Genomic DNA, 115,745 nt, shown 5'->3' with positions numbered 1-115,745 from the left:
TGTTGAGTAATGTGGTGTAGGTCTTATTTATTTTAAGAGCATATTGAAGTTAGAAGCAATAGCCTACCCGCTGTGGTCAACTATTTTAGCACTGTTTCGCGCTGCTCTGAGACAAGCATGGGGACTGGTCTTGATAAATCAATTTTATTTTTTATTTTCACTGAATCTCCATTTGGGTATTGGTTAGACTACAATTATACAATTAGGGTGTGGAAATGTTATGCTCTTAGTGTTATGCTCCTACTCCCGACCGACATTGTACAGCGCCATATTTTCCATTCCATCCTAACGTAAACCTTGAGTGTTTTTTCATTTTCTTGGAATAGAAACACCATAATATTAATCAAATAAATTAAGCAACATTTCTTAAAATCAGTCCCATATACTATGCTCTTACAAAAAAAGGTTTTAAATTCTCTAGTGCAGCCACTATTGAAGGCTATCAAATGCTTCTCAAAGATGCCCTCTAGTGGTCAAACTAGCACTAACTAGCTTTAATGGTTACAATGGCTGACACTTAAATAACGTTTCATTGAATTCTGCGGCACCATGCAAGCTATGCTGCAGTATGCTGCAACTTTTAAAGGACGAACCACTGTAGCTTGTCTGGTAGGCTCGCGTCACTGGGCAGCTCGCGTCTGGGTTTCCCTTTGTAGTCCGTAATAGTTTTCAAGCCCTGCCACATCCAACGAGCGTCAGAGCCGGTGTAGTAGCATCCAATCTTAATCCTGTATTAACGCTTTGCTTGTTTGATGGTTCGTCTGAGGGCATAGAGGGATTTCTTATAAGCATCCGGATTAGTGTCCTGCTCCTCGAAAGCAGCAGCTCTAACCTTTAGCTCGATGTGGTTGTTGCCTGTAATTCATGGCTTATGTTTGGGATATGTACATACAGTCACTGTGGGGACGACGTCGTCGATGCACTTATTGATGAAGCCGATGACTGAGAAGTATACTCCTCAATGCCATTGGATGAATCCCGGAACATATTCCAGTCTGTGCTAGCAAAACAGTTATGTAGCGTAGCATCCTTGTCATCTGACCACTTCCGTATTGAGCGAGTCACTGTTATTGACAAATAGACACACACCCCCACCCCTCGTCTTACCAGACATAGCTTCTCTGTTTTGCCGGTGCATGGGACATCCTGCCAGCTCTAAATCATCCGTGTCGTCGTTCAGCCACGACTCAGTGTAACATAAGATATTATAGTTTTTAATGTCCCGTTGGTAGGATAATCTTGATCATATGTCATCGATTTTATTTTCCAATGATTGCATTTTGGCCATTAGAACGGAAGGCAGTGGGGGTTTACTCGCTCGTCTACAAATTCTCAGAAGGCAGCCTGACCTCCGCCCCCTTTTTCTCCGTCTTTTCTTCATGCAAATTGTGGGGATTTGGGCCTGTTCCCGAGAAAGCAGTATATCATTTGCGTCAAACTTGTTAAAGGAAAAAGCTTCTTCCAGTTCGAGGTGAGTAATCGCTGTTCTGATGTCCAGAAGTTATTTTCGGTCATAAGAGACGGTAGCAGCAACATTATGTACAAAATAAGTAAAAAAATATCATAGTTGGTTAGGAGCACGTAAAAAGTCAGCCATCCTCTCCGGCGCCATTCTCTGATACACAATGAGTAACGATAACTTGGCTATATGCACGGGGTACTAGTACAAAGTTGATGTGCAGGGGTACGAGGTAATTGAGGTAGATATGTACATATACTGTAGGTCGGGATAAAGTGACTAGGCAACGGGATAGATAATAAACAATAACATTAGCGTATGTGATGAGTCAAGAGTTAGTGCAAAAAGGGTCAATGCCAATATTCCGGGTAGCTATTGGTTAACTATTTAACTAACTATTTAGCAGCCTTATTGCTTGGGGGGTAGAAGCTGTTTCTGGGTCCTGTTGGTTCCAGACATGGTGCATCGCAGTGATGTAAAGTCCTGAAGTAAAAATACTTCAAAGTACTACTTAAGTATTTTTGGGCGGTATCGGTACTTTACGATTTATATTTTTGACAACTTTTACTTCACTTCAGTACATTCCTAAAAAAAATTATGTACTTTTTACTCCATACATTTTCCCTGACACCCAAAAGTACTCATTACATTTACATTTACATTTAAGTCATTTAGCAGACGCTCTTATCCAGAGCGACTTACAAATTGGATTTTACATTACATTTTGAATGTTTAGCAGGACAGGAAAATTGTCACTTTTACCTTAGAAAATGACTCAAGTATCTTTACTTTTACTCAAGTATGACAATTGGGTGCTTTTTCCACCACTGGTGTATCGGTACTGCTTGCCGTGCGGTAGCAGAGAGAACAGTCAATGACTTGGGTGGCTGGAGTCTGACAATTTTTAGGGTCTTCCTCTGACACCGCCTGGAATAGAGATCCTGCATGGCAGGCAGCTCGGCTCCAGTGATTTACTGGGCCAGGGTTCCTGTCGAGAAGCACAGTTTCTACTGCTCCTACAGTTTTGATTCGGTACTGTAGTTTAACTGACACACGGCCCACAAAGTCAATTACTATCGACGGCCACATAGAGCAGTCAAATTTGAAAATTCCTAATAAGACACTTTAATCATCACCTTTGTGCGCAAATCATCCATTTAATTATTCTAATAATTGTCGCTGAGGCCATTTTTTCTCCCATCATTAACATTTTATATTCATCCAATGTCTGTCATGTTTTTGGATGAAGTGAGGACGTCGCCGCTCCCTGTGCACAATGAGTGTTAGTGCGCATGTCATGCAACTCGGATATAGATGGTCCATGAATCGGCGAATGCGAACGTAAGTAGATAATCTTGAAAACAACGATCGGACATCTTGGACGCAGTCTCCAGTTCTTATTATACCTCAGTGGTTGAAGCGAGAGGTTAAACTTCTCTGGTGTTTTGGTCCAGTACCTAATACGCTCTAACAGCGTGAAGCAAACCTATGCACATGTGCATATACTCTGTGACTGTGTGAGAGTGAAGTCATCTCGCTCGGAAGGTCACACACAAAGATGGAGTTGATGATGGCAAAGACCTATGCACTTTCAACTCATTCCAGTACTGGAGGAGGGACCTACGTCAGGTCCCTTTGTCAGAGCTGGACCTTTTACTTCTGCAGAGTGGGAACCTCTCTGGACCAAATGGAGAACCGACCCCCTGCCAAAGACTTCTCCTCTGATGCCATGGAGTATCTACCCACCATGGAACTCTTACACAAGAGGTGGCCACAGACACTGTCCATCAGAGCAATCGATATAATTCTATACAAAGTAGACATATGGGTGGTTCTGCTCCCCACCAATGCACACGTAAGCCATGGTGACACACTATAAAACAGCTAGCCCTGCTAAACTCAAACGTTCACAATGCCCACCATACACTGGGACTTCCGAGTGGCGCAAAGGTCTAAGGCACTGCAACTCAGTGCTAGAGGTGTCACTACAGACCCTGGTTCGATTCCAGGCTGTATCACAACTGTCCGTGATTGGGAGTCCCATAGGGCGGCACACAATTGGCCCAGCATCGTCCGGGTTAGGGTTTGACCGGAGTAGGGCGTCATTGTAAACAAAAATGTGTTCTTATTTGTCTTGCCTGGTTAAATAAAATAAAATCGCTTCAGCTTATTTATTTATAGCCACTATGCTGCATCAGTTAAAGTATTTTAATATGAGGCACTAAACCCTCTCACAGGGCTGGTTAACTCTTGAGGTCCCTTGTATCTCTACCAACCTTGGTAAATGAGCCTTCAGTTTTAACTCCCCCCCCCTCCACACACACACAGGTGAATGCTAATAGCATACCTGACAATATGAACCATGCATAGGTTATGCATGGTCCAATATTAAAAAGAATTTTAACAAATAATTTTACCAATATGTTATTGGGCTCATTTCTGGAGGTGGAAATTATATCTTAGATGGTGTCAGGATCATTTTATTTTCATTCATTTTGGAGTAGAATGTTCTTTTAAAAAGTCACTCCGCTACCTTTCCCCCCACTGCTACAAAACTTTCCAGAGGGAACACTGACTTTTGCTCATTCCTGTCATGGGCCATAGACCGGTGCCCCGCGGCAAATTATAATCAAATCCGCCCACTTTGTAGGTTACTTATGTCAGGTAAAGGTGTGGACCTACGTCAGGTCCATTTGTGTGCCAATATGAATGCAGCTCCTACAATGGTAAGTTAAAAAATACGTTGTATTTTTATCTTCCCACAAGCAAGGCAGTTCATTAGCAAGTTTCTATGATAGCCCAGTTGTCAAATTATGGAGGCTACAATGCGAAGAGATAATTGGAAAAAAGGTGATGATAGCCAGAAATGTTGAATTAGTATCTAATTAGAGTATCAGTGGTATGAAATGGCAAAATTGTAGCCTAACTGAAATTAGCACTATTTTCCTTTTGAAATTAATTTGGATAAAGTTATGAGTCCTCAAATGATTCTGAATTAGTCTTTACTATCAGATAATAATACAAGTGCTTATTATATAAGTGCACGGAAGTCAAAAAGGTGTGAAAAGTATAATTGTTAAGTAACTCTAAACCTGAAGTCAAAGTTTATATATGCGATTTAAAAGAAAAATAATTGTAACCCAAACGTGGGGTGTGCAAAACAAAAGCTTGAAGTTTGTGTGCTGCATAAATGATGAGCGAAATCGGAGTTGTTGAGATGTCCATAATGAAGGTAAATCTCTTTGGCTGTGTCCGAATGCCCATAATACGTCCTAAATAGTAGCCTGTTTGAGTTTGCGATAAAATTAAGTTTTATAATATGTGAATTTTCCAATATCGAATATGTTTTAAATGCCAGGCTTTTCATTTAGTAGGATTCGCTGCATACTTTTAGGGAATTTCACAGCCACAATGCATTGGAAGAATGGGGCTGCAAGTTTTAATAGCTAGATCTCTTCAAGTAAACAACAAAACAGCTTGGAAGATTGTGAATACCGAAGCTTCTGCGGTGGTGCTCAAATGTAAGTAGTTTTTGTTATTAAAAATGATCATGACTATTTCATTGTAGCTACATCTTTGAAAGCAAATTTGCAGCCTGCCGTGCCTTTCGCTTGTAGGATTAGAAGTTAGCTTTAGAACAGTAATGTTAGCTACAGGTTTACTTGCTGTTGAGCAACAACTTCATATTTAACATTAGTCTAGCTAGCTAGTTTCATTGCACATAACCTGTTATGGTGAAAGTAATGGTAAGCTGCTCTTGTGGCACTCTTAGAAGAAAAAAAGAGTTCCAAAACGGTTTTTCGGCTGTCCCCATAGGAAAGCCCTTTTTAGTTCCAGGTAGAACCATTTTTTGTTCCAGGTATATAGATTCCAAAAAGGTTCTACCTGGAACCACAGCCTGGTCTCATAGTAAATGTAAATCCGGGATCAAATTAATAAGATAAATTACGTACCATATGGTTACATAAGACAGATGGTTACTTAAGGAAAAATGTCTAGCAACCCAAAGGTTTGCGAGTTCGAATACCATCATGGAGAACTTTAGCATTTTAGCTAATTAGCAACTTTTCAACTACCTATTCGGATTTACGTACAGAATAATGGAAAATACTCTGAGACCAGGTTGGGAACCAAAAGGGTTCTACCTGGAGCCAAAAAGGGTTATTCAAAGGTTACTCCTATGGGGACAGCCGAATAACCTTTTCATGTTCTAGATGGCACCTTTTTCCCTAAGAGTGTACTGTTTCACCTTGGCACTGCAATTTGATAAAGTATGTGGCAGCCTAGCTACAGAAAGTTCACACAACTCTACTTTGCTCATGTTTTGGTTAATGTTGTACTTGATCTTATGTCTTTTCACGATCTATGTGAAGGAGGTGGAGGGGCAGCTATCACCTGCATGGGTGGAAAAGAAGTGGGAGGACCTTAAGCAAAATACTTACACTTATTGCTGTGCTTGGCTAATAAAGTTCCCCTTTTCTCTGAAGCAACAACACTTTCCCATCTATTTCCTATGCTTCACTGGCACATTCATGTAAGTGTGAAGATATGCATGCTAGAAATGTGCAAGTATTCCAGAGAAATGTACTGCATTCGGCATAATACCTTTTACAGGGATTTACATGTAGTATGTTTGATGCTGAAAGTTATCCTTACCATATTTTTCAGGTGTTGAAAGCTCCCCCCACCGGAGTCAGCACGGAGGGAGGGGAGGCCACAGCCACATCCTGGAAGTGGTATGCGGGGATGGGTGAGGCGCTGCAGGGGCTGCCACTCTATCACCCCACCGGTCATCATATTCCCAAGGTGTAATTTATAAATGTTTTTGGTGAAGTTTTTGGTGAAGTCCTTTAAACTCAAAGTGGATTTCTGTTTTCTCATTGAAAGGTGTTTGTTTGTAATTTAAAAAAAATTGATAACAGTACATCTACTGTTGGTGTGTTTTACTTCCAACATTAAAAAAATGCACTCGCAAATCAGAGCTATCTTGTGTAAGGTGCATGGTAACAATTAAGTTGAAAGAAAAAAGTAACCCGCACACTGCTCTTGCATGTATCACATTTTTTTTATGAAGATTTCGCTCTACTAAACAAAATAAACCAATAATAATAACAAGATTACATTTCTGTAGTGCTTTTCATAACTATCTCAAAGCACAAAACGAACTAGTAATGCATCATCATGAGTAGCCTAGCTATAGTTGGCTAGGTCAACCAATACATGCCAAGTCTGAGTGCATGCTGCATCCTCCAAAGATGGAGAGGGGCAGTTGATCATGGCTTGATCAGAGGAAGGTGGTCAGGGCGATGGTTGATGAAGATGGAGTCTGGTGACGATCTTGTGGAGACCCATTTGGCACAGACGTCTATTCCATCTTGGTTCAATGTAAATTCATTGAAATTATGTGGAAACAATGTTGATTCAACCAGTGTGTGCCCAGTGGGGGGCTAGCTACCCTGGGAATCAGCCTGAGTCGTGTAGCCACTGGACATCTCCATCACAATGTATGACACCCACGGGTGATGCCTCAGCAGCTCTGGGCGCCAGGAAGCTTACCACACACACAGTTCAGTTCAGTCGTTACCAGTCGTCCTCATTACGAGCCCTCTGCCTCAGCACTGCATTTCTCTATTGCATTTCCCATTCCTCTCAAGCTTCAGGTGACTTTTCAACATGCATAGGCCTACGGCACACTCAAGTTTACTCCAAATACGTTGTTCCAAATGCTAGCTACATAGCTAACATTTGCACAAAATAACGAAAGGTCAATGGGTGGTATACAGACAATACTTTCGGGTTCATATCTAAAGTTGAATGTGATTGTGCATTTACGACGACAGGGAACTCAGAAAAAACTTTCTCAGACTGAAATTTCCAGGTGACTACCTCATGAAGCTGGTTGAGAGAATGCCAAGAGTGTGCAAAGCTGTCATCAAGGCAATACTTTGAAGAATCTCAAATATAAGATATATTTTGATTTGTTTAACACTTTTTTAGTTATTACATGATTCCATATGTGTTTTTTCATAGTTGTGATGTCTTCACTATTATTCTACAATGTAGAAAATGGTCAAATAAAGAAAAACCCTTGAATGAGTAGGTGTGTCCAAACGTGTGACTGGTACTGTACATTCCACTTGAATGGCAAAAGACAGAGAAATAAACAAAGATGAGAAAGAGAGCTGTTCATTAAGACCCTTTGGCTTGATGCAATCTAAGCAGTTGAACTAAAGTGCCTCTCTGTAACAATTTCCTCACAATATTGGGTAACACTTTATTTTAAGGGGTCCTTATTACAGTGTAATTGCACATGTAATTACACTAACAAGTATTGTCATTAATTGTAATAATTCGTAGCTACTCTATTAACAACATGTAACAGGTGGTAATTGCAGTCTGTAATTACAGAGGTTTAACATTGAATGCTTGTTATCATGCTTATTACAAATGTTCAAGTTTCTGATAGCATCCGGACTCAACATTCTTCAGTACAAACCATGTTATAAGTGTTAGCCAATTGAAAACCAACCACCTCTGACACAACTGCTATAAAGGACTCTGGAGTCTGATGCCCAGGCCCAGGTCCAGCTTTTGTTTTAAATGAATGCATGGAAGCGTATAGGGCAAAAATGGGGGGTTTATATCATTTGTGTGTGTTTTAATTGTTTAATTATTTAACGGTGCATTTGACCTGAAAGGCAATAGTAGCTAAGGAGGTCAGGGCTTGAAAATGGGTGATTTATTTTTTATTTTTAACCCCTCCACCACCACCCCTCTTCGGAGGACAAAGCTTTTCTGCTACATATATATACATTTTACATAGACATTTTGCATACACATTTGACATACATGGTACTTTTATATAAAGCAGTCACATAACAATAATACATTACCAAACATAAGCTCTGCAATGCCAACCCTTAGCCACTTTCAGCCCATCCCACCTATCACCATAGACCACCCTCGTTTGGTTTCCATGTGCCATATATTTTTCAATTGTGCTGTGATGTTTTACATAATTTTTTAACTTTTCTAATCATATAGTATCCACAGATTGTGAGCTAAAGATGAATTGTGAGCTAAAGATGAAAACCTTTATTGACTGACTATGGCTTTCCAAATCTCCCAACACTGCTATTTGTAAGGTTAATTTTAAGTGAATGTTGTGATTTTTTAACCATTCCTGAACCTGTGACCAGAAACAAGCTACATAGGGGCAATACCAGAATAAATTATATATTGATTCTGTCTCTTCGCAGGAAAATCTATAGAGCTGAGATTGTTGTATGCCCCATATATATAGCATTCTGTTGGTGGCAAGAATTTTATATAATCATTTAAATTGAAAAACTCATTGTTGAATCAAGTGTAGTTTTATGCACCAGTTCATAAACCACATGCCATGGAATTGTTACATCGAAAATCTCTTCCTATTTATTTTGCAACCTGTATGGCACAGCTGTCAACATTTTTGTCCTCAAATGAAACTGGTATATTTTTCTATTTATGCCAGTTCCTTTCAGACAATTTGTATCTTTAACACATGGCAGGCAAACAAGTTCCCTACCTTCTCCCTTTTCCATGTCTCCTCCATTTTTGTGGTAATGCTTTTGGTTGTAAATTTGGATTGAGCAGATATTCCCGTATAGTTTTGATAGCTGCATATGTGACGTCACTCTTCCGTTTCTATTCATAATATCATTCATAAATATAATACAATTTATTTTTTAAATCCATAAAGAATGTTATTTTATTAATCAGTATATTTGAGTTCAATCATAACATTTGTTGTAATATTTGTTATATCTTCTCTTGAGGATAAAACGGAAATTGTAACCAGCTTTGTATTGCTTGTTTAAGAAAGGGCGATACTTTAAACAAAATGTCATTTTCAATTAGTCGGAAATGAGAAGTTGTAACCTGTATAAAGGCAAAAAGGCCATTTTTGAACAAAGGATGAGCCTTTCTGAATAATCTACTGGAGAACCATTTTGGGTTTAAGTATAACTTATGTATGAGTGAAGCTTTAGTGAGAGGTTTAAAGCTTTAACATTTAATAATTTTAGCCCCCCAAACTCATATTCATTATATAAATAGGCATGTTTAATTTTGTCTGGCTTAAAATTCCAAATAAAATGAAATATTCTTTGCTCATACGATTTTAAAAACGGGTCGTCGGAAGTAGGCAGTGCCATTAGTAAGTAAGTAAGATAGGACCAAAGAGTTAATCAATGTGATTTTTCCATAAATAGACAAGTATTTACCTCTCCATGGTGGCAGAATCTTATCTATTTTTGCTAACTTTCTATTGAAATTGATTGTTCATTCATATTTTTTGAGATGTGAGTACCAAGTATGTCTAATTCACCATCCACCCATTTTATTGGTAAACTACAAGGTAGTGTAAACACAATTTAACAATCCAATACGTAATATGGTACACTTGTCATAATTAGGTTTTAATCCCGAGAGGCTAGAAAAGTGATCAAGATCTTCAATGAGACTGTACAGGGATCCAGATTGCGGACTTAAGAAAAAACTGGAGTCATCGGCATACATTGACACTTTTGTTTTCATCCCCTGGATTTCTAACCCCTTGATGTTCTTGTTGGATCTAATTGTAATAGCTAGCATTTCAATGGCCATAATAAATAGATATGGAGACAAAGGACAGCCTTGTTTTACTCCTCTTAAAAGCTCAATACTTTTTGGGAAGTAACCATTATTTACTGTTTTACATTTGGGGTTGCTGTACATAACTTTAACCAATTGTGTAAGAGATTCAACAAAATTAAAGTAATCCAGGCATTTATATATAAATTCTAGTCGTACTTTATCAAACGCCTTTTCAAAATCTGCTATGAAGACCAGGCCTGGTATCTTCAATGTTTCATAATGTTCAATTGTTTCAAGTAATTGTCTTATATTATCTCCAATTTTTTGTCCATGTAAAAAACCTGTCTGATCAGGATGGACAATATCTGGTAAAACCTTTTTTATTCTATGTGCTATGCATTTCGCCAGGATTTTCGCATCACCACATTGAAGTGTTAGAGGCCTCCAGTTTTTTTAAATGGACTGGATCTTTATACTTACCACCTGGGTCCTGTTTTAGTAGTAATGAAATCAGACCTACTTGTTGAGTACCTGAAAGTCTACCATTTGTATAGGAGAAATTAAAACATGCTAATAATGGATAACATAACACAGTTATTTCTGTAAATTTTTTCATTTTACATTATTATTATTATTAGGAAAGAATTCCTTACAGTTAACATCATTCAGTGTAAATGGAGGAGACTGAAAAGAAAACATATGCTTAAAATATTTAGCTTCCTCTTTCAAAATATAAAATGGTGAATCGTTGCTTTGAAAGGCCATGACCAGCCTTTCAAACCAGCCAGCTCTATATTATCCATGTCGTCGTTCAGCCACGACTCAGTGAAACATAAGATATTACAGTTTTTAATGTCCCGCTGGTAGGATAGTCTCGACCGTAGATCCTCGAGATTGTATTCAAGTGATTGCAAGCTGGCCAACAGAACCGATGGTTATGGCGATTTACTCACTCGCCTACGAATCCTAACAAAGCATCCCAACCTTCTCCCTCGGTTTCTCCGCCTTTTTTTCACACAAATGACGGGGATCTGGACCTGTTCTCCCCGGAAAGCAGTATATCCTTCGCGTCGGACTAATTAAAGAAAAAAATGTGTCCAGTTCGAAGTGAGTAATCGCTGTTCTGATGTCTATAAGAGACAGTAGCAGCAACTTTATGTACATAATAAGTTACAAACAATGCGAAAAAAACTAACAAAATAGTGCTTTGAAAGGCTGGTCATGGCTGACATCAACACCATAATCCAGGAAACACTAGGCCCACTCCAATTCGCATACGCCCCAACAGATCCTCAGATGGCACAATCTCAATCGCACTCCACACTGCCATTTCCCACCTGGACAAAAGGAACACCTATGTGAGAATGCTGTTCATTGACTACAGCTCAGCGTTCAATACCATAGTGCCCACAAAGCTCATCACTAAGCTAAGGGCCCTGGGACTAAACACCTCCCTCTGCAACTGGATCCTGGACTTCCTGACACATCTGCCACGCTGATCCTCAACACCGGTTCCCCTCAGGGGTACGTGCTTAGTCCCCTCCTGTACTCCCTGTTCACCCACGACTGCATGGCCAAACACGACTCCAACAACATCATTAAGTTTGTTGATGACACAACAGTGGTAGGCGAGGAGATCAAAGGCCTGTCAGTGTGGTGCCAGGCCAACAAACTCTCCCTCATTGTGAGCAAGACAAAGGAGATGATCGTGGACTATAGGAAAAGGAGGGCCTGAACAGGCCCCTATTTACATCGACAGGGCTGGAGCGGGTCGAGAGTATAAAGTTCCTTGGTGTCCACATCACCAACAAACTATCATGGTCCAAAAACACCAAGACAGTCGTGGAGAGGGCACGACAACACCTTTTCCCCCTCAGGAGACTTAATCAATTTGGCATGGGTCCTCAGAGCCTCAAAACGTTCTACAGCTGCACCCTCGAGAGCATCCTGACCGGTTGCATCACTGCCTGGTATGGCAACTGCTCGGTATCTGACCGTAAGGCGCTACAGAGGGTAGTGCGTACGGCCCAATACATCACTGGGGCCAAGTTTCCTGCCGTCCAGGACCTATATTTCCCTGGCGATGTCAGAGGAAGGCCCAAAAAATTGTCAAAGACTCCAGACATAGACTGCTCTCACTGCTACCGCACGACAGCTTCTACCCCCAAGCTATATATTCATAGTCACTTTACCCCTACCTACATGTACAAATTACCTCGACTAACCTGTACCTCCGCACATTTACTCGATACCGGTGACCCCTATATATAGCCTCGTTATTGTTATGTAATTCCACTGTGTTACTTTTTATATTATTTTTACTTTATTTTATTTAGTAAATATTTTCCTAACTCTATTTCTTGAACTGCACTGTTGGTTAAGGGCTTGTAAGTAAGCATTTCACGGTAAGGTGAAATGCTTTGTATTTGGCGCATGTAACAAATAACATTTGATTTGATTTGAAATGGTTAGCTAACTGATATATCCAGTGGCGACCCGTCATTCAGGGCAGGTGGATGCCTGTTTTGCATGTTATTTTGGCATTAATACATGTCACATATCAGTTTGCAAACAATGTAATACAAATATTATTTAAAAAAGAGTTAATAAAGCTGCATATAAACATGGTCTCCTTTTTGTTTTGTTGAGTAAGGCAGCTCCAAAATGCAGGTGTTTCAGCCTAGCTCAGTGCTTTCTGTGGTGGTGGGGCAGCCAGAGGAAAATACGGAGCGTAGGGGTTGGTAATGTTCTCTAGTCGCGCCGTGATTGTCTCATTGTTCTGTCACTCATGGGGACACTACGTCACCTCCAAATCTAAGGGTAGAGCTCGAAAATTCAAGCCCCTTGGGTGCTGCCATAGTTACATTAGAAGTGCCCATCCAAGAAGGCTCAAGGTCATTGTCCACAAATAAAATGATGTAAAATCACATTATATCTACAGCAGCTTTGATTGGACTGTCAACATCATACAACAAGTTGGAAATTGCAAATTCAAAAATGAGTGGTTTGGAAGGAATCAGTAGCTAACTGCAAGCATTGCAAAGCAATCACTAGCCTGCTATTCAGTGGAGTGGGTGTGTGGTCCGCAGCCTGGATTTAAGGGACTCTTTTCAAAGCTTAAAAGGATAAATATTCAACATTGGCCATGGTGTCAATCCAGCATGACTTCTGCCGAGCTCAAAACAACTGGAAACTCAGAACTGGGAAATCTGATTTCAGTGAGTTGAAGACAACTGGGAACTCTGAAAAAAACAAGCTCTGACTGGGAAAATACTTTGAATTTTTTTTTTTTTAATTAATTATTATTAACAACAAATCACTACAAAAAGTACATGGGGGAGCACAAGTACACTACCGGTCAAAAGTTTTAGAACACCTACTCATTCAAGGGTTTTTCTTTATTTTTACTATTTTCTACATTGTTGAATAATAGTGAAGACATCAACACTATGAAATAACACATATGGAATCATGTAGTAACCAAAAAAGTGTTAAACAAATCTAAATATATTTTATATTTCAGATTCTTCAAATAGCCAGCCTTTGCCTTGATGACAGCTTTTCACACACTTGGCATTCTCTCAACCAGCTTCACCTGGAATGCTTTTCCAACAGTCTTGAAGGAGTTCCCAGATATGCTGAGCACTTGTTGGCTGCTTTTGCTTCACTCACTTTTTTTTTGCCCCACTAAGATGTACATGCTAAAATCGCCACTGGATATATACTAGCTACCTAGTTAACCATTGGTAATCTTATAGACTAGAGATATGCCCCTAGCTATAGTTAGTCAATGGTTGCACATCTAACTAGCTGGAACGAAGCAAATGTGTGAATAGTAGACATGTAAATATCCTTTCACTGTTTATAGCCTGTCTCCAACTATTCACCACCATACTCTGAGGAAGAACCAGAACTGCCTGGCTAGGGTGATCAGCCTGATAGGGTGCCGTGGGTGTGTCCAGCAATGGAATGAAACATCCAACCATTGCCTCAACTGACATGCTGAAGGTCCACCACAAACCCACAGGGTTGTGGGGTCCTGTCCAGAAACAACCCTTAGCACATACAACCTAGGCACTTGTAAAGATCTAAGAGGATTGGACAGGTGTAAGCCCAACGGGAGGAACCTCCAATCCTCTCCCCCAATGTGGTTTCAGAGGAGTTGAGTAATGATAAAAACAACGACAGAAGAAGCAAGGATTTGACAGCCAGTAACATTTTTAGACAGTGCCCGAGTGAGACATTTACATGTCTTACTTCGTTCCAGCTAGTTAGATGTGCAACCACTGACTAATCTATAGCTAGGGGCATATCTTTAGTCTAGCAATAGATACGGTTGTTTTGGCTGTATGCCAATCATTGAAAAAGATGATCAATGGTTAACCAGTTAGCTGGGATATATCAGTTAGCTAACCACGTACAGTAGAAGCAGTTCATCAGTAAGTCAATTAACACTTATTTTTGTGGCTAGCTTATAATCTTGAATCTAAAGAAGAAACTGAGAAATGTCACCTTATCTTAACATTAATATAATATAATGGAGTTAGAAGGGTGAACCTCTATTTTGAAGGGACAGGAAGTGTTGGTTGTGCATTTGGCCAATGACATGCATTCCACATTTAACCCCAAGCACATGTGAAAATCGAAATATCAAGTTGTTTTTTGGTTTATTTGCAAAAACGAGATTCTCGTTCGCGATGGCTCTGTTTTAACGCAGAAACTTATTTATCCACACGGACCCATCCTAGAGCTCTGACTTCTCCGATCTTAAATTCATCAACATCACGATTTTTCAAACTTGGTGCAAAACCACGCCCATAAGTAACCTAGCAACATTCAAAGCTGCGCTGATTGGTCAGAGTTTGGACATTCCCTGTGACGAAATGAGACAGAATGAACGATGAACGCTAGAGGGGAATCACAGCGAACAGGGAGTTTGGAGTTTGCTCGTGCCTGCCATGCCACTAACCGTGGGAGATGTGCAGTTTCGCGGCCTCGTTTGAAACTCGCTAAACGAAAGGCAAGCAACAAGTGACTCTATAGATAGTTAACATTACATGATTGTCAGCCACAGTAAATCAATGGAGCTAGCTTTACCAATTCAGCTAGAGCTAGCTATGCAGCATATCTTTTGCCAACTAGCACAAATGTCATGTAGCAAAGTATCTCAATATTCATTTCGTAAACACTTACATAACCACACTAAGCGAATGCTAGAAGACGCACACTACAAGACAGCTTTAGCCCAATCGGCATTGTAACATAGCGATAACAGTTGTTATAATTCACAGTTTACAAAACGACTCGTCTGGTGCTGGTTTTCTTTCCGAATTCCCAGTTGTCTTGAACGCACCAAAAGTAATACGTTTCGGCATACTTTTTACTTAACAGTACGTGCTAAATCGTTTTGTTGATTTCTGGTAGCCTATATCATCAAAATAAGAGCCCCACCTGTTTTGAGCCCCACATTTTTAGCAAAAAATGTAAAGAAAGATATATCATTGTGTCACGCCCTGACCATAGAGAGCTGTTTATTCTCTATGTTGGTTGGGGCTTGACAGTGACTAGGGTGGGTTATCTAGGTGATTAATGATCTATGTTGGCCTGGTATGGTTCCCAATCAGAGGCTGCTGTTTATCGTTGTCTCTGATTGGGGGATCATATTTAGGCAGCCATTTCCCCATTGTGCTTTGTGGGATCTTGTCTATGTTTAGTTGCCTGTCAGCACTATAGCAGCTTCACGTTTCGTTTTGCATTTATTGTTTTCTTTGAGTTTCACTTCATAATAAGGAGGATGGAACCATACCACGCTGCATCTTGGTCCACTCATTATAACGATCATGACACATTGAGTTATTAAAGCTGCATACAAACGTGGTCTCTTTTTTGTTTTCTTGAGTAAGGCAGCTCCAACATGCAGGTGTTTCAGCCTAGCTCAGTGCTTTCTGTGGTGGTGAGGCAAGCAAGCAGAAAATAGGAGCGTTGCGCTGTGATTGGCTCAGTGTTCTGTCACTCATGGGGACACTAGTCACCGCCAAGTTTAAGTCCTTAGTAAGGGTAGACATCGAAAATTCAAGCCCTTTGGGTCCTGCCTTAGAGTTACATTAGTAGTGCCCTTCCAAGAAGGCTCAAGGTCATTGGCCACAGATAAAATGACATAAAATACTGATCACGTCAACATCTTATTTTCAAAATCTTAGATAGCAGTCATCATCATGAATCAAGTCAGCAATCTACTGGCAAATCCTTTTTAGTCCTTGTCATATGAATAGAAATAATGAAGAGAAATTATAGATAAAACGTATTGGTGCTCATCGACCATTGGACAGAAACATTACACAACAAGTTGGAAATCGCAAATTCAACAATGAGTGGTTTGGAAGGAATCGTGACAGTGGCTAACTGCAAGCATTGCCGTTATAGCCCCTTATAAACTGCACAGGGGGAGAAGACAGCTAGCTACGTTTTGAAGTATTGCATTTGGATTCAAGTGGGTCGCCAACACCATATGTGTAATGCTAAATGTTTTGGTTAAGGGACAGGGACAGGGTCGGTCAAAATGTATGCATTTGTTACCGAGAGGAAAATGGGGAAAGGTCATGCTTTTTCAATTTCAGTCGGGGAGGGTTTAGTATATTTTTCTTTAATCCAGGGGACGGTCATGTCATTTGTAATCGGTTAAATGTCAGCATTTTAGCATTTACGTATTGGATTCTACTATGTGTAACTTTTGTGTACAACCCTGCTCACTCTCTCTCTCTCTCTCTCTCTCTCTGAGGCTGTCTGGGTGGGCATTTCGCTTTTGGCTTTCCGTTGGCTGTTCGATCAGTCCCTCTTTGTGCTTGGCATATCCAGAAAGTGGGCGTGTAGAGTATCTGGCTAATTAAATAGCGCTTGTAGTGATGATGTAGGGAGCTAGTGCGCAACAGAAATGCTGCATTCAAAACAACTGGGAACTCTGAAATCTCCAACTTCAGTGCATTCAAGACAACTAAGAACTCGGGAAACAAACGAACTCCGACTGGGAAAATAGTTCTGAATGGTAATCCAACTCTGTATTTAAAGTCAGAAACTTGGGCATATTTCTAAAGCTCAGACTTTCCGTCATTATTTGAGCTAGGTTTTTTTCTCTCGAGTTCCCAGTTGTCTTGAAAGCACCAAAAAACTCTTGCGCAATTATGCGAGACCACAGCTTGTGAAATCTAATTTAAGGGTTTCTTGCAGTCTTTGTCCGTTGAGGATAAGTACAATGGAAGTCAAAAGAAGATGGTTCCTCAATGAGGAAAAAAGTGATTGGATTAAATCAGGTGTTTGAGGAGTTGTTACCAAATGGGGAGGACAACAGTACACGTGGAAGGCAGGACCATCTGTATGCCTATGAGTTGTTCTCCTCCTTTTTCGAGCAATACGTTTATCCTAGTCTGCCTGTCATTTCATATAAATCTAATTTGTAATTTTTGTTGTTGCTGAAATTGACTGTAAATTCATTGGGTAGGCCTATAGGATAAAACAGTAGTTCCCTACCTTTTTCGGTTACTGTACCACCAACAGAATTTGGCTCTGCCCGGTGTACCTCTGAAGTACCCCCCCATGTGCATTTTACTAGTAGACCTATGGTCTCATGAGTCTTCTCAAGTACCACTAGTGGATAGGCTAAGTAACCGGAGGGGTCCTAGTACCCCTGGTTGGGAACCATTGTGGCAAAAGGTAGACTTGGCCTATAATAGCTTGTTGTACACTTATTTTGAAAAATGTATTTACTACTACAGCTTGCTCTTGCTTGCTGATTTATAAATGAAGAAACCAAAAGAACTGGGGGCGTATTCATTACGCCGATTCTGTTGCAAAATGTTTCGCAAACGGACCGAAAATTGGAGGGACCTACCTGAATACAGTAGCAGGCAATGTGTGGTGTTCAATGTAGGCCTACATTCAATGAAACCTTTGAAAAAAACATGTAGGGATTGACATGAACCTGTTTATCCACTTGTCCTTCAGAAAAGGAGGTGACTGAAAATGTGTTGTTTGATGCAAGAAACCACTTTACAAAATAAAATGCATTATTATTCCCATACCATTATAACAGAGAATCAGACAAATTATGCTACCCTCTGCCTATTGGCCACTTAGCTTATTCAAGCCTGTCTCAAAATACAACACTGCCCCTTTAAGACAGAAAAAAAGCTCTTTACTTGACTTGCTTTTCAAAGATGGCTAGAAATGCACACGTTTTGTGCTCTTGTAGGAAGCATCCACTTCCATTGCTGAAGTTAGCTATAACTGGGCTACTAACTGACTTACTAGCAAAGAATATGAACAAATGTGATCTCAAAACAAGCGCATCTACTCGCAACCACTCATGCTGTAAACAAAGTCCAGTTCAAAATGAATGGCACAGATCCATATATGGCAATGGTCTATTTGCATACACTGTAGGGATACTGCAGCTCTGATTGGATACGGTGCACCGGTCTGTGTAGGGTATGGGCCTGAGTTGTTTCTGTCAATGCAAGAGAATCCTACTCCAATGCACTCTGCATTCAAGAAAATATCTGTCATAGTTTGTTTTGTTTCGTTATGTTGCATTGAAAGTGACTAATATTGTGTTGATTCAATCACAATTCCCACAGTAAAGGTTAACGTTGATAGTGTTAACTAAAGGGGATAACTAGAACGTTGAGTAAAGTTCAATCTCGTTGCTTCTCTGCTTGGGCTGATATTTCTTCTGCGAGGCAGTCCTGGGAGAGCTGTGCACCTGTTCGCAGCTTAGAGGGAACATTGCTCATAAGCAAGCATGTCACGGTAAAGTCTACAAAAGTTGTATTCGGCACATGTGGCAAATAAAATTTGATTTGATTTTATGCAGTTATTTTGGTATGAAGCATTCAAAAAAGGACGTTTGAGTGGTTATTGTCTTGCTCTTCACTGTAATCAGAGGGCTAATATCAATACTATGCATGCCACTCTCTCTTGGCTAAAAGTAAAGGAGAGACTGACTGCAAATCTGCAGATTTGTGTTTTATAACATTACGAGCGCATAGGCCTACAGTCGGGAATCCCGCTAAACGGAAAAACTGGAAAAAACTGTTTGGATAAGTGGAAAGTTGGTGGACTATAATTTCCTCCTCATATTGTAGACCTAAGATCTGTGCATCCACTCTTCATTGGCCATTGGTTGCATTTAAGACTTGGGTCATTTGTTTAATGATCTCAGTATGCCAATGTCAGAGGAGCTTGTCATTTTGTGTGGTATACTTTTTTAAATATTGTAATGTTTCCAGTCCTTCCTAGAATTGTAGGAAATCATTTTTTTCTCTGACCCGCAACCCCCTCAGCCTCTGTTCTACAGGACTGAGCCCCGAATGTTATGAAAATCTGGTATGTGGCCATCGACTTTTATAGAGAGAACACCCTGAGTATTCTGTGCCATTTCATTTACTCCGCGTCCCAAGTCCTGCGCGCCCCAGCGCTAGAGGTAGTATTCAGCATTGAGTTACATGGTTACATGCACACTGTGATTATTGTGGATAGTCAGATGAATACAATAGTTTGATTAAAACATTTACATGCTATGCAAGAAAATTACCCTTTTATATTTCGAGAGTTCTTCCTAGAACCCTCTATGCACGGGTAGAACCCACTGTAGTATTATTGGTGACCAATAGCTGTCTAATATGAGTTACTATGCTGTTACTAATCATTCATATATTAAGGCAGTGTTATGTTATGACATCTGCTAACCATGTGTATGTGACCGATAACATTTGATTTGGATTTGACATGCACACTATTGGCCCGGCACAAGATGTTCTTACTAAACAACACTAAACTGTACTCCCGTCTCGTGCCTGTTAATTTTCTCCTCAACACAAATATTACACCCACCAGCCTTATTAGCCTTTTAAATTGAATTATTAATGACATTACATATGTCATAAGGCCTTTCTTTGAGGCCCTAGTTATACCCTAATATAGTAGTGTTAGGAATCTTCTGGTTTACAGGTCGCATCAGGCCTGCAAGTCACACTATGCTTGCTTGCAAAGTGATGTGAAGTTCCTATTGGAATCCAGCCAGTTAGGATATCCAACACGTGGAATTGTCAAATCACCCGCAACCTGCATTCAGAATGAGTGCCAGGGTAGGGAAGATTGAACACTGAGACTATCTCAATCATCTGAACTGTAACAACCATCTCAGTAACATTTGCAATAAATCCAATTACAAACAGATTGGATTAGTTTAGAAAACTGTATGTTCTTTATCAGTGTGTAGCATAAAATTAATCAACCATTCAATGTACATGTACATGCAAAAACACAGATATTACAGTAAAACAAATCAAATCAAATGTTTTTATTAAGTTATTTTCATATCCTCAGATGTCATAAAGTGCTTATACAGAAACCCAGCTTAAAACCACAAACAGCAAGCAATGCAGATGTAGAAGCACGATGGTTAGGAAAAACTCCCTAGAAAGGCAGGAACCTAGGAATAAACCTAGAGAGGACCCAGGCTCTGAGGGGTGGCCAGTCCTCTTCTGGCTTTGCCAGGTGGAGATTATAAGAGTACATGGCCATTAAGGCCAGAACGTTCATAGACGACCAGCAATGTCAAATAATAATCACAGTGGTTGTAGAAGGTGCATCAGTTCAGCACCTCAGGAGTAAATGTCAGTTGGCTTTTCATAGCCGAGCATTCAGAGGTCGAGACAGCAGGTGCGGGAGAGAGAGAGCGGGTCGAAAACAGCAGGTCCGGGACAAGGTAGCACCTCTGGTGAACGGGTCATGGTTACATAGCTGCAGGCAGAACAGTTGAAACTGGAGCAGCAGCACGTCTGGTGAACAGGTCAGGGTTCCAGAGCCTCAGGCAAAACTGCCAGGAGTCATCAGGCCAGGTAGTCCTGAGGCATAGTCTGAGAGAGAGAGAGAGAGAGAGAGAGAGAGAGAGAGAGAGAGAGAGAGAGAGAGAGAGAGAGAGAGAGAGAGAGAGAGAGAGAGAGAGAGAGAGAGAGAGAGAGAGAGAGAGAGAGAGAGAGAGAGAGAGAGAGAGAGAGAGAGAGAGAGAGAGAGAGAGAGAGAGAGAGAGAGAGAGAGAGAGAGAGAGAGAGAGAGAGAGAGAGAGAGAGAGAGAGAGAGAGAGAGAGAGAGAGAGAGAGAGAGAGAGAGAGAGAGAGAGAGAGAGAGAGAGAGAGAGAGAGAGAGAGAGAGAGAGAGAGAGAGAGAGAGAGAGAGAGAGAGAGAGAGAGAGAGATTAATTAGAGGGAGCATACTTAAATTTAGACTGACCCTATCCCCCGGCACATAGACTATTGTAGCATAGACAATGGAAGCTGAGACAGGGGGAGACACTGTGACCCTGTCCGACGATAGCCAACCAGACAGGATATAACCCAACCCACTTTGCCAAAGCACAGTATAATGAAAAAAGGCTGCCACGATGTGACACACCCCTTCTAGGTATGGCATGAAAAAGCACTAGTAAACCAGTAACTCAGCCCCCGTAATAGGGTCAGGGACAGAGAATCCTAGTGGAGAGAGGGGAGCCGTCCAGGCAGAGACAGCATGGACAGTTCGTCACTCCAGTGCCTTGCAGTTCACATTCGTACCTCTGGGCCAGGCTACACTCAATCATAGGACCTACTGAAGAGACAAGTCTTCAGTAAAGACTTAAAAGGTCGAGACTGAGTCTGCGTCTTTCACGTGGATAGGCAGATCATTCCATAAAAATGGAGCGCTATAGGAGAAAGCCCTGCCTCCAGCTGTTTTCTTAGAAATTCTAGGGACAATAAGGAGGCCTGCGTCTTGTGACCGTAGCGTACGTGTAGGTATGTACAGCAGGACCAAATCGTAGTCCATGTAATGCTTTGTAGGTTAGCAGTAAAGCCTTGAAATCAGCCCTAGCCTTAACAGGAAGCCAGTGTCGAGCGGCTAGCACTGGAGTAATATATAAAAAAAATTGGGTTCTAGTCAAGATTCTAGCAGACATATTTAGCACGAACTGAAGTTTATTTCGTGCTTTATCCGGGTAGCCGGAGAGTAGAGCATTGCAATAGTCTAATCCAGTAGGGTATAGTACTTAAGTAAAAATACTTGAAAGTACTACTTAAGTAGTTTTTTGGGGTATCTGTACTTTACTATTTATATTTTTGACTACTTTTACTTCACTAGATTCCTAAAGAAAAGCGTACTTACTGACCACAACCACAGAACACAACTACAGGCCACAACCACACAACAACTGACCACAACCACATAACTACTGACCACACAACTACTGGCCACAACTACTGACCACACCAACACAACTACAGACCATAACTACTTACCTCAACTCCTGTCCACAACTACTGACCACAACCACACAAATACTGACCATAACTACTGACCAAAAATATGTGAGCAGCATTAAGTGAAGATGGATGAGAAATACTCCTACAAGACAGATGGAAATATATACTTTCTGGAAAATGTACCTGTTAGTGTATCAATAGCAACAGTCTGGCCATTCTCTCATCAACCCGAGAGACGTTTCAAAAGAAACGTTCCGGAATTTCTGTTTCTTATGATGTGAAAAAATCAAGAGCAGCGGTGTAGTAGATGGTAAATGCAAATACAGTTTACCCACCTTTTGCAGAAAAATTCATTAAAACTATATGTGTATGTACTGTAGACAAACAGTGGTTATGTGTAGGATGATCCGGCAGAATCAATTCTTCCTTAGCAGTTGACTGTACAGTATGTCATTATTCTACACAAGATTAAAACAATCATGAATGAGCATCATTATGTTAATATGAACGAGAAAACATATTGAAAAAATGCAAGATGTTTTCAGGGAAAGTTGATTTTTCAGAACAAGTCAAACGGTGTAACAAGATAGGCAGTTTTCATGTTTTTCTCGTGTATCACTTTAATCAGAGTATAGACAAAATGTTGGTCTTTCTCATTTTCTTCCACTACCACAAAAATAAGTTTTAAAGAGCTTTAGCAAGCCTCACAATTTTACTTGTAAAGTTACAATCTAGTTATACCTCATTGTTTGAATCACAGCCCTGCCAGACTGATATCCGTGCAGCGTTTAATGTAAGCTTGCGGGATCAGGCGGCTTTGTGAGGCTACAGGGGTCCTGAAATTCAAAATCAAATATCTAAATGGTCCTTGGTACCATCTTAAAACAATTCCATATGTTAGCTAAGTAGAAAGTCAGCCCCAGGCCCTTGGACCTTAATGTTATGTGTTGTGTTCCAGTCACAGAGGTCTTGGATTGACGACACCTTCTGCAAGAGAGAGTGTATTAAATTCATCCCAGCATGTCGAGACATACACAGGTGAGCTGGATTTGGTATTTGCTGAAAAATTTCAATATGTCATATGATAGAAGTGCTGGAATAATAATTGTAATAACTTTTACCATGTCTGGTTTTTGAAAAAGCTAACTTTTGGTAACCATACTAGCGGTTCCAGGGAAACTCTAGCTATGTGGTTATGTTGCTCATGTATCATTTCCTGTTTATTGCAGATGTTCAGTCCCTCCAGGATTCCTCGATTCTGTGATAGCAGAATTTTTTGCAAAATCAACAATTCGCATGTTATGCGAGGACTTGCATATTTGACCGCATAAAACAGTCAAATCATTCCAATATTATTGCATAAAATGGACCCATTGCCGCAGTACAAGAAGAGGGCTTGTAATTTCAACCAATCACCTCACATTTACAGCGTAATATGGTTCAATCAAGCCACATGCCAACAAATGTTTTCCCTCCTCTGCATTTTTTAAAACAAATTTGACAAAATCTTCACATATTGCCATGTAAAATGTCATAATTGCAGCAGCAGAATTTTAGCCCAGAGATATCATAAAAAATCTCTGCGGAATCCTGAAGGGACTGTGTGTCAAGTATGCCAAAACCTAATAAGGTATGACTTTACTGTGCTTGTGTGTGAGTGTGTGCGTGTGTGTATATTTTGAGAGTGAGATTTCCCATTTTAGTGTAAAGGTAAACTAACACAGTAATTCCATTTATACTATCATGACATTTATACGGACAGCAATGCATTTTTGTGCCAATGTTTAACAACTAGAAAGGTTTGAGTTTTTCCTCTCTCCCCCCAGATGCTGCTGCGGACGTCTGGTAGGGGAGCACACCTGGCTGGAGACTGGCCCCTTCATGTCCCGCTGGCCTGGGCCGCAGGCAGTGCAAGAAGAGAGGTGGTCAGTGGAGTGTCACACACAAGCCAGTGCCACCGATGCCTATGGAACCATTGACTTCCAGGACAGCGCTGAACGTAACTGCCATGCCAAGGTCTGTAGCTATTGCTGCATTCATGTGCTAGTCGAAACTAGGAAACTCCGAAATATCCAACTGGGCGTGTAACAATGCTACCCGAGTTTCCCACTTGTATTTCCCACTTGGAAGCTTGTTAGGAACTGTTATCTCATATTCATGTGCTTGACCATGCTTTATGTGATGACTGTGCAGTACGTTCGTGTTGCGGTCGACGCAAAGGCTGAGGCTCTGCTGCAGCTGATGCTGAGGGAGTGGCAGATGGAACGGCCTAAACTACTGCTGACGGTCCACGGGGGGGCAGAGAACTTCCCTCTCCCCCTCAAGGTTAGACAGGCCTTCAGCAAAGGCCTGATCACCGCAGCTCAGAGCACTGGAGCCTGGATAATCACAGACGGCATCAACACAGGTGTGTGAAATAATGCAGATTCATTTTGCACTGGGGCTTCATGGGTGAATGTGAGCATCTGTGTGTGTGATTTTGGCTGACTACATGTATTGTACTGTGTGTGTGGGATTACGTTTATATGTGTGTAAGCGGACTGAGTATCCGACCCTTCCTAGGTGTGTCCCTGTATGTAGGGGAGGCTGTGAAAGCACACGGCACCAATGGCCACCGGAAGAGGAACGCTGTAGGGGTCACGCCCTGGGGCGTAATTGACAACCACGGTGACCTTATAGGGAGAGATGTGAGTGTCGTTCTCTGTAAAGATATCAGTGCTTTTAAGGAACGTTTCAAATGAACCTTTTACTGCAGCAGGCTAAATCAGGGTCACACAGAATGTTTCTTGGTAGTCTTAAACAAATTTACGTTGAAACAAAAGCATACACCTCACACACATGGTTATGGGCTTAAAAAAAGAAGACGCAACGACCATGTCAGATATAGAGTTGAAATGTATTCCATTTTGAGTGCATCCCAATATTACACTTTTATACATCACAGAAGACTGAAATATAATAAAACCATTTGACCATTTGACATGACTGGATTTTAAGTGGCTTTTTTGAAATGATCTTTGTTTCTTTATGAAATTATGAAAAATATGAATAACACTCCACCCATGAGGCCACTAGGTCATTTGACTGCAGGAAAGAGCTACACCATTCAGCCACCTTGTAAGAAGGTTTGCTGTATTTTTTGCACAGATCTGTACTAATTTTAGCCACAGAAATGTCACCTTTTATCTCCTTTGAGCTGCCATGTGCTCTCACTTTTCTGTTTGGACTATCCCAAATCCTCCTCTAATTTCTCTCAACCTGCTCTCTGACCTGTTGTTCTGACCTGTTTTCTGATACCTAACCCAGGTGCTCAGGCCTTACCAGCCCCTGAGAAGCCCCTTGAGCAAAACGGTGTGTTTGAACAGCCTGCACTCCCACTTCCTGTTAGTGGACGATGGAACTCTGGGAAAACATGGCTGCCAGCTGGGACTCAGGAGGAAGCTGGAGAGACACATTCAACTGCAGAAGATCCATCCTAGTGAGTATGTGTGTGGCTTTGTGCATGTGTTTGTCTGTGTGTGTGAATGAGAGTGTGTATGTGAATGTGTTGATGTGTGTGCGTGTGTGTGCGTGTGTGTGTGTGTGTGTGTGTGTGTGTGTGTGTGTGTGTGTGTGTGTGTGTGTGTGTGTGTGTGTGTGTGTGTGTGTATGTGTGTGTGTGTGTGTGTGTAAGAAAAAGAGAGATTGCAATGTGTGTGTGTGTGTGTGAGTATTGTAATACACATGTGTTTAACAGTCTATGTGTGCGTGTGTGTGTGTGTATCTCTCTCTGGCAGGGGTTAACCAGGGTGTGCCAGTGGTGTGTGTGGTGGTGGAGGGTGGCCCTGACATTTTGTCCATGGTGCTGGACTATGTGAGCAGTGTGCCCCCCGTGCCTGTGTTCGTCTTCGAGGGATCAGGCCGGGCGGCTGACTTGCTGGCATTCTTACACAAACAGACCGCTATGGATAGGTGTGCGGTGCCACTGTAGTCATCTATATGTTTTTTCAGGTTTTCGCTCTCAAAAATCACACTTAAAAAAAATTGAAAAACAACATAATTGATTGTTCTAAGTACACAACAATGATAAAACCAAAAGTAAAAAAAGAAAAGTTACCCGTTACTTCAAGTGTGAATGCATCTAGCACTGTTGTTTGATTAGCAGCGTTTCTGTGGGGCACACGTGATGGAGTTTGCAAAACAAATTCCCACTGGATTGATGCAAATAATCATGATATCATTCTGCCAGGTAGGCATAGGTTTCATTCCATAGTTCACATTTACTTGGGAAGTTTTTTGGAACTCCTTTCCGTCTACCAGAAGGCTTTCATTAACATCGCAATTTTTTTTACGGTTCAATATTTTTTGGGGGTGGCGGCAACAATTTAGCAGCGGCGGTACGTCACTGCTAAATTAATACAGGGGAAACACTGCTTACATGTTGAAGACTTTGGTGCTTGTCCATGTAGAGGAACTACAGAGCTACAGAGACACATGACTGAATAGAGTCCTGAGGTTTCCCTGACTATCGCGTGACCTGTCCAAGGAAAATGCTGAGCCCTAAAGGACAGATTGAAATTTACTAGGGGGGAGGGGCTGGTCCAACTTAAGGTGTAATAAAAAAAGGCACACACCCCTCCCAAAAGTAAAACATAATTTGACATGACCCTCCCCTTATACTGTAAAATAAATTGAACACCCTCCCCCCTCATAGAATTAACTCCAAATAATGTTTACGACCACAAATAACTGTAGCAACCCTGTGTTAATAAACGGGGATATTGACTTTGCCACTTTTGTGGCACTGTCGATGCCCCACATGGCTACGGGCCAGAAGGTTGAGAGTTAACCGACCACCACAGACGAGCTCACTCTCCCTGCCTGTTTCATTTACACTATGATCAGAGCTGGCTGCAGACAATGATCAGCTAGGGGGAAATCTGATTTTCAACATTTTGATGCAGTATTTATAATTATGTAAAATATATGCAACTCATTTTCCACCAACAGATTTCTGTGTCAATGCACCACACAGCCAATAAACAAAGCATGCCGAATTCGTGCACTTTCAATATCATGGTTTGCGTTTTCAACACTGCAATAGATAGGCTTTGTCAATCCTGACAAACAGAAAATACATCCCTCCCTACCTTGTAGGCTTACCCAGTATCGAAGGCTTGGCTTGACAATGTCTGAATGTCATTAAACTGCTTGGTGTTTCGTAACAGATGTCTCTTTCTTTTCATCAATTGGCCGCTGCACAGTTTGGATGAATTGATTGATTTTAATTGTCGGTTAAAAAAATACACACTTTTTTTCACATTTTGTTACTTTACAGCATTATTCTACAATTGATTAAATATTTTTTTTACTCATCAATCTACACACAATATCCCATATTGACTAAGCGAAAATAGTTTGCACATTTATTAAAAATAAAAACAGAAATACTTTATTTACAGACCCTTTGCCATGAGTCTCGAAATTGAGCTCAGATGCATCCTGTTTCCATTGATCATCCTTGAGATGTTTCTACAACTTGATTGGAGTCCACCTGTGGTAAATACAATTGATTGGACATGATTTGGAAAGGCACACACCTGTCTATATAAGGTTCCACAGTTGACAGCACATGTCAGAGAAAAAACCAAGCCATGAGGTTGAATGAATCAGGCCTTTATGGAAGAGTGGCCAGACGGAAGCCACTCCTCAGTTAATGGCACATGACAGCCCGCTTGGAGTTTGCCAAAAGGCATCTAAAGGACTCTCAGACCATGAGAAACAAGATGCTCTGGTCTGACGAAACCATGATTGAACTCTTTGGCAAGCGTCACGTCTGGAGGAAGCCAGGCACCGCTCATCACCTGGCCATATCATCCCTACGGTGAAGCATGGTGGTGGCAGCATCATGCTGTGAGGATGTTTTTCAGCGGCAGGGACTGGGAGACTAGTCAGGATCGAGGGAAAGATGAACGGAGCAAAGTACAGACAGATCCTTGATGAAAACCTGCTTCAGGGCGCTCAGGACCTCAGACTGAGGCAAAGGTTCACCTTCCAAAAGGACAATGACCCTAAGCACACAGCCAAGACAACGCAGGAGTGGCTTTGCGACAAGTCTCTGAATGTCCTTGAGTGGCCCAGCCAGAACCCGGACTTGAACATCTCTGGAGAGACCTGAAAATATCTGTGCAGCAACGCTTCCCATCCAACCTGACAGAGTTTGAGAGGATCTGCAGACAAGAATGGGAGAAACTCCCCAAATACAGGTGTGCCAAGCTTGTAGCGTCATACCCAGGAAGGCTGTAATCGCTGCCAAAGGTGCTTCAACAAAGTACTGAGTAAAGGGTATGAATACTTATGTAAATTTGATATTGATTTTTATTTTTTTTTGCTTTGTCATTATGGGGTATTGGTTGTAGATTGATGAGGGGGGAAAAAACTATTTAATCAATTTTAGAATAAGGCTGTAACTTAATAACAAAATGTGGAAAACGTGAAGGGGTCTGAATACTTTCCGAATGTATACACAAATATTTTAAGTGCCCGAGATTGCACAATGAAGTCGGGAACTTATTTCCATTGTGGTCCTTATTTCTTTTACATAAATACATATACAATTACACAGATACAGACACATTACAGAGATACATTACACAAATACATATACAATTACACAGATACAGACACATTACAGAGATAGAGACAACAAATGCTCAACCTCAAGATGAGTATGGGGGGGGGGGGGGTAAATACAATTCTTACAAGCTTGTTTGGCTGGTAGCTTATTCATTAGATGTTTGGGGCTGCTGGTGAACCATGATGTGCAGGTATAATCACAGTGACACTGGACTAACGCACTTGCCAGAGTCTTTAGGGTGTCTATAGCTAGGTTTCCCTCCCATTGGCTACAGATTTTCATGTGAATATTCTCAAATCTGCATTAAAAACAATATGCCATTTCAGAGTTTCCTTTAGGAAAATTTTATTTTACCGGATATTCTATACATTTTACGGACATCCATATACATTCAGATATTGTTGGATTATAGGAGTAAATCTGATTGGCCGTTTTTTGGGCCAAAACATGACAAATTTGAACTGAGCGGAAGAGGAAGCTAGCCAACCGAGACCTCATATCTCAGCATATGGTCATGCCAAATGGACCCATGTTGTTAGCCTGTGTCTTACTGTACCTCACTGGTGTATCAGTCTATACTTACTGTGTTGGTACTGTGTACAGGCAGCTGGACACAGACATCAAGGAGGACTTCCTTCTGAGGATAGGGGGCATGTTTGGTCTGGAGAGAGCAGACGTCAACCAGCTCTACAACCTTCTGATGGAGTGTATGGACTACAAACAGTCTGTGAGTAATGTGACTGTGGGCTGGTTGCCTACTCATGGACTGAAATGCACTTTCAATTGAGATACTCCTTAAAAAAATGATTTAGGCTGAACCTGGGTCTAGGAAACCATCCCATCCATGTTCAGTTCATGATTATTTTCTACCTTTCAACAGGCTCCCAGGCTTAGTATAATGTTCACATAAAGGGTGGAAATACAATGACTGTCGTTCACTGCATAGAACTATTTCTATATTTATAAAACACAGATCACAATCTTCGACTCGGAATCCGAAGATCAACAGGAGGCAGACTGCGCCATTTTGATGGCCACTCTGAAAGGTACCCCTCCTCCTGCCCTTTATGCTTGTGTCTTTCACTGGAATGTGTGATGTCATTCAGTAGATACTCAGATGAGACTTGACCTAGTCATGTCGTGCCTACGTCTGTGGTGGTCATGACATTTTGTCAGCTGGTGATTGTCAAGCAAATAACTGCCGGTTCGCTAATTGACCGTTAATTAACATAAACACATTTAGCATCTCCTGGCTTCCATGCTTAGCCTACAAGCCACCGATGCAAACCTTCGGAACATCTACATCTACACTTTCTCATCAGGACATCCTCTTGGAGAAAATAGACATGGGCAACATCTCCCAACTGTTCCACAGGCACAATTTGGTCACGCAACTCTTCTAATGTGGGGTCAGCCCGTTGCTCCTTGATTAGATCGGAGCGGGATACAGATAACGGGATAACAGGGAAAGTAGTGACATACTTCTTTGTGGTATTCTCGTTAGCCGGCGCAGTGACCAGGTCGCCAGGGCTCATAGAACGTGTCACTGCACACACAGAGAACACCTCTGTGAAACTCTTCGCACTCTCATCAGGAATCCCTACAAATGACGGCTTAGTGGAAACCACTAGAGATAAAAACACGACAGGCCATACCCTCAATAGGCAACGAAGGACGCACCCCCACAACAACCTCACCTTTCACCATTCCACAACATCAGTTTATGCAATGGAACTGACAGTGTTCAAACCTATTCCCCTAATTAGAACACTACTTCCTGAATCAGTCTCAGCAGAGAAGGGTAACACAGACTCCAACACAAACGACTCAGAGGCACCTGTGTCTCTCAGGATCTTCACTGGCACAAGGTCGTTACTTTCTAACGTAGACACAAAACCCTCTGTAATGAAAGGTAAATAATCTGGGTCAATATGGACTTTCACATGCCCCTGAGCATGAGACAGTGTGTCAGAAGTGAACTGATGTGAGACGGGCGCTGCTAACGACGTAGGCTTAGATTTAACGTAAGCGCAAATATTGAATTTACCCTTAGCCCTGAGAACCGGACATTCGTTTTTCCAATGACCTGAACCTTGACAGTAGTGACACTCTTGACCAAAGTCAGCTTTACCACGGGAGTCAGGCTCAATCCTAGTTGAATGAAACTCTGCCTGTGAACCAGAGTATCTCCGTGAGCGAGGCCCAAATCTCTCTGAAAGCCCCCACTCACTCCGAATACGGGGCTCTGCAAAGACACTTTTGTGAGTCAAAACATACTCGTCCGCCAAAACCGCAGCCTCAGCGACAGTCTTTACTTTTCGTTCGTTGATGTACGCGGCTATACGATCAGGGATTGTGTCCTTAAATTGCTCTAGCATAATCAGATCACACAGCCAATGGAAAGTCATAACTGCCGAGGCGGAACACCATCGATTAAACTGTGAAGATAACTCTCGCGCAAACTCAACATGAGTCTGTTTATCATCCCTTTTTAAAGTTCTAAATCGTTGGCGGTAAGCCTCAGGAACCAATTCGTAAATCTGTAACACAGCCATTTTAACCTTATCCTAACTGACACTGTCGGCTACACTAAGAGCTGAATATGCTTCCTGCGCTTTACCAGTCAACACACACTGCAACATTAAAGTGCGGTCAGAATTAGGCCAACTCCTAGCGTCAGCAAAACACTCAAACAACAAAAAGAATGTCTCAGGGTCCTTCTCATTAAATTTTGGCAACAACCGTAAGTTCCCAACAATATCAAATGTGTCCGGGGCACGACCAAAAGTGGAACGACCCCTAGGTAAATCTGGGTCACCTTCCCAGAACAAACTCTCCCCTGAGATCTTTCCTTCCCTAACCAACTCTAGCCGCTCTTGTTGCAGCTTGATTTTAGCACGCTCCAAATCCTGTTTAAATTCCAATTCCTTTTCATACTTTACCCGATCATCAAGCTCCAAATCTTGTTTAAATGCCAATTATTTTTCATACTTCACACGATCATGCTCTAGCTTCTCACGATCATGCTCTAGCTTCTCACGATCATGCTCTAGCTTCTCACGATCATGCTCTAGCTGTAACAGAAGCAGTTCTTTCTGCTGTTCAAAAAGAAGACTACTAGGACTAACCGATGGAGCGGCCATTGTAATGTTACGGGGAGACGGTGAGTCTTCAGCAGAGGCTGCCCCAGTGGTAGCTTCAAGAATACCTCTCTCCATCAGATTGGCCTTCAATATTAACCTAATAGAATTTTTTTGATGTTTATCACTAATTTCAACCTTGTAGTGTTCAGCGATCTTCAACAGCTGTTCTTTAGTACATAATTCAACAGTTCCTCTGATGGAAAGTGAATTTGTAAGTCGCTCTGGATAAGAGCGTCTGCTAAATGACTTAAATGTTAAATGTAAACTCGTCTACGTAAGACGCTATAGTCACAAGTAAATACAAAAAAAATAAATCTTGCTCTTCCCCTCTGCTGAGCACACCAGACCGGACCACAAGAGAAATGACAATCACACTGGGCACCACAGAAGAGAGATGAGACATATATGGAGCTTCCCCAAAGCCTACAACAACTCAACCCTAGTCTTCGTGCAGATTTTCGGTGGGTAATTACACAATGTAGCTGCTGGCAAGGGAAGAACAAAAAAAACACCCAGCAAGTGCTGGCAGATTCCCCCAAGCCACGGATGTGCCCCCGAGACAACTGCTCAGTCCACAGACACCACACAAAAATAACAAACAAAATAACCATGCCCAACGTATTCCAAAGTGAGATACGTCACTAAGCCTAACAGGGGAAGAAGAAAGGCTATAGCTCCGGGTAGTAAGTGTCACTTCCCTACCCAAATCTCCCACTGAGGAACACAGCCGATTGTACTCACCTCCTCAAACCGATGTCCCAACAGCAAGTAGAGCAAGAGTTTCCAGCCTGGGCAGGGGCCTGGAAACTGACCAGTGTACTCTCTCCAACGCAGCACACAACCAACTATCCACTGCAGTGGCAAGTTTACCAAACAAACAAAGGCAACCAGTACTGGTCCTACCAAACATTACAACTCAAACAAGCTGTAACAAAAGATGCAAACAAAGCACCTACAGAGTTTAACATTAACTCCACATTTTCTCCCAAACACAACACGCATACTAGTAAGCCCAACGACACTAGTATTAGTCATTCATAATGCAACAAAGTGCTATACGCCAAAATGTCTAGGAACCAACCTTATGATCCCGGATGAGCCCCCACTTGTCACGAACCGGCTCGAAGTTCGTAACAAAAAGGGAGACAAAGTGGAGATAAGGAATAACAAAATATATTTATTAACGGAAGTAAACTAAATACAATTAACAATGATGTGTGTAGTCAGTAATCAGTAGTGTGAGTGAGTGTTTGCACACCCGGGCCCAGGTGTGTCCCATGTTGCTGACGACTCTCCCAGCTCCGCCCGCCGACATCCTAATAAGGAAAACGAGCAGAGAAAGAATACGGCAGACAGAGTGGGAGGGTCGTCACACCAGGCGTGATGGTCGGATTTGCGCTTATTGTCGAAGGAATGAGCGTTACACCGAGGCCTGTACTCTGGAGCGGGATCGATTTGGAGGTGGAGGGTCCGTCATGGTCTGGGGCGATGTGTCACAGCATCATCGGACTGAGCTTGTTGTCATTGTAGGCAATCTCAACGCTGTGTGTTACAGGGAAGACATCCCTCATGTGGTACCCTTCCTGCAGGCTCATCCTGACATGACCCTGCAGCATGACAATGCCACCAGCCATACTTCTCGTTCTGTGCGTGATTTCCTGCAAGACAGGAATGTCAGTGTTCTGCCATGGCCAGCGAAGAGCCGGGATCTCAATCCCATTGAGCACGTCTGGGACCTGTTGGATCGGAGGGTGAGGGCTAGGGCCATTCCCCCCAGAAACTTGCAGGTGCCTTGGTGGAAGAGTGGGGTAACATCTCACAGCAAAAACTGGCAAATCTAGTGCAGTCCATGAGGAGGAGATTCACTGCAGTACTTATTGCAGCTGGTGGCCACACCAGATACTGACTGTTACTTTTGATTTTAACCCCCACTTTGTTCAGGGAAACATTATTCCATTTCTGTTAGTCACATGTCTGTGGAACTTGTTCAGTTTATGTCTCAGTTGTTGAATCTTGTTCTGTTCATACAAATATTTACACATGTTAAGTTTGCTGAAAATAAATGCAGTTGAAAGTGAGAGGACGTTTCTTTTTTTGCTTTTTTTGAGTTTATAAATAATATATCTGTGAAATTTGTTTTGATTTCGAATTGACCATTATCATGCATCTGTTTCGAAACGGGCAGGGGAAAAAATACATATAATTTATGCTCTTAAATAGGGAATGGAGGACACATTTCCCGTGGTTCGTTTTCATGCCAGCCAGGTAGGCTGTAAACCTGTTGTAAAGAGAAACAAAGTGCTTAATATTAGGGAAGTTGAGAAATAAATATAGTTGACCTAGCCTATAGAAAGCTGAGGGGATCCTCATTTTAATAGAGGCCATCAAAACTTTGTTTTCTCATGGAATTGCATTAACTACTGGAAAGGTCGGAGTGATTAGAGGGACAATAGAGTGCTGAGTACCAGGCAGTTAGCAAGTTTGGTAGGCTACTAATGACCATCAGCAGCATCAGACCAGGGAGGAGACTGTGACTTAACAGTCACATGGAATTTGACCGCGGTCATGTCTCGGTCACCATAACAGCCCTAGTCGTGCCTGTTCTATGTGTTCTCAGGGCTGAATCCTAACTTGAAATATGAGTTCACTCAAATGTCCAATAAATCTATACATGATCTTTAAAATTGTGAGTTAGGCAGGGCAGATGTTGCGTTAGGATCGGCCCACAGTCGTTAACAGATTTTGTGACAATTGACAGGTACCAAGTCATCTCCAGCGGAGCAGCTCAGTACGGCTCTGGCTTGGGACAGAGCAGACGTGGCTAACAAACACATCCAAGTGTACGGCCAGTACTGGCAGGTAACACAGACAAGGAGGCAGCCAGGGCAAGGCTGCCCAGTGTCATTGATTTTATGTTGATTTTTTGTTGTTGTTGTTGTATTCAGGAAGTTAAATGGAACTGCTGTGTTTGATGGTATGACAGTCATGCTTGATGGTGGTGGTTGTTGTCTGTCAGGTTGGCTCGTTGGAGCAGGCCATGCTGGATGCTCTCATCATGGACCGGGTTGGCTTTGTCAAACTGTTGATCGACAACGGTATGACCATGAACCACTTCCTGACCGTTTCACGTCTGGAAGAGCTCTATAACACGGTAATGACCTAATCACCTTCTCTCTTATCACCTTTTCAGCTCTGTATTTATGAGTTACAATATATTGTATGCTGTACATAAAGAAGCAATTCTGTGTTTTCATATTGACAGTACTATTAGCTTACTCATATACCATAATTGCCATAGCAGTGGTTTTATTTGCAATCACAATAATACAGTGGGGCTGGCAGCGTAGCCTAGTGGTTAGAGCATTGGACTAGTATCCGAAAGGTTGCAAGATCAAATCCCCGAGCTGACAAGGTACAAATCTGTCGTTCTGCCCCTGAACAACTGTTCCTAGGCCGTCATTGAAAATAAGAATTTGTTCTTAATTAACTGACTTGCCTAGTTAAATAAAGGTAAAAAAATACAGTGTAAGTATCTCTTTGGTTGTTTGGTTTCCCCACTGTTTGAAGATGTTTTGTAGATCACATAGCTCTTTGTCATGAGTCCAGCTGTGTATGATCTTTCCAGTTCTAAACAATATTCAATAATTCATCACTTTTTAAATGATGTAGCTCCATAAGGAGACAAGTAACAACATATGTGATCATATAGAATTGTGGAAGTTTGTTTTCTGAAAGTTAAAATTATGGTCATTTTTTATCTGGTCTACCACTTCATTCCGTAGGAACAAATGTATTATAATCCAGATAACTAGCCATTTATGTATTATTCTGGTTGGCATTTGGTTGTTTCTGAGTTGTTTGTGGATAATGAAGACATGACATGTCATCACTTTTTATAGCAACAGGGACCAACAGACAATTTCCTCCATCACCTTGTGGAAGATGTGAAACAGGTGAATACTGTTGAACATGCAACATTGGGGAAAATGTAAGGTTTTCCTATGTGTGTTTCTATAGTATTTGTGTGTGGAAATATTTATGTGTGTGTGTGCGTGTGTTTTTGTGCGTGTGTGTGCATTTGTGTGTAGAACCATATACCCAAAGGATACAGAGTCTCCCTCATAGACGTGGGGCAGGTGATTGAGTATCTGATAGGAGGAGCCTATCGGAGCACATACACACGGAAACACTTCCGGGCCTACTATAACCGCTTACATGCCCACTGCATGGTAAGTGACCGTGGTCGCGTTTCAGGCCGACTATTTTGCAGTTGCCTGCCAGATGTCACAGCGTCTGGATAGGTGTTTAATCTAGTCCTATCCACTGACCGCATCATACGATATAGGTTGTGTTCCTCTGCTCAGACGTTGCATGCATCAACCAATGTTTGCGTGTCAAGTCATCGACTGTGCCGTCGGGCACCATATTGCTATAACGTACACTGAGTATTCAAAACATTAGGAACCTTCTTAATAATGAGTTGCACCCCTCCCTTTTTCCCGCTGAACAGCCTCAATTCGTCTGGGCATATCGAAAGTGTTCCCTAGGGATTCTGGCCCATGTTGACTCTAATGCTTCCCACAGTTGTGTGAAGTTGCATGGATGTTTTTTGGGTGGTGGACCATTCTTGATATACACAGGAAACTGTTGAGTGTGACAAACCCAGCAGCGTTGCAGTTCATGACACAAACCGGTGTACCTGGGCCTGGCACCTATTACCATAACCCGTTCAAAGGCACTTTTGTCTTGCCCATTCACCCTCTGAATGGCACAGATACAAAATCCATTTCTCAATTGTCTCAAGGCTTAAAAATCCTTCTTTATCCTGTCTCCTCCCCTTCATCTACACTGATTGATGTGGAGTTAATAAGTGACATCAATAAGGAATCATAGCTTTCACCTGGTCAGTCTATGTCATGGAAAGAACAGGTGTTCTAAATGTTTTGTATACTCAGTGTGTGATGTGGTTAGCTGATTGGCCTTGTTAGGTTCTAAATGAAATGAGTAAAAACTCACGGACGATTGTTAAAGCTCAAACCAAGTTTATTCCCCCAAAGGGTCAGACTGCTGAACAGACCAAGACATATTCACACAAGCCCTGGTATTTAACCATTCCTCCCATGTTGAGTCTCCTCCTTACATCTCTGAACAGCCAATACACCTCTGTGCTAGACAGAACTTTAGTGATATCTGTTCTTCCTCACTTCATCTGACTTATGTCCAAATTCCTCACTTCTCCCCAACTCACGGCTGTCATGACTTGTACCAGACTGTCGCCATTCTCCTTCCACAGGATCCCTGATGTCTAGCACTAGAATATTCTGACAGAATGTAAACGTTCTACATTCCCCTGTCTCCCTCAGTGACATGAATAAGGATATTTCATCAGCCTACATATAATACCTATCCAGGTGTGGTAAGATCTGGCATGCGTCAGCAACGTCTTGGCAGAGGAACACAACCATAGTAATGTGGAGCCCCACTACTTAGTCGATAGCATGACACACAGCCATTGGATGTTGCATGCAGTGTGACTACAATGTAGTTGGTCTATAACATGTTAAATGTCTGTATACAGTACACGCAGGGCAAGATATCACCCTTGGCCGTCAAGCAGTTGTAAAAATGGACACCAATAATATAGCAGTATTCTTTTTTGTTTGTTATGTTTTTATTTTGAAATGTAACCTGGTGTACATTTCACTTTGCACTGATTTGAGTGGCCATCATTTCCAGGACACTGGACTGGACAGGATAGTTCAGGACCCCGGACCAAACAGGGAAGCCTGCACCCTTCACCCACCCCAAAGCCCTAACAACAGTCCGTCATGCCCACCTGTCTTCCACACTGCTCAGCCCTACAAACGCAAGGTCTGTGAGAGATCTGGGACAAGCACAAACCGATCTGGGACTACGCTAACTTTTCACCTACAAATGCAGTCTTTTAAAGACACTTGTCTCCACTCACACACTGAAACACACACACACACACACACACACACACACACACACACACACACACACACACACACACACACACACACACACACACACACACACACACACAGCCTATTGATTGCTAGTATATTCTGTGGCTACAAATACCCCATGTGCATTAGTGTTCTCATTGGCTGGCCGCCTCTCCCATCCCTCCTTTCTCTCCAGGAGAGATCCATGGTCCCCAGGGACCCGAAGGAAGCCCAGCAGCAGAGCTCCAAGCTAGGCGACTCTTCTCTGGTTGTGTTCAACTTCAACGACCTGTTTGTGTGGGCCGTGCTGCAGAGGCGCCAGCAGATGGCGCTGTTCCTGTGGCAGCACGGGGAGGAGGCCATGGTCCGGGCTACGGTGGCTTGTAAGCTGTACCGCGCCATGGCCCACGAGGCTCAGCAAAGCAACATGGATGACACCACAGCGGAGCAACTCAAAACCTACTCGCTGTCAGTCTTTCCTTGTACACATCTTGAATGTGTACAAGGAAAGACTTGTACACATTCGTTTAGTTTAGTAGTAGTGTGTTTAGTAGTAGTGTGTCTCTGGAGTTTTGTGTATGTTGTTTCAGCAGAGTGGACTTTTGTGGTTGTGTGTGTATATTACTCTGTTTATGAGTGTGTGTTTTCCGGTCTGTGTTTATCAATGTTCGTGTGTTGTGGCATGGATGGCCGCAGGGACTTTGGTCAACTGGCTGTAGACGTGCTGGACAATGCCTTCAGGCAGAACGAGCGCATGGCCATGAAGTTGCTGACCTCGGAGATGGAGGCCTGGAGCCACTTCACCTGCCTGCAGATGGCCGTGTCCTCCCGGCTCCGCCCCTTCGTCTCCCACTCCTGCACCCAGATGCTGCTCACCGACCTGTGGACCGGCCGCCTCAACATGAGGAAGAACTCCTGGTTCAAAGTGAGGGTCTCAAACTCATTTTGTCTTCAACAAGGTCTGGAGGGCCACCCTGTATTGCCTTGCCCTCAAAAGCCACTGGCCGTACTTACTAAGACAACCGCAGATCGCATTAAATCAGTTCATGGGCTGTATCTAGCCCAAGGGCCAACAGTTTGAGTGTTCTAGGCACCTTGTCTCCTTTTAAGATTCTGGAAAGTAATGTAAAACCAGTGCACCTCAATGTTCTTTCCATGATAAGATTGAATGACAGCATAAATAAGCATTAGTTCAAGTGTATTCTTATGTCAATTAGTATATTCATATGATTGGTATATTAATAGTCTATTAGTCTATTAATATTATTAGTGTAGTAATATCAGTCGATGTTGTACTGTTCTAACAGTCACCCCTCAGATTAGATTTTTGTTTATGTGTCTCAATCTTGTGTGTGTCAGATCATCCTGAGCATCCTCATGCCCCCTGCCATCCTGCTACTAGACTTTAAGAGCCAGGCGGATATGTCCCATGTGCCCCAGTCCCAGGAGGCTTTGCAGTTTATTTGGGACACGGGGAGACCAGAGGCAGCCCAGGAGGAGGGGCATACAGTAACTGAGGTGCCAAAATGTACACCGTACACCAGTCTCTCTGAATTTCAGTCCTTCAAATTCCTGTCATCTAGGTTTGTATTCTAATGTGAGATTGATGCTAATGTTGATACCAGGGTCTTTTTTATTAGACATCAAATGGTAGGAAATGGACTGAAACAGGGAGGGACTTTTCTCATTATTGATTTCTGTTGCAAAACGTTTTCTGATGTGTGCCCTAATGAACGTGGCCATGATCTCGTGGTGCTCTGAAGGAGGGCCAGGATGTGGAGAAGGGGTCAGCATGCTGGGAGAGGATCTCAGACCCCGAAGCTGACACAGTCATACCCGTTACCACGCCGTGTCTCTTCTGGACCAGGAGGCTGTACGAGTTCTACAATGCTCCTGTCGTCAAGTTCATGTTCCACACGGTGAGCTAGCAGCATGCACCCACCCCACTTCTGTTAATCACTGTCATTTCTCCCATACAGTTTGCAATATGTCGAGGGGGAAAAAAAGGAATCATACTCGTCTACGCCTCAGGACATGCGTATTATACAAAGACCTTTTGTTGAAAATATTCCTCAGTCTGATACGAATGACAGTGATTCGATTCACTAGATCCCTGTGTCTTGGTGATGTTCTCACTCTGGTCCATGAGCTGATGCTTTTTCACTGTGTGGTTTAGATGTCCTACCTGGCCTTTCTCATGCTGTTTTCCTACACTGTTCTGGTGAAGATGGAGGACCGGCCCAGCACTCAGGAGTGGCTGGTCATTGCCTATATTGTATCTACCGCGGTGGAGAAAATAAGAGAGGTGAGTGTGTAATAAATTGAAGACTAAACCTGCTCTGAGAACAGCCGTCTTATCTCTGGCATGTTAGACTCAAAAGGTCTGACACAGTTTATCTGTTATACCTGATAGGGAATTTCACATCTCTATCCTTTTCCTCTCTATTTCTCTTGCTCTCACTCTTGTCTCGTTCTCTTTTCACATGTTCTCCCCCTCTTTTATCACTGTTCAACCTCATACCCAGTAGGAATACAACTTCACACATTTCCTTTATTTTGCATGCAGTCTCATCTTTAACTTAGCAGGACATTGTAATTGCTAACCTTAAACATGCACTTGTTTGTAATTCAAACTTGATGATTGAAGAGTACCAGCAGCGTATATGATGATTGTATGTGAGTGGATGTGTGTAGAGTCAGTATAAATGTGTGCGTGTGAGCAAATGATAGAGTGAGTGTTTGTATGTGTGTTGGAGTGTCAGTGTGAGTAAGTGTGTAGGGCGCTGTGAGTGTGCATAGAGACAGTGCATATTTTTAGCTATTAAGCAGTCATTTTGGCATGGGGATAGAAGCTGTTTAGGAGCCTATTGGTGTCAGACAATGCACTGGTAACGCTTGCCATGTGGAAGCAGAGAGAACAGTCTATGGCTTGGGTGGTTGGAGTCTTTAATGATTTAATGATGAAGTACAGGAGGGGACAAAGCACACACCCCTGTGGGGCCCCCGTGTTGAGGGTCAGCGTGGCGGATGTGATGTTGCCTACCCTCACTACCTGGGGTCGGCCCGTCAGGATGTCCAGGATCCAGTTGCAGAGGGAGGAGTTCAGTCCCAGAGTCCTAAGCTTGGAGTGGACCATAGTGTGTGGACAAACGCTGAACTGTAGTCAATGAACAGCATTCTCACATAGGTATTCTTCTTATCTAGGTGGGTGAGGGCAGTGTGGAGTGCAATTGAGATTGCATCGTCTATGGATCTGTTGGAGCGGTATGCAAATTGGAGTGGGTCTAGGGTGTCTGGGATGATGGAGTTGCTGTGTGCCATAACCAGCCTCTCAAAGCACTTCATGATTACAGATGTGAGTGTTACAGGGCGGTAGTCATTGTGGCATGAAGCCTTAGAGTTCTTGGGAACAGGAATGATGGTGGTCTTCTTAAAACATGTGGGGATTACAGACTGGGACAAGGAGAGGTTGAAAATGACTGTTAATATCCCTTTCTGTACATGCTCTGAGAACACGCCCTGGTAGCTGCTGTGTAGCCTAACCTATTATGTTTATGTTATTTATTTTCTGAACCACTCCAAAAAGAAGTTCCCTTGCGGGGAAAATAAAGTTCTTCTTCTTCTTTTTAATTCAACTGACCATCAATCATATGAGAATCACAATGATAACCAATCACACTGCCTGTCATTAGTTATACAGTATGTTTTATGACGTCACCATTGTGAATCAAAAGGTTGCCACGGGAGCCAACAAATCACTAGCCACATTATGCTTCTCAAATCACATCCTAGATAGAGTAGGCAATCTCTGGAATAGGCTACTACTTTTGAGGAGAGTGTAGTGCATAACTGAACTAAGGGAAATAGAGATTAGCCTAGAGGATACCTACTAATGGGGAGAGGAGCATTGCTAAATGGACCTTGTGTCAGGGGCATTAAGTGCCACCAGTTTTTTTCAATCTATATTTAGCTATATTTCAGTTATCATTCATTTCATCAAGACCAATACATCTATTGACATCATGTTTGTATGACTTAAAGACATGCGCCGGAACTTTGGTGACTAACACGTATTTTATAAACCTCCTGCTTTGGGCTGGATATGTTAATGTGTAGTTCATACATGCATAATCTATGAGCGGAATTAGTCTTACCTCAATTAGCCACAAAATCCCTAGTTTGAAAGTGACGGTTTACTGGTAGCTGTGCAGTGCCATTATCCCTACATTTTCCCCACACGTGTGTAAGCCCCCTAGCAATTAGAGTTCTACCTAATGAGCTTCAGCCCCTTGCCATTTGAGTGAGCTAGCAAGTGGCGAGAGAGAGAGAGCAATGACGTTGTGTACATATGTGATGTAGTATGCAATTTTCTGGGACCACTTTTGGCTCGAGCACTACTATCAGAACTGCTGGCTAAAAAGTATACAAAACTACCGGAGAATCTCTTTAAACCCCACAATAATAGACTGTTCCTACTCCGCATGAGACTTTACATAGTGATTCTTCCTACCAGCTCTCACAGTTTCACATCAGAATTAGACGTTCATCCATGTTTCTGAAATGCCACATTTGAAGTTGTTCCAAACATCACATTTCAAAGTGTTTAACCTTTCAGACAATTTAAAAAAAGGTGTTGCATCAGAAGAGTCTGTACCTTTTCAGAAAGTAGAGTACTCTGGCATTGAATGTTCAGTATTGTTTCCCTGACAACAACAAACGTTGCTGATTGATGTGCTGTTGGGTTGTTTTTCAGCAGTTTTTTTTATGGTAGCTCGATGTGTTTTCTTTCTACTAACTGTATTGGTAAGTCATTGTATTTAACAAACTTCAAAGTACATTCAAAAAAATGAGGGGTTCAACAACGGTTCCTCTAAGATCCCCAAAGTTCGTCGAAGAACCTTAGGGTTCTTGGCACTGAAAATTGCCCCCAAAAGGTTCTTCCAAGAACCCCATAGGCGGTGGGGTTTATCAAGGAACCTCCTTAGTTGGTGGGGGTTCTTGCAGGAACCTAACTGCCCAACTGAAACATTTGGATTTGAATTTTAAAAGGACAGCAGGTGCAGGTATTAACTGAAAAATGTAAAGATTGCTTCAATTTAAGGTTTGTCCCTTATATGATTTAAATTGATATTGTTTTATGACAATACCATCTATCTTTTCATATTTGTGCAAATCTTTCTAAAACAGAAAATGGACACAATTCAATGGATATCAATAAACAAAGAGGTAAGAATATGTAGGCTATAAGAATATGTTGAAGGCTAGCTGTATTGGGTGCAGATGACTGAACTGCTCACTTTTGTGTCTGTAGGTATACAGACAAGGAGGCAAACAAAGGTATGTCAATTGGTATTGGTTTGTTATTATGCAGATTACATTTACCATTTTCTTTATAGGGACAAACCTTAACTGAAATGTAACAACCTCTTCAATTTAGGGTAAGTGCCTAGACCTGCTGTTCTTTTAAATCCAAATGTTTCAGTTGGGCAGTTAGGTTCCTGCAAGATCCCCCACCAACTAAGGAGCCTTCTCGATGAACCCTACCTCCAATGGGGTTCTTGGAAGAACATTTTGGGGCCATGTTCCAAATGTTCTCCAAATAACTTTGGGGATCTTAGAAGAACCCTTGTTGAACCCCTAATTTTTTGAGTGTACTTATACAAATTTGTAGCAGACAGATGGAAGTTGTTCCTATCACATTTTGAATGTAGTAACAATCTCTGAGAAATTGACAAACAATTTGTATTTAACTAGGCAAGTCAGTTAAGAACAAATTCTTTCTTTACAATGACAGCCTAGGGTTAACTGGGGGATAACTGCCTTGTTCAGGGGCAGAACAACAGATTTGTACCTTGTCAGCTCGGAGATTCGATCTAGCAACCTTTCGATTAGTGGCCCAACGCTCTAACCACTAGGCTACCTGCCGCCTCACAATTCAACAATCAGTGGTGTAAAGCACTTAAGTAAAAATACTTTAAAGTACTACTTACTGTAAGTAGTTTTCTGGGGTATTTTTTTTACATTTACTTCACTACATTCCTAAAGAAAAGGATGTACTTTTTACTCCATATATTTTCCCCAACTCCCAAAAGTACACATTACATGTTGAATGCTTAGCAGGACAGGGAAATGGTCCAATTCACACACTTATGAAGAGAACACGTGGTCATCCCTACTACCATCTGGCAGACTCACTAAACGCAAATACATTGCTTGTAAATGATGTGTTGGAGTGTACCCCTGGCTAGCTGTAAAAAATGTAATCAAGAAAATGGTGCCGTCTGCTTTGCTTAATATAAGGAATTTGAAATTATTTATACTTTTACTTTTGATACTTACGTTTATTTACAATTGCACTTTAACTTCGTAGTCATTGTTTGATTTCAAATCCAAACTTTGAGCATTGAGCCAAAAGAAGAATTACAGAGGGCACTGTAAATCATATCGTAGGCCTAATAGTACTGTAGAGCTCTTTATACTTGCACACAATATAGCTGGGTCGCCTCGTCCTGCCCCTAGGGGTTCACCGCCCTACATCGCCACAACCCACCCCACTCAGCTTTCGGATCTTAGTGAAACATTCATTATTGGTTTCAGGTGTGTTAAGCCAAGGTCAGAGAGACAACAGTACAGCAGACCCCCAGTACCAGGACTGAGCAGCCCAGCAGCTAGGGATTGCCTAAATAGGTATCTCCCTTAACGTGGGCCTGTTTTCAGTACAGACTCCTTTGTCGTACAGTATTCCATATAAGGCATCCAGACCTTATGAAAGTTGCACAATATACCCTTAATCTGGTAATAAATCAAATCTAGTGATAACTTGACATTTCTGCCATTGTGACATTGTGGGAGGATAACCAACCTTCAAATTAATAGCAATGCATTTCTTAGCCGCTATAAATGCTACAGTTTCTTCTGATAACAGTCTCCATGACTGGGCATTCTAACATATCTGTATCCATTCATTATCATCAATAGCGTCTCGAAGGTCTTTCTCACATTTTTGTTCTACATGTTTTGTGCCATCGGGAAAAGCCTATCAACCTTTGATACAGTTTGGAAATCAACTTGAGGTTTGTCAGACTCTTAAAATAGCATGAAGCTTCTTGCTTGTCCAGGGTTTTCTGCACAGAGATAATAAAGTATTGCATCTACAAAAGTTCACCTCAGCTCCATCACAGACTGGTCTTCTCTGGTTGCCTGACCCTGCGGAGACCCCTGTCACCATCTGATCCTGCTCAGATGGGGCATAACAAAGAATGACCTTGGTGTATATTTATACATTATATTATCCAAGAACAGAATCAATGGTTCAATCATTGAAATGACCATCATTCCCAGATCCCAGACTGTAGTCTACCCATCAACTCAAGATGGAACTTTGTATCCATTCACTGATTGTCACAATATACTGCAAAATTCAGACTGGTCTTCCCTGGCTGTTGAAACGGGACAAAACATTTCCACACACACAACTACCTGACAGATAGCCAGTTCAGCTCTAGCCTCTAGCAGCTACTAGCTAGCTAGCTCATTCACTTCAGACTGAACTTCAGTCGAGAGGGGATGAAACATTAGCGAACATTACATGTCAGTTACACTACTAGCTCAGCTCTGGGAACATGTTTCTTCTTCTTCTGTTAAGTCAAACAGTAGTTACCTTGCCAGCTACATCAGTTAAATAAAGAGTACCTCTGCACGCTTTGTGGTGTCCGGCGCAGTCCTAAATCCATCTGGCTGAAACCACCAAACAGCCTACCCGACCGCTCCGAGGTGTCCACATGGTCCTAAAGCAATCCGATGCCTCTGTTTGTATCACAATAGAATGATAAAACTGGGGGGGGGGGAAATGCAATTTAAAATGTGTGTGTGGGGGGGGTCATGTCCTCGCTGTCACCAGTGAAAGTTGTGCCCCTGTGTCTGAAAAGGGTATAAAATTATATTTTTTATGGATTTCAACTTTGTTGTATTATCATTTAACCCCTGGTATAAAATCACCACAACTACACTATTTCAGAATCAGTAGCCTACAACTAGTAAAACATAAATTAATAACATTTTCTGACTACATATTTAGGCTACTTACCTCCATGTAGTCTACTTGAGGAACACTATCTGACAACAAATTAAGCTGTATTATCATGTTACTGCAAATCATAGGCTATGGTTCAACAACAGTGGCAAACACTGATTGAATTATTCTGTTCACCATTATTACATAAAAAACATACTCTGTGACATCATTGTGATGCAGACAGTTTCCATAGGCAACAATACATCAGACACCAAACCACCTAAACCTACTTCAGTTTCCCTCTGTAATTGACTAATTTCTGTAATTCAGTGCTCATCTGTAAAAGAGACCTTGGTCTCAGTATGACTCCCTGATAAAATAAAGGTTTAAAAAAAGTAGCAGACCGCTGTAGTCTACTCATACAACCTCCACCGCTACAGTATTGCAGTAAAGAAAGTGTTAAACTCCCTCTGCACTAGAGGGCTATGGGACTGGGGCGCAAATATTTGTTTACAGTGTCCGTAAACAAATATTTATAATGGAAAGAAGGAGGGCAAGTGAGTCGATGTGTAATCCAAAAATGTGATCATCATTGAAAGGGAAAAGGCGCAACACGCACACAGTCTACCATGGTGAGCGAGCATTGCTCGTTTTCATTTTCAATTAACATTGAATCCCCAGTTATTTGTCTCTGCCTGCAAATCATCCTCCTAAAAGTTAGGCTTTTAGGCTACAAAACCTAGCTCGAGAAAAAGTGCAAGTGTCCTCTGTTATTGCTGCTGATTCAAGTTCAGGAGCCATACGTGAGAGATCAGGGGCGCTGTAATTAAGTAGATAATGTAGGCTACAGCTGAGGAAAACATGCCAAACTAGTAAAAAAAAAAATATATATTACAACATACATATACACATACATATGTTTTTTGCTCTATTACCCATTCCTTAACAATATGCCACCTTGATATACGTCTACAATAAGACCTTGACAACAAAAAGAAAACAGTCAGTGGCAGAATAAATTCAACTACACATACATTTGTTTAATGCCAAAACCAGAGACCAACATCTGTTTCATGAAGTCCACAAAGCAACTATTACATGTAACAAACAGTAATATGACCTGCAGCATGGTCAAGCAAGTTAATGTTTTCTAGAGTTTACTTAACAACTGGCTACTGATTTAGAACCAGGAGCACTGCCTCTGTTATTCCAGCAGCATTTCAACGTAAACATTTAAACATCAAATCAACAGGGCTATACAGCTATACATGTTCAGTTTAATATACTGAAAACAAACTTAAAGATACCAAAAAACGATTTAGTCAAGTCAATGTTGCTAAATATAATGTGGCTGTCCATGGTGCAGGTTTCTGTGTGTGTGTGAGTGAGAGTGTGTGTGTACAATAAAAAAGGTTTCTCTTACCCTACTTGTACTAGTTGAATGTCAATGCCATCCTCCTCTCTTTCATGTTGGCAAAACCTATATGGCTCTGTCATACACTACACTTTTTGTTGTCATAGGCTACCTAGCTAAAATGCTTGCTAGCCTAACTTCCTCGCATGTGCAACAATGAACCAGCTAGGTTAGCTAGCTAGTTAACATCTAGGCCACATATTGAACTTCAAGCCTCTCAGGCCAGTGGCATAATATGTTAATTTATGGTTAGATCAGAATCGCCATCATAATAATTGGCCCGTACAGAGAATTAAGTCAAAACCACAAGTCTAAATCCCCATCCATGTCTTAGGAAAGGGTTGATTTAGCAAGCTAGCTACTGCAGGACATCAACACAAGCAGACCAGAAACAGACATGTTTTTCTGACAACGTTTTGCTTAGGATGTGATTTGATTGGTGTGAAGCCAAATCCAAACTGGTCTGCCTACCTTGGTGGGAGTTTTGCTGCGCCAGGACAACCCACAGTTGAGCTCAGCTCAATGCTGATTGGCTGTCCTTTATTTTTTTTAAATGATCAAGGTAGGCCAAATGCTTGCTGGCATCAATCAATCAAATGCTACCAGCTATACTATTTTGTTCCAGACAGCATCGTGGCTACACATACTGAGAAAGGGGCTCTGCATTTCTCGCTCAGATGATTTCTCCAGTGAGATTCAGCCACTTCCGAATTGATGGGAAATTGTGAAAACAGAGATGAAAGAAATGTTGTAATTTTTATTGGTCAAATATTTTGGGAAGCATGGCATAGGATCTCACACAAGTGTGTTAAAATCAATTTAATCAGTTTTATTTTGAAATTCTTTAGTAAGTAATACTAATTATTTAAATAAAATATGGGGGGGGGGGGGGGTGTTGCGCATGTCACCATTAATATCCCCTCTATGAGGAGATTTGATGTAAAGTCCCTCTTTTTAACTCACCTGCACATTAATTTTCTTTGTTGTTCCTTTTCAAAACAATACATTATGTACAATTACACTAAGTAGTATTTGAATAATGAAATATTTTAAATCCCTGTAGTCTTTAAAATGATATTCAGGAGCAAAAGGTTTTCAATAGTTTTTAATTCATGAAAAAAAGGGGCCAGTTACCTCATAGTAGAGGGGGGGCGGTTGACCCCAACACACTCATCCAACATATTACTACTTTACTCAAATTATCTACATTTACCTTAAGGCTTTTCTACTTGTATATTTTAAAAAACAAATTATAGATCTAACGTCATTGGAATATATCTACAACTTTTTCAAAATGTCCAAAAATGAGATCAATTTACCACAACATCGTTTTGTTGAAATATCCCTAAAAGTTGTGATGAAACAGAGGGAATTTTTTGTTGAGCAAGAGCAGTGGCAGCCAGTGAAAGTGTTTGGAAAATAATTGGGTGACATCTTGTGGCCTTTATGTCAGTTACACTCATATTTGTCTCCGTTAAAAATCATCGCACTCCTAAAAGGTAGGCTATAAAACGTAGCTCAAGAGAAATGGAAAGTCTCTCCAACCTGGCTCTTTTCAAACTACGACTGTAATACCGCCTAGTATAGCCAAAGAAATCAGTAAATGTGACAAATGTGTGGTTTGTGTCTACCTGTTAGGTGTTCATGTCGGAGCCGAGGAAGCCCAGTCAGAAGCTGAAGGTGTGGTTCGGAGAGTACTGGAACGTGTCTGACTTCCTGGCCATCCTCCTCTTCCTGGTGGGGCTGGCACTGCGCTGGCACAGCGGGTCCTACCGGACAGCAGGGCGGATCACCTACTGCCTGGACATCATCTTCTGGTATGTCCGGATGCTGGACCTGCTAGCGGTCAACCAGCACGCTGGACACTACCTCACCATGATCACCAAGATGGTGAGTACAGCGTTTCCTTCCTTGGGCTAACATCTAGGGTACGTACAAAACTATATTCCCTATATAGTGCACTACTTTTGTTATCCATTTCAGGCACACCCTACTGGGTTAGTGTAATAGAGATCCTGAGTGACGCAGTGGTTTAAGGCACTGTAAATAAGAATTTGTTCTTAACTGACTTGCCTAGTTAAATAAAATACATAGCTCCACCTAATCACAGCCCAGTGTTTTTAAAATCTTGGTCTATAGCCCTCAAACACAACTCTGGAACTCAAAGCCAGTTCCACTGCATTTTTCCATTGTTCCCCTTTAATCAGGGACTGATTTAGACCTGGGATACCAGGTGTGTGCAATTAATTATCAGGTAGAACAGAAAACCAGCAGGCTCCGGACCTCGTAGGGTAAGAGTTGAATACCCCTGGTCTATAGGGACCCAAAGGGGATGAACATTTTAGTTCTAGTTTAGCAATAAAATACCTGATAATGCGAATCAAGGGCTTGTTGATGAGAATCAGGGATTTTATTTTGTTGCTTGTACAACTAAAATGTGCACCCTTGTGTGCCCCCCTAACACCAGAATGAAAAACACTGACTTATGCCACATAGGGATGTGACGGTCATGGAATTTTGGATAACATTTATTGGTCAGCCAAATGACCGTGGTCACCATTATAGAATTAGTAGAACCGGCGTCCCCATTCAAATAAATTATGGCATAATGGGTGTACTGGTGGCCATTGCGAGTGTACCCATAGGATCAAAGCAGGAAATAAAAGCAGGAAGTGTACCCATCAATATGTCCTATGATTTGCGATTTGTGATGTGATTACCATGGAAATTACCAGCCAGCCATTGCGAGGGTATCCATGAGTTTACTAGCCAAATTTCCAGGCTTAGATGTTCCAAGCCCGTTCTATTCATTATATTTCTAGGTGTGCTGCTGCTGCAGGGAGCGCGGCGTTGCCTAGGCACCCGAAGGCTTGTTTCAGCAAGGAGCAACAAAGTTTCATTATGTTGTAAAGAGTCCATGTTACCGCAGAAAAGGGCTCAACCACACAAATGCCTGGCCATCTCTTCTTCAGTCAGCTGTTCGTTACACAAAAAAGAAAACAGTTATGCCGGTTATTTTATTTTCATGGTGGTCTTCATTCATAACCGTTGGTTACACAGTTATACGGTAATTGTGCCAGCCCTAATGCCACAGCATAGGGAAGTATTCAGACCACTTTACTTGATGGAGGCCCCTGTGTTCTTGGGGACCTTCAACGCTGCAGACATTTTTTGGTAACCTTTCCCAAATCTGTGCCTCGACACAATCTGTCTCGGAACTGTACGGACAATTCTTCGACCTCATGGCTTGGTTTTTGCTCTGACATGCGCTGTCAACTGTGGGACCTTATATAGACAGGTGTGGGCATTTCCAAATCATGTCCAATCAATTGAATTTATCACAGGTGTAAAAACAAGGATGATCAATGGAAACCGGATGCACCTCAAGTTCCAGTCTCATAGCGAAGGTCTGAATACTTATGTAAATAAGGTATTTCAGTTTTACTTTTTTAATAAATTTGTAAACATTTGTAAAAACCTGTTTTCACTTTGTCATTTTGGGGTATTGTGTGTAGATTGATGAGGATTTATTTTTATTTTGTCAATTTTAGAATAATTCTGTAACGGAACAAAATGTGGAAAAAAGTCAAGGGGTCTGAATACTTCCCGAATGCACTGTAGTTCTAAAAAGGGCTTAAAATGGAACATTTTATCACGGTAAAAAAACTAAGAACAATGTTTGATACAAATGTAAAAAGTATGTCAAACATCCTTCCTCTCAATGAAGTTTCCATGTGAGAATTGCCAGAACACTCTGAGATACCAAAAATATTTACCACTCCCGCTTGCGTGGAATCGCCCATTAAAAAAAATAAATCCTCTATGTTCTCGACCCATTTGCTCAGACCAGTAACATGTTTTACATTGTGGTCATGATGGCCATCGTGCTGCTGAGTTTCGGGGTGTCCAGGAAGGCCATCTTGTCTCCAGACGAAGCTCCTTCATGGACCCTGCTCAGAGATGTGGTCAACCAGCCGTACTGGATGATGTTTGGAGAAGGGTACCCCGATGAAATAGACGGTGAGTAACTACTAACCAGTGACCAGTTACAGTAGTGGTTCCGTTTGGTTGGAGTTGCTTGCAACACCAGAGTTGTGGGGGTGACTCCTGTATGGGCCACAGTCAATGGGAATATGATGCCATTTGAGACCCCGGTCCCTTTTGTGTTTATGGCAGCCTGTGCAGAAGGCAAGCCGTGTGCCCCCGGGGCTTTCCTCCACCCTTTCCTCCAGGCCGTCTACCTCTTCTTCCAGTACCTCATCATGGTCAACGTCCTCCTTGCCCTTCTCAAGTAGGGACTCTAAACCCTCCATCAAAAATATAAATTGTCTTTTGAATCTGTCTTTTTCTGCCTGATGTTTATGCTTTATGTACAAATTGGGTTTTGCAGCATCTCTCAGTGCTTTACGGTTTGTTATGGATCTTTTTTTGACAGCAATGTCTACTTTAAAATGAAGTCCACGTCCAAAAAGCTGTGGATGTACAACCGTTACCGTTACATCATGACCTATCAGGAGAAGCCGTGGCTGCCCCCGCCCCTCATCAGCCTGAGTCACATGACCCTGTGTGTGACCGCCATTTACCGGAAACACAGGGGCTTGTCTGAGAAGGAGAGGGACTCCTGTCAGCTTAGTGAGTGTGTGTGTGTGTGTGTGTGTGTGTGTGTGTGTGTGTGTGTGTGTGTGTGTGTGTGTGTGTGTGTGTGTGTGTGTGTGTGTGTGTGTGTGTGTGTGTGTGTGTGTGTGTGTGTGTGTGTGTGTGTGTGTGTGCGTGTGTGCGTGTGTGCGTGTGTGTGTGTGTGTGTGCGTGTGTGTGTGTATGTTTTTGGATGAGTACAACTGATTTAGCCTTAGTCTACTACGCTGTTGTTCTATGACAGTATTAATTCAAAGCATTTTCACGTGGTAGGAAAATGCTACAGTACTACTAAGTGAGTTTGTTTGAAATATGGACTTGTTTGTAATTTTCTCTCCCTCTGTCAGAGCTTTACCTGGGCCGAGAGGAGCTGAAGAGGCTTCATGAGTTTGAGGATAGGTGTGTGATAGCGTATTTCCACAAGAAAAAACAAGATGTTCTCTGCAGCCAGATCCACAGGATCCGAGCCACTGCAGAAAGGTGAGTCTGAGATTTCGAAAGAGTCCAACTACCTCTCAATAGCCATAGAGATACCCTTTTTGTGACTCCCCTGAATGTCTCTGTGTCCTTGACCTGACAGGGCTGAGGAGATGGGTGTAGTTATTGGTGAGGTGTCTGAAAGGGTCCATTTCATCCAGGACAGCCTGCAGGTGCTGGACAGCCAGCTGGGCCAGCTGCAGGTCCTGTCCGCCCTGGCCGTGGACACCCTCACCCTACTGTCAGCCTCTGACAGCCTGCAGCAGAAGGAAGCCCACCTGGGACACTGCCGGCCAATTGCCCACTCCCATCACCACTCACCCAACAGCTGTACCCTCCCCCACATTGACATCACGCCCTGCCACACACCCAAGGCCTACCGCAGCACCCCACCCTCCCTGCTGTGGGAACACACCTCCCGCAGCCACCGTCCGCCACTGGAGTGGCACCCGGGAACATGGGGGGACGGTGGCTGTGAGGGGTGGGGGGCTGGCGAGACGAAAGAGGAAGAGGAGGTACAGAGTATCATAGTGCATCACAGTGGCGAGGTATGGCCGCTTGGTTATGGCTTTGCCCCCCATGACTCTCTCCCTCAACTGGGCGGTGCAGGGCTCAGGGACAGGACCCCCTGTGAGTCGTGCGGGCCATCCCACTGTGGCTCTCCTCTGCACCCCTGGACCTGGGCTGTAGAGGGTTCTCTGGAACCCCCCCACTGCAAACCCTGGGCCTACTGCGACCCTGAGATGTCCATGGAGGAGGACGAAGAGGGGGAGGTTGGGCAGCCCTTTGATGTGGATGTGTCGAGGGCCTCTAGCCATGACTTTCTGTTGTTGGACCCCCAGTTCGAGAGAGGCTGTGGGGCCATGGGTTTGGTGAACCCTTCCTTCTGTAAGGATGACGACCCTGGGGCAGCTAGCTCCAGACTGGGCCAGTGGGGCAGGAAGTGTCCTCGTCGGTGGACATGTCTGTCCAGGGACCAGCCGCACAGACACAGCCGCTCTCCTTCCTCTAGCATGGAGAACATGGCTCTATCTAATCCCTCCCTGAGGCCACTACAAGCCTCTTTCCCTGCCCTCGACTGCCTATCAGGGGAGCGGAGCTTCACAGCTGACATACCCCTTGGCTGCAGTAAAAGCAGAGGTACTGTATCACCCTCTTATGCTTGGTGAGCATTAGCAACAACATGCAAAGAAGGCTCAGTTACCCAATATTTTATTTTGTAATCACATTTGTATTATGTACCACATTTCAAATCAAATAAAATGTTATTTGTCTCATGCTTCGTAAACAACAGGTGTAGACTAACAATGAAATGTGGGCCCTTCCCAAAAATGCAGAAAGAAAAAAATGAGAAATAGTAGAAGAATTATAACACAAGGAATAAATACATAATGAGTAACGATAACTTGGCTGTATACACGGGGTACCAGTACTGAGTCGATGTGCAGGGGTTACGAGGTAATTGAGGTAGATATGTACATATACAGTGGGGCAAAAAAGTATTTAGTCAGCCACCAATTGTGCAAGTTCTCCCACTTAAAAAGGTGAGAGAGGCCTGTAATTTTCATCATAGGTACACTTCAACTATGACAGACAAAATGAGAAAAGAAAATCCAGAAAATCACATTGTAGGATTTTTAATTTATTTATTTGCAAATTATGGTGGAAAATAAGTATTTGGTCACCTACAAAGATTTCTGGCTCTCACAGACCTGTAACTTCTTCTTTAAGAGGCTCCTCTGTCCTCCACTCGTTACCTGTATTAATGGCACCTGTTTGAACTTGTTATCAGTATAAAAGACACCTGTCCACAACCTCAAACAGTCACACTCCAAACTCCACTATGGCCAAGACCAAAGAGCTGTCAAAGGACACCAGAAACAAAATTGTAGACCTGTACCAGGCTGGGAAGACTGAATCTGCAATAGGTAAGCAGCTTGGTTTGAAGAAATCAACTGTGCGAGCAATTATTAGGAAATGGAAGACATACAAGACCACTGATAATCTCCCTCGATCTGGGGCTCCACGCAAGATCTCACCCCGTGGGGTCAAAATGATCACAAGAACGGTGAGCAAAAATCCCAGAACCACACGGGGGGACCTAGTGAATGACCTGCAGAGAGCTGGGACCAAAGTAAAAAAGCCTACCATCAGTAACACACTACGCCGCCAGGGACTCAAATCCTGCAGTGCCAGACGTGTCCCCCTGCTTAAGCCAGTACATGTCCAGGCCCATCTGAAGTTTGCTAGAGAGCATTTGGATGATCCAGAAGAAGATTGGGAGAATGTCATATGGTCAGATGAAACCAAAATATAACTTTTTGGTAAAAACTGAACTCGTCGTGTTTGGAGGACAAAGAATGCTGAGTTGCATCCAAAGAACACCATACCTACTGTGAAGCATGGGGGTGGAAACATCATGCTTTGGGGCTGTTTTTCTGCAAAGGGACCAGGACGACTGATCCTTGTAAAGGAAAGAATGAATGGGGCCAGGTATCGTGAGATTTTGAGTGAAAACCTCCTTCCATCAGCAAGGGCATTGAAGATGAAACGTGGCTGGGTCTTTCAGCATGACAATGATCCCAAACACACCGCCCGGGCAACGAAGGAGTGGCTTCGTAAGAAGCATTTCAAGGTCCTGGAGTGGCCTAGCCAGTCTCCAGATCTCAACCCCATAGAAAATCTTTGGAGGGAGTTGGAAGTCCGTGTTGCCCAGCAACAGCCCCAAAACATCACTGTACTAGAGGAGATCTGCATGGAGGAATGGGCCAAAATACCAGCAACAGTGTGTGAAAACCTTGTGAAGACTTACAGAAAACGTTTGACCTCTGTCATTGCCAACAAAGGGTATATAACAAAGTATTGAGAAACTTTTGTTATTGACCAAATACTTATTTTCCACCATTATTTGCAAATAAATTCATTAAAAATCCTACAATGTGATTTTCTGGATTTTTTCCCTCATTTTGTCTGTCATAGTTAAAGTGTACCTATGATGAAAATTACAGGCCTCTCTCATCTTTTTAAGTGGGAGAACTTGCACAATTGGTGGCTGACTAAATACTTTTTTGCCCCAATGTAGGTAGGGATAAAGTGACTAGGCAATGGGATAGATAATAAACAGTAACAGCAGTGTGCAGTATTTGATGAGGCAAAGTAGTTTGTGCAAAAAGGGTCAATGTAGCTATTAGTTAACTATTTAACTAACTATTTAGCTGTAGGCCGTCATTATAAATAAGAATGTGTTATTAACTGGCTTGCCTATTTAAATAAAGGTTAAATAAAACAATTCTAAAATTAAAAGCAGTTTTATAGCTTAGGTATAGGAGCTGTTCAGTGGTACCGCTTACCGTGTGGTAGCAGAGAGAAAAGTCTATGACTTGGGTGGCTGGAGTCTTTGACAATTTTTAGGGCCCTAGGTCCTTCCTCTGACACCGCCTGTTATAGAGGTCCTGGATGGCAGGGAGCTCGGCCCCAGTGATGTCCTGGGCCGTCCGCACTACCCTCTGTAGCGCCTTGCGGTCGGATGCCAAGCAGTTGCCATACGAAGCGGTGATATAGCCAGTCAAGATGTTCTCAACGGTGCAGATGTGAATGCTATGGGACGATAGTTATTTAGACAGGTTACCTTGACGTTACCTTGGCCACATACCCATGTACGAGTGCAATACCCATAAGGTAAAGATTCCATGACACTAATCCATTTCTCAATGTATCTCTAGTGATTCTACCTGTCCTGGTTGTGTTATGCAGAGTGGTCCAAGTCGTCTGACCTGGCAATGACCTCAGGGAGCAGAGAGAGGTGTCAGGCCAGGAAGACAGTCAAGATTTTGGAGGGGAGTTCTTCAGATGCTGTAAGACAGACAGACAGACGTCTGAACACTGAATCTGTTCAATCATATATCCAAACTGCATCAGCCATTTACTACTAGGTCCTGCACAGTGCCAGTCTAACGGATCCATAGCTATTTATATCAGTACATGTAAAGCTGTGTATAGGCCATGTATATCGATTGATTTGAGATGACCCTTCATTGACCTCTTTTCTCTCAGGTGAAACAGGTGGACTCTTACCTCTCTGACGTGTGCAGGAAGAGGAGGCGCAGGGGAGGAGAGCCTGTATGCTGGTCTGCATCTGCTAGCCTCAACAAGTTCAGTATGTGTCAATGTGCAGTTCCCATAGAGACAGAAACAGGGCACACCTCCTTTCTTTGCCATAGATCATTTCTGTGACAGCATGCTAAAGCTGCTCTCCATCTCTATGACAGTGCTCTACCCAAAATGTCTGAATGTACCCTAACCTAAAGCTATGGATATATCCTACACTCTTATAAAAAAGGGTTACAAAAGGATTCTTCGGCTGTCCCCATAGGAGAACCCTTTCTGGTTGCAGGTAGAAGGCTTTTCTGTTTCCATGTCGAACCCTCTGTGTAAAGAACCCTTTTAGGTTCTAGATAGCACCTTTTTTCTGATAGTGTTGATGAACTGCACCTAATTGACTTCATATCAGCTTTTGACGAATCACCATTATCGTTTCACCAAACACCCTCTCATGTCAATATTGTTACAGATTTTGAACCCCTGGATTCTTTGCAGAAAGAACATTTTTCACATCAGGTAAGATTTTATGTTGTGTATAAGCAGATATATTTCCTGTATTATAAACATGTTAAAGGTCCAATGCAGTCGTTTTTATCTCAATATCAATTAATTTCTGGGTAACAATGAAGTACCTTAACTGTGATTGTTTTCAGTTAAAATGGTAAAAAAAAAAGCTTCTTAGCAATAGGCAATTTCTCAAGCAAGAATTTTTCTACGACAGAAAATGTGCTGTTATTGGCAGAGCAGTTTGGAATTCTTTCGTATTTGTCTATTAACTAATTTACTGTGTAGTGATGTCATCTTGGAAGGCCAAAACTCCATCCCACCTAAACAGGCTGAAATGTCAGTCTTTTCAAACAGCTCTTACACTAAAAGGTCATTATCATAATTTTCACAATTTCATAGTATTATTCCAACCTCGTAGTGTGAAAATATATACAAAAAACAGGGGAATCACGTTTTTGACTGCACTGGGCCCTTAAGTAATAAAAACGTGGAGATGTATACTGTATAGCGATATCTCTATATAGGTTGAAGACTGTTTAAAAATGTTCAGCTAAGATTATGACTGCGTTCCAAGCTGACTACATTGCAGTTGCCTGCCAGATCTCACAGCATCTGGATAGTTGTTTAATTATCAGCTAACCATATCATATTTTTTTGCCTTAAATTTCTATTTTCTAAATTTCTATTTTCCCCACCACTGATCTACAGTTTACTCCACAAAATGATGTCATCAGAAATGAATGCAACATTTTTAACCAAGACTTCTTGATTGCAAAGGTATTCACACCCCTTGCTGTGACACATCTAAATACATTCAGGAGCAAATATTTTCATAAAGAATCACAATTTCTTGATTGGGGTCCATCTGTTTGCAAAAGTAGTGGCTCTCTTAATTTGAGAGCAACTTCCTCTGCCTATCAAGTGCAGACGGTGTGAAGTAACAATGTTTATTGTAACAACAAGGCAAACAACAGGTCATGGCAGGTAAGAGTCGATAATCCAGAGTAGGAGCAAAGGTGCAGGACGGAAGGCAGGCTCAGGGAGAGGGAGAGGCAGAGTTCAGTAAGTCAGGCGGGCGGGTACAGGGTCAGGGCAGGCAAGGGTCAAAAACCAGGAGGACGAGAAAAAGAGAGGCTGGGAAAAGACAGGAGCTGACAGGACAAACGCTGGTAAGCTTGACAAAAAAAGACGAACTGGCCCAGACTGACAGAAAACACAGGTATAAATACCCAGGGGATAAGTGGGGAAGATGGGTGACACCTGGAGGGGGGTGGAGACAAGCACAAGGACAGGTGAAACAGATCAGGGCGTGACACTGCCTCTATAACGTCAGAGGATAGTGTATAGAGAATATTGCTATACATCAATCATTTCCAACCAAACTGACTGAGCTTGAGCAATTTTGACAAGAACAACAGATATTATTTTGGCCTAAAAGTTGTACAAAATTGGTGGAATATTATTCAAAATGATTCACAGCTGTCACGCCCTGACCATAGTTTGCTTTGTATGTTTATATGTTTTGTTTGGTCAGGGTGTGATCTGAGTGGGCATTCTATGTTGTATGTCTAGTTTGTCTGTTTCTGTGTTTGGCCTGATATGGTTCTCAATCAGAGGCAGGTGTTAGTCGTTGTCTCTGATTGGGAACCATATTTAGGTAGCCTGTTTTGTCATTGTGGGTTGTGGGTTGTGGGTGATTGTCTATGTTTTGTGTTCAGCACTATTTTCTATATAGTGTCACGTTCGTTTTGTTGTTTTTGTAAAGTTTGGTTAAGTGTTCTTCGTTATAATAAATAGAAGATGTATTCATATCACGCTGCGCCTTGGTCCTCCTCTCTTCCACATTACGACGAACGTGACAACAGCTGCAATTGCTGCCAACGATTCTTCCAGCAAGTATTAACTCTGGGGTGTGAAGACCTTTGCAATCAAGATATCAGTTAGTTATTATTGTTAGTCATTTTTGAAATGTTTTATACATTTTCTTTCACTTTGAAAATGTAGAGTAAGTTGTGTTGATCGGAAGGAAAAAAAATCTAATTTAATAGTTTAAAATAAATATTTAAGGCAGCAGTATGTGCACACTGTGCAAGAGGTGTGTAGACTTTCACTAGGCACTGTAGCAATCTGATGCCCGACTGTGCAGTCGATGACATAGCAATCAACTATTGGTTGATGCAATGCAACAACTGTTATGCATGCTCTGCTCTTGTCCTGTAGGACTCCAGTCAGTCCGTGTGGACCAGCTGGGCCTGCTCTGTCAGCCGCAGGTCCTCGTAAGTCTGCATGGGGCGGAACGAGCTTATGAGATCACATGTACTGTACATGTACCCTTTTTACACTATCTCTGTTCGGCTTAGTAGTGTAAAAAGCCCAAATGGAGTCCAACCTGGGTTCAAAAATGTTATTGAACTTTCAAATACTTTCAGTGTTTGATTGAGCCTACCTGGAGTGACAGATGGGCGGGGTTTACTGTGTTTGTACTATCCCATTGGTTCCATTGCGCCAGGCAAGATCAATCAACCACAGCTAGTGATTGGCTAGCAGTTAGCGAGCAGCTAGTATTTGAAAGAAAACACATTTGATCTCAGGTCTGCATGGAGTAGTGGTGGAATTGTGGAGAAAGTAGTCATTGTGGAAGTACTGAAGTTGTGTATAGTAGGATAGTTTTATCAGTTCTGTATGTTCTTCTGTTTTAGAGTGCAGGGTGGGATCGCACCTGAAGGTAGGTAACCTGACTCAAGTCTAGATAAATAGCTTGTATGTAAAAAAATTATATATTAGTTTTCCCTCTCATTCTTTTTCTCATCTTTCCCCTCTGCTAGAATATTCACCTTCCAAATCAAAGTCGTAATTGTTAACTGTAATTTTTCATTTTGTTCTGTTCTTTGTTACCTCTGTGTTTGTCTGTTACATTTCAATCGATGGAAGACCTGGACCCACACTACTCAGGTACTCCCCAACAATCACATAAATCATATTTAAAAATATAGCTGCAAGCAGCAATGAATGGTGTTCACAGGTTGACAGATAGGACACAAGATCAGTTGGATAACAAAGTAAGCACTTTATCATGTATGAACTATCTTCCTTTATGTGCAAACAGTGAAAGCATTACCATGTTTATCTCTCAATACCACAAGGATGACACTAGCAGGACCAGATTACAGAACGGGCACAAAGGGCACGTGCCCTGTGGTCCCCGACCTCCGGGGGCCCCCAACCAAATGTATTTATTCATTTTTTGGGTTGTGGGCCCCCTGGAGGTCGGGGCCCCCCCAGATAGCATATGATAGCAAAATGTGTTGAATTGCAGGAAATTAGCTTTAAAAATGTTAAAAATATTCCACTATATATGTCCATTAATATGTTATTAACATATCATGTGTCATAAAAATAGATAATTTCTTCACTACACGCAAATACCAGCGTTACTGCATCTCATTTCCTTGTTGTAAGCAAAACACAATATCTAGAATTCATAGCGATTTCAGGACATTGTACCGCCCCGTTGAAGGTGGATCCAGTTGATGTTGAGAAATAGCAAAATGTCTGTGTTTGTAACCAGCACTTTCGGCCAGATGGGGTTGCCAGGTCGTCAAGTGTTGAAAAGTGAAGCTATTCCATCGATTTTTCCCATCAAAAAAAGAAGGCATCCGATCAGCCAGCATCAGCGCAGCAGAAAAGAAGTCAAGCTGAGGTAACGTAGCTAACATTACCTAGCTAATTAGCTAGCGAACTACATTTGTTTATCTAAACCAACATCTAGCTAGCTAGCTAGATTTAATAATATGCTTGCTAGACATTCCAAAGCAAATCAATATAATTAGCCAGCTGCTATCTGGCGACGTGATTTGTATCTTTGCAAGCTAACGTTAGCTTCGTTAGGTTACGTCAGTTACAGCCTACCGCACCGTATCTAACCGTTAGCTAGCTAGCTAACTACCGGAGAGGCTGACCACGTTTTTTTTAATGAGCTAACATGACCAAGTATTTAGAGTCCGATCCCATCAACATCAAGCTCAGCACTATGGCTCCATGATGAGCAGATACAGTGCATTCAGAAAGTAGTCAGACCCCTTGACTTTTCTCATATTTTGTTACAGTATAGCCTTATTCTAAAATGCATTAAATTAATTGTTTTCCTAATCAATCTACACACAATACCCCATAATGACAAAGCAAAACCATTTTTTTTTTAAACGTTGCAAATGTATTAAAACAAAAAAACAGAAATACCTTATTTACATAAGTATTCAGACCCTTTGTTATGAGACTTGAAATTGAGCTCAGGTGCATCCTGTTTCCATTGATCATCCTTGAGATGTTTCTACAACTTGATTGCAGTCCACCTGTGGTAAATGCAGGGTTGGTCCAACAAAGCCAGAACCCCCTGATGGGAGAGCATAATATACAAAGAAAATCTCAAAGCTGCTAATGAGAACCTTGACGACCTTGTACCTAGCCGGTGTGGATTCTGGTGGGGTACCCCCACCCAGGTAGTGGTAGCGCTGACAACACTGGCTGCAGTAACCTATGGGGAGGGGGTCACACTTGGACAATCAGAGAGAGGTTAAATTATTGTGACCCTGGTGGCACAAAATAATCAAAGGTCTGACTGCACAGAGGTGCTTGGGAAAATGGTCACAACGGGGGACCAATGTGTGTGTTTCAGGGGAAGGGGGTGTATCTGATCTCCATCACCTAGGACTTGACATTGGTTAATCAAATCTCCCCATTTTTGCAAATGTTCTCAATCTTGCATGCTTTCTCAAACAGCTGTAACTGTATATGCATTCGTAAATCAAGTCCTTTCTTGAGTTGAGCTCTGGGATGTAACAACTGTTAAGCATATGCACTTATGGTTGATTGTGGGGGAAAGGGGTTGAGTATGTAAGTGTGTGTGTGTGTATCCCTCTGTTGCTAGGGGGTAAGAATGTTAGGGACAATATCTGGCCAAAATCTAAACTGCACCTGGCCTTTGTCTTGCATTTCAAAGATGATGGTACAAAAAAAATATTATTATATATTTTTTTGTATTATCTTTTACCAGATCTAATGTGTTATATTCTCCTACAATCCTTTAACGTTTCCACAAACTTCAAAGTGTTTCCTTCCAAATGGTACCAAGAATATGCATATCCTTGCTTCAGGACCTGAGCTAAAGGCAGTTAGATTTGGGTATGTCATTTTAGGCGAAAATTGGAAAAGAAAGGGGCCAATCCTTAAGAGGTTTTAAGTCTGGGAAAACTCCAGGGCTGGATGGCATACCAGTTGAGGTATACCAAACTTTTTTTGATATACTCAGATGACTGTTATTAGCATGTTTTAACCACTCTTATGTAAATGGTGGATTATCGGACACTCAACAAGAAGGTCTGAATTCATTATTACTGAAACAGGATACAAGTGGTACATATATTTAGATCCAGTACATTTAAAAAAATTGGAGGCCCCTTACAATGTTGTGATGCAAAAATTCTAGCAAAATATATAGTACATAACATCTGGTGCCGACAGAGATGGCCGCCTCGCTTCGCGTTCTCAGGAAACTATGCAATATTTAGTTTTTTTATGTATTATTTCTTACATTGTTACCCCAGGAAATCTTAAGTTTTATTACATACAGCCGGGAGGAACTATTGGATATAAGAGCAACGTCAACTTACCAACATTACGACCAGGAATACGACTTTCCCGAAGAGGATCCTCTGTTTGGTCCACCACCCAGGACAATGGATCGGATCCCAGCCGGCGACCCAAAACAACGGCGCCGTAGGAGGAGCAGAAGAAGCGGTTTTCTGGTCAGGCTCCGTAGACGGGCACATCGCGCACCGCTCCCAAGTTTACTACTCGCCAACGTCCAGTTTCTTGACAACAAGGTAGACGAAATCCGAGCAAGGGTTGCCTTCCAGAGAGACGTTAGAGATTGTAACGTTCTTTGTTTCACGGAAACGTGGCTCACTTGAGACACGCTATCGGAGTCGGTACAGCCACCTGGTTTCTTCACGCATCGCGCCGACAGAAACAAACATCTCTCTGGTAAGAAGAAGGGCGGGGGGGTATGCCTTATGATTAACGAGACGTGGTGTGGTCATAACAACATACAGGAACTCAAGTCCTTTTGCTCACCTGACCTAGAATTCCTTACAATCAAATGTCGACCGCATTATCTACCAAGAGAATTCTCTTCGATTATAATCACAGCCGTATATATCCGCCCCAAGCAGACACATCGATGGCCCTGAATGAACTTCATTGTACTCTATGTAAACTGGAAATCACATATCCTGAGGCTGCATTCATTGTAGCTGGGGATTTTAACAAGGCTAATCTGAAAACAAGACTCCCCAAAAAATTTCAGCATATCGGATGCACTACCCGGGCGGGGAAAATCCTGGACCATTGTTACTCTAACTTCCGCGACGCATACAAATCCCTGCCCGCCCTCCTTTCGGAAAATCTGACCGCGGCTCTATTTTGTTGCTCCCAGCCTATAGACAGAAACTAAAACAGGAAACGCCCGTGCTCAGGTCTGTTCAACGCTGGTCTGACCAATCTGATTCCACGCTTCAAGATTGCTTCGTTCACGTGGACTGGGATATGTTCCGCATAGCGTCGGACAATAACATTGATGAATACGCTGATTCGGTGAGCGAGTTTATTAGCAAGGTCATCGGTGATGTTGTACCCACAGCAACTATTAAAACCTTCCCCAACCAGAAACCGTGGATTGATGGCAGCATTCGTGCAAAACTGAAAGCGCGAACCACTGCTTTTAATCATGGCAAGGCAACCGGAAACATGACCGAATACAAACAGTGTAGCTATTCCCTCCGCAAGGCAATCAAACAAGCTAAGCGTCAGTATAGAGACAAAGTAGAGTCGCAATTCAACGGCTCAGACACGAGAGGTATGTGGCAGGGTCTACAGTCAATCACGGACTACAAAAAGAAAACCAGCCCCGTCGCGGACCATGATGTCCTGGTCCCAGACAAACTAAACAACTTCTTTGCTCGCTTTGAGGACAATACAGTGCCAACGACACGGCCCGCTACCAAAACCTGCGGGCTCTCCTTCACCGCAGCCAATGTGAGTAAAGCATTTAAACGTGTCAACCCTTGCAAGGCTGCCGGCCCAGACGGCATCCCTAGCCGCATCCTCAGAGCAAGCGCAGACCAGCTGGCTGGTGTGTTTACGGACATATTCAATCAATCCTTATCCCAGTCTGCTGTTCCCCCATGCTTCAAGAGGGCCACCATTGTTCCAGTTCCTAAGAAAGCTAAGGTAACTGAGCTAAATGACTACCACCCGTAGCACTCACCTCCGTCATCATGAAGTGCTTTGAGAGACTAGTCAATGATCATATCACCTCCACCCTACCTGACACCCTAGACCAACTCCAATTTGCTTACCGCCCCAATAGGTCCACAGACGACGCAATCGCAATCACACTGCACACTGTCCTAACCCATCTGGACAAGAGGAATACCTATGTAAGAATGCTGTTCATCAACTACAGCTCAGCATTTAACACCATAGTACCCTCCAAACTAGTCATTAAGCTCGAGACCCTGGGTCTCGACCCCGCCCTGTGCAACTGGGTCCTGGACTTCCTGACCAGGCCCCCAGGTGGTGAGGGTAGGAAACAACATCTCCACCCCGCTGATCCTCAACACTGGGGCCCCACAAGGGTGCATTCTCAGCCCTCTCCTGTACTCCCTGTTCACCCATGACTGCGTGGCCATGCACGCCTCCAACTCAATCATCAAGTTTGCAGACGACACTACAGTGGTAGGCTTGATTACAAACAACGACGAGACGACCTACAGGGAGGAGGGGAGGGCCCTCTGAGTGTGGTGTCAGGAAAATAACCTCTCACTCAACGTCAACAAAACAAAGGAGATGATCGTGGACTTCAGGAAACAGTAGAGGGAGCACCCCGCTATCCACATCGACTGGACAGTAGTGGAGAAGGTGGAACGTTTTAAGTTCCTCGGCGTACACAACACGGACAAACTGAAATGGTCCACCCACACAGACAGTGTGGTGAAGAAGGCGCAACAGCTCAATAATCTGAGTACAGCGTTCAGCCACCAAAGCAAGCCATACAGTTACCCGCCAATTTGTGGAGTCAACAAAAGTCAGAAATAGCATTATAAATCTTCACTTACCTTTGCTGATCTTCGTCGGAATGCTCTCCCACGAACAAAACGGAGGTAATGGAACTCTTTTGACTGGGAGCACTTCCACAAGGAATGTTTGTTTTGTTCGATTATGTCCAAATACCTCCGTTTTGTTCGCACGTTTAGTTCACTATTACAAAGGCACAATGCGCGAGCGCAAAATCCAGACGAAAAGTCAAAATAGTTCCATTACAGTTTGTAGAAACATGTCAAACGATGTTTACAATCAATCCTTAGGGTCTTTTTATAATAAATCTTCAATAATATTCCAACCGGACAATAGCGTATTCATTACAGAGGAAAAAGAAGGAACGGCGCGCCCGCGTGACCGCGCATTAAACAACTCATTGGCCTCAGCCTAGTCCACTTGTTGAAACAGCTCTTATTCGACCCCCTTCCTCAATAGAAGCCTCAAACAACTTTCTAAAGACTGTTGACATCTGCTGGAAGCCTTGGGAAGTGTAATCTGGCCCCATACACACAGCATATTTGATAGGCAATCACTTAAATGAAACTACAAACCTCAGATTTCCCACTTCCTGGTTGGATTTGTCCTCACAGAGATTACTCACAGAGATTATTTTAACAGTTTTGGAAACTTTAGAGTGTTTTCTATCCAACTCTACTACCTATATGCATATCATAGCTTCTGGGCCTGGGTAACAAGCAGTTTACTCTGGGCACCTTATTCATTCAAGCTACTCAATACTGCCCCCCTTTCCCAAAGAAGTTAACGAGAGAATCACTGACATGATGTCAGCTGGTCCTTTTGTGGCAGGGCTGAAATGCAGTGGAAATGTTTTTGGGGGATTTAGTTCATTTGCATGGCAAAGAGGGACTTTGCATTTAATTGCAAGTCATCTGCTCATTCTTCATAACATTCTGGAGTATATGCAAATTGCCATCATACAAACTGAGGCAGCAGACTTTGAAGATTAATATTTGTGTCATTCTCAAAACATTTGGCCACGACTGTACACTACCATTCAAAAGTGTGGGATCACTTAGAAATGTCCTTGTTTTTGAAAGAAAAGCAATTTTTTTTGTCCATTAAAATAACATCAAATTGATCAGAAATACAGTGTAGACATTGTTAATGTTGTAAATGACAATTGTAGTTGGAAATGGCAGATTTTTTATGGAATATCTACATAGAGGCCCATTATCAGCAACCATCACTCCTGTGTTCCAATGGCATGTTGTGTTAGCTAATCCAAGTTTATCATTTTAAAAGGCTAATTGATCATTAGAAAACCCTTTTGCAATTTTGTTAGCACAACTGAAAACTGTTGTTCTGATTAAAGAAGCAATAAAACTGGCCTTCTTTGGACTAGTTGAGAATCTGGAGCATCAGCATTTGTGGGTTTGATAACAGGCTCAAAATGGCCAGAAACAAAGTACTTTCTTCTGAAACTTGTCAGTCTATTCTTGTTCTGAGAAATTAATACTATACCATGCGAGAAATTGCCAAGAGACTGAAGATCTCGTACAACGCTGTGTACTACTCCCTTCACAGAACAGCGCAAACTGGCTCTAACCAGAATAGAAAGAGGAGTGGGAGACCCCGGTGCACAACTGAGCAAGAGGACAAGTACATTAGTGTTAGTTTGAGAAACAGACTCCTCACAGTCCTCAACTGGCAGCTTCATTAAATAGTACCCGCAAAACACCAGTCTCAACGTCAACAGTGAAGAGGCGACTCCGGGAGGCTGGCCTTCTAGGCAGAGTTCCTCTGTTCAGTATCTGTGTTTTTTTGCCCATCTTAATATTTTCTTTTTATTGACCAGTCGGAGATATGGCTTTTTCTTTGCGACAAAATATTAAAGAAAAAATTGAAGAGTGGGAGAAACTCCCCAGATACAGGTGTGCCAAACTTGTAGCGCTATACCGAAGAAGACTCAAGGCTGTAATCGCTACCAAAGATGCTTCAACAAAGTACTGAGTAAAGGGTCTGAATACTTATGTAAATGTTATATTTAATTTTTTCCCCAAACAATTAAAAAAACCTGTTTTTGGTTTCTCATTATGGGGTATTGTGTGTGGATTGATGAGGGGAAAAAACTATTTAATTAATTTAGAATAAGGCTGTAACGTAACAAAATGTGAAAAAAGTCAATGGGTCTGAATACTTCCCGAACGCACTATAAATATACTGAGGCATGAACATGGTCCATGTTTTGTTGTCATAGTTGGTGTATTTACAAGTAAGCTACAACTTCTACTGTAGTTTTATCTGTATTATGGAGACTAAGTTGATTGTTCATGCAAGACTTGAAGTCTAATTTGCAGAAAATAAGGTCTCGGTGACTGACTGGTTTCTGTTGGAGGTGGGTATTGTGTGGAGGGGATGGTGTGTGGTGACTGACTGGTTTCTGTTGGGGGTGGTATTGTGTGGAGGGGATGGTGTGTGGTGACTGACTGGTTTCTGTTGGAGGTGGGTATTGTGTGGAGGGGATGGTGTGGGGAGACTGACTGGTGTCTGTTGGGGGTGGGTGTTGTGTGGAGGGGATGGTGTGGGGAGACTGACTGGTTTCTGTTGGAGGTGGGTATTGTGTGGAGGGGATGGTGTGGGGTGACTGACTGGTTTCTGTTGGAGGTGGGTATTGTGTGGGGAGACTGACTGGTGTCTGTTGGAGGTGGGTATTGTGTGGAGGGGATGGTGTGGGGTGACTGACTGGTTTCTGTTGGGGGTGGGTATTGTGTGGAGGGGATGGTGTGGGGTGACTGACTGGTTTCTGTTGGGGGTGGGTATTGTGTGGAGGGGATGGTGTGGGGCAGCTGACTGGTGTCTGTTGGGGGTGGGTATTGTGTGGAGTGGATGGTGTGGGGCAGCTGACTGGTGTCTGTTGGGGGTGGTATTGTGTGTAAAGGCTAGCATGCATGACCTATTGACACGAAGGGGGTGGGTGGATATAGTACCTTGTTTGAGTGTGTATTGATGGGGACAAAGTAGTAACATGTCGGCTAATCATTGACTACTGTGTGTCCTACAGACTAACCCTGCTACTGATGACTATGACCTTGACACCAGCTTTAGTAGAACACAGCCTGTAGACCCATTGGACAAAGATTTCAGCCCGGAACAAGCGCGAGCTCCACGTCATCTGATTCTGAAAGCACAATACCCTCTTGAGAAAACAAAACTTTTCCACACCATTGCAGTCAGTTCTTTGGCATGGGGAGAGGGTCTGTTAGTATATTCTTCTAGCCTATTCACGCTAGGTGTAGATGCTGTAGGTGCTTATACACAAAAATACATGACTAGACTCTACAAGTCAAGCCCCCCTAAAACTTTTCACATCTTTGTTAACAGCCCATCTCACTGCCCCGTTATTGACACATACCAGTCTGCTGTACCTTTTTTAAATTTACAGATTAACATGGTTTCTTGTATAGTTACACATCCTCATGATCAGTCTTCATGTCTTTCCAGGACACTTGCAGTACAAACAAATCTTCTGCGAGTGGTAGAAGCAGTGGGGGCTGAACAAAGTGTACAAGCCCAGAACCCACCACTTCAGGGAGAGGCTTTTCCACCTTGTTGTGGAGTGCAGAAAGGACCAGATAGATGTCTACAAGGAGCCAGAGTCACAGCTCCCCAAAGCCAACATCCCTGCCAACATCGCCACAGCGCCAAAACCTGCTAAACCATTACCCAACACAAGAGTCACACCAGTTGAAGAACATTCTGGAACCTGCTGCAATATTCAACCAACACAACATCCATATTCAGTTAGACTGATGTTGTAGTATAATATAGAATGCCTAGTATGCTCCCAACTGCATTGTGGTATAGATATTGCTAGCTGCACATATGTATATCATTGTGTTTTATATAAGTACTGTCAACTGACTAAATGATTCCAGCTGCATCAGAAACCAATAAAGTGTTGACTTCAACTTCTGGATCGGTTCATTGTGATATCCATGAAATGTATTTGGATAAACTAGCTCCAATCTCCCTGCTAAAACAAATGATGCAGGAAGTTGGAGTATCATTTAAACTTTCATTTGTTCGCAAGTAAAGTTTCAATAAAACAGTACATTAGTCTGTCAATATAGCAAATAAGTAGACATGGCTTATTTGCTCTAGAGACTGAAGTGAGTTTACAAAGCAGTATGCAGGAACAGTTATGGCAATGTATGACATATACATACCGTAAAATTTAAATGTACTACTAACGCCTTTAATAAGTATTACAGTTCTACAAAGGGAATACTTGCATACGGTGTGTTTGGGTGGTGCATTAGGTGTTCGCAGTCACTTTGCTACAAGGGGAGATTGTTGTTATGTGACCTTTCACATCTCTTGAGAGTCATCAACTTCTTTGTATCCAAGTGGTATTGTCTGTGCCCATTAGACATTCATGGGCAATTGTGTACTGTCTGTATTTCTACTGTAGCAGCATGATGTATAACATGAGACATCTCACAGACAGTGCCTCTTTGCTTGACATCAATGGAAAATCAAAATAAATCAGCCAAGGCCTCAGAAAAAAAATTGTAGACCTCCACAAGTCTGGTTCATCCTTGGGAGCAATTTCCAAACGCCCGAAGGTACCACGTTCATCTGTACAAATAATAGTACGCAAGTATAAACACCATGTGTCACGTTCCTGACCTATTTCTGTTAGTTTGTTGTATGTGTTAGTTGGTCAGGACGTGAGTTTGGGTGGGCATTCTATGTTGTCTGTTTCTATGTTGGTTTAAGGGTTGCCTGGTATGGCTCTCAATTAGAGGCAGGTGTTTGGCGTTCCTCTAATTGAGAGTCATATTTAGGTAGGTTGTTTCACAGTGTTCGTTGTGGGTGGTTGTCTCCTGTGTCTGTGTCGATGTTACACCATACGGGAATGTTTCGGTTTGTTCGTGCGTTTATGTAGTCTGTTCCTGTGTCAGCGTGCTTCGTGTATTTGTAAGTTCGTTTGTTCAGGTCTGTCTACATCGTTTTGTTATTTTGTTAGTTATATCAAGTATAGTTCGTTTTCGTCTTTGTCTGTTTTGTTTATTTAATAAATCAATATGTCATCACAACCCGCTGCATTTTGGTTCAATCCCTGCTCCTCCTCTTCGGAGGAAAACCGTTACACCATGGGACGACGCAGACGTCATACCGCTCAGGAAGGAGACGCGTTCTGTCTCCTAGAGATGAACGTACTTGGTGCTTAAGGTGCAAATTAATCCCAGAACAACAGCAAAGGACCTTGTGAAGATGCTGAAGGAAACAGGTACAAAAGTATCTATATCCACAGTAAAACGAGTCCTATATCGACATAACCTGAAAGGCCGCTCAGCAAGGAAGAAGCCACTGCTCAAAAACCGCCATAAAAAAGCCAGACTACAGTTTGCAACTGCACATGGGGACAAAGATCGTATTCTTTGGTCTGATGAAACAAAAATATAACTGTTTGGCCATAATGACCATCGTTATGTTTGGAGGAAAAAGGGGGACGCTTGCAAGCCGAAGAACACCATCCCAACCGTGAAGTACGGGGGTGGCAGCATCATGTTGTGGGGGTGCTTTGCTGCAGGAGGGTCTGGTGCACTTCACAAAATAGATGACATCATGAGGCAGGACAATGATGTGGATATATTGAAGCAACATCTCAAGACATCAGTCAGGAAGTTAAAGCTTGGTCGCAAATGGGTCTTCCAAATGGACAATGACCCAAGCATACTTCCAAAGTTGTGTCAAAATGCCTTAAGGACAACAAAGTCAAGGTATTGGAGTGGCCATCACAAAGCCCTGACCTTAATCCTATAGAAAATGTGTGGGCAGAACTGAAAAAGCGTGTGCGAGCAAAGAGGCCTTACAAACCTGACTCAGTTACACAAGCTCTGTCAGGAGGAATGAGCCAAAATTCACCCAACTTATTGTGGGAAGCTTGTGGAAGGCTACCCGAAAGTTTGACCCAAGTTAAACAATTTAAAGGCAATGCTACCAAATACTAATTGAGTGTATGTAAACTTCTGACCCACTGGGAATTTAATGAAAGAAATAAAAGCTGAAATAAATCATTCTCTCTACTATTATTCTGACATTTCACATTCTTAAAATAAAGTGGGGATCCTAACTGACCTAAGACAGGACATTTTTACTAGAATTAAATGTCAGGAATTGTGAAAAACTGAGTTTAAATGTATTTGGCTAAGGTGTATGCAAACTTCCGACTTTGACTGTACATACGTTTCCAGCTGCAGACTGATAACGCGACGTCTAGGATTTGCTTCTTCTGTAGTGATCAATAGTTTCAGAGTTTATAACCGTTTTACAACATTTGGCTCGTGCCTCAGTCTGCTTGGTCTATAGAGCGGTAGATTTCTGAACCATTTCTAACGTATTCAGCCGGCGCTGCACGTAACTGGTCTCATATGTTAATTATTCAGTGCGTCCTTTTAAACACTTGGGGAAAACGGTGTTCCATTACGTTTTGCATAATCTCTGTGCTCACGTGGGCGTAGTTACTGACTTGGTAAACTTTACATAAAAAACTTTTTCTCATTTAGAAGACTAAAATAACATTTCTATCTTTTTAAAAGTATTCTGATACTTAATCATTCATTTTATACAACATTCAGATGCAAACCTCATAATTGAGAAGTGTATACAATCAGAGGTACAGTTATGTGGTTCTACCGTCTTTCATGATGTCACAACAAGGGTTCTTTCAGTCTCCACTGAACATTTACACATTCTCAAAAATATAAATATTGTTTAATTCTCAAATTTTGGGGCGGTAGGAGTTTTGGCGGGAGAAGGTCCTTTGTTCTGCTAAGGTCTCTCCTTCCATACTGCTTGACAAGGGAAGATATTTACGACCATCATAAAACTGGCCAGCACCCCCTATCTCCATCTCAGGACTGGCAAGTCATAACACTAGATATTGACATTGTCCTGGCAGACAGGAACATCGTTGAGACAAGTCCAATGGCTCTATTGAACAAGGACAACCATATCTACTCACTGCTAGCGTGATCATGCAATCGGTGAAACACAAAGGCCACAATAATTGCTACAAAACATGGCTCAATCAAACAATGACGTCATTGGTTGAACTCTCCCGACGCAAAAATTCTAAAACACTGCCATAGTGCATAATTATGTCTGAAACACCTCTCATCACAATTATGTAAGGAGACTGGAAAAACACCCCAAATAGACTAGTCCGGCCCTTGACGCAAGTTAAGTTTAATCTGGTGCTGTAGGTTGATTATCTTTGAATGCAGCACAGAATTATTCTTAAAGTCATTACTTAATGTATTGAGTTTATATACCAATTCTGGGGTTAATTCGACTAATGGTTTATGTTAGTGTTGTTTTCACAATATTTCACGTTGTTTGTCTGCATAATTTAAATCTAACAATAATTTGCACAAGACAAAGTCCACTTGATCAATAGTTATTGCTCTTGTATGCTATAGTGTCACTGGTGCCAATGACATCCAGAGTGCCACCAACGGGTCTGGTGCAGACATCTAAGGTTGCAGTGACTTTATATTCACACAGCTTCTAAGGACAAATACATAAAGTTTATATATCAAATTTACATACCAAATTTCATGCCCCAATGTCCATCGGCTCAGTGGTGTAGCGTGTCTGACTTTGAATATAGCAGCGAATCATTCTCAAATTCATTAGAGGCTAATTCATTGAGTCTACAGTATATACCAAATCTGGAGTCAATTTGACTTTATGGTTCATGAGAAGTTTTTTAGCATTAGCATATGTACTAACGTGCATCTATAGGTACAGTGCCGCCATATTTGAATGCAGCAATGAATCATTCTCCAAACCATTAAAAACTGATGTAGTAAGTCTAAATCCAACATCTGGAGTGAATCTGATATATGGTTCATGAGGAGAAGATGATTGCAGATGGTTATTGTCAATAACTCAGCCATCTTTTGACAAATCTCTTAGATTTTCTCGACTAAGTTAAGACATGTACCATGGGCCTGCATTCCTATGGTTCATGAGAAGATTTTTAAATATTTTTTTGCATATTTTAGCATATTAGCGAATGTGCTAATGCATCTACTGGTATAATGTGGCCATATTTTAATGCATTTACGTTATTTTTTCAAACTCTTTAGGGACTTGTGATGAGTCTAAAGAACACATTTGTAGTGAATCTGACTTTTAGTTCATGACAGGTAGATTTTGTATGATAATTTTAAGCATTAGCGTTACATTGTAAAAAAAGTGAATTCTTAATAGTTTTGTTATTTTTTAAGATATCAATGCCAAACGGAATATGGTTCATCATGGTAATGGCTTTAATGAACCTAAAATGTTTCAAGTAGATAGGCCATTGTGGAGTCGATTTATGAAGGATTTAAATAGACACATAAAATCTGATTTGCTGATTTTATCTATAATTCAGCCATCTCTTAACCAACCCCTTAGCTTTTCTCAAACTAAGTTAAGAGATGGACCATGGGCTTACCTACTACATTTGGTGTTATTTAGAAAATAATTGTAAAAAGTTACCAATCTGTGAATCTGTGCTGGAGTTATTTGACCATGTCAAGAAAATACAAAAATTACACACAGAAACAATAGGTTTCACAGCTTTTTTGTGAACCCCAAAAATATATCTAATACTATATTACCTCATTCCATGTGTGTTTTTATCTGGTTATGTTGTGTTATATTGTGTTCCATTGTGTTGTGTTATGATGTGTTATATTGTGTTGCGTTGTAAATGTGTTGTGTTGTTGCCATGTTAGCCATGGAAAAGAACAACCTGATGAGGCTTGCTCACACCATACCCTTCACACCTGTCTCCATAATGGGTAAGTCATCAGTCAGTTACGTTAAAGGAATAGTTCACTGTTTTTGAATTTTAGATGATTTTTTGCTCCTAGGGTGTGGTTGTTTCCTCTAAAATGTTCAAAAATTTGTTAGCTGGTTATGTAGCAATTTCTAGAATAATCTGGCTAGCTTTTTATAAGAATATAGCAATGCTACTGGAATTGTCTGTCTCTGTTAGGGATTGATTCAGAAGCATGCCATTGCCTCCCTAATACCCATCTTCCCCGTGGTTGCATGGTCCCTGGCAGCAGGAGAGGAGGTGAGTGTCTACTCCCTGGAGGAGGTGGAAGCTGCAGGTGCGGAGTCCTCCGTAATCTCCTGGTCGCCCCGGGGGTTGTCTGCAGTGCTGCAGCCGCTGTCCAGCGAGGGCTGTCTAGATGGGGCGCTGCGCAGGGCCATGCGCGTGTTGTGTACCTGGGCCGAGGGGGACGTCCTGAGTGTGGGCTGTGTGTACGTGGTCAAAGCCTTCCAGCCCAAGGTGATCCGCACCTGGCAGAGGGTCTTCCACAGCGACACCCCCCTCCAACTCTGTCTGCGGGTATACAATTAATATATAACTTCATCATATACATTGTATACTGTAACATCATATATTGTTGTTTGGGCCAGGAGTGTTTTCTGACTATGAGACCTGTTAAACTCTGGGCCCTGGTTATTGTTAGCCTATAGTATCCTATAGTTATAGGCTATAACTGGCGCTCAGAGTCTTTACTTGTTCAGGCCACATAGTCAGGGAAAACTCCTGGTGTAGCCCCTACTTATGTATATCCACTTTCCACAGACAGCTGTTCACATCACCTTATTTTTGTTGTGTCTATTCGTTGTCTTCTTATTTTTACCCTAATGTTTTACTTGGCATGTATTACATCCACTAATAGCATCATTCTGGCCATATCATGTTCTTACAGGAGATACAGCAACAGCGAGCTGCTCAGAAACTCATGCATGTGTTCAACCAAGTCAAACCAGAAAACGTGCCCCTTTCTCCCAGGTTTGTACTCAACATCTAGGACTTGTCTACATTACACGTGTGTGTGTGTGCTTGTGTGAGCTGATTGAATCTGTCTGTGTAATGTTGAGTAAGGATGGGAGACAGGCGCAGGAATACGTAATAGTTTAAAAAAATTATCGACCCAAAACAAAAGAGCGAGGTGTAAACCTCAAAAATAATTCATGGGACGAGACCCGTAATAACAAAAATACATGTAGCACCAAAAACCAAATGAAACAGAGCACAGGTACTCAGAAGACCAACGGACATAGGACAATGATCGACAAGGACAATGGGGACCAGAGGGCACATATATACACATACTAATCAGGGGTAATGGGAACCAGGTGTGCATAATGAGAAAAGACAGTCCGCGGTTGGTGGTGATGATCCAGTTCAGTGACAGCTAGAAGGCTGGTGAACGGAATGAGCAGCAGTACCAGGGGAATCCATGACAGTTTGAATGTGTGCACACGTGTGTACGTGTGTTCATATGTGCATCAACTAATGTGTGTGTGAGATATATGTGTTACATATTTGAATGTGTTTCTCCCTCCTAGGTTCCTGGATGTGTCTCTTCTTCACTGTCACTCAGACGGACAGTGGTTGACCATAGAGAGGAACATGTTGGGTGACTTCAGGAAGTACAACAATAACAGCGGAGAGGAGATCGCCCCCTGCTGTGGAATGGAGGAAACGCTCCTGGCCTTCTCCCACTGGACCTACCAATACTCCTGTAGAGAACTACTGGTGCTGGACATACAGGGTCTGTCTCTCTGTCCTGTTCTGTCTGTCTGTCCCTCCGGCACATTCTGTTGCGCTGTCTGTATGTCTGACTATGAATAGATCAGAATTTTGTTAACATCATGCTTTGCTCTTTATTATTTATACTGTTTTGCACCCACGTCACCTAACAGGGTTGTCCTATAAACTACTACATTGAATTGAAGTCTCTTCTGTCTTTCCTTAATCTTTCACAGGAGTGGGGTCGGAGCTTACAGACCCATCAGTCATCCGAGCGGACGACAAAAGGTATTCGCCTCACACGGTGGAGGTTCAGTGTGTGACACGACACTTATCATCTTCTTGACATTCTTTTGAGGTTTAAAGGTATATCTGACAAACATAGATTTTTGAGGTACCCTCTTCTGCCCCTGGTCTACCTGTAGCTTGACTGGTGACATGGTGTTTGGTCCTGCTAACCTGGGAGACACTGCCATCCAGAGCTTTGTCCTCAAACACACCTGCAACTCCTGCTGCAAGAACCTCGGACTCTCAGGTAAGAGAAAGGAACTATTCAGACCACCACTGTCATAAGGGGGTTATGGAGGAGATGGATTGTGTGTGTGTGTGTGTGTGTGTGTGTGTGTGTGTGTGTGTGTGTGTGTGTGTGTGTGTGTGTGTGTGTGTGTGTGTGTGTGTGTGTGTGTGTGTGTGTGTGTGTGTGTGTGTGTGTGTCACATTCATGTCTTCACCCGGGAGTCTCGTTGGCTTGGAGATGAATGCCTGAACTTCAAATGAAGATAGAACCAGCTAATTAAGCCAAGGGAAGAATTTATTTTGATGACAACAAAGCATTGGAGGCAGGGGGAGGGACTTGCTTTGTGTGGTGTGCTGGGCTCTCTTTGATTACATATTAAACAGGGCTTTGTGCTGGCAGAGTGCTGTGGAGACATTAGCTTTGATTAGATATTAATTGCAGTCTCTGGGTAGACCCGAGATGCACGATACTAGCATCTAGAGGGAGCCTCGCCTCGGAAATTCACTCCAAAACAAACAAGTGAGCAAACACACACGCAAACATTCAGCCATACTGGTTTTGATATTTTCAAAGGTGCTTTTTTTTCTTTTCTTCTTGTGTCCTCTCCAAGATTCCCATAAAGTCAAAACATATTATTAATGAAAAATCCATGGACTTCCTCTCCGGTCTGATCCAATTATCTTTTAAGTGGCAATGACTACGTCGACTGCCATGTAGCTGATTGATGTTTGTGTTGTCAGATTTGAAGAGGAGCACAGACAGCTGCGGGGAAACAGAACACAGATCTTCTGAAGAGGAAAGTGGAGTGATCGTGACCAGAGTGTAACCTCTGACTTGAAAGCAGAAGTACGCCATCCTAACCTCTGGTTCAGGTGGGATGAAGTTGCCATTAAAGCATAAAGACACTGATCAGTTTAGTTTTTATCTCCCTAAATGGTTATGGATAGGATTTGGGAAGGCTTACTTGATCCAGAGGTGTGCTTAAGGGAAACTTCTACCACGAATAAAAGCACTCACTTGTGGCTTTGAATGGATAGTGTACAACTTCATATGGACTACCTTTTGTGTTAGATGGCTGGTAGGGCTTTGGTTTTAAAAATGGTTAACATTGCACTAGTCTCAACAGCAAGCCAGATGCCGTAGTCTTGCATTCGTTCCACCTATGGAGTGTATAGTGGAGGGAGGCCAAGGCGAATACATTTTATGTACATACACTCCCCTCCGTATTTATTTGGACAGTGAAGTGAAATTTGGCCCTATACTCCAACATTTTGGATTTGAGATCAAATGTTTCATACGAGGCGACAGTGCAGAATGTCACCTTTTATTTGAGGGTATTTTCATACCGTTTAGAAATGTTTTACCGTTTAGAAATGAAAGCACTTTATGTATCTAGTCCCCCATTTGAAGTTGTCATAAGTATTTGGACAAATACACTTAGTGTATTAATGTAGTCAAAAGTTAGTATTTGGTCCCATAATCCTAGCACGCAACGACTATCAAGCTTGTGACTCAACAGGAAACCGTCTTTAGAGACACTGACCAAATCACTCTGGCTGGACTCAAGGATGTTATTCTTTATGAAATTATAACAAAACTTGACCTAAAAAAATACTATTTGTTTATCAGACATTGCACATTAAAGCTTCAATATGGGATTTGTTTTTCAGCAAAACAGTCCCTCTCAAATGTTTTTTTTCTGTTTTCAAACACTCATATTTTCATTTTTTTAGCAATGCTGAATGTTAAAATGTGTTCTTATGCTGCTTATGTTCAAACTGGTTACATGAAAAAAACGATTATTCTCATCGAGCATTGACATAACTGGGCTGACGCATGGCTTATGGCTTACATTCAGAATTAAAATACAAGAATAACTCAATCTGATCTCTTGGTGGTTGGAATTTGCACGGCTCAGACTCAAACTATTACAATTATTATAATGGATAGCACAGGTTTTTAGATACTGCTATTAGTCCCTTCACAGTTCCCATTGAAGATGTCAGCATTGTTACCCTCAAAATGCTAGTTTGTGTGTGTGTGTGTGTGTGTGTGTGTGAATAGAAAAAGAACAAGACAGAAATGCATCCATAACATTTCTTTTATTTTTCTTCCCACAAAGAAATGTCTACAAAAGCGATAAAATATAGAATTTAACAAAAATCACTTCAGACCTTGACTTCATTATTTACATCTTGAAGGAGGAGACACTGAGATGGCTCAGGAAAACTCAGAACTTCAACACAACTGGATCACCAAAGCTCTTCATTTATGTCACTAGCTCTCTCTCTCTCACACACACACACACACACAGCTGGGTCAAAGCTGGGTCAAAGTTCTAAGGTCTGAGCTGACTCAACAAGTGAAAAAAGCAAACATATAAACAAACAATTCAATGTAATGAAATACACACTTGCCTCAAAATCCCCCTTTTTGATTGGTTCTCAAGTAAACTCACACAGTAAAGCAACTATTTCCCATTTCGCCAATCGAGCTTGTCCTCTCTAACTATGGCACTTGAAAAAACATGTTCCTTTTTTTTTTAGTTTCTGTACCCCATACCTTTAAGGGTTTTGGTCACAGATGCTACATTTACTTTACTTTCTCACCCTGGGAAGCAAAGACATTCTAATCAATAAATTAACAATTTCAACACTACTCCAATAGCACACACGTTTAATGCATTAAGAAAGTATACAACGCATCAATAAAACAAAGAACCTCAATTTCTCCCTCTCTCTCGTTCATTCACTCTTTCAGCCTCTTACACAAGCCCGCACGCATACAAACACACACATACACAGGTTCTCTAAGGAGGCAGAAGTTGGGGGTGTAGTGTATTTGACTAAGCATGTGAAATGTTTTTTGATTAAGTATATAAAATGGCGGCGCACGTTGTCCAGTGGTCTCGTTGGGATAACAACCACATTTTGTCTGCGCTCCATGGTGTCTGTTGATGGAGTAAAAGGCGCATAATGCGTTCAGTCCCTCACACTGAAAACGCTACTCCATAACATTCAGAATAAAATAATCCCACCCCTGCCAAACCCACCCATCACTCCCACCCCTGACCCACAGCATCGCTTGAGAAAACACAAAAGCCCCAATGTTTCATTGCCATGAAACGGCATGCAAAGATAACAGAACGACAATAGGCTAATAGTAATATAAGAGTAATAGTAATAATAATAACAATAATAATAATAATAGTAATAGTAATAAAATTCAAATAATCTTACAATACAGTAGTAAATGCTTTCCAGATATTATTGCTACAGTACCTTACAGTGTTGATTTGTCACTCAGATGACCAACCCCGTCCCCCAAACCCAACCCCCCGATTCACAGTCTAGAAATGGAAAATAAAAACAAAGTGGGTTTGAATTCACTGTCCTATAGGCGTGGAATGGTTGGGCGCCAGCTTAGTTATGGTCTTCCTTCATTGTAACATAAGCAGCATATCTAGAACAGGGGTGGTTTTATGAATGCACCTGAAACTGTTATTTTCAGGACATTATTAAAGGAATTTCTGGGACTATTGTAGATAATGGCTCTCCCCATTATATGGACCCGGACAGTGAATCTTTCCCACACACACACACACACACCTTGTCTGGGTAGGTTCCTTCGCTGGGAGCCACCAGCATATTTATCTCTCCCAAAAACGCTTACATTTTTCAAAAATGTAAAAATGTTCTTTTCATGCAAAGACAGAAAAATTGTTGCTCCCTGAGAGAGATGCTGTGTCGTGCATCGAAATGCAAGTGATTGTCTTTAACGAGCAACTGACCTCTGACCTATGAGGGGAGAGGGATGGGAACTACTTTTGGGCCGGGGGGGTGTATGGAATGGGGGGTTGGGAGCTATGACTAGAAGCTCATCCTTTGTATACAGAGGATGACAGGACAACATAGTGTTCACTGCATATGGGAAAGGGTGGGGGGTAATGCATATGGGAAGTGGAGGAAAATGTCTCAGGTCATACTGTTCTGTACACTGGCACTGGCTAGCATCTATTCTCCACTAAAAGCTCAGAGGGATTTGGCAACTGTGCGAAACACGTAAACGTGTCTATTATAACATCGAAGGAAATCCTCGAAGATCTTCAGCATTAACATTTAAAAAGCATTTGAAAAACATTCTAAACTGTTCATAAATTAAACAAAACAGGAAGTGATTGTCTATCATAGCTTACTATAAAGATTATACAATGTATTGCAACTTTAAGTGGCAAACGTTTCAGTGAAGAATATCCATTACCCCTAGAATAAGCAGTGCAAGATCTACAGTCCCAGAGAGCACTCTCTGTAATGTGGAATGTGTTTCAAGTTTCCATTTTAATCTGAAAGATTGAACGTCCGATTGTCAGTCAAATTGAAAGAAATGATCAGTGGACATCCTGGTGTATCCACTCTAGCTAATCATGACTACCCTGTGATTGACTGTTCTAGAAGGATGAGGCTGAACAGAGAAATGCAAGGATAAGGATAAAGCAGTTTGAAAATCTCCTCAGAGAGAAAGAAAGTATTCTTCATTTAAGATGCCCAGTGATTAGCATGGGCGTAGATTGTGCAAAATGAGGGGGATGTAGAGAGGAAGAGGTTTATGCAGTGACTGGGGTTCTTATATTCACTGACTAAGTAAGCCATCATGAAAAGACACCAAGATCAACACAGTCGTTTTGGCTAGGTGGGGTGGAGAGAGGTGGTGGTAGGTTTAGGGGGGCTGGCAGGATGGCAATCTGCCAGAAACTTTTTTTCACACAAAATATAATATTTATGTACATATCTTCACCTTGAAGAGTAGCCATAATTGTTTTACTCCTTCTTTTACAGTTTAATAGTTCTCAACTGAAAGATGCACTACCCTCTTCACATATCAACAGAGCCCAGACAAGATTTCTCGACGTACCGAAAGCACCCCCCAGGTTTAACCCAATATTCTTTAACAAGTCTCATTTAAACTTGACAAATTCTGTACACATGAATCTATCAAATAAAAAAAACACATAGACAAGGTATCAGCCACATAGGGCAGCTGTAGTTTTAAATTAGGACTAAAATATGAACAGAACAATAAGTAATACTGGAATCCGCTCTGTACTAAAGAATACCTACAATAGTTTTTCTGAATCCACACGAATCCCTCCCCCACCTTCAATATCACAATATCATGTAAAAAAAAAAAAAGAAAATGTATCAAAGATAAACAAATTGACTTACCCAGTTAAAAGACAGCTTAAATGTGCTAGTTAAAGTCTGTACATTTCTGATCAGTTCTGAAGAGCCCCTTGGTCACGGGTGCATTATATACATTCTTTAGACTGTATCGGTGTATAGGGTTGGATAAGTGCTGGACATTCCTAGTGTTTGCGGCTGTAAGTGTCTGGAGGGTCCGGGCCTGGGGTCCGGGCTTTGCGGTTGCGGTAATGATGCGTCCACGTTCACGTTGTGGTCCACTCTCTGAGATTGGACCGTAGGCAGTCACTTGGGTATGGTGATGGCTGCATTGGGGTCGGGATTGAAGAGCTCCTTGTAGAGTGGGGGGAAGAGCACATTGACCGTCTCGGGATGAAGCTGCTGGAAGGCCTGTAGCTCCTCGGTGTGGAGAGTACACAGGGCCGACAGCGTGGGGATCCGACCAATCAGCTACAGAGGACAGAGAGGAGTCAGCGGTCAGGGGTGATGGGTCAAGAAGTCTCAGGCTGTACAAACCGCAGCTAAAGCAAAAAAGGCTGTCTAAAATACACTGCCATCCAGGGGTGCAACTTTCACTGGGGAAGGGGGAAATGCATTTTTGTCCCCCCCAGTTTTATCATTGGAATGTGATACAAAACGAGGCAACGGTGTGCTTTAGGACCACGCGGACGCCTCCGAGCGGTCAGGTAAGCTGTTTGGAGTGTTTATCCGATTGGATAAAAAAATATATATATAATTGTCCCCCCCACTTTTAAAACCAAAGTTGCACCGCTGCTGCCATCTAACAGTGCCTAGGTGTGACGCTCTTCGATGTTAAGCCTCACAACAGATGTACTGTATGAGGCTCAGTGATCTGAGTGGTGATGCGCCCTACCTTAGCCAGCGTGTCCTCATCCATGTGGTTCTTCTGCATGATGTGCTGCAGCGCAAAGTAGATCTTCTCCTGGAGCTTCTGCACCTTCCTGGGCTCCATCAGCCATGGCCGGTCTGACAAAGGAACACGCAACCACATCACGTCAATCAATCAAATGTATTTATAAAGCCGTTTTTACATCAGCAGATGGCACAAAGTGCTTATACAGAAACCCAGGCTAAAACCCCAAAGAGCAAGCTATGCAGATGTAGAAGCACGGTGGCTACGTAAAACTCCCTGTAAAGGCAGGAATCTAGGAATACATTGTGTCTGTCTTACTACTAATAAAGACAGCTTCAGTAATGTCAGTCACTGTGACCGCAGCATTCTCCAGCCAGGCACTGCCTCAGTAAGGTGTGCCTGTAGGTGGCGGCAGAAGGCTAGATGTGGCTGTGTGTAGTCAGTACTGACCTGTGGAGATGAGCACTGCTGCGGAGAACAGAGCGATCTCCTCCTCAGTGAGCTGCAGAGAGCACAGACTCTTGGCAAAGTCGAACACCGCGCTGACCAGGTCGTCACAGCCTGAGAGAGACAATAGAGAGGTGGTCAATTCATTGTCATAGTTATATCTTGTCCAGGGCATTATGGGTACTGTAGTACATCATGCTACTTAGATGACAGTCGATGAGGTGGTACAGTAGCGCTAGCAGCAGTGCCTTACCTAGTGCTTTGAACATCTGCATGCCGCCGTACTTCCCCTCAAACAGCACTGTGTTGTTGAGCGGGTTAAACGCCCGACACATTCTAACCAGGACCACCTCCAGACAACCTAGATAGAGAGAGAGAGAGATGTTGATGACTTTTTGCTAATCCAATATGTTTTTCATGTTGGTGCTACATCATTGATACATTTCTTTATTTTTTTTTAAAGGACGTGGAAACGTGGTTGTTTCAAGCAGCTTGTTTCCAGTGGGTCAGCAGTGCCAGCTCACCTGACTTGAGCAGAAGGATCTGGTCATTCTGGCACAGCTCCATGAAGCCTGAGATGCGCTTGGCAAACTCCACCACATACTGGATGGCATGGGTGATCTGGATGGCACACTGCTGCCACAGCATGTCTCGCGTCTGCAGAAAAATACACACGTTGGCAAGTTCGGGACTTCTGTGCAGACCTATCGACGCGTGTAATGACAGCTCGTATACACACTTTTCAAACACTGCTATAGCACTTCCGCAAGTGCAAACAAACACAAACCGTATTTTACACACATGTTTATGCCACAGGACTATGCACACAAGACACGCAGAATTGTATTTGGGTAAGTCCTCCCTTTTTAACAGTTCAATGAAGTACAATACAGGAATTGGGAAAATGCATACTTAGAAAATAGTCAGCTCCCTCGCTACTCAGAATATCCAAAGTACAATATCAGCAAATTGCTTTTGTGTGTTCTATAGTGTCTGTCTGTAAGATGAATCTCTATGGAGAATATTTCAAAGGGTTCTTCTGTAATGACCCATAATCCATTAGACATAGAGGAATGAGAGAAGTCACGGTGATATAAAGGAACTAGTGCTGTTTCACACACACACACACACACACACACAGGCGGAGAAAAGGAGCGAGAGAGCGATAGAAACAGAAGAAGGAGAAACGAGCAGAGAAAGAGAGAACTTGAGGGGGAAAAAAGAGACAGAAAGAGAGGGGGGGTGAGATTCTATAGACAACCAGAGTTTGGGAGAGAATGAGGGCAGTTGGTATAGGGAACAAAAGAGACATTGGATGACAATAGAGTTGGGAGGTGCTCAGAGGTTGTACTGTAGGTTAGTGAGCAGTGTAAACTCGGCTGGTCACAAGGAACACACACACACCACAGGAGGCTGCTGATGGGAGGACGGCTCATAATAATGGCCGGAAACGGTGCAAATGGAATGGCATCAAACACCTGGAAACCATGGAAACCATTCTCCTGATTCTGATCCAGTCATTTCCACGAGCCCATCCTCCTCAATTAAGGTGCCACCAACCTCCTGTGAGGTACACACACTAGTCACACTCACTTTGCTCTGGTACATCTTGATGTCATCGTAGGAGTGTGTCTGCCAGGCCAGCTGCTGGAGCTCATCTGCTGTGTACTGACAGGTCTCCAGGTGAGACTTTATAATGTTCTGGGCGATACGATCTATGGAGGGAGAGGGGGTGAAGATACAGAGTCAGACACACTTTGATCGCAATTCGAGCAAAACGGTAGTTTACCATTCATTGTCTATGGAGCATGAAACCGATGAACCGTACACACGCTTAATGAAAACTAACTTTATTCAACTTCCGAAGGCTTCAGTCCTCATGCAACTTTCTATGTAGTCTCGTCCACCAGCCTGGGGACAAAGTTTATTTTTATGTATCTGAATCTGAATTGTAGAAAATAATTGTTGGGGCTAATTGAAACGGGGTGGAGAAAACAGCAGAACGGATCTTTAAAAGAATCAGCTAATGTATTGTGTACCCCCATCCAAGTATGTGACAACTCCAATAGAGAGTGCACTTGTAAAACTGTGTTCAGCTGAGTTGGCATTGCAACCTTAGTAAGGCAGGCAACACTCAAGCTTCACTCTGCAATTTGACAGGGTGTTTCTTGCATTGATGGGCTGAGCTTCAATATGATGCAGGGTCAGCTCACTCACTCGCACCAACCCCCCCCCCCTAAGAAAGTCTGATCTCAGGTCCCTCACACTGCTTATCACACTGACAGCTTATCACACTTAGCCTCGCCATGACACCTTCCTGTTCAAATCCTCAACTAAGGCCTGGTGTCTTCCTGCCCCGTACAACACTCGGGCCTCATTATGTCATGCACCTAATGTTTTTGAAGGCGGCACTGATGGTCCAATTTAACACCTGTGAATAAACTTAACCCTAACCCTTAGTTACCTAGCTCTCCCATGCTGACATTGCTTGGCGCCAGCTGACTGTCCTGGTAGGAGCTGTAGTTGAACAGGTTGGTCACAGGGGTCAGGTCGTACACAGGCTCCTGTTTTATGTGCTTCATGCCCGCCATGTCCAGGCCTGACTGATCCGGGGAGGGCTGGGTGGAGTCCATACTGTGGTAGTAGCCGCCGGGGGCACCACCGTTCACCTGGCCCTTGGGAAGCTCGATGACGTGGCCGTTGGCGTAGGTGCCTCCGATCTCGTGGTTGAGGGTGTTGAGGCCGTTGGTCAGGCTGGAGGAGTAGACGCGCGCCAGGGCCTCGGCCTCACCAGTCTGCTGCTGCCGCTCATTCAGGATCCGCTGCTGGTGCTTCTGCACCTCAGCGTACAGGCTGTCTCGCTGCTTCTTTGACATGCGGCCAAACTTCACCGCTACGCACAGAGGGAGGGATCTTTATTAGTCACATTGTGTTTGGTTTCTCTCTCAGCTTCACCTGTGATTTTACATTCCAGAGATTACAATAGTATTTGACAATCTTAAAGGGATAGTTCGGGATTTTGTCAATGACGACCTTTTATCTACTTCCATAGAGTCAGAAACTTGTGGATACCATTTCTGTTTCTGCGCGAAGGAAGTTTGAGGTAGTTTCGCAAGCCAATGCGTTAGCGCTATCTTAGTGCAAAGACCGGAAGTCCAGATACAGCTAGCATGCTAGCTGTAACCAAAGACTTTCAGTTTTTGCGCTAAGCTAGTTAGCATTGGCTCGCGAAACTACCTCTAACTTCCTTCATATTGGACGCAGAGACAAATTATATCCATGAGTTCAGCTGACTCTAGGGAAATAGATGAAGGGCTTCATTGTCAAAATCACAAACTATCCCTTTAAGTAAGCAAGTGTCTACACTTGTGTTTGTGTATGTATTTGTGTGTACGTTCGTGTGTGTGTGTCGAAGCGGTCTCACCATCTCTGGACATTCCGAGTGCGAGACACTTCTGTAAGCGGCAGTGTTGGCAGCGGTTTCGGTTGGTCCTGTCGATCAGACAGTTCCTCTGGCGAGGGCAGGAGTATGCAGCGTTGTTCTGCTGACTACGTCTGAAGAACCCCTACAGGACAATCACAAACACGAGCGGTCAGTCAATGTTTTGGAAATAAAGGAAAAGACGTGAAAAGAATACAAAATAATAGAATAGAAGAGATCTCACGGAGAGTAGGAAGGAGACAGCGGAATAGGAAAGAAGATTTAAAACAAAATGACAGAGGAGAAGGATGGACAGAGGGAACCACAGAGCTGTGTTGACAACTCACTTTGCAGCCCTCACACGTGATGACTCCATAGTGGATTCCTGATGACTTGTCTCCGCAAATTTTGCATGGTATAACTTCGATTTGGGCTATGGACAGAGAGAGGGGGAGGGGAAAACACACATACCTGAGTTACATAACCGTTTTATTGTATCACACACACTTGCCTGTACTGTACAAGTGTTAATGGCCGCTCAACTTTGCCCCCCACTGTCGGGGGGCTCATTAGTGTGTGTGTGTGTGTGTGTGTGTGTGTGTGTGTGTGTGTGTGTGTTTCTGTCACATATGACCCAATGAGGGGGCACAGCACTCCCAATCAGAAGGAACCTCTCCAGTCAGCAGGTCACTGTGACATTGGGACATCCTGTTGATTTTAGCAGTGGTTTTTTGTAGTGGTAATGACAGGAACACTAGTGACAGACTTTGTCATGAGGACGAACAGGGGTCCTTAGATGTGCTCCCAGGGTTGTAGTGGGGTTACATCACCAAAGTATCTTCCTTTATTCACTCACTCGCATTGTAAACGTAGTGTACTGTAGGACTGGACTGTGTACTGTAGGTCTGAAATCGCCACACACAGAAACCATTAGGAGTGTCCAGTGACCACAGTAACCAGTGTAGCCACGTAGTTCAAGACGGAGAAGGAGAGTGACAGATAGATCAAGCGATAGGTGGCACATATCTGCTGAGACTGCACACTCACTATAAAGAGATTAGACACTCAATCTAATCCTAAATTACTTCCTTCCTCCCAGTCTGTTTCCTTGCGATGCACACTGGCTTATCCAAAGCACCAATTCCCTAATATTCTTTCTGTACCTGAACCTGGTAGACTCAGGTAAGATGGTTATTAAAAGACTAAACAGACATTTCAGGTGATAATAAAACATGTTTTGTTTAGTTACTTTTTTCTTGAAATGTTTCTCTAACTTTACTGCAAGTCAAGCTAGCTTGCACTGCAGAGCAGCAAACGTTAGCTAGTTAAAAGATAGGTTGAATATAAAATAGTGGCTAGCAACCTCAACCTAACAATTACCATCACAATACACTTAAATGGGAGGCAACAGATTATATATATATATATATTACACACACACGACCATTCAAAAGTTAGGGGGTCACTTAGAAATGTCCTTGTTTTTGAAAGAAAAGCATTTTTTTTTTGTCTATTGAAATAACATCAAATTGATCAGACATTGTGTAGACATTGTTAATGTTGTAAATGACTATTGTAGCTGGAAATGGCAGATTTTTTTATGGAATATCTACATAGGCGTACAGAGACCCATTATCAGCAACCATCACTCCTGTGTTCCAATGGCATTTTGTGTTAGCTAATCCAAGTTTATCATTTTAAAAGGCTAATTGATCATTAGAAAATCCTTAGCAATTTTGTTAGCACAGCTGAAAACTGTTGTCTTGATTAAAGAAGCAATAAAACTGGACTTATTTAGACTAGTTGAGTATCTGGAGCATCAGCATTTGTGGGTTCGATTACAGGCTCAAAATGGCCAGAAACAAAGAACTTTCTTCTGAAACTCGTCAGTCTATCCTTCTGAGAAATGAAGTCTATTTCATTCGAGAAATTGCCAAGAAACTGAAGATCTTGTACAACGCTGTGTTCTACTCCCTTCACAGAACAGCACAAACTGGCTCTAGCCAGAATAGAAAGAGGAGTGGGAGGCCCCGGTGCACAACTGATCAAGAGGACAAGTACATTAGAGTGTCTAGTTTGAGAAACAGACTCCTCAAGTCCTCAACTGGCAGCTTCATTAAATAGTAAACACAAAACACCAGTCTCAACGTCAACAGTGAAGAGGCGACTCCGGGATGCTGGCCTTCTAGGCAGTTGACAGTGCATGCCATAGCAAACACCAAGCCATGAGATCGAAGCTCCGAGACAGGATTGTGTTGAGGCACAGATCTAGGGAAGGGTACCAAAATATTTCTGCAGCATTGAAGGTCCCCAAGACAGAGCTCCAAAGTTCCTCTGTGGAGATGGGAGAACCTATCAGAAGGACAACCATCTCTGCAGCACTTATGGTAGAGTGGCCAGACGGAAGCCACTCCGGCGGTAAAAGGCACATTACAGCCCGCTTGGAGTTTACCAAAAGGCACCTAAAGGACTCTCAGACCATGAGAAAAAAGATTCTCTGGTCTGATGACACCAATATTGATATTTTTGGCCTGAATGTCAAGCGCCACATCTGGAGGAAACCTGGCACCATCCCTGTGGTGAAGCATGGTGGTGGCAGCATCATGCTGTGGGGATGTTTTTCAGCGGCAGGGACTGGGAGACTAGTCAGGATCGCGGGAAAGATGAAAGGAGCAAAGTACAGCGAGATCCTTGATGAAAACCTGCTCCAGAGTGATCAGGACCTCAGACTGGGGCGAAGGTTCACCTTCCAACAGGACAACGACCCTTAGCACACTGCCAAGACAACGCAGGAGTAGCTTCGGGACAAGTCTCTGAATGTCCTTGAGTGGCCCAGCCAGAGCCTGGACTTGAACCCGATCGAACATCAATGCAGAGACCTTAAAATAGCAGTGCAGTAACGCTCCCCCATCCAACCTGACACGAGATTGAGAGGATCTGCAGAGAAGAATGGGAGAAACTCCCCAAATACAGGTGTGCCAAGCTTGTAGTGCCATTCCCAAGAAGACTCGAGGCTGTAATCACTGCCAAAGGTTCTTCAACAAAGTACTGAGTAAAGTGTCTGAATACTTATGTAAATGTGATATTTCTGTTTTTTTTTCAAACCTGTTTTTGCTTTGTCATTATGGCTTATTGTGTGTATATTTTTTTATTTCATCCATTTTAGAATAAGGCTGTAACGTAACAAAATGTGGAAAAAGTCTAGGTGTCTGAATACTTTCCGAATGCACTGTATATATACAGTACCAGTCAAAAGCTTGGACACACCTACTCATTCCAGGGTTTTTCTTAATTTTTACTATTTTCTACATTGTAGAATAATAGTGAAGACATTAAAACTTTGAAATAACACATATGGAATCATGTAGTAACCAAAAAAGTGTTAAACAAATCAAAATATATTTTATATTTCAGATTCTTCAAAGTAGCCACCCTTTGCCTTGATGATAGCTTTGCACACTCTTGGCATTCTCTCAACTAGTTTCATGAGGTAATCACCTGGAATGCATTTCAATTAACAGGTGTGCCTTGTTAAAAGTTAACTGGTGGAATTTCTTTCCTTTTTAATGTGTTTGAGCCAATCAGTTGTGTTGTGAAAAGGTAGGGGTGGTATACAGAAGATAGCCCTATTTGGTAAAATACCAAGTCCATATTATGGCAAGAACAGCTCAAATAAGCAAACAGAAACGACAGTCCATCATTACTTTTAGACATGAAGGTCAGTCAATAAGGAAAATTTCAAGAACTTTTCAAGAGTCTCTTATAAAATGGGTTAAAGTCATGTATAGTATCCCTAGTTGTAAAGTAGTAAATAACTTATCAGAAAGTTTTAAACTCTCAAGAGGAGTTAAACAAGGTTGCTCACTATTGGCATATCTATGCTGGTTGAGAGAATGCCAAGAGTGTGCAAAGCTGTCAAGGCAAAGGGTGGCTATTTGAAGAATCTCAAATATAAAATATATTTTGATTTGTTTAACACTTTTTTGGTTACTATATGATTCCAAATGTGTTATTTCATAGTCTTGATATCTTCACTATTCTTCGACAATATATTAATTAGTCAAATAAAGAAAAACCCTTGAATGAGTAGGTGTTTCCCAACTTTTGACTGGTACTGTACCCATATATATATATATTTGTTAAATTATTATTTGTATTAATATTTTCCCCTAACCCTACTACCCCTCCCCTAATTGGAGTAAACTAATGGACAACAACACCTAGGCTTCTACTTCCAGCTTATATATACATTTTATGGACACAATGCATTTTACAGTAGTTATCTTTTGTTTTTAATCCAATCCTTGAGCTTCCCTCAACCCCTCCCATCTATCTCTCAAGACCATCCAGTTTTTCTATTTGCCATATATTTTTCAACTGTGCTGTGATGTTTCACAAAAGTTCTGAACCTTTCTATTCTCATCGATTTTACAGATTGTAAATGAAATATTTTTTTTTTGCCAAAAGTATTATTCAATTATTGATCGATTGTTCCAGTCCTTCAGTCATTCCTGAACCTGCGACCAAAAACAAGCTACAAATGGACAGTACCAAAACAAATTATCTAATGATTGTTTCTTCACAGCAAATGTTGCAGAGCTGGGATGGTTGTATTCCCCATATATATAAAATTATATTGGTTGCAAGAATTTTGTATGATCATTTAAATAGAAAAATATATGTTTTGAACCGGGTGTCGTTTTATGTATCAGTTCATAAAGCATGTGCCACGGAATCGGTACATCGAAAATCTCTTCCCAACTGTTTTGCAATCTATATGGCACAGCTGTCATTTTTTTGGTCCTTAAATGAAACTGGTATATTTTTTATTTATCACAATTTTCTTTAACAAATGTTGGTCTATAATGCAGAGCCTAAAGACAAGTTCCTTACTTTTTTTTAATACTTTTTAAAAACTTTACTTCCACTTGCCTCTTCCATTTTTACGGTAATGCCGTAAAAATGTATTGTAAATCTGTGTGACATAAATAGGACTGGTGGAGTTATGATATAATTTACAAAGATTATACTTTTTTAAACATGTTAAATACTTTTTTAAACATGTTTATTATTTAACATCACTACTCACTTATAGTAATGGTTAATTGTTTACAAGTTGCTAGCTATACCATAAAGCCATCACCAAAAACGACATATTTTCATCTTCCCTGTTTTGGTAACTTCCTGTTCTTCTACGGACTCTGGCTGGACTAAAGACGACGCAAAGATTGAACATTTTCAAAGTATGCGGTGTCCGTCTTCCATTGACATCCGGCACAACGTAATGGAGTGTTTATGGGAATTATGAACAAGGATTTAGGACTCTATTCAATCTGTATCGCTGAAGCGTTACAGATTGCATGTTAGAAATTTAGCGGTCATTTCCAATTGAGGCGACATATGCAGCATTTACCATGAACGCAGTCTCTGTTAACACGGGAACATTGCCTTTAAATTTCAATTACGCTGTAACGCAGAACGTCTGTGAGACGGATTGAATATAGCCCTATTTTCAGTTTCTTAAACAGTAATATTCCACAAATCTACGAGAATGAATAGCCTTCAGATTTAGTCTGAAACAGATAAAAACACATAGCACTTTGATGACCCTGAGAATAGCACAAAACTACTAAAAACAAGGGACCCCAACTGGGTTGTGTTCATTTGGAACCAAACAGAAGAAAAATTGACAGAAACAGGAAGGGACTACCTGGATTTGTCCAATAAGAAATACAAGTTTTCATTTTACGTTGCAAACATTATTTTTACGTGTGCCCTAATGAACACAACCAATTATTCATTACGATCTGTGGTAGAGCAATAGCATAAAAACTGTACACTGTACAAAGTACACAGAGAAATGACATCTAACGTTTTAGCCTATGAATGTAGTAATTTGTGGTCAAAGGCAAAGTCCAAAAGTATGTCTTACCTATGGCATCCGTTTTCATTTTCCACGGAGACACATGCATAAACACATGTAGCCTACACACACCGATCTGTGTTGCAGCTACAACAGGATAACAGGTGTTTTAATGTGCGTGTGGTAATGATTGTGTGCATATTCGTGTTGTGTGGGTGTCTGATTGGTTTACGTCACTGCATTAGCAGTGTTTATGGAGTGTGTGTATGTGGTTTGTATGTCATCTGTGTGTGTATAGTGTCATAATGGGATTAGCTCAGGGAGATAATGACTACTCAAGAGTTGTCTGCTGCCTAAGCTGGAGCTGTCTTGTACCTCTTTACCCAGGGAGGGATGTCCCACTCCCCCCACAAAGCCTGAGTAAGAGAGGCTCCGACTGCGGGTTTAATGACCCTGACCCCTGTAACCACGGAGTCTAAGACCATGTGGTGACACAAGGTTAGTTAGACCCTGACCCCTGTGACCCCGGAGTCTAAGACCATGTGGTGACACAAGATCCTGACCCCACACGACCCAGGACACTATTATGTTCCAGACAGAATCAGCAAGATAGACAGAAACTGAAAGATTGAAGATAACAATGTCCGAATTCATGTATGGGTTATGGAGACTCCATATACTGTAACAGTCTTTGTAACATTCTTTCTGGTGTGGTCAGCCACAGAGGAGGTAGAGTAGGGGTTAAAACTGATGAGGGGTAAGACAAGGCCCTCTGGTGTGGTCAGCCACAGAGGAGGTACAGTAGTGGTTAAAACTGATGAGGGGTAAGACAAGGCCCTCTGGTGTGGTCAGCCACAGAGGAGGTACAGTAGGGGTTAAAACTGATGAGGGGTAAGACAAGGCCCTCTTGAGAGCTGAAAACCCTCAGCAGACAGGACAGTTTGTGCTTACCCCCATTTACATAATCTTCCACTTATTCCTTTCCCTTATCGATTTACAAGCCCTACATACCCATTGTGAACGCGAGCCATTAACTGTGTGTTCAGGGGGTGTGTGTATGTGTGTGTGTGTGGACTGGGACTGAGTGTCATGAAGGAAGGACTCTCTGGGTTTGTTCTAGAGGTGACCCATTTCCACCAGTTCCTGGCCAGTGACAAACTGGGTCAGCGCAGCGGGCTGGACTGGGCCGGACTGGGAAGGAACACACAGTGTGATGCAGTGAAGATGTCTATTTATAGTGTGAAAAACAGGTCAGTTGTGCCTCAGGAAATGGCCGTAATAAACAGAGAACAACACTCTTTGTGTTTGTGTGTGTGTTCAGCCGCTCTCATTTACAACCACGTTCTGCTATATTCCCCAGAATGTCTCTTTGTAGCTCCTTTAGGAACAACTCCTAATTGAACCAAGTATGGACATCTTAAAAACGCATTTATCAACTGACCAGTCTACAGTTTATAATAACGTTTTGAGGGGTGTGTGAACCGACGAAGATTATAATCCGGCTGTCAGTGTTTCTGTGTTCATGTGGGTGAGTGTGTATGAGTGTGTAAGCTTTTGGGTGATTTTGTGTATGTGAATTTGTGTGTAGGCGTCTGTATTCTTATGTGTGTGTTTGAGAGTGTATGTGTGTGTGTGTGTGTGTGTGTGTATAGCCACCGGGCCTGTCAGGTGGAATAAGGAGCCAGTCGTGACAGCTTGGCTGTTGCTAAGACGACCACCCACTCGCTTCTGTCGTCTGGCTGTCAGAGCAATGATTTGCTGAGCTGTCACACACACGCCTACAGGAAGTGATGTCACCAAACTCTAGAGTATTTCTTGCTTACTATCACCATCCTACCCTTCTTACTGCCTCCTCTCACTTGGTGCACCAACACTATGGTCGCAAGTCAAATCAAGTGTCTCTAAAACTGTATTTACGTACTAGTAATGCAGACAGGTACATTGAGTGCAGTTACTACTGTATATATAGAACACCTGCTTAGGGATCCTATTCTACATGAGTTTAGAACAGATAGATAGCATATAGATAGCAGATAAATAGCTGCATGAATGATTCCTAGGCCCTCTGACTGGCTGGCTGTGTGGGCGTGGCTGCCCTTTGACCCTCTGACTGGCTGGCTGTTTGTTATCTAAAGGTTATGTAAGAGTGCAGCGCTGGCGATTCCATGGCTAAGAGGAGCTCAGCCCCACAATCTCCTCAAAGGGAGAGAGAGAGAGAGAGAGAGCAAGAGGGAGACACAGACACCAACAAACAGACAGGTGGGTTACAGTAAAGTAAGGGAGACAGTTTTGTAGGGTAGTCTGGTTGGTGCAGTGAGTGATGTTTAGTGAACTGGCACGTGGAGTGTGTTAATTGATTTTTAATGAAGTGAGGAACTCCACTCAGTCTCCTGGGTTCCCAACTCTCTAAATAGAGCCTTAATTAGCTTCGTTAGAGGAGATGGGAGCATCCGTACATGAGCACTGGCTTACCATAACTCAATTTATAAAGAACACACACACACACACAGAGGATATGAGCACAAAGCAAGACAACATCAAAACCTGAAATTGCCATGTGGTCTCCTGATTAAATGGGCGGAAATTGAAGTTGATGTGCTTGATGTACATATCCCAGAAAACTTCAAAATAGATAGGATGTCGAAACTGTGGAGGGGGAAATACCTGTCCATCTACGGGAAAATTACCCAGATTAATGTTCTATTGATATCGCAGGTTCCATATTTATTCATGGCTCTACTGACTCCAGGAGAGTCCTTTTTCAAGCCATGCAAGACATTTTTTGATTTCTTTTTGATTTGGAATGGCAAACCATTAAATGGCCACCGTTATATTATGAACATGAGTTAGGAGGGTTAAAACGAGGAAATATTAAGGCATTAAACCTCTCTCGAGATGATATTTAAATCCAAACTGGTTTTGCAGCAGACTACTAAGAGAGGCACATCCAAGGTTCAAAGTGGTCTTTTTGCCGTTATACAGATTAAAACCAAACCATTTCCGGTGGATTGATAACGGATCCCTGCTTAAAGTATGATCCTTTTTAAATGAAGCAATACAGAGTTGGTTACAATTCCAATTTTATCCTCCAGAAGAGGCAGAACAAATATCACAGCAAATAATATGCCTAAAACTCCAATGTACTAATAGAGGAAAGATCAAATTTCTTGGGAGAAATGCATAAAATATAATCTTTCTGAATGACATTGTAAATAAGGATGGTAAAATTGTCACACAAGCTATTAACAAAGGTGCTTGGAGATGTATAATTCAATCGCAAATTATAACCAACTCATTGAAGCTCTGCCACAAAAATGGAAGAGGCAATTACTCAAAAGAGAAAGGAATTAAATAATTTGTCTGCCTCCAATGAAAAACAATGCATGGCCTAAAATGATAAATTGTCAAATGTATCAGTTTCACTTAAAGTTGAGAGGTTTGATAACTATGCCGCTTCAAATGCAAGATTGTTGGGAACAGGTTTTTTATGTGCCAAAACCATGGCATCGGGTTTATGAACTGATATACAAAACAACAACTGAAGCATCAATCCGTTCTTTTCAATTGAAGCTATTATATAAATCTGCATCACTTATGATGGCACACCATGCAGAGGGATGTCACCGGTCACCATTCCTTTTCCTGGTAGCCATCGACTGGATCATGAGAAAGACGACAGGGAACAGGCGAAACGGCATACAGTGGTTTCTATGGACACAGTTTGACGACCTCAACTTTGCAGACGATCTAGCACTCCTGTCACACAGTCAATAGCAAATTCAAGATAAAATACCAGACCTGGACACCACATCCTCCCAACTAGGACTCCATATCCACAGAAACAAAACCAAGATAATAAGGCTCAACAACTGTTCAGCCCCTGGTTCGACCGTGATCTTGCAGTTACTCCACCTCCAAGAATTGCATTTGGCGAAAGGCTCGGCACAAGCACACTCAGGCTGACTGGCTATCGTTTAGGCAAATGAGAAATAAGTGCACTCAGGCTATCCGGAAGGCCAAAGGTAGTTACTTTAAGGAGCAGTTATCTCTCTGTGGGTCTAACCCCAAGACGTTCTGGGAAACGGTTAAAAACCTGGAGAATAAACCCTCCTCACAGCTACCCCTGTCCCTTAATGTTGATGTGGTTGTTACTGACAAGAAGCACATGGCTGAGCTCTTTAATCACCACTTCATTAAGTCAGGATTCCTATTTGACTCAGCCATGCCTCCTTGCCCATCCAACATTTCCTCATCTCCCACCCCTTCTAATGAGACTATCCCCGATGCTTCTCTCCATTTTCCCCCTGCCCCGCTACAAAGTTTCTCCCTGCAGGCAGTCACTGAGTCCGAGGTGCTAAAGGATCTCCTTAAACTTGACCCCAAAAATTCATCTGGGTCAGATGGTTTAGACCCTTTCTTCTTTAAGGTTGTTGCCCCTATCATCGCCACGCCTGTCTCTTCTTTTTGGGGAGGTTCCCATTGCTTGGAAGGCAGCCACGGTTCGTCCTTTATTTAAAGGGGGAGATCAAGCTGATCCTAACTGTTATAGGCCTATTTCTATTTTGCCCTTTTTATCAAAAGTGTTGGAAAAACTTGTCAATAATCAACTGACTGGCTTTCTTGATGTCTATAGTATTCTCTTGGGTATGCAATCTGGTTTCCGCTCAGGTTATGGATGTGTTACTGCAACCTTAACGGTCCTCAATGATGTCACTATTGCCCTTGATTCTAAGCAATATTGTGCTGCTATTTTTATTGACCTGGCCAAAGCTTTTGATACGGTAGACCATTCCATTCTTCTGGGCCAGCTAAGGAGTATTGGTGTCTCTGAGGGGTCTTTGGCCTCGTTTGCTAACTACCTCTCTCAATGAGTGCAGTTTATAATGTCAGAAAATCTGCTGTCTCAGCCACTGCCTGTCACCAAGGGAGTACCCCAAGGCTCGATCCTAGGCCCCACGCTCTTCTCAATTTACATCAACAACATAGCTCAGGCAGTAGGAAGCTCTCTCATCTATATATATGGCCCCTCCCCGGATTTTGTGTTAAATGCTCTACAACAAAGCTTTCTTAGTGTCCAACAAGCTTTCTCTACCCTTAACCTTGTTCTGAACACCTCCAAAACAAAGGTCATGTGGTTTGGTTTCCTCTATCGTAATCGCGCCTCTTTCACCCCAGCTGCCAAACTAACCCTGATTCAGATGACCATCCTACCCATGCTAGATTATGGAGACACAATTCAATGATCGGCAGGTAAGGGTGCTCTAGAGCGGCTAGATGTTCTTTACCATTCGGCCATCAGATTTTCCACCAATGCTCCTTATAGGACACATCACTGCACTCTATACTCCTCTGTAAACTGGTCATCTCTGTATACCCGTCGCAAGACCCACTGGTTGATGCTTATTTATAAAACCCTCTTAGGCCTCACTCCCCCCTATCTGAGATATCTACTGCAGCCCTCATCCTCCACATACAACACCCGTTCTGCCAGTCACATTCTGTTAAATGTCCCCAAAGCACACATCCCTAAGTCACTCCTCTTTTCTGTTTGCTGCAGCTAGCGACTGGAACGAGCTGCAACAAACACTCAAACTGGATAGTTTTATCTCAATCTCTTCATTCAAAGACTCAATCATGGACACTCTTAGACAGTTGTGGCTGCTTTGTGTGATGTATTGCTGTCTCTACCTTCTTGCCCTTTGTGCTGTTGTCTGTGCCCAATAATGTTTGTACCATATTCTGTGCCGCTACCATGTTGTGTTGCTACGATGTTGTTGTTATGTTGTGTTGCTACCATGCTGTGTTGTCATGCGTTGCTGCCTTGCTATGTTGTAGTCTTAGGTCTCTTTATGTGTATAGTGTTGTCTCTCTTGTTGTGATGTGTGTTTGGTCCTATATTTATATTGTATTAATTTATTTTAATCCCAGGCCCCCATCCCTGCAGGAGGCCTTTTGCCTTTTGTTAGGTCTTCATTGTAAATACGAATTTTTTCTTAACTGACCTGTCTAGTTAAATAAAGGTTAAATAAAACAACAAATCCAAATGTCCAATCACCCTCAAAGAACCACTGGAGGATGTGATCCCCTTCACCTACCTGGGCAGCATTATCATCAAACAAGGCATGGCAGGTAGCATAGCATTTATGAGCGTTGGGCCAGCAAGACAAAGGTTGCTGTTTTGAATCCCTGAAATGGCAAGGTGGAAAAATCTGCTGTTCTGCCCTCGAGCAAGGCAGTTAACCTCCAACAACCACTGCTCCCCGGGTGCCGATGACGTCGATTAAGGCAGCCCCATGCACATCTCTGATTCAGAGGGGTTGGATTAAATGCAGAAGACACATTTCGGTTGAATGCATTCAGTTGTGCAACTGACCAGGTATCCCTAACTGAGGAGGATGTAAAGGCCAGACAACAAAAAGCAAGAATAACCTTAGTTTCCCTAAGAAACATCTGGAGCTCCAAGAATATAAACACACAAATCTGTCTTTTCAACAGCAATGTTAAGTCAGTGCTGCTGTATGGCTTGGAAACATGGAGGACAACTAAAGTCACAATAACAACAACCTTCATAAACAAGTGCCTGCGACGCATCCTTAACAACAAATGGATGGACAGAGTCAGTAACATTGACCTGTGGGAGCCCACCAACCAGGTATCGGTGGAAGAGGAGATCCAGAGGAGAAGATGGGGATGATGATGATGATGATGATGATGATGATGATTCGGCCACACCCTTTGAAAGCCCCCCCCTCCAACATCACCAGGCAAACTCTATCGTGGAACTCACAAGGGGAAAAAAAGAGGGCTCCCGAGAAACACTTGGAGGCAGGAGCTTGAGGCAGATACAAGGAGAACCAGTATGGGGTGGAACGAGCCTGAGAACACTGCCTAGAACAGTGATGGAGAGGAGTCGTCAATGCAGTGGTGGAAAATGTACCCAATTGTCATACTTGAGTACAAGTAAATATACCTTAATAGAAAATGACTCAAGTAAAAGTGAAAGTCACTCATTAAAATGTTTCTTGATTATTTGGTTTTAAATTTACTTAAGTGTCAAAAGTAAATGTAATCGATATACTTAAGTATCAAAATAAATCATTTTAAATTCCTTTTATTAAGCAAAACAGACGGCACGATTTTCTTCTTGTTTCTTTTATTTACGGATAGACGGGCATATTCCAACACCAAGACATCATTTACAAACGAAGCGTTTGTGTTTAGTGAGTCCGCCAGATCAGAGGTAGTAGGGATGACCAGGGATGTTCTCTTGATAAGTGCATGAATTGGACCATTTCTGTCCTGCAAAGCATTTAAAATGTAACGAGTACTTTTGGGTGTCAAGGAAAATGTATGGAGTAAAAAGTACATTATATTCTTTAGGAATGTAGTGGAGTAAAAGTAAAAGTTGTCAAAAATATAAATAGTAAAGTAAAGTACAAAAAAAGATTCCAAGTAAAAATACTTTAAAGTACTACTTAACACCACTGTGTCGATGCCCTATGTTCCCAAAGGAGCGATGGGCCTAAGTAAGTCATTCTCGCCACAAAGAGCATGCTCAATATATATATGGCAATGAACAGTCAGCCCTGTTCAGACTCGAGGAAACAATCAATAAATCATATCTTTTGGTTCTGTCCTTCGGTGGCTCACTTTTGGAATCAGGTCCAAGACTGGTTGTTAAGTCATAATTTCTGTGTTCAGATGGACCTACAAACAGTACTGTTAGGAGATCTGAAGAACCACGATCAAACAATTGGAAATATGATTATACTCTTAGGTAAACAATTTATTTTGGGGGCAATCTCGATAGAAATGGTACAAAGAGAGAGGTTTAGACCCTCGTAAGACACCACAGTAAAATAGAAGGATGTTTGCAAAAAGGAAATAGTACAATGGTAGTTGACTCGGAAAGATGGGTTAGTCTGTGGAAATCTGAGTGTTGGAATTAAGATTAGAGTGATTGGTTGATTTGATTGGTTGATTGGCTGATTAACTTGGAATCCAGTATGATTAGGAAATAAACATTATATATTGAACTGTAATGTTTTCCACCAAGTCCTTCAACTAGGAAAGAGGGGAGTAGGGGCATAATAATTAGAAATTATGCAGTAATGGTATTTGATAGACTCCAATTCTATCTGCTAATTTCATAGCTGATCCACCCCCCCCCCCCCCCCCCCCCCCTTAAAAAAACATCAATACCAAGCGCAATACCAGCCCTTATTAGAACAGCAATAAACTGTGGGGTGATCTTTCTACCACTAGGTGTTGCTGTATTTCAACAGCCGTAGCGGCTATTTGTGTCAGCGTGAACAGGAGGGGCAGATTGGACATGCATGTTTCATCTATTAACTAGAGGGGACTAGCTACAAAAAAAACACACCCGGGGCTGTACTATGTTCAGCATGCTGTTACATGGGATGGGACCGTGGAGTAGCAACAATAGGGGTTATGTAGCTACTTGCGTTGCTGCTCACACACACACTCCCAGACCCTCGCACCTGTGTTTTCACTAGGGTCAGCAACGGCTACATTGACCCACTTGGACGGCTCTGGCATCATGGCAGCAGCCGGGTATTGTAGGTAATTACTCAGACCTGTCTGTATGGTTGGCACTGTCTCCATGGTCTCCGTACACTCTGCTGGAGTGAAGAATAACACAGGGCAGGCAAGCAGGGAACTATACCCCCTCCCCCTTCCCTCCCCTGATGCCTGCCTGTGTTGTGGGGCAAACATGTCTTTGTCCAGTTGACAGTAGCCATGATGCATCAAGGATGTTAGTTACTCCCCCCTTGCCCTCCTCCCCTCCCTTATGTGTAAGAGGGCACAGGCTCGTCCAGTTTGCCGCAAGGCTGCAATGCTCTGTGGGTAATTGCTCATGGGGCAGGTCTGGGATCAGCTGCGCTGGGCTCATGGAATCCAGCTCTGTGCTCCTATTGTACACCCCAGAGAGGGAACAGAAGGGGGCCACTGGCTGACATTCAACGCATCGATTCACACACACAGACACACATGCACGCGCACAGAACTGTACATATGTATACACACGTACAAATGCACTCATACGTACGCACATGACAGTGTTTCTATAGTGCTCATGTAGCGTTGATACATCCTATGTTTTAACTACAACTGTGTGCATGAGTATACAGTATTTTTCTCCATCCTGTGGAGTATTTCCCACGTCTCCCTTGCATGCCTCCACCCCCCTGCCCACTAGAAATGAAGCCCACACAACACATTGTGGGGTTCCTAGTGAGTGGCCCTGAGATGGGGAGGCATGCAAAGGAGGCGTGGGAAATACTCCACAGGGTAGACCCAATCCCATCGCCCCCAACCCATCCCTCCCACCCCCTGCCCCCTCAGGTCTACCTCTCAAGTACACTGTGCCATCTCCTTCCCAACACCATCCTCTGTGACTTGTAAGGCCTCTCCGGGCTTGACCTCTGACCTTTCTTTCAGGCCTGAGAGAGAGAGGGGGGGGGGGGGTGCATCGGACTGGAAGGAACAAGTCCAAGGATGATGTGTGTGACCACAGCACCTGGTCTCTCCCCCTCTACTCTGAGAGCAGGGGTAGCCTACACACTGTGTACAGAGATAATGATAAGAATGATCCAAATCATGTATTTGCTGGAGTGTACAAAAATAAGTAAACGCCTGGAGCACATGGAGGCATGGACACACACACTGTCATCGTAGCATCCCACCTATTCTGGTTTGAGAAAAAATGATTTTGTTGTCACTGCCTGCTCCTTAACCCTCCCTTAACCTCACACTGTTCTTCCTATGGTCTTAATCCTAATTGTAGATGACATTGTGTGTGTGTGTTTGTGTGTGAGAGAGGGGGAGGGTAGGACTAATAGGGAGAAAGAGAGCGAAAACAAGAGAGCTATAGCATTAAAAACCTGCAGATTCTACCACATCTTGGTTGGAGGACACTAGCGAATCACATGGACACAAAGGAATGGAGGCTAAACATATCAATTATACTAAAATAAGTGTTACCGTAATCCACAGACAAATTAGTGGGCATACACAAATATGTGGAACAAACTACAAGGGGAACCAAACTACAACACTTGCCGTGTGTGTGTGTGACACAGAGAGAGAGAGTGTGAGAGAGAGAGAATGTGTGTGTGTGTGTGTGTGTGTGTGTGTGTGTGTGTGTGTGTGTGTGTGTGTGTGTGTGTGTGTGTGTGTGTGTGTGTGTGTGTCTCTCTCAGGGATGGACGCTAATAGCTCGCCTCAGGCCACAATTTAACTCAGTCTAACAAGGTTTTCCCCAAAGTGGCCCCAGGGGCATCTTTCGCAAAGAGCCAAATTGATCACAAAGACAATCAAAGTGTTCGCTTCACCTGCACTCTCTCTTTCCCTCTCTCTCTCACAGACACACAATATCAGTATTTTATGAAAATTAATATGAAGGCACTGCTTAAAACAAAGAGGCTATAATGAAATATTACTTTTTTTTATATATAAGGACACTATTCAGAGCACTGAGGTTAGAGAAGACCTGGGTTAAAATACTATTTGAAATCTTTCAAATACTTTGAGCGTTTGCTTTGGCCTGTCTGTGGTACCAGATGGGCAGGGTTTATAGTTGTGGGAGCTACCAGCAGGTCAGTACCAGCAGATCTGCTACTGAGGTTCAAGATGAAGTGCAGCTCACAAGAGAGAAATAGAACTGATGATGCCCTGGAGAATTTCCTCAATGAGATTAGCTACTGACGCTAACACAGGCTAATCTTTGCCACTCACAAAACGCTAACCCCTATTAGAAGCTCATCCATATAGTTGACACAGTAAGTGCTATAAGTATGCTACCACAAACTTCCTTCTATGGAATACGATGGTGGGCAATACCTTTTTATAGCAGCTAATTGAGTTGTAGAATACACATGCTAAATGCATAATATAAAATAGTCTTCAGAAAAGAGCTTTAGGTAACTAAAAAGGAGTTGCATCCATGGTAGCCATGGTCACCTTCTATAGGACGCTATTAAGTGCACAGAAATTACACCTAGTTTCCTCCCAGGACATAGTAAAGTCTGGAATGTAACAGGGACATAACGCAACACTACAGCGCCTTCAGAAAGTTCACACCCCTTGACTTTTTCCACATTTTGTTGTGTTACAGCCTGAATTTAAAATGGATTCAATTGCAACTTTGTGTCACAATACACTATAATGTCAAATTGGAATTATGTTTTTATAAATGTTTACAAATGAATTACAAATAGAAAGCTGAAATGTATTGAGTCAATAAGTATTCAACCCTGTTGTTATGTCAAGCCTGAATAAGTTCAGGAGTAAAAATGTGCTTAACAAGTCACATAATAAATTGCATGGACGCACTCTGTGTGCAATACTAGTGTTTAACATGATTTTTAAATGACTACTGCGTCTCTGTACCCCACAAATACAATTATCTGTAAAATACTGAATAGAAAGGCTTATGTTTGGGGCAAACACATCACTGAGTACCCCTCTTCATATTTTCAAGCATGGTGGTGGCAGCAACATGTTATGGGTATGCTTGTCATCGGCAACGACTAGGGAGTTTTTTAGGATAAAAAGAAATGTAGAGCTAAGCACAGGCAAAATCCTATAGGAAAACCTTGTTCAGTCTGTTTTCCAACAGACACTGGGAGACAAATTCACCTTTCAGCAGGACAATTACCTAAAACACCAGGCCAATTATACAGTGGTTGCTTACCAAGATGACATTGAATGTTACTGAGTGGCCTAGTTACAGTTTTGACTTAAATCGTCTTGAGAATCTATGGCAAGACATGAAAATGACTGTCTAGCAATGATCAACAACCATCTTGATAGACCTAAAGAATAATGGGCATATATTGTACAATCCAGGTGTGCAAAGCTCTTGGAGACCTACCCAGAAATAATCCCAGCTGTAATCACTGCCAGAGGTGATTCAAAACATGTATTGACTCAGGGGGTTGAATACTTATCTAATCAAGATATATTCGTGTTTTATTTTCCGTTAATAATTTTTTTTAAATGTGAGAATGGTGGAGGCTACTGTAATGCCTCTAGAAAGTACAGCTAAGGGTTCTGCCTGACTTCACACTGTGTCCAAGTAATTGTATTAACTGTTTATTAGCTGTCATTGTTGAATTGTTAAGTAAGACACCGCATAGACGCACGCACGCACACAGATGGTGAATTGGACACATCCAGAAAGCTGAATTAACCGCTCACATGATCTGATTGTACGATCACACGATCTGACTGTCTTTATCTTTTTCCTTTCCCTCTCCCGTCCCTCTTTCCCTCTCCCGTCCCTCTTTCCCTCTCCCGTCCCTCTTTCCCTCTCCCGTCCCTCTTTCTTCCTTACCTGTTCTTGTATCCACGTGACTCACGTCATGATGACTACCACCCACAATAGACACGTCTAGTTACTACTGAACAAAAGTGAGCTGATGAGATCAAAGTTCATTCCCATAGTGCACCACATCACACTCCACCATACTAGCAGGGTGCCTCTGCTACCACCACCAGCCAGCGTATGGATACACTGCATAATTGAGAGATACTTCCAGTGTGTTTAACAAGGACATTCTAAAGAGAGAAAGGCTACTTCTTTAACTCAGGGTCAGGCAGCACTGGGGCGATAGCAAGAGATCCCTCACAGCCAATATAAACTAGATGCAATGTACTGCTAGTCACACACACACACTCTCTCTCTCTTTCTCACACACACACCCCACTGACTGAACATATTCCATCCCTCTCAGCGGGGTATCGCATACAATCCCTCAGACACCGAGGAATAAAATCAACAGCAGTCGCTAAGTAAGCACGCTTGGATGCCACCCTCACGCTCAGAACCACTGGGACCACACACTGATAGAGAAGCACGGTCTACAGGCTGCTGTTAACCACATTATCTCAAACACACTGATAGAGAAGCACGGTCTACAGGCTGCTGTTAACCACATTATCTCAAACACACTGATAAGTCAAACATGCAACAGCAGGCAGACACACACACACAAACCCTCACACACACATTAGCTCTCTTAAATTTGAGTTGAGAGCACAAGTGATGGAAGAGCAGACAGGTCGAGTGAGGAGAGACAGGGACACAGGGTTAGAGCAAGAGCAGTAGTGTAAAGTAACTAAGTCAAATGTCTTTCAAGTACTACTTAAGTCGTTTTTTGGGACCATCTATACTTTACTATTTCTATTTTTGACAGCTTTGGCTCCACTACATTCCAAAAGAAAATATGCACTTTTTACTCCCATACATTTTCCCTGACACCCAAAAGCACGTGTTACATTTTGATTGCTCAGACAGGACAGCAAAATGGTCCAATTCACGCACCATCAATATAACAAGTTGTCATTCCTACTGCCTCTGATCTGGCAGACACACTAAACACAAATACTGTGTTTGTAAAATATGTCTGAGTGTTGGAGTGTGCCCCTGACTGTCCATAAAAAATAAAAATCGGGCCGTCTGCTTTGCTTAATATCAGGAATTTGATGAATAGCTGTTACTTTTTAATTTTACTCAAGTATGACGGTTGAGTACTTTTTCCACCACTGTACTTAAGTATATTTAAAACCAGAAACTGAGAATTTTACTCAAGTAGTATTTTACTGGGTTACTTTCACTTTTACTTGAGTAATTTTCTATTAAGGTATCTTTTCTTTACTTTTCCTCAAGTATGACAGTTGAATACTTTTCCACCACTGACCAAGAGACAGAGGGGATAGAGGAACACAGTTACAGAGAGAGAGGCTATACATACTGTAGTCATACGTGGATGAATTGTGTGTGTGTGTGTGTGACACAGTGTGTGTGTGTGTGTGAGTATGTGCGTGTGTGTGTGCGCGTGTGTGTATGTGTGTGTGTGTGTGAGTAATGGTGCAACGCCTCAGTGTGGAGGATTAGCTCTCCTGGCCCAGGCTTTGAGTAATCTTTCCCCCAGTTACATAACACTGGGCCATTAGTCAGTAACACACACACACACACATACATACACACACACATATATACACATACATACACACTGTACATATACAAACGATGAGTCTATTTTCCTCTATACTGTTTCCTCCTACCAACTAAGGTGTTGCTTGCTCCTTCCCCACAATGAATGTTACCCAGTGAAATAAAGTTTTATGTTCCTAATTATGACAATATAGAGAATGCTGTTCAAGCTGTGGGTAATGTTGATGAGGAGATGAGATAGATCGTGTAATGTGATATAAATGATGTGGAGTAGATTATGTAAATTAAACTGCGCACCACAGTATAGATTATGCTGTGGATTGCTTCCGTAGACCTTCAGGAAGCATCGATCCCCTGATAACGCCGGGATTGGCTGATCAATGCAGATGCAGGATGCGTCAAATTCTATTGGCATTGGGACCTCATGCATGGCATTGTGGCTATTTGTGTTTTACAGGCCAGAGTTGAGAACAGAGTGGGTGTATGTGTTTGTGTGTATTTGTGTGTGTGTGTGTGTGTGTGTGTGTGTGTGTGTGTGTGTGTGTGTGTGTGTGTGTGTACGAAAGAGAGAGTGAGATAGTGAGAGAGAGAGAGAGAGAGAGAGAGAGAGAGAGAGAGAGAGAGAGAGAGAGAGAGAGAGAGAGAAGAGGAAGATGTAGACAGAGAGACAGAGAGAGTGAGAGAGCGCGAGAGAGAGAGGAGGAAGATGTAGAGAGAGAGACAAAGACAGAGAGATGATGGCGTGTGGCGTGTGGGGCCTTCTGTGGTGCCGTCTGTAGATTATGGAGTGTGTTGCCGTCTCACATCTACCCACCACACCCCCTTCGTCACCCCTCTTTCTCTCTCTCTCTCTGGAATTCTGTATTTTCCAATAGAGAGGAAGTGTGGGAGATTGTGATTGACACCTTTCACTCAGAGAGGATCACATAGACCACACCCAACCCCTGACCCATCCCCCTCCTGCTCTGGACGGAACTCAGTGACCTATACCGTCTATGGGAGGGTTAGCCTGTGTGAAAATGGCATTGCATTGCAGTAGTGTGTCATTGTGTGTCTGTGTGTGTCTGTTGGAATGCATTTGTGCATGTACACACATACAAACATATACATATTATTACATTGTGCGTTTGGTCACCTGTATTAGGCTTATGCATGTATGCATATCTGTGTGATCATGTGTGTTTGCATGTGATGTGCGCATGTGTGGTGGCATCATAGTATTATACTGAAGGTGTATCTTGTGGGTCACTGTGGATGAGGGTGGGAGTGTACAGTAAGTGTAGGTGTAAAGGTACACGTGGTTCCAGAAGCCCCCTGGCCAAACATAATCAAACCGAAAAAAATGAACCCATCTGCAAATATGATTTTTTTAGGTTTCAAACCCTAGGAAAAGATGCAAAAAGAACCTCAAAATGAAAAATTATTCAAGTCGAAAGGACAATTTTCGAAATAAAAAAGTAGGGTGTTCATGATTAGAATGATACAGAACTTGAATAAACCAACTATTAACGATAGGCTATAGCCCTCTCAACAAAATGGCTTTCAATTATTTAATTGGCAATGAAAATGTATGGGGAGGTTGAACTTGGGAAACAAAATGCTTGGACCCCAACCATTAAATCCTAAAGACGAAGTAATGGAATGGAATCAGACAAATTAAAATAGCAACAATTAATCAAAAGCACTTAAAAAACATTTGACCCTGAGCGCGTTCTTTTCGTATGCGTTTCGGGTGCATCAGATTATAACTATTTTCAGAACGTTTCCTTCTCGTCATTGGATAACTGCTTGTCATTAAATAACGGAAATTGAACAGTATAAGACGAGAAACCTTTCTCTTTTTCACCACAGCATTTTCTCCTTCCCTTGGTTGGTTTTGATCATCATTCTAGTATAGGCTACATCATCGTCCGTCGGTCAGCCGGGACAGGAGGTTTGACAATTGCTAAATGATCATTAAACAAGGCATATGAGGGGGGCTCTATTTTTCATAACCTCGTGGATGTGATTGCATTTCTCTGTGAGCAGTGCAGACTCCACAGGCTGCGAAGGTTGGGAGAGGGGCCGCGTGGCGCACACTGATTTAATTCTATCTGACAAACCCTTTGGGGCGTTCAGCAGGATAGACGGAGAGAGAAAGACAGGAGGACAGAGAGAGACGCTTCGGGCCCTCTTCTACCCACCACAACTATAAAGCCGGAGATTTCGGCATCCCCCCAAGAAGCCCATGCACGAGAGTGGTCGCAAAGCCCAATAAAGTGTGAGTGTAGGCTACAGTTATTGCAAGGTGGGCGGGGAGAGACGAGTTAAGTCATTTGCGAGAGAGAGAGAGAGAGAGATTTGTCCTCCACAAAGTTTTCGTTCTCTTTTTTCTCCAGGGTTATAAGAGAAGGCCTGCTAAATTGCTGAAATGGCTAATCTCAGAGGCAAACAGAGGTGTATTTTAATCCTTCTAATGTTGAATGAGGCGCTTAATTTTCAAAGCCAAATAGCAATAGCATTGGACTCGATAATATGAATGTAAAAATAGGAAAATACTGTTAATTAATATCACAGAATATTGTTGCACTTTAAAAAAAATATTAATTAATTAGTCTAAATATTGTCTTATACCTATAACTTCAACAATGGGCTTAGAATAATCATAATTATTATTTTAATGTTATTTATTTTAAGAGTCATTTCTGTACGGGGCATGTTGTATCTTTAATGATGACACACTCAAATTAAGCTCGCCATTGATAATCTATGTTTAACGTTAAATTGCCCATAATTCAGTACAGTTTAGTTTAAAGACACTTTATTAATATCAACACAATGGCGTTTTTGCATCATTTGTCATAGGACTATACACCTACAACGAAGGAATGAGAATGCAGCCTGAACAACAGAGATATAGACTCCCTCTAAGTGAGGCTATCACCTGTCTTTCATTGAACAAACTGGTTACTTCATTTAGACTTTTACACTATCATAATATTTCCTGTAGGCTTATATTCATCACGGGTTTCCGTTTAAGTGATGATAGTTATTTTACAATTCACAAGGTAGCCTATAGGCTAGTGGTCATACAAATTAATAACACTAGACCTACGCAATTTGACAACAAATCACGGAAATGTTCATTTTCAATTATTGGACAGAACAGCATTGCCACTATGTTTCGTTAGTCTGACATCATTTGTAGGAGTAAATGGTAAAACGGGCCTACTAGTCAGTATTAAAGGCCTTGGATCCAATGCACATGATTGTAAGGGGAGAAAGAGGGAAAAAGAGAGAGAGAGCTGTGGATTGAACTTCCATCTCGAGGACATGGGGACATTACCCTCTCTCTCTCTCTCTCTCTCTCTCTCACTCTTTCGTGTGTGTGTGTGTGTGTGTGTGTGTGTGTGTGTGTGTGTGTGTGTGTGTGTGTGTGTGTGTGACGTGGGGGTCACTAATGTTGCATTTCGATGCTTACGGAGCGGTGCTGCGCTTGACTGATGGATATGGGTTAGTAGAGCGCACTCCAACACAGAAGCTCCTTGCTTGGCCCTATATCACCACGGAGGTCTGTAGGACACAGCCTATACATAGAAAACAAGCTTATATATTTGGGGTTCTGATGGGGTACGACAGTTGAACGAAGCTCATGAGGCATGTCTAACTTATATTCTTCAAGAATTAATGGGTACATATCATTTCTAAGTCCAAAAATGGATGCTGCAACTGCAGATTGCCCTTTAAAGACAAAAATGTCTTAGCATTTTTTTATTCAGAGAGCAAACATGTAAAGGCTGTGTGTCCTGCAGCCCATGGTGCTATAGGGCCAAGCAGGTGTTCCAACGTGTCATGCGCTCTACTAAACCATTTACATTTCTCCAGCCCCATCCCTCAGCTTTTTGCCGAAACAGGGGTGGGAAAGGCTTTGTTATTGTTTCAACTGCGAATTGCCGCTTTAAATCGTCAGTGGCAATAGTTGACGGAAATAGTTGACGGCAATAGCAAATGATGTCCTTCGTGAAGATGATCTCTATTCAGCCAGAGCATCTGAAGTCTTGACGCTCCTCCAAACTAAATAGTGTTGAGTTAACTCCAACACTGGGACGTTAACTCACTTATACAAGGTGTTTAAATGGGCCATACATGGACGTCTCATGGAGAACAACACACACACACAGTATAAAGATCCGAATAGGTTACTAAATAGTGAGACTAAATGGCAATTGTATCCTCAAGCTGGGGCTAATAGACTGAGGCATGAGCAAGTTGGAAGAAAAAAAACTTCCCTAGTAAAGTTCACACAGCGCACACGCAACAGAACTACAGTACGGAATGGATGTGGGGAATACCAGTGATGTGAGTGGGTAGATGCGCCCGCTATTTAAATGAGCTGTCAAAAGCAGTCGGATCCTTACCTCGCATGGTGGTGTTTGTGCGACTCGCTTCCGAATGCAGCAGTCATGAAGAAACAAACATAAATACTTTAAAAAAGCAAAATCCTCGGGCAAAAAACAACAACAATGTTAATGTTTGCCGTCGTCCACGTTCATTCGGGGAGTGTTGTTTCTGTGCAAAAGCATTCCAGACCAGAACAGGCTCGTGCTTGTTGACGCGCTGGGCAGAGCGGAGCAGAGAGCGGGCCGTGGAGTGTGGAGAGGTGGTCAGACGGTTTGAGTCGTCCGCTCAGCGAGCATGCGGCTTTTCACATGACATCTGCGCCTGAACATCTACGGGAGGTTTTCACTGTTTTCCCCCGCGGAGGGGAGAGCGCTAGAGAGGTTTAGAGGAGCAGGGATTGGACTAGCACTTTCTGCTCCTCCCACTCTCGACGTCCCCAATAATGAGCCAGTGTAGTAGCCCATAGCATACTGTAGGCCCTAATCCAGCACGTACCTTCATAACAGTGGAGATACTTTAGTTATATCGTCCTCCCTAATATGGTGTTTACAAACAGTTAGTTAGCCTACAATAACACATCATCCAACTATCTAACAACCATATTTCTACAACATTTTATAGACTAAAGAGGAGCCTTTGGGTTCAGGCTGTGTATGCCTACATCGTCAATAATCTTTAGAGTTGACTATGGAAAGGGGTCAAAATCACACGTTTCTTTAATTTCACAGACAGTTTACAGTCAAAGAAATGATTTTGTAATGTATAGGCAGGCCTTAACCTCTCACACTTAGTTAGATTAGGCTACATCAGTAAGACTAGCACATTTTGAAATCCTTCAGAATTGCGATTTGAAAAATGGTTGAATCTAAATAGTTTATTGGTTACACAGTTCAACACTCTCGCTGGTAAATATTTAATATATTGGATGTTAAACACTGTAATGGCTGTGGATTGAATAGTAAAAGAGAACCACTGAAAAAATATCGAATACCTGCAATATATATATTGAAATACTAAATGTTTGTCAGTCAAATGTAGCTGTTTAAATGCTTATGTGTCACTGAGAGTATACATGTATTACAGTCTAATGTTTCCTCTCTACTGCACATAAAGTATTCCCCAGTGCATATTTCTAGGGTGAGGGCGTTTATTTACAGTGCAGACGCTGGCTAACTATCCACTATGTGCAGGAACATGTACAAAACAAAATAACAAACAGGACAGTAGAGTACTCAAAATAACCAGGCCTCAAGTACTCCTGAAACTGTCAGCATGCCAACATTTATCTGTCTGATCAGGACAGAAATGAAGGGGTTTACTTTTTCAACATGGCCTCCACCTGGACCATGGCCTACCATTATTTACAAATCATTAATCAGTGTCACGAAATAAAAATCATATGCGCATTTTCCTACCAGAGATGTTTCCATCAAATTGACTAGTTGCGTATAAAAGTGTGGATATAGTCTACATGGTGAAATTATTATGGACAAAAGAGCAACACTATTTTTATATCTCAAACGGCAGCCAAGCAACGATGATCATGTCACCAGAATAAGACCCTCGATATTTACTAGAAAGTAGCATCAAGCTCATCACCGTGCTTTTTCACCACCCTGTGAAGTTCATCATCATTTATATCTTCTGTAGCCTAATAAACTGCATGCTTTCCCGACGAGTCTCAGTTGGAGGACCACACAACATATTGTGACTTGAAGTTTACTTCGATAAGATGGTTAATACTGTACAGTATATCAATATTTCTACATAAAAGCACTTCCACTGACATTTCTCGCATAATACATTTCACCGACACAAAAAGATCCCACCTCGTCTAGCGTATTTTGTTTTGCCGACATTTGGAAAGTTTACTGTCAATTTCCTGTTTCCGTCAGGCCTGTCATGACATTATTCTCAGTACTTTACTCGCATAAAAAGGTTGGATGGAAACCTGGTTTGTGACTGACATAACAAGAGGAAAACTGCTGATGCCCAACCACATTTTGACATTGCACTTTGTGTAGCTTACTAATCTAATGCTCAACAGTAAGTTGAGACCCGACTGAGTTGTTAAAAAACAAAACAAAAAACCTTGGGGCCGGGGCCCTGGGCAACCGCCTATGCCACTTATGCACATGACCCTCCCTGATTCTTCTTCTACCTACAATGACTACTAGCCTACTACTACTACTACGAGGCCTGCCACCACTATACGTTTCAACCTAAATAAAGGCACAGTATTTAGCCCAATGTCTTGAGGCCCCACCGCCCCACACACACACACACAGACTGATTTCATTCAAATTAAGCCCAGTTTCTATGTGTGCCCCTGTATAATGAAGAGTGATTAAAGGTCATGTGAGGTGATGATCATGGAGTTGTCCCATAGACCTTATTATGCCACTCTTACCCCAGCCTGACCAGCTCTAACCCCTGACCCCAGACTGACCCCACATGACTTCCTATTATGTTTGGCGGCTCTGGCCTCACTGTACCTACGTACAGTAGCAGTTTCAGCATGCATTACAGAGACTGTACCTTGTCACTTATGGGACCATTACTGTCCTTACTGATATTGTAACACCACGCCTTGTTTTTATTCTGAGTAGCCCAGCTACAGTAGTTCATCTTGTATTTCATGGAGAATATTAGGCTCTTGGACATACTTTGAGCACAGATGTGAGCACCTTTACATGCAAGGGTATATGTTGGTTTTTAAATGCAGGCTATAGCCTAAGAGGTCCCACTAAGCCCCTGTATTCGTGGCGTCAGAGTGTTGGACCTGGCGAGGAGAAGAGAGAGAGAGAGTGCGAGAGATGGAAGGCGGGAGGGAGAGAGACAGAACGCCCCGAGCACATCTCCACTGACCTACATTTCATCCCTTGCTTTTTTCATCCATCCTTTTCTTCATCTTTCATTTCTCTCGTACCAACAGCTCCATAATTGTGATGTAATGACCAAAGCAAGCGTGACAAAAGCCTAGACTGGTCAAAATGAGATGGTCCCTGAAGAGTGACAGAGAGACAGACAGACAGACAGACAGACAGACAGACAGACAGACAGACAGACAGACAGACAGACAGACAGACAGACAGACAGACAGACAGACAGACAGACAGACAGACAGACAGACAGACAGACAGACAGACAGACAGACAGACAGACAGACAGACAGAGAAAGAGAGAGAAAGAGAGAGAAAGAGAGAGAGACAAGGGAAGACAGAAAAGAGTGAGCTGTGTCAAAATACAAAAGCTTTTCCTTTTTGTTCAGGCAATAAAACCTGTCCTCATATGATCTCTGTGTGCAGTGATCTTAATGGCATACAGTAGCGCAAGCATGAGCCACTGAGCACTAAGGATCCATTAAGCAGGATTACCTCTCAAACTGATGCCTTATCAACGGCGAGAAAACCTATTGATGACATGGAACTGAAATGATTGTTCCTTGAGAAGGGAAAAAATGAAGTTAAGTAAAAAAAGAGAGGACACATTGTTCTGTCAGTGGAGGTTCCTCTAGATATGTAATGGAAGATAGACCTCCATAGAAAAAAAATTGAATAATATTAATAGGCTTATCAAAAATCCTCCTTGTAAATACTATTGCCGGTATACTAAATGTGTAATTCTGAATTGAAGAAGTCTGATGCCATATGGTGTCTAAGCCAACAAGCTCTCTGAAAATGATTTAGACATTCACCCAAATTTCGAAGTTGTTCCAAACGTCAAATTTCAAAGTGTTTAAGGTTAAGTTTAGACATTAACTCAGAAATCTTAAGGTTAGGCATGAACTCTGAATGGTTAAGTTAAGGGTTAAGGTTTGCGATAGGCTTAAAACAAAAATCTCTAAAACAACTTTCTATGTCTGGATTTGAACATTGAACCTTTGGCATCAGAGACAGATGTTTACACCCAACTATCGCCCCCATCGCCCCCTAGTAAAACTCAAACCTACTTGAAGGGAACAGCGCTCACGGTTGCTCCTAGTGGCTGGTTTCCACGTCGTCTCCCGACCGCCTCAGACATAGATGGACGTCGAATACTGACTTGTATCACGAGTGACCTGGCTGGTCTAAGCAGAGTGAGAAAGGAACAGATCTGGCCATGCCCAAGGGCTTAGCATAGAGAAAGCACTGAAAAGCACTCAGACCAGAGAGAGAATCCAAGGTCCCTCTCTCTCTCTGTCCATCTGTCTGTCTGTCTGCTTGATTCAGTACCTCTGCTTTGCTTTACCTTCTTGGGATTATTATCCTCCTTATTCTATATGTGTGTGTGTGTGTGTGTGTGTGTGTGTGTGTGTGTGTGTGTGTGTGTGTGTGTGTGTGTGTGTGTGTGTGTGTGTGTGTGTGTGTGTGTGTGTGTGTGTGTGTGTGTGTGTGTGTGTGTGTGTGTGTGTGTGTGTGTGTGTGTGTGTGTGTGTGTGTGTGTTTGTGTGTGTATTTCTATCCCAACCCATCACATCCTCCAATTCTAGCATCCTGAGGATGAAGTCTTCTTTTCTCCTATCCGTCAGGAAATTTGTGCCACATACAGTTCTTATTACAACACACAAGCAACTACCCACCTAAACAGACACACATGCACCACATAATTAAAGAGGATATTGGGAGGACTATTGTGTGTGAGCAGGAACAGGAGAGTATAGGCAATAGGATTGTGTTCTGGAGAGAAAGAACAAGATGTGATAGTCCTTTTTTGGGGGTAAAACTCATTCATACAACTCTGTCCTGCCCTTGAGTCGACCATCAGGAAGTTAACTTACATATAATTAGATAAGTTTCCTCCTGAAAATAAGAAATTAGGCCAGGGGTCTCTGAGGATTCCCCCTCTCGTCTCAAATGACATGTACAACGTTGCCTTTTATTTTCTCCCGAAACAAGCAGGTGATTTTCACTCTATGAACGTGTGTGTGTGTGTGTGTGTGTGTGTGTGTGTGTGTGTGTGTGTGTGTGTGTGTGTGTGTGTGTGTGTGTGTGTGTGTGTGTGTGTGTGTGTGTGTGTGTGTGTGCATGCGTGCGTGCGTGCGTGTGCGTGTGTAAATCTGTGTGAGGGAACATTTGTGTCTGTGTGCATAAATGGGTGTCTGTGTGATA

General features: G+C 42.4%; 2 protein-coding genes across 11 annotated transcripts; one reads left to right on the top strand and one right to left on the bottom strand.

Annotated features, from left to right (window-relative positions):
* The first annotated feature begins 539 nt into the window (after positions 1-539).
* LOC139545671 (transient receptor potential cation channel subfamily M member 7-like) lies at positions 540-78,657 on the top strand. 10 transcript variants are annotated; one of them, XM_071353673.1, is made up of 40 exons: positions 5,050-5,993; positions 6,128-6,265; positions 23,324-23,403; positions 24,192-24,381; positions 24,559-24,772; positions 24,928-25,052; positions 25,672-25,843; positions 26,142-26,316; positions 29,585-29,708; positions 29,955-30,027; positions 34,883-34,983; positions 35,141-35,275; positions 36,024-36,077; positions 36,213-36,353; positions 37,861-37,995; positions 38,290-38,561; positions 38,790-39,018; positions 39,453-39,611; positions 39,857-40,012; positions 40,270-40,398; positions 49,160-49,411; positions 51,367-51,541; positions 51,698-51,812; positions 51,957-52,153; positions 52,504-52,636; positions 52,737-53,773; positions 56,387-56,487; positions 56,687-56,789; positions 57,204-57,250; positions 59,462-59,517; positions 59,941-59,966; positions 60,173-60,193; positions 74,155-74,220; positions 74,488-74,777; positions 75,148-75,230; positions 75,791-75,996; positions 76,211-76,262; positions 76,400-76,509; positions 76,944-77,010; positions 77,232-78,657. In XM_071353673.1, exons 1-40 carry the CDS (start codon positions 5,973-5,975, stop codon positions 77,281-77,283), a joined length of 6,012 nt encoding a protein of 2,003 aa, XP_071209774.1. In that variant the 5' UTR covers positions 5,050-5,972; the 3' UTR covers positions 77,284-78,657. The 10 variants fall into 10 exon arrangements, 8 of the variants coding, with proteins under 8 accessions (XP_071209773.1, XP_071209772.1, XP_071209770.1 ...); XM_071353672.1 differs by lacking the exon at positions 5,050-5,993 and adding an exon at positions 540-1,471 and having other exon boundaries at positions 38,290-39,018; XM_071353671.1 differs by lacking the exon at positions 5,050-5,993 and adding an exon at positions 4,209-4,980 and having other exon boundaries at positions 38,290-39,018.
* On the bottom strand, positions 78,575-110,993 carry LOC139545673 (nuclear receptor ROR-beta-like). The gene is made up of 10 exons (XM_071353676.1): positions 110,673-110,993; positions 86,779-86,864; positions 86,435-86,576; positions 85,475-85,903; positions 84,604-84,725; positions 83,535-83,667; positions 83,264-83,371; positions 83,014-83,124; positions 82,564-82,676; positions 78,575-82,139 (listed from the first exon to the last, which is right to left on the bottom strand). Exons 1-10 carry the CDS (start codon positions 110,677-110,679, stop codon positions 81,975-81,977), a joined length of 1,416 nt encoding a protein of 471 aa, XP_071209777.1. The 5' UTR covers positions 110,680-110,993; the 3' UTR covers positions 78,575-81,974.
* Between the last annotated feature and the right edge of the window lie 4,752 nt (positions 110,994-115,745).

This window comes from Salvelinus alpinus, chromosome 19 (genome assembly GCF_045679555.1).
Source record: "Salvelinus alpinus chromosome 19, SLU_Salpinus.1, whole genome shotgun sequence".
NCBI classification, from domain to species: Eukaryota; Metazoa; Chordata; class Actinopteri; order Salmoniformes; family Salmonidae; genus Salvelinus; species Salvelinus alpinus.
The sequence above is the reverse complement of the archived record's forward strand: the minus strand, read 5'-3'. Positions and strand labels throughout refer to the sequence as shown.

Bases quoted from the DNA above. Each gene is read 5' to 3' on its own strand.
- LOC139545673 (XM_071353676.1), bottom strand. The intron at 83,125-83,263 runs GTAAGGCACTGC...TGTCTCTCTCAG, and splicing joins GCAGATGTTCAAAGCACTAG to GCTGTGACGACCTGGTCAGC. The intron at 82,140-82,563 runs GTAGGGCGCATC...TGTCCTCTGTAG, and splicing joins ATGAGGACACGCTGGCTAAG to CTGATTGGTCGGATCCCCAC.
- LOC139545671 (XM_071353667.1), top strand. From the start codon at position 5,973: ATGCTTCACTGGCACATTCAT. The intron at 74,778-75,147 runs GTATACAATTAA...ATGTTCTTACAG, and splicing joins CCCTCCAACTCTGTCTGCGG to GAGATACAGCAACAGCGAGC. The intron at 75,997-76,210 runs GTCTGTCTCTCT...AATCTTTCACAG, and splicing joins ACTGGTGCTGGACATACAGG to GAGTGGGGTCGGAGCTTACA.